This window comes from Citrus sinensis, chromosome 5 (assembly GCF_022201045.2).
Source record: "Citrus sinensis cultivar Valencia sweet orange chromosome 5, DVS_A1.0, whole genome shotgun sequence".
Taxonomy (NCBI): Eukaryota; Viridiplantae; Streptophyta; class Magnoliopsida; order Sapindales; family Rutaceae; genus Citrus; species Citrus sinensis.
This window is the reverse complement of record NC_068560.1, coordinates 27,856,025-27,993,739: the sequence shown is the minus strand read 5'-3', so window position 1 is coordinate 27,993,739 and position 137,715 is coordinate 27,856,025. Positions and strand designations below refer to the sequence as shown.

Genomic DNA, 137,715 nt, shown 5'->3' with positions numbered 1-137,715 from the left:
TTGTTGGCTTCGACACCCATCAATTACACTGATATTTACAATCAGATATACATGATTGGACTTACATTATTACATTGAATTCTGTGAAGTACATGCCCAGAAAAATAAACCCTCACAGAGGAGGAATGTCCATACTCCACTCGCATTTCGCAAGGGAGAAGGATTTTTAAATATTAAGAACATATTTTAATCTGATCTGGTTTCTACTAAGAGAGGTTGCACATATTTTGATGATACCATGAGTTACATTATATTTGTTAGACTGACCAAGTTCATGACCGTGAATAAATTTACAATAAGCAAAGAACAAAGTAAAGTAATGTCACATGAGAAACCAATGACGAAAGGCAATCAAGAGGAAAAAGACAAACCTTAAGATGAAATTAGGCCTTGAGCGATCTGGACCTTTGCTGAAATTATACAAAAAAAAAACAAAAAAAAAATTGTTTTAACATTATTTCAGAGAAAAGAATCTGGAGAGAAAAATAAATATCCCATTTGAATTTCAGTTGTTTGATTTTTGGAGATGATTGCCCAGGCAAGTGATAAAAGCAAACGGCTTATTTGTGAGGACTGGTGAGGTTAACATTTATGTGTGTGTGTGAGAGAGAGAGAGAGGCAAAGAGGAATGCGAAATGCGAGAAAGAGAAGGCGAGAGGTGTGAGATTCGTTCCAAGTTTTCGATTTCAGAATGTTTTTGTGTTAATTTTATATCAGCGGTTCATAAAATAAAAAGGGAATTGAAGGGAGGAATTTTGAATAATTTTGATTTGGCGCACTTTTTGGCCGCCCATTTTGCCACCATTTGATATTTTAATTGTAAAACCTCATATTTGTACTTTAATTTTTTAAAACCTTTTTCATTGTATTCTATAAATTTATAATTTATAAACTTTCTTATTAGATTAGGTATTAAAAGTTCTGTTAAAGAATTAAAACTTTAAATATGTGTTCTGGATACGTTAAACATATATTAAAAAGTGTATTTTAATTAAAAATAAAATATTTATTCTTTTATTTTTTGAGCATTTATTATGTTTTATGCCTGAGCTTAGGCTGAGTCCGACCTGAAACACTCAGGCTCAGACTCGAGCCAAGCTTTTCAAAAGACCCATTGAACTTTTTAGATGGCCAATTCTTATTGGTTGAACACGCCTTTTTAATATGATGAGATGGCGAACTCGACCTACATAAGTTTTTCTTTTTTGAGCATATGAAATGTCATCGTTTTAGTTTATTGATGTGGCAATATAAAATAATTAAAATAGTAAATTTTGTTTCATAGAATTTTGTCATTGACTTATTGAAAATATATTCACATCAGTTAAATCATTGGAATCTTTTAAAACTACGTCATTTTTCAATGCCTACGTGAAATTAAAAATTTAAAAAGAAAGTTCATTGATAGAATTATGTCAAAAAAAATTAAAATATTTAAAACACATTTTTGTAAAATATTAAGATGTGAGATTTTATTTAAACCTTTTGATAGTATTCTGTCAAGAATCACTTAACTTTTACTATTTGTGGCAGAATTTTGTAACTATCCTCTTATAGAATAATCAAAATTTCAAGGCCTCTAAGATTTTGAAACGATTGTGTTTGCCACATCTGCAAAATAATATATCTGTCACAAAACTTTGACACATACATGACCATGTGAAAAGCATTCTGTCAGAGAAATCCTAAGTTCGTGCGCGAGAGTTGAACTCTATGAATTTTAATCCCAACAATTCGATGCATACAAAATATATACGAGTTTATGAGTGACGTATAAGTGCTAAAAGAGTTAAGTAATAAGTAAATAAAGTAAAACAAGTGACATGATATTGATACAATATTATTGTATCAATATTTATGAAAGAAGTTATATTAAAATTAAATTATATGTTGAGTACTGATCTTGTCATCTCATTTTGTTTAGATATCTTAATATTAAATCGATATATGTTGTATCGTTGGTTGATTAAATGTCATATCATTTAAACTTTAAAGTATATCCTTAACTAACTGAATTAATAGCATAAATAATTTATTTCAATAAGTCTTTGACTAGGTAAATGAGATTTGTAGCTTTCAGAAGAAACATAATATTTCAAACGTAAAATAGTAACTATCATATTATCATTCTTGTTTTTTTAAATCTGAATGAATGAGAATGCAATTTTAGAAGTCAACTTTAGTGAGATCGCATACCAATTCCAATATTAATTTAATCAAATCTTTACCGTCCCACAATCAATCAACGGTGCGAAACAATTAGTGGATCCACATATGAGCCATGACTGAGTACAATAATGGCAATTATTTAATTAAATATTATATTAAAATAGAATAAATGATATTATTCTTAATTAGGTGACATTATAATCTTTAATAGACTTCTAAGCATTCCAATTAAAATAAAAAAAAATTGTGGCGTGGCTACATGTTATATCTATTGATGAAGTCACAAAAGATTTGACCAAGACAACAGAGATAATTTGCCCTAATCTGATCTGGTTTCTACTAAGCGAGGTTGCACATATTTTGATGATACCATGAGTTACATTATATTTGTTAGACTGACCAAGTTCATGACAGTGACGCCCGAAGCCATGCGCTAAGTCAACATTAATTTTAGAATACTATCAAAATACTTAGGGTATTCTATTATATCTATTAAAAATCCGCAATTCCAAATCGATTAATTCCATATAGTAAAAAAGAAATTGATTTTGGGTAGAAACATTTCATTTGATAGAGACATTGTACTGGTTGTGGTTACAAAACTGTAAAGACACCATTAGATGATCATATTTTATTGGAACTTTTTAACTATCTATCAGTGTTTAAATTATGGCCTCAATGACTTAGTCAAACAATTTTCAAGTATTTTTATTTAGCTAGTTAATACATTTTGAATTTTAGGGGAGGTAAAGGCTAAAAAAATCTATTTAGATTTGATCCACTCTCCAATCTTTTAAAAAATGAACTTAAAAAAATACCTAGATTGTACGATAAAATACTCCTAAGAGAGAGAGAGAGAGACTAGTATGAGAGAGAAAGAGAGAGAGGAAGAGAGACAGAGACTAGTATATAAAAGGAACTTCTTATGTAGCATTTAGCTTAAATAAATATATTTTATTTACTTGTACTTTTTGTTATTATTCAAAAAATCTCATTCTTATGTAGCGCTTAGCTCACATGGGTAGGAGAAAATTAGGTTGTCATTCAATTATACTGTAATTAACTTTTAAAAAATCTAATTATTGACTTATGTATGATACATAATTTTCCTACCTAGTGGTTATATGATCACATTATTGGTCACGAATTTCTTTGCTTCACTAAGGAAAGACTATGAGTTCGGATATAATTTTTTTGTCAAACTGAAGACTGATCTCAAAATTCTTACCTTACCATATACAAAGAGTAGGAATTTTTAAGAATTTATAAGATTTAGATTGTTGCGTATAATTTATTTGACTTTGTTAATTTTTACAATTATATTATTTCATTTCAATCAAGTTATGTATAATACAAATAACTTTTCTCTTACGTGCACTAAATGGCATAAATTTTTGTGTAGTGTAAAAGATTTTATTCATAATTTGACTGATTTTGTTACCTTGCATAATAAGGTAAAAGAACCTTAGAATCAAGATGCAATTACTGGATTAGCAATAGATGCTTTACTGCCAACAAGCGTAAACATATATAAGCAAAAACAAAATTACAACCAAATCATAAGGTTTTAACATTTCACAAAGTATCACACTTCAAATAACTTGTTTCTAGTAATTTTAAAATATAAATACAAAAAACAATCCAAAAACTTTTATAAGCAAAGTATCACATACAAGGTTTCATAAAGGCCGTGTCAAAAGAATTTCTTTAACTATTAATTTAATAGTGATGATGATCTAACACTATTAAATTAAATTAACTAAATTTCACGATCAAAAATTCAAAAAACGTATAGAATTGCGGATCAGGTCTAATTAACAATCAAACTTAGCAACCCGCATGCATTTATGCCAAAAAAAATGTTCATAAGACTGCACAAAACCACCCAAAACAAAGAGAATAAATCAATCAAGGGCATAAACAAATTGAACAAAAAAGGGCAAGATCAGAGAAGAAACTGACCCACAACACTGGATCCTCCTGAGCCTAGCGTCATCGTTGCGGTTTTGATGATGTGTTAGCTGAGATCTGAGCAAAATTTTGACTGTGAGCTTGCGGGTGAGTGATGGTTGTTGAAGCCAACAAAAATAAATTCCTACTCTAAATAAATTGTGTATAGTGATTGAGCAGGGTCGTGTCCACAGAGATCGGTAATTATTTAAATCCTTTTAAAACGTAAAACATAAAATGGGGGTTTTGTTGACAATAATAAAAATCAAATTAAAATAACAAGAATGCAAATTAAAGTTGTAATTCAAATTAGAGAAAGCTCTGGTTGAATGAATTAACTCAGCTTGATTCGACTACTGATCATTGATTCAAATATAGATTATTATTACTTATGAATAGACCGGTTATAGCTACTAAGACCCTCTAATAGCCAATCTCTCCTTAACTAGTCGATAACCAAGGTACGTGATGGGTGTCGAAGCCAACAAAAATAAATTCCTACTCTAAATAAATTGTGTATAGTGATTGAGCAGGGTCGTGTCCACAGAGATCGGTAATTATTTAAATCCTTTTGAAACGTAAAACGTAAAATGGGGGAATTGTTGACAATAATAAAAATCAAATTAAAAATAACAAGAATGCAAATTAAAGTTGTAATTCAAAGTGGAGAAAGCTCTGGTTGAAGGAATTAACTCAGCTTGATTCGACTACTGATCATTGATTCAAATATAGATTATTATTACTCATGAATAGACCGGTTATAGCTACTGAGACCCTCTAATAGCCAATCTCTCCTTAACTAGTCGATAACCAAGGTACGACCGTTGGTTATTTCCCTAATCAATAGACAACCCTAGATACGATCATAGAATTTAATCAATTGACAGCCTGAAAAACCAGAGAGACCCAAATCCTAATCAACACATATGATGATTCATTTAAATTAGATTGTTTATTCTCACAACACAACTCTCTGCTATGTTATTTGTCACAAACATTAAATTCTTCATACGATGAATCCTTTAATTGACAATAGATTAAGTTGATAATTAAATAGTGGCCGATTACCTAATTAACAAACATAATCATGAAAATAATTCAGAGAATAAACAAATACCCAAAAAGTAATAAAACAATTAAAGCACAAGAAAGATCTCACAGTAGTGATGAATCAAAGCTTCATTAACCTTCAACCAGAAAAATGGGTTTAGTTCCTCATAGAGAGAAGAACAAAATTAGATCTAGGGTTTCTTTTTCTCCAATCCAAAAATCCCCCTTTTTCACAATAGATTCCTCTCTTAAATACTCTCTCTCTCTTCTCTTTTAGAATTCTATTTAAAATAAAATACTAATATATGAAATATTAAATTCGTAATTACAAAAATAACCAAAAATACAAAACACGTTAAACTAAAAACTGCAGGTCCGCAGTTGATAGCACGCGCCCACGCCTTATCAACAAAGTTCTTCTGACGCTCATAATTTCTCCAAGAGAACAATCCTCCTTAAACATCATCTTTTAGCTCAATTTTATCACCAATCAATAGAATTGCACCTACAAAAGTAAAACACAAGTAAAACATTATTATTAAGTGCAAAACATCGATATTAAGGGAAGTAAACAATGCAAAACTAGTGCATAAATTGCACTATAACAAATTCCCCCACACCAAGATGATGCTTGTCCTCAAGCATATAACTCAAGATTAATCCCAAATCTCCACTCAATTCTCATCTCAACTCATCCAAAAATAATTTTAAGCAAGGATACCTCAAGAAATTAAGTCGATCAACATTCGAGAGACAAGGACTTTTAAAGCATAGAATCTCATAAGATAGAATAAGAACATTCAACCACCAAGAACATCCATTCAAAATTCAAGTGCAACAAGATTTAATAGCCCTCTCAATGACTTCACTCCATGCACTCAAAGTGTTTAGGGTATCATTTATGCACTCAAATCAAATCAAAGAATGCTATTACCATAAGCTTGCTCATATATCACATCTCAATCCACAAATCATGAATAAAATGCAAAAATCTAAGGGTCTTAAAAGGGTTGTAATGGGGTTAAATAGGTTAAATGAAAAAGAAAGGTCTATGAAAGAAAAAGAGATCAAAATGAGAAGAATGAACTCATTGAATGAACTTATGATATCAAAATGCTTATTTCTACTCAAGTCACCAAGAATGTAAACTTTTTTTTTTTCGAATTTTTTTTTCAATTTTTCTTTTTCTTTTCTTTTTCTTTTCTTTTTTTTTGTTTTTTTTTTCGAATCAAACAAAAGAAACGAACCTTGCACAATTTAATTCAAGCATAATGCTTGTTGATCTAATTGAGAAACTTTAATACAAGGTAGAAAAGGCAACAAAATATATTCACACAATGAGTCTAAAAATCTCCTTAAATTGAGGCTCAAAAAGAAGAAAAATGGTTAAGTAGACGGAGAGAATTAGATGGGTAATGGTTAAGGCTCAAACAAAGGTAGCAAATAAAGGTCTTCGGGTAGGGAAAAAAAAATGCGAGAATAGAAAAATGGAAAAGGTTTTGCCCTTATCATTTTAATGCATAAAATCCCGTAATGCGGCTTCAACATGCATAACAAAGCAAGTTCTAGAATAAACAAACTAAGATTGATATTCACATAACAAAAATATTAGAGCAAAGTGGTTGCTCATAGGCTCAAATCCTCACAAAGTTGGTAAATTTGCCATCAAATCATGTACACTCTTCAAATGAATCAACCATCAATAGTGGTGTAGAATGAGAAGAATGTATGAGTGATATATAAAAGGAAAGGTAAAAATGATAAGAAGTGAGAAAGATGAAAAGTGAAAGATAAAATGTGAGTGATGAAAGAGTATGATAGAATAAAAATAGATGTAAATAATTTGAGATAGATGGGAAAGAAAAAAAAAGTAGTGAGAAATAAAAGAAAAGAAAAAATAATAATATATAACGCATACTAACTCCAAAATCATTTAAGGATGAGTAGAGTGAAAAAAAAGATAAGTAGAGTGAAAACAATAATTCCAAACATCAATAATGCAAAAATCCCTCCCCCACACCAAGAACTTACATTGTCCCCAATGTAAGATAATCAAAGCTCACATAAAAATTAAAGCGTAAGGATAAAAGATTAAAGGCAAAAACTTCCCAGAATTGTGAGCTTTGATCCTCATAACATCTATGGGCTTGGCGGGAATGGTGGCATAAATCCCACACTCTTGAAGTATGCGGCCAAATTCTGCTCCATCTTGTCACGGATTTCGATTCACGCGGCTGGAATGAAGGTCGTAGGCTGGTTGCGGACTATTGCTGCTCGACTGGAGCTTGCGGGTACACGGCTGTTGGTTCAGTTGCGCGCGGATGGTTGTGCTGCGCGGGTTGGTGCTGGTTGTGTTGCGCGTGCGGGCTGGGACTGATGCTGCGAACTGGTGACGCTGGATCTGCGTGCTGCGGCTGTTGCTGCGCACTGGGGGATTGCTGGTGCTGCGCTGGTGACGCTTGTTGGGTTGCGTGCTCGGGCTGGGGCTGGTTCGCGCTACGCGCGCAGCTGGGGCTTACGTTGCGCGCTGCTGGGGCTTGCGTTGCGCGCTGGTTGGACTTGCGAGACACGGGATGCTGGTGCTGCGCGCGCGGGGTGGTGCGTTTTCCGGCGGGCTGGTTTGCTGCTGGTGTGCTGCAAGCGGCTGGAGAAGAAAACAAGATCTGGAAAATTAGGGATTTTGTGAACAGTAAATTTTTTTTTTTTTTTGTGATGAATCACTTTGAGACACCAAAAATTTCAGAAGTACTTTTTTAATAAGCACGTGGGCACGCCTTAAAACTATTTTACTTTAAAAATTACAGAAGTACTTTTTTAATAAGCACGTGGGCACGTCTTAAAACTATTTTACTTTAAAAATTACAGAAGTACTTATTAGTTAAAACGTGGGCACGCCTTATCAAAAATTTTCTTCTGACCAAAATAAGCAAACACAAATTTTTTTTTTTAAAAAATCTGAATCAAAACTAAAAGAAGATAAAACAAAAACCAAAATAAACAAATCATTTGGGTTGCCTCCCAAAAAGCGCCTTTGTTTTATGTCTTTCGCTAGACACATTTATGTATCAATCTCCATAAATAGGACTCTCGAGAGCCATTTCCTCCACAATATTCACCGAAAAACCTTCATAAAAAGGTTTTAAGCGATGACCGTTAACTTTAAAAACTTTGTCAGAGGTCGGACTCTAAATCTCAACTGCACCATGAGAAAAAACATTAGTAACAATAAAAGGTCCAACCCAGCAAGAACGTAATTTACTTGGAAAAATTTTAAGCTTAGAATGAAAAAGAAGAACTTTTTGACCAACAGAGAACTCCTTTCTCAAAATCATTCTATCATGAAATGTCTTCGTCTTTTTCTTGAAAAAAACTTCCTGCGGTATAAGGTTAATAACATCCACAGAAAATACCGAATGTTCCTCACTAGGATATTTCATGGCATCATTCATATTGAATTCTATAACCTCTCCATCAAACTCCATAGTGAGAGTCCCTTTATGTACATTCATTTTAGTCCTAGCAGTCTTAAGAAAAGGTCTTCCTAGCAAAATTGGGACAGAATTAGAGAAGTTATCCTCTTCTATATCAAGTACATAAAAATCAGCAGGAAAAACCAACTCATTAACTTGTATTAGGACATCTTCTAATACCCCATCAGGATATGCATTAGACCTATCAGCTAGTTGAATTATCACGCCAGTTTCTTTTAATGGACCAACATTCAAAGATGAATAAATGGAACGAGACATGACATTAATAGAAGCTCCTAGATCTAACATAGCCTTTTCAACTTTGACATTACCAATTTTGCAAGGGATAATAAACATACCTGGATCCTTGCACTTAGGAGGTAGTTTCTTTTGGAGAACTGCTGAAACATTCTCCCCCATATGAACTTTTTCATCTCCTCTTAATTTTCTCTTAGAGGTGCATAGTTCCTTAAGGACTTTAGCATATCGAGGTATTTGTTTTATAGCATCTAATAAAGGAATATTTACCTCAACCTTGCGAAATGTCTCAAGGATGTCTTTCTCTTGTTCCTCTTTCTTGGATTTTGCAAACCGGCTTGGAAAAGGAGGAGGTATCACAATAGGTAGGGGTTTCGCTCTGGTGGGTTGCGCATCTTGAGATTGAGGCATCAATTCATTCTTCTCAAGCTCATCTTCTACATGCTTTGTCACTTTCTTACTATGCCCTTGCAACTCTTTCCCACTTCTAAGGATGACAGCACTAACATTTTGCTTTGGATTCACCTCAGATTGTGAAGGCAATCTCCCTAATACTTGAGACTCTAGACGGCTCACTGTAGTCGCCAATTGACTCATTTGGTTCTCCAAGTTCTGAATGCTTGCTGTAGTTGCCTGCTGAAATTGTTGAGTGTTAGTCGCAAGTGATTTAACAATTTCTTCGAGAGATATACCTGACTTGGAGTTTGACTGTGGAGGTGCTGGTTGTCTTGGTGGATACTATTGTGGGAATCCTGACGGCCTAACTCCATAGCTGAAGTTGGGATGATCCTTCCATCCCGGATTGTATGTTTGTGCATAAGGATCATACCTCCTCTGAGGCATGCCTGGAAATCCTCCAACTGCATTGGCTTGTTCAATGGGTTTTTCTTGAAGTGTAGGACACATATCAGTTGAATGACCCATATTGTAACAAATACCACAAGTCTTCACCTGTTGCACATTACCTACAACAAACTTTTCCACAAGAGAAGTGAGTTTATCTAAACGTTGTTCAACTGAAGAAATATTTACCTCATTCACCGTTCTTGAAGTGGCATCTTGCCAGCTGCCAAATTGTTGTGCATTGGCAGCCATATTTGAGATCAACTCCCTTGCTTGAGTAGGAGTCTTGTTCACCAACACACCTCCACTAGCAGCATCTATCATACTCCTATCCATTAATGATAGTCCTTCGTAAAAATATTGAATAAGAAGTTGATCAGAAATCTGATGCTGAGGACAGCTGGCACACAATTGTTTGAATCGCTCCCAATACTCATACAAAGTCTCCCCAGGAAGTTGTCTGATCCCACAAATATCTTTTCTGATGTTGGCAGCTCTTGAAGCAGGAAAGTACTTCTCGAGGAACTGCTTCTTCAAACCATTCCACGTTGTAATCGATCCAGGAGCCAAGTAGTACAACCAGTCTTTAGCTAGTCCATCTAAAGAGAAAGGAAAAGCACGCAGCTTAATCTGCTCTTCAGTCACGCCTTGTGGTCTCATACTTGAACATACAACATGAAACTCCTTAAGATGTTTATGAGGATCTTCACCTGCAAAACCATGAAACTTGGGTAATAAATGAATAAGACCATACTTTAATTCAAAATTTACCTCCAAGTCTACATATTGAATGCAGAGTGGTTGTTGATTCAAGTCTGGTTCAGCTAACTCTCTAAGAGTTCTTTCTACAGGTGCAGGTCTATCCATCACTTGTTCTTCTGAATTGCTAGATGATTCAACTAAATCAGGCACTGTATCTGTTTCAGAAAGCAAAGGCGACGAGGATCGTTGCTTAGCTCGCTTCGTCTGCTGTCTCAACTGGCGAGCTGTCTTCTCAATTTCAGGATCAAACGAAAGTGTACCTGTACGAGAAGAACGAACCATACACCAAGTAAAACGTAAAAAGGATTAAATAAACGACACCAATCCCCGGCAACGGCGCCAAAATTTGATGGGTGTCGAAGCCAACAAAAATAAATTCCTACTCTAAATAAATTGTGTATAGTGATTGAGCAGGGTCGTGTCCACAGAGATCGGTAATTATTTAAATCATTTTGAAACGTAAAACGTAAAATGGGGGAATTGTTGACAATAATAAAAATCAAATTAAAAATAACAAGAATGCAAATTAAAGTTGTAATTCAAATTGGAGAAAGCTCTGGTTGAAGGAATTAACTCAGCTTGATTCGACTACTGATCATTGATTCAAATATAGATTATTATTACTCATGAATAGACCGGTTATAGCTACTGAGACCCTCTAATAGCCAATCTCTCCTTAACTAGTCGATAACCAAGGTACGACCGTTGGTTATTTCCCTAATCAATAGACAACCCTAGATACGATCATAGAATTTAATCAATTGACAGCCTGAAAAACCAGAGAGACCCAAATCCTAATCAACACATATGATGATTCATTTAAATTAGATTGTTTATTCTCACAACACAACTCTCTGCTATGTTATTTGTCACAAACATTAAATTCTTCATACGATGAATCCTTTAATTGACAATAGATTAAGTTGATAATTAAATAGTGGCCGATTACCTAATTAACAAACATAATCATGAAAATAATTCAGAGAATAAACAAATACCCAAAAAGTAATAAAACAATTAAAGCACAAGAAAGATCTCACAGTAGTGATGAATCAAAGCTTCATTAACCTTCAACCAGAAAAATGGGTTTAGTTCCTCATAGAGAGAAGAGAAAAATTAGATCTAGGGTTTCTTTTTCTCCAATCCAAAAATCCCCCTTTTTCACAATAGATTCCTCTCTTAAATACTCTCTCTCTCTTCTCTTTTAGAATTCTATTTAAAATAAAATACTAATATATGAAATATTAAATTCGTAATTACAAAAATAACCAAAAATACAAAACACGTTAAACTAAAAACTGCAGGACCGCAGTTGATAGCACGCGCCCACGCCTTATCAACAAAGTTCTTCTGACGCTCATAATTTGTCCAAGAGAACAATCCTCCTTAAACATCATCTTTTAGCTCAATTTTATCACCAATCAATAGAATTGCACCTACAAAAGTAAAACACAAGTAAAACATTATTATTAAGTGCAAAACATCGATATTAAGGGAAGTAAACAATGCAAAACTAGTGCATAAATTGCACTCTAACAGTACGACCGTTGGTTATTTCCCTAATCAAATAGACAACCCTAGATACGATCATAGGATTTAATCAATTGACAGCCTGAAAAACCAGAGAGACCCAAATCCTAATCAACACATATGATGATTCATTTAAATTAGATTGTTTATTCTCACAACACAACTCTCTGCTATGTTATTTGTCACAAACATTAAAATCTTCATACGATGAATCCTTTAATTGACAATAGATTAAGTTGATAATTAAATAGTGGCCAATTACCTAATTAACAAACATAATCATGAAACTAATTCAGAGAATAAACAAATACTCAAAAAGCAATAAGAAAGATCTCACAGTAGTGATGAATCAAATCTTCATTATCCTTCAACCAGAAAAATAGGTTTAGTTCTTCATAGAGAGAAGAGAAAAGTTTAGATCTAGGGTTTCTTTCTTTTTCTCCCATCCAAAAATCCCATTTTTCACAATAGATTCCTCTCTTAAATACTCTCTCTCTCTCTTCTCCTCTAGAATTCTATTTAAAATAAAATACTAATATCTGAAATATTAAATTCGTAATTACAAAAATAACCAAAAGTACAAAACAAGTTAAACTAAAAACTGCAGGTCCGCAGTTGACAACACGCGCCCACGCCTTATCAACAAAGTTCTTCTGACTCTCTAAATTTCTCCAAGAGAACAATCATCTTTAAACATCATCTTATAACTCAATTTTATCACGAATCAATAGAATTGCACCTACAAAAGTAAAACACAAGTAAATCATTATTATTAAGTGCAAAACATCGATATTAAGGGAAGTAAACAATGCAAAACTAGTGCATAAATTGCACTCTAACAGTGAGTGTGAGGGGAACGAGCTTCGTGGGTAAGAGTGAGAGAGACAGAGCAGGTGAGTCAGAGAGGGGGTGACTGAGAGGAGGGATAAGAATTAGAGAGACAGAGCGGGTGAGTTAGAGAGGGGGTGAGTGAGGGGATGGATAATAATTTAGATTTTTTTATTTCTTTTCATTAGCTTTTATTATTTTTTTAATGGTAAAATTTGTTTTTAATTTTTAAATCTAAAACTTTGAAACGGCAGAGGAAACATGCGTTTCTGGCTTCGTTATGTTCTCGTGGTGGCCGAATATCATTTTCCTAAAACAAAATGTCGACTCAAAACAAATCTTTCAACTTTCTACAAAGACGTGAAGCAAAATTCGATCAAATGGCTGCAGTTTCATCATCATCCTCACCATTTGCTTCTAACAAAACCACAAATTTCAGTCAAAAGCTCTTCATAATCTCTCTTCTTCTCCTCTCCTTCTCGCTTTTCCTCGTCGTTTTGTCATTCAAACCTAAACAACAACCCCATTTGGCTTACGAGCCAAATAATAAATATAATACTAACCACTTATTACACAGACCCAAATGGCTCGATATTATCCAAAAACACATCAAGGGTCACAAGTTAGATATAAAGCTAAAATAACACAAATTTTCAGGTTCCTAAACTACCAAAACTTGACAAATATAAAGCTAAAATAACACAAGTTAGATAACATCATCTTATATAAGGTTGAACTTCCTCAGTGTTATGTAAAACATACAAGTGTGCTTGATCTAATGAAGTTCGATCAACTTCCACCATTTGTCCACCACTCATAGGCTTGTCAATTTCTAAATTCTGCACATGTCCAGGTGGAACCCCAATTGTGGGCATGTTTTCCAAGTATTCTGCACAAAATTCTAATGCTTCCTCGGCAATATAACTCTCCGCTATGCAACCCTCAGGACAGTTACGATTTCGAACATAGCCTTTTAGAGTTTTCATGTATTGCTCAAAAGGATACATCCACTGAAAATATACGGGGCCACATTGTCTAACTTCACTCACTAAGTGAATAGTAAGATGAACCATTATGTCAAAAAAAGAAGGGGGAAAACATTTTTCAAGCAAGCACAAAGTCTCTACGATGTTTTTCTCCAATTCATCTAGCATTGTCACGTCAATCACAATCACACACAACGAATTAAAGAAGAAACATAACCTAATGATAGCTTTTTTGACATGTTTAGGCAGCACACACCTTACGACAATTAACAAAAGTTGTTGCATAAGAACGTGACATTCATGGGACTTAAGACCCTGGAGTTTAAAGTCTTTTTTTGACACAAGATTCCTAATATTTGAAGAGTATCCAGTAGGAACCTTGATACTTTTCAAAGCTGCACAGAATCTTATTTTTTCCTCCTTAGTTAAGGTGTGGCAAGCAGGAGGAAACCATGTACGATTGTTGTTTCCTTTAACTTGTGGTGCTAATTTGGGCCTAATTTTCATTTCCAAGAGATCCATCCTCGACTTCAGTCTATCTTTGGACTTTCCAGGAATATGCAGCAGTGTACCGTAGATGTTCTCACACACATTCTTTTCAATGTGCATAACATCTAATTGATGCCGCACACAGCAAGTGCTTCTAATACTCCAAATTATAAAATATGGATTTCTTCTTCCACCACACGAGATCATCATTGTTCTCACTTTTACGCTTTTTACTATTGCTTTTCCCCTATCTATTATCAATAGAGTCGACCAGCTGGAAAATTTCCTCCATGTTTAACAGTTTTGGAGGGGTTTAATCACACACACTATTGTCAAAGGCTTTTGCTTGGAACCGAAATTTATGACCATGAGGAAGCCAAAGCCGATGCCCAATGTATACATTTTTTCCACTGTGTTTAAGTCTATATTTTGGTGTTTCTACACCACAATATGGGCAGGCATAATATCCTTTAACAGTACATCCCGCTAAATTTTCGTATGCCGAGAAGTCATTTATTGTCCATAGTAATACAACCCACAAATTAAAGTACTCACTTTTGTAGGCATCATTGCCTCCACCCCAACATCCCATAAAGTTTGCAAATCCTCAATAAGAGGTTGCAAAAACACATCAATGTCTAAATCCGGTTGTTGAGGACCAGAAATCAAGAGGGACAACATCATGAATTTTCGTTTCATGCACAACCATGGTGGAAGATTATAAGTAATAAGAATTATTGGCCAACAGCTATATGTACTACTAAGAGAGCTATGTGGATTGATTCCATCAGCTGATAGAGCTAGGCAAAGGTTTCTAGGATCGGATGCAAAGATCGGCCATTTCTCATCTACTAACTTCCAAGATGGTGAGTCAGCCGGATGTCGGAGTTTACCATCAATCATCCTCTCATTTGCATGCCAAGTCAAGTCCCTAATAGTTTCAGATGACTGAAACATGCGCTTAAACCTAGGTATATGAGGAAAATACCATAAAGTTTTTGCAGGAACCCCTTTCCTATATTAGTCTACAGTACCATCATTTTTCTTCCATCTAGATAACCCACAAGTAGGACATTCAAAAAGACTTTCATACTCTTTTCTGTAGAGTATGCAATCGTTTGGGCAAGCATGAATTTTAACATATTCTAAGCCCAAAGCTGACATTGTCTTTTTGGCCTCATACAAAGAGGTTGGAATTTCATTATTTTCAGGGAAAGCATCTGCTAAAACACTCAACAATGCAGAAACGCTACTGTCAGACCACCCAAATCTACCCTTCACATTGAACAATTTCACTGAAAATGATAACTTAGTAAATTTTGTGCATCCTAGGTACAAGGGTTTCTCAGCTTGTTCTAGCAACTCTTTGAATGCCTTAGGGTCCCCACAACAACCCTTATAAGCATCATTAACCATTTCTAACTCATTCCCATTGTCAAACTCTATATTTTGTTGCTGAAAATGGTTTTCTCTTTGAGGAGAAGGACTCTTACGAATCTCTTCCCCGTGCCAAAACCAATTGTTGTATTTCACATCAAAACCATGCATATATAAATGATCGTTTACAGTTGTAGGTGTTTCAAATGATAAATTCCCACAATCAAGGCATGGACACCTAATGACACTACTGCCTCCAGCATTTTTTATAGCAAAATTTATAAATTTCTGGACACCCTCTTCATATTCTGTCGACAGTCGATTACATTGAATCCAAGATTTATCCATTTCTGGCTTAATAATTAATGTTCCTGACATATACATAAAATAAAGAAAGAATGTACATACTCAGAATATTTGTCTAATGTTACAGCACCATGTGAAATAAACAAAGTTAAACCTACGACATCGTAAATCCGCGCTATTAGAACATAAAGATATTTAAAGAATCAATGAAGCATTATAATTGAAGTGGTGGTAGAACATAAAGAATCAATCCGCGCTATTAGAACATAAAAAATTTCACTTCCTCAGGTTTTGTTATAGACATTTCAGGCTAATATTTAAAGAATCAACTATTAGAACATAAAGATATGTAAGTTGCAGATTATCACCATCTTCATACACTAACACTCATTTAACTTAACGAAGCTTCAATATCAGAAATAGCTAGAAAAAAAAAATTCACACACAAACACATGAATATAAATCAGAATTACCTAGAATAAAAAAAAATTAACAACATTATGCAATGCACGATTACAACTCAAAACAGAACTCAAAATTAACAACATTATATCTTCTTGGAAACTTATTTAGTAAATTGATTACCGAAATATATGCAATATATGCAATACATGCAAATACATTTCATTTTTTTACAAATTATTTACTACTTTACATAAAAGTTGAATAAATAGTCAAAATTAAATACATGCAAATGCAGCAATGACTCACCAGTGGGTGTGAAGCTTCAATTCACCGTCAAGCGTAGGGTTTCAACTTTGGCAACAACGATTTGGGTCTTCTTTCACGGTAAGCGATTGTGTTTCTTTCAGTCAATAAAAGTACCCTGGATGTTGCTCTCATTCCAATTTGGGTTTCGATTAGCACTGACTTTGTCCCAGCAAAGAGAGACGGTTTAGTGACAACCGCAGCAAAGAGAGACGATTCAGTGAAACAACTAGAACGATTTTGAAACGATGGGTGTTTGGGTGTTGTTAGTTTGCTATGGCTGGCCTTTGAGGGTTTGTTGCAAATGTGCTAATCGATTTTGAGATTCCACAATAACGCTTGCAAATTTTCTGAACACTTAGAAAAAAATTTCCCTCTTTTCTCACAAAAATGTTTCCCCCCTTTACAAAACGCAACGTTTTATTAATTGTTTTTTTGTTATTTACGTTTCTGTTTTCCTCAAACACTTGCAAAACATACAACTGAGACGGCATCGTTTCACTTCTTTTTTAGTAATATAATATTTGTAAAAATTAAGTCAAACCCGCGCAATTAAAGTCAACATAAAAAATCAGTCTTTCATTCTTGATAGCCAAATAATTTATCACTAGTCTATCATAGTTTCATGATATATGATATTTATATCACCAATATATCATAATTTCTTGATAAACGATATTTCTATCACGATTCTGTTGTTGTAGGCCTCCAGACAAAAAACTGTCACACAGAGGACTGTCATAGTAGGTACTTTTTCTTGTAGGGAAACTTGCTATGAGTAAGCTATAACTAGAAGGTTACCTTAGTGAGAAAGGACACAAAGAGATAGAGGACATTGATGAAGAGTATTTCAACATTTTAGCTAGCCGTTCATTCTTTCAGGATTTTGACAGAGGTGACGATTGTGAAATCTTTAGGTGCAAAATGCATGATATAGTGCACGATTTTGCCCAATATTTATGTAGAATGTTTATCTGTAGAAATTCATAGTGGTAGTGGTGAAGAGTCAACTATGAGCTCTTTTGGGGAGAAAAAAATCCTTCATTTGATGTTAACTTCACACGGGGGGGGGGGGGGGGGTTTTTTGGTACTCATTCAGGTGGTAGCAGCTGGTGCAGATCCCATTCTATTTACCAGAGGTGGAATTGAGAAGACCACTGAGGCTTTGGTCGCCGATCAAAATTAAGTTGATGTCGGTTGAGGTTAATTAGCATATTCTTCTGCTTTGTTACTTTGGCTTTGAGTGGGGATTGCTTACTATATTCTTTAAACCATTACCCCAATCACAAGTCCTAATTCATTTGGCTTTTAAGCTGTGTGATGACTTTTCAAGGCTCACTTACTAAATCGCATTGATCAATTTTGCCTTGGATTTGGTTTGCAGGGGTGATTCGCGAATGTCCTGTCCTGTTTTAAATGAAAGTTTACAGAAAGGGAACAAGAGCAGACTGTCCTACTGTCTTAATTCATAACTTTCAAGGGATCAGGAGAAGTCTTTTAGGAGGCCTCAAACGGCTGCATATACCATCACCTCCAGGTAATCTGTTCTACTGTTCAGTTTTAGTTCCTTTTTCAACCTTGTCTGATGGATGACCAAAAAGGCATTGTGTTCACAAGGGTGTAAATGGGCCAACTCAGACCGAAAGGCTAGCATAGCATAGGGCTGTTGCCTTTACTGGAAACTGGGCTGGCTTGGTTTCGTTTGCTATAATGCTTTTGGTAATCTCAGAACAAGAACAACTGGAATCTACTTAAGAAGTACAAAATGTTTTATGTCATTGTCAAGAGTTTTAAAAATGTAGATAATTTTTTAACAACTGGAATCTACTTATTTTAAAAATGTAGATAATTTTTTGTCTAAAAAAGTGAAGACGTTGAATGAGAGTGAAAACAAATATCATAATGAAAAAAATTTAACAAACTAAGTTTTTTTAATCATTATATATTTTTTTGCTATTGTAAATTTTTTATTTTATAAACATGAGATAAAATATATATTTTTAGAGAATATCAAAGTTCTTTAAAAATTACTAAAATAATATATTACCATCATAGAAAAAAAAAACGATTAAATAAATGAAAATTTGTATTATAAAGTAAATAGGTTTTTTTATTTTCTTATTGTGCAAGTAGGATTATGGGATTCATTTGAAGAATAAAAATAAAAAAAAACATCAATTTTCTATTTTCCACTTTTCTTCAGTTGGAAAACTAGAACAAATCATTCTCTATTAGAATTAAATACAATTTAAAAACAAGTTATCCAAACAAATTTTAGATTGCTTCATTATTAAAAAACAAAAAACACCAAAACAAAAACAATACCAAACGCACCTTAAAATTCAAATATTATTAGGTAATAAAACATGAAATATTTTTATCTTTACCAACCTTTTTTAAATTTGAGTGAATTTACTTCTCTCCAAAAGAATAATTGAATATTTATATAATATCATAGGTTACGTTATATTTATTAAACTGACCAAGTTTATAACAGTTATGTCCAAACCCATGCGGTAAAGATATCATACTTTACAAGCTACAAAATTACTAAAAGTTCAACTATATATATTCAAATTGATTAATTTCATTTAGTAAATGAATCGATTATGGATAGAAGGAAACATGACAAGACAGGACTGTGCGATCGATCAGAGGATTAACGGAACGGTGCTAGAGACTTAAGATTTAATAATCAAATTGGTTAGCTTAATTGCGGTTTCTCGTTGCTCTCTAATCTTTATTAAATTTCTAATGATGTTCAATTGCAACAAAGTCATTGTACCAAAATTGCTGTGCTGGTCGATCCTTTTTTTTTTTTTTTTGAAAAGAATATTGCATGTCAAACTGATTTGTTGGGATTGGGCATGTAGTTAATTGAGATTTTTAAAACAATGTTTTTTAAGCAGGGGAATTATCCAAGGGCAGTGCAGAGCTGCTTAATTCGAGTCCAAAACAATTACTTGATAAGAGTATTAGTTAATTAATTGCCACCAAATACTTACATCTATTATATCATCTGCAATGATCGTCATAAGTGCGTGTGTTCCTTTTTCTCTTCATTTCCTGAATGTATCAATTACAAAGTCATCAAACCACTGTGTCATTTTTTTTAAAATTTTTTTTGTGTTTTAAATATGTCGAACTGAGACTACTGATTAGTTAATTGGGCATGCAACTGAGATTTTTAAAACAATAATTAGAAGATATTCGCAGTTCTAAGTATCTTCTAAGAAAACTACGAAGTTAAAGTAAATGAAAAAAGTTTTTGGTGGGTGGGTTATGGGGGGTAAAAAAACCATGAAGATCCATCTTTTAACGAGTGTCTTCCAGGTTTGAAAATTATTGTTGGTTTTGTCCAAAAGAAAAAAGATTGCTTCCAGGAATCTTCATGCAGTGTTGCAGTACCTTAAGTTATTATTGTGCTTTTGTCAAAAAGAAAATATAGTGTTCACATGTTGCAATTGTGAGGTAGTTTCGCAATAAAGTGTTCATACGTTCAATCCGTCATTCTCGTATTATTTATGGAAGAAGCTTCCCTTTGGGGTTATAAATTCCATTACCTGTAACAACATATTCATATGCCGTGGAAAAAAAAAAAGGTTTTGTCTTTTTTTCTGCATTACAATTTTGACTTTTCATTTTCATTTTTTTTATATTTATGACACTTTAATACAAATTGATTTTTTTTTTAAAAAAAAAGTTTATATGAAATTTTGAAATGATTGGAAATAGAAAAATATGTAAATATCCAGCTCTGGATCGATCAATTTATACAAAATACAAAATAATTAGTAATGATTTGTTATTTATTATTGTTGAAAAACAAATAGTAAAGATTATTTAAATTTTAACACTTCACAGTCAAACACTGTTTAACGTAATTGTAATTTCAGTAAGTCATCTGCAACCGGTTAATAATAACGGGTGAAAAGAATCTAGTTACCAAATTGGATCATTAAATTTTTACACTCTTAATAAATTATTTGTCACGTCATGTGCTGTTAGCCTGTTACAGACACAAACTGTAACATAGCAAGACCCTATAAGCGGACCCATATATACAACTCGTTCAATTATCGAATATTGAAAAGAGACAACATATGGTCCTATATCATATTATCATATAACAACTTTGTCAAGTTCATATACCGTGTGAATCGCAGACGGAGGACCTGACAATATTTCCAGTCCACACTGGTTAAAAAAAAAAATTAAAAAAAGAAAAGAAAAGAAAGATAATAACAATAGCCATAACTTCTTTTGAAATGAAATATTTGTAAATTGGAATTTTGCGTGCAGTATAAGTATTGGAAGAATATGGCAGCATTTTCACCACGTTATTAGCTCCTTCATTTCCTTCAGCATTAATTGCCATTACAAAAATGTAATTAGAAAAAGCACACGTGTCAAGATTTACTCGGTGGAGTAGTAGTCTTCATCCCTTAATTGGCCACCGCTGTCTGCCACTACATATGAATAGTGAAAATTACAAAGTTACAAAGTTTTTGGTGATAATTAGAAGATATTAGCAGTCTTAAGTATCATCTAAGAAAATTACAAAGTTACACTAAATGAAAAAGTTTTTGGTGGGTTATGGGAAAAAAATAAATATCTTCTAAGTTTGAAAATTGTTGATGGTTTTCGTCTGAAGAAAAATATTTGAACTGCAGGCAACTTCCAGGAATCTTCAAGTTGTTATTCTCCATCAAAAAGAAAATTAAGCGCTAATCGTTAAAACGTTCAAATCACTTGAAAATGAATTTGAGAATCACACGTTAAACTTTAGCTTTCTACGCGGAATAATTAGAAATATAGATGTATGGGTCCATGAATTATTATATCTTTAATAATATTCACCCGTTGCAATTATATGGTAGTTCACAATGACAATCAACTAGGGGTGAGCATAAACCCACAACCCATGAATTTACCCAAACCCAAACCAAATTTAATGGTTTGGGTTGGGTAAATTATGAAAATGGGTTAGATGTGTGTTTTATATTAAAAAAAATCATTTTATTATGGGTTAGGTATGGTTTACCCATGGGTCATGAACAAAATCTCATTACTTAAACTTATTGTCTAAAATCATAACTAAAATTACAATATTAATTCTCGCCGGTCTCAATTCAACTTTATTTTAAGCTTTTCTGGTTTGGACAGCTTTAGTTTGCAGTTTTGTGGCATCCTGATGTTTCCCCACATTCTGTATCTTGTTACTCTTCAAAAATTAATTTAATCACACAAGGAAGCTTGACCAATGACTGATTCTTAAATGATTTTGCATTGATATAGAGAGAGAAATGCTTTGTCAGTTAGCTTATCATTTAATAATTTTAATTTATTTCTTACTTTAACAAAATAAAAAATAAAAACCCTTATTAAAAACTTACTCTATGTGTATATGTTTTTTTTTCCTTCTTTGAATTTCTTATTGATGTCATATTTGTAGAAATTTATTAGTAGATATTACATTCTCATTTATTGAGAAAATAATACTTTTGTGATTGAATTTTATTTTAATTTTCTAGCAATCTTTTAATTTAAGGATGAAGTTATTGCAAAATTTATTATTTATAATTTTTATCCACTATATTTTTTTTTCATATTTTAATATCAATTTAATTATTAATAAAAAATAATTATTATTATAAATTTAATATAATTAATTTTATCAAAATAAAAAAATTTTAATAATAAAATTGAAACCAAACCCAGACCAAACCCAAATGGATTGGTTTGGATTGGGTTGGAAATATTTGAGTTGGTTTGGGTTGAACCCAAACTTTTATGGTTTGGTTTGGGTTGACTCAAAACCCAACCCAAGCCAACTCATGCCCACCCTTACAATCAACCCATCGTACTCATATTTAGATGCCATGAATAGAACAAACAAAAGGTTTTGTCTTTTTTCTGCATTACAATTTTTACTTTTTATTTTCGTTTTGTAATATTTATGTCACTTTATTACAAATTGATTTTTTTTTAAAAGTTTATATTAAATTTTGAAATGATTAGAAATAGAAAATTATGTGAATATTCAGCTCTAGATTGATCATTTTATACTTAATGAGAAATAACTGATGATGAATTGTCATCTATTATTGTTGAAAAACTAGTAGAAAAGATTATTTGATTTTTCACACTTCACAATCAAAGTTAGAGATTAAACTCTAAACTCCCACTATCAGAAATCTGCTAAAATGACAAAATCTAAATAAAGTGGTTCGATATGAATCTTAGAATATTATGTGGCAGCGTTTTCATAGTTTAATTGTATGTTCATTCTCTCCTTCCAACTAATTATGCAAAACGAGTCAAATTTTGATGAAAAAAAAAAGAAGAAAATAAGAAAGAGATGGTCAAGGTATTTCTAAGCTAATAATACACGTATAATTATCTAACAACTTGTTCAATTATTTAAAAGAAATCATAGAAAACTTTGTCAAGTTCATATACTGCGTGAATCGCCGATGTAGGACCTAACAATATATAATTTCCTGCCCACAACTGTACGTCATTTTCACTCTTTGCTGGTAATTTTCACAAATCTAAATAAAGCGGTTCGATAAGAATCTTAGAATATTATGTGGCAGCGTTTTCATAGTTTAATTATATGTTCATTCTTTCCTTTCAACTAATTATGCAAATGAGTCAAATTTCAAAAAAAAAAAAAAAGAAAATCAGAAAGAGATGGTCAGGGTATTTCTAAGCTAATAAAACACGTATAATTCAGATCAAACAATCTAAAAATTATCAAGTTCATGGGTGATTGTGAAGCAAATGCTTCCAAATCTCAATATGACGACACGATCACAAATATTATCTAACAATTTTGTCAAGTTCACAAATATTACTATTAAAAAAAAAATAGTAATAATAATAACAGTAGCTTCTTTCACAAGGGCTGAAATGAAATATTTCTAAATTGGAATTTTGCTTGCAGTACTATAAGAATTGAAAGAATACGGCAACATTTTCACCACATTATCAGCTCCTTCATTTCTTTCAGCATTAGCTACTTACTTTTGCAACAATTCACCATCAATTTCTTCTCTCTCTCTTTTTTCTTTTTCACCATGGTTGATGCGATCCTTTCCCCTATCTTGGAGCAGCTGACTTCAATGGCTGTCGATGAGGCAAAGGAACAAGTGAGGCTGGAAACGGGCGTCGGAAAGGAAGCGGAGAAGCTGACCCGCAAACTCCGAACCATTCAAACTGTGCTCCATGATGCTGAAAAAAGGCAAATAAAGGAGGAAACAGTCAGACTCTGGCTCGATCAACTCAGAGACGCATGTTACGACATGGAAGATGTGTTGGGTGAGTGGAACACTGCAAGGCTCAAACTGCAGATCGATGGAGTGGATGATCATGAGAATGATGCTCTCGTTCCTAAGAAGAAGGTATGTTCCTTCTTTCCTGCTGCCTCTTGCTTTGGCTGCAAACCTATTTTTTTACGTCGTCGCGTTGCTCTCAAGATGAAAGACATCAATGAAACTCTTGATGATATTGCCAAACAAAAAGCCGAGTTTGGTTTTGCTGTGAATGTTATTAACAGTAATGAGAGAGCGGATCAACGAGTACCAAGTATCTCCTTAATTGATGAGTCCGAGATATTTGGTAGAGAAACACAGAAGAACGATCTGGTTAATAAGCTGTTATGTGAGAGTAGTGAAGAGCAGAAAGGCCCCTGTGTCATCTCACTTGTTGGGATGGGAGGCATAGGCAAAACTACTCTTGCTCAATTAGCCTACAACAACGATGATGTTAAAAATCATTTTGAGAAAAGAATATGGGTCTGTGTGTCAGACCCGTTTGATGTGTTCAGAATCGCCAGAGCAATCATTGAGGCTCTAACAGGTTCTGCCCCTAACTTTGGTGAGTTTCAATCTCTCATGCAACATGTTCAAGGATGTGTTGAAGGCAAGAAATTTCTTCTTGTCTTAGACGACGTGTGGAATAAAGATGACTCTAAATGGGAACCATTCTACAATTGTTTAAAAATCGGTTTCCACGGAAGTAAAATTTTAATTACTACACGTGATGAAACAACTGCCCATATTATGAAATCAACTGACATTATCCCAATTGCTGTTTTGTTTGAAAAGGAATGCTGGTCAATATTTGAGTCAATAGCATTTTTCGGCAAGTCCATGGAGGGATGTGAGAATTTTAAAAAAATTGGTCGAGAAATTGTAGGAAAATGCAAGGGCTTACCTTTAGCTGTAAAGACCATTGGTAGTCTTTTAAGGTCTAAAAACACTGAAGAAGAATGGAAAAATATTTTAAAGAGTGAGATATGGGATCACGAAGTGGTTGAGAGAGGTCTATTAGCCCCTCTGTTGTTGAGTTACAATGAATTGCCCTCTAAGGTAAAACATTGTTTCTCATATTGTGCTGTTTTTCCGAAAGACCTTGAAATATGGAAGCATGAGTTAATTAAACTATGGATGGCTCAAGGTTACCTTAATGAGAAAGGAAACAAAGAGATGGAGGACATAGGTGAAGAGCATTTCAACATTTTAGCTAGTAGTTCATTTTTTCAAGAGTTCGAAACAGATGTTGATGGTAAAGTCTATAAGTGCAAAATGCACGATTTAGTGCACGACCTTGCCCAATTTATATGCAGGAATGCATGTTTAACAGTGAAAATTCCTGGTGGTGAAGAGTCAATTATGAGTTCCTTTGAGCAGAAAAAAGTTGTTCATTTAAGGTTAACTATAGACGAGGGGACTTCAGTCCCAATAGCCATTTGGAATAATGTTAAGAGAATGAGACGATTGCGTAGCCTCTTGGTTGAAGGTGGTGATTATTCATGGTCTAGCAAAGTTTTACCTCAATTATTTGATAAATTAACTTGTTTAAGGGTATTAACATTAGGGGCGCATATATGGGGTCATAATTTCATCAAAAAAATTCCAAAAAATATAGAAAAATTGTTACATCTGAAATACCTTAGTTTGTGCGGTCAAAGGGAGATAGAAAAATTACCCGAGACGTTGTGTGAGTTGTATAATTTAGAACGTTTAGATGTTAATAATTGTCGAAATCTTAGAGAATTACCTCGAGGGATTGGGAGGTTAAGAAAGCTGATGTATTTACACAATGCGCGGACTGCATCTTTAAGATACTTGCCGGTAGGGATTGGGGAATTAATCAGGCTTCGGGAAGTGAGAGAGTTTGTTGTGGGCGGAGGGTATGACAGAGCATGTAGCCTTGGGTCTCTTAAAAAGCTTAACCTCCTTCGACAACAATGTAGTATACGTGGGCTGGGTGGTGTGTCAGATGCGGGGGAGGCTAGAAGGGCTGAACTTGAGAAAAAGAAATATCTCGTTGAGTTGGAACTTCAATTTGATCAAGCTGGGAGGAGGAAGAATGAGGAGGATGAAGATGAACGGCTTCTTGAAGCCTTGGGACCACCTCCTAATTTAAAGAGGTTAGAGATATATCAATACAGAGGGAGGAGGAATGTTGTTCCCATAAATTGGTTCATGTCGTTAACGAACTTAAGGGATTTATATCTCTGCAATTGCAGAAATTGTGAGCATTTGCCTCCTTTGGGAAAATTGAAATCCCTTGAATCTCTTCTTATTTTTGGAATGAAAAGTGTGAAAAGAGTGGGTAATGAATTTCTGGGAGTAGAAAGTGATACGGATGGCTCCTCAGTTATTGCCTTTCCCAAATTGAAACAGCTCAGATTTTCGGGTATGAGAGAACTGGAAGAGTGGGATTTCGTGACTGCAATAAAGGGAGAAATCATAATCATGCCACGTCTTTCTACCTTGACTATTTGGAATTGCCCTAAATTAAAAGCACTGCCCGATCACCTTCTTCAGAAGACAACGCTCCAGAATTTGGGGATTGCGGGATGTCCTATTTTAGAAGAACGTTACAGAGAGGAGACAGGAGAGGACTGGCCTAAGATACGCCACATTCCCAACATCTAAATTTAGTGAAAGCGCGCGGCTGCAATTAGTCAATTACAATCATCCACGGCCACTGGTAACTTCTTTCTTTCTAGATCTCCTATGTTACTTAAAAAAATTAATTAGTTGTTATTTTTTTTAATCCAATTTAGAAATTAATTATTATAAGTGTGTCGTCAATTCCTTTGCTCTCTGCTTAATGAAATATTAAAGAAACTTTTTATTTTCAGCCAATTAATTAACAAAATATTAATTAAGAGCGGATCGAAAACAGACAGACGTGAGAGTGCATGAGATGAAATTAACTCTGGTTAGTAATTGCATATGCTTTCCTTCTCATTTGCTCTCTACTCTTCTTCATTAATTTGCTGATGCATGTCCAGTTATTTATATATATATATAAAATTATGATTAGATATAATTACGTCACCAAACCATTATAATTAGATATATTTGTCTAACTGATTCATTTGTTTTGTTGGAGAAAGTGATATTTTTCAGCCAAAAAGGAATTACGTAAATGGCGTAGCAGAGAAGGAATTGGGGGACGGGCGCGGCGCGTGCTTTTTTAATCTGCTATGTATGTTTTCAGTATTCAGCAATTTGTTTGTTTTGTTTTGTTTTGTTTTTTGTGAGCCTCGTGTTTGTAAAGAGAATGAATAAGGAAAAGCACATGACAGAAAGAGCTCTTCTGGGGGTTGATTGGTTTAGAGTGTTAAGATTGGTGTTTCTTTTCGTTTTATTTGCATCTGAGAGCTTATTACTATTTGTACAATTTTTCATTACATAGTGGATTATCGGTATTACTATCCGTGGATGTAGGCATATTAATTAATATGTCGAACCACGTAAATTTTTTTGCCTTGTATGTGTTTATCACATTATTTAATTATCATAACCAAACTCTATAAAAAATGGTGAAATTAAAAATTTTGATTTTGCATGGGATCATAATTTAAAAATAACATACCTACAATGATCATAACATAAAATTTATATAAAAATAAGTCAAGTTCAGTTATTAGTTTGTTCGATAGCAAAATTTTTATCCAAAACAAAATAAATAATTACCCACAAACTATTAAACAAACCAGTAAATGTAACATTCATTTAATAAAACAAATTTCAAATTACCTTAGCAAAACTTTTTTAAAATGATGTCATGAAGCTTAGAATATACATGCATCATGATAAGGTTCTGAGGACCGTACCTCGTATTGAAAAAATCACTGAAGTAAAGCTCTGGTGGCTGATCAAATTATGTTGATCAAATTATTATTATTATTATTATTATTATTTAATAAAATGACTGACGGCATAATTCCAAAACTAGGGTGCATGTTCTACCAAACTTTCCCTGCTATATTCCTTTCTCCATTAAAAACTTTTATTTATTTTTTTCAAAATTGTTTCCAATGCAAAATTTTTATTATTTTGAATAGTAGTATGCATTTGTATAAGTAACATTTATAAATTTTATTCTATACCTTTATTTTATGAATGAAGCGAACTTATATTACAAATGGATTTGATTTTACTTTGAATTTTCTATTAAATATCAAATACCAAAAATACGTATTTTTAGGTTAACAAAAAAAAAACACTCAATTATTTTCTCATGTTTGATTTCCGGTACTTGTACTTATAACAAAACAATAAATAGAATCTCATTCCTCTCTCTAATTATTCCATTTGTTTCTCCTTTTATTTCTCTATTCCTGTCCAATTTTCCAACCAAATAATTAATGACTTTTAGTCCTCAAAAAAAAAAAAAAAAAGAAAGGCAAAAATATCTTAACAATTTTATAAGTGGGGAAATTATGCACAATTTTAGAGAAGTAAAGAATTTATTTTAACCATGAACAGAATCAATTATTGACAAAACCAGAAGGAAAGAAACAAAATTGTTATTTGGAACCGCTACAAAATTGGGTTTTTTGACAGAATAATTTTGTCACAGATCATGTCATTGACATAATTTTATTCCGTCCAAAAAGTCCTTGTAAGAATATAGCGACAGAAAATTCAACAATTAATGACAAAATATTTCTGTCAAGGAATTCTGTTACAATTCTTTATTTACATGGAATCTGACGTGGCAAATGACGTGGCATCTCAATTTGCAAACATGGCATTTGAGATGGCAAATAAGTTTTATGCTTACATGACATTTTATGCTGATTAATTTTTTTTGAGCTTAATTTATGTCAAAAATTTAGGTAATAATAATAATAATATTATTATTAATCTTAAAATAATTAATTTGTTCTTTTCAATTACCAACAACCCTTATTTTTGTAGTTCCCTTACGATTATAAAATCATTTTTATCCATTAAATATTTTTAAAAACCACAATGCAATTTAAAAATATTTCAACTATTCTGTTATTAAATATTTACTGATATCATAAAAAATTACATACATTTTGTCGCAAGTTAACGTAAAGAAAATTTCTTTTTGCCAGAACCATAAATCATTGGAGATTACAATCCTCTCCCGACGCCAATTACATCGCTTTAAAAGGAACAATTACATTTGCTCAAATTGAATCTAAAGCAGCCATGCTCAATACTAAAATCTCAACAGCTCACATAATCAGCAACAATGCTTGAACCTGAAGGCATAACCAAAATCTTAGCAAGTTGAATCCGCAGGCATGACAGAATATTGCATCAACACTTCTCCAACATCTTAGCAAGTTGAATCTAATGCCATAGGTCTTTTAAAAGTAAATATTACATAGTATTTAGGTTTAGGCCAATTAACCTATTCTAATTTCATCATGAGAATTAGATTTAATGAATGTTATAAAACATTGTCAAGCCTATACTACATGTTAAAAAAAAATCTATTGAAAATAACACATGGCATTATAACAAACACCTGGTGTACAAATTTTGAATTGTTATTTAAATTTTAACATTCATTAAATCTTGTAAAAATTGCAATCGCGACTAATTAAACAATCTCAATAAGAAAGATTGCAACCAAAAATATCTTGTAAACACAGTCAATATCGAAGACAATTATGCAAACAAGCGAATATTATTATTCATATATCATAATTTTTAATAAAAGTAAACAGAGACCGTAAATTATAATGTAGAAAGCGTGATTAAATTTATAATAAACAAAGAACAAAGTAAAGTAAACGGCTTATTTCTGAGGACTAGATCAAGAAAAATAAATTTTTTACGTCACTTTGAGAGAGAGAGAGTGAGAGAGAGAGAGAGAGAGAGCCGAAGAGCCAAAGAGGAAGGCGAAATGCGAGAAAGAGAAGGCGAGAGGTGTGAGATTCGTTCCAAGCTTTCAATTTCAGAATGTTTTTGTGTTAATTTTATTTCAGCGGCACATAAAATAAAAAGGGGATTGAAGAGAAGAATTTTGAATTATTTTGATTTGGCGCACTTTTTAGGCGCCCATTCTGCCACTATTTGATACTTTAATTGTAAAACCTCAGGTTTATACTTTAATTTTTTTTAAACCTTTTTCATTATATTTTATAAATTTATAATTTATAAGCTTTCTTATTAGATTACGTATTGAAAGTTAATTAAAATTTAAAACTTTAAATATATGTTCTGGATAGGTTAAACAAATATTAAATGTGTATTTCAATTTAAAATAAAATATATATTCTCTTTTTTTTTAGCACTTATTGGGTTTTTTTCACTAACCTTAGGCTGAGTCCAACCTGAAACACTCAATCTCAAACTCGAGCCAAGATTTTCGAAAGACCCACCGAACATTTTAGATGGTAAATTCTTATTGGTTGAGCATGCCTTCTTAATATGATGAGGTGGCAAACTTGGCAATCTAAGATAATTAAAATAGTAAATTTTGTTTGATAGAATTTTATCCTTGACTTTTTAAAGACATATTCACATCAGTTAAGTCATTGAAATCTTTTAAAATTATGTCATTTTTCAATGCCTACGTGGAATTACAAATTTAAAAAGAAAGTTCATTGATAAAATTATGTCAAACAAAATTAAAATATTTAAAACACATTTTTGTAAAATATTAAAAAGTGAGATTTTACTTAAACCTTTTGATAGTATTCTGTCAAAAATCACTTAACTTACTATTTGTGACAGAATTTTGCAACTATTCTCTTATAGAAAGGCCTCTAAGGTTTTGAAACGATTGTGTTTGCCACATCAGCAAAATAATATATTTGTCACAAAACTTTGACACATACATGACCACGTGAAAAAGCATTTTGTCAAAGAAATTCAGTTTTTTAGTAGGGAGATTAATCTTCGGCGCAATACATAATGTTGGAATATTTATCGGTCATCATTTATTTCTTTCTATATTAATTTTGTTGGATTAGAAATAGGGGTGGGCATAAACCCACAACCCATGGGTTTATCCAAACCCAAACCAAATTAAATGGTTTGGGTTAGGTAAATCATGAAAATGGGTTAAATGTGTGTTTTATATAAAAAACCATTTCATTATGGGTTGGGTATGGTTTACCCATGGGTTATGGACAAAACCCCAACACTCAAAATTTTCAAATGAAATAAATGAAAACAAAATAAATGAACACAAATAAGTGAAAGGCCACCGTTAAATTTTTTGCGGCGTGATCAATTGTCAACAGTTAGAAAATGAAAATAACAGTAAAAATAAATTTAAATTAAATAAATATTGTTGTAAATAACATAAATTTTTTTTCTTATTTACAAAAATTACATGAATAGAAACTAAATAAAAAATTAAGTATTAAAACAAGAAATATATGTTTTGATATGAGCAAAAAAATTAATAATAAAATTTTTTCTTGTAATTATTTATTTTGTGAACATTTTCTTATAATAAACATTTTGTAATATTTTAAAATTAAATGTAAAAACTATAGGTAAAATATTTTATTATTTATCTTATAATAAATTTTTATTTTTCATTCAAGTTTTCTTATAATAATTTTTTTATCATTTTACTAATAATTTTCTTATATATTTATTATAAGAAAATTTTCACAAAATAAATAAGTATAAAAAATTTTTATTATTAATTTTTTTGTTCATATCAAAACATATATTTCTTATTTTTAATGCTTTATTTTTTATTTAGTTTCTATTAATGTGATTTATTTAATTTATAATAAATATAAATAAAAGAATAGTTGAAAATAAGGGTAATATTGTAAACTTATACTATTAGGGGGGTTTTTGGCCATTATAAAAACAGAAAGGGGAAAAATGATATATATTGATTACTGTAGGGGGGAAAGTGGCAATCTCCCTAAAATTAAGCATATAAGTAGACAACATAACGCAAAACTACCAAAACGATAAATAAAAACAAATATTGCATAATAAATAACAAGTGGCAAAATTTATTATTAGATTGTTAATGTCATGTTTGTGAAAGTTTATTATTAAAGTGTACGTTCTTATTTATTGAGAAATAATAATTTTTGTGATTAAACTTTATTTTGATTTTCTAGTATTCTTTAATTTAAGGATTAACTTATTGTAAAATTTATAATTTTTATCCACTATATTTTTTATATATTTTAATATCAATAATGGTTTGGTTTGGGTTGGATCCAAATTTTTATGGTTTGGTTTGGGTTGACTTAAAATCCAACTCAAACCAACCCATGCCCACCCCTAATTAGAAAGCAACCAATCAACTAGTCTATATTAATTTTCAACTATCTATTAGTGTCTAAATTATACTCTCAATGACTTAGTTAAATAATTTCCAGTACTTTTATTTAGTTAGCTAATAGATTTTGAATTTTAGGGGAGGTATGAGCTAAAAAAAATTGATTTAAATTTAATCTACTCTCCAATCTTTTAAAAAATGAACTTAAAGAAATACCTAGATTGCATATATCTATATATATATATATATAGAGAGAGAGAGAGAGAGAGAGAGAGAGAGAGAGAGAGAGACTAGAATATAAAAGAAACTTTTTATGTAGTGTTTAGCTTAAATAAGTATATTTTATTTACTTGTACTTTTTGTTATTATTTCAAAAACCTTCTTCCTCTGTAGTGTAAATTTTTGTGTAGTGTAAAATATTTTATTTATAATTTGACGGGTTTTGTTATCTTGCATAATAAGATAACAAATATAAAGTAAATAACAATTGTTTAATAAAAATCTAATGGCCGTGGAAATTTGTGAGAGAGTTGGAAATGGGTGACAAGTGTACCTTGTTATATAAGATAACAAGAGCATAATTTGACAACTTAGAACTACATTTTAATCTTAATAAAAAAAAATGAAGTGCATTTAATAAATGATGCGCGTGAAAATAAAATACCAACACATAAGAAGACAATTTGACAACGCTCAACGTGCTGCCATGCAATCTTAAAACAAAATGTCGACTCAAAACAAATCTTTCAACTTTCAACAAAGACGTGAAGCAAAGTTCAATCAAATGGCTGCAGCTTCATCGTCATCTTCACCATCTGCGTCCAACAAACCCACAAATTTCAGTCAAAAGCTCTTCATGATCTCTCTTCTTCTCCTCTCCTTCTTGCTTTTCCTTGTCGCTTTGTCATTCAAACCTAAACAACAACCCCATTTGGCTTACGAGCCACATAATAAATATAATACTAACCACTTATTACACAGACCCAAATGGCTCGATATTATCGAAAAACACATCAAGGATCACAAAATTAAAGTTGGTTTAAAAAATTTGTTGAAAAGTCAAAGAATGGCATGCAAATTTCAAAAGACATGGTTGGTGGGACGATTTTGTTGAAGTTGTATGGAGGAAAAATGTGATATTTTTCTAGAAGCCAATTGATTTTTCAAACTTGTTGATTTTGTTGCCCACCAAATTGATTTTCCATTCTAAATTCAATTTATCAATTCGGCAAGTTGTAGCCAAATTGGAAGTGGTAGGTGAGCTACGGTTCCTATAAATAGAAGGGAAATTGTTCATTTGAAATCATCCCAAAATTGTTAAGCTTATAAGTTTCTAAGCTTTTGAGAGAATTGAGAGAAGTGTGTCTGGGGAATTTATCTTTCCTGCAGAGTGTGAGAGTACTGGGTATATTTGGGTTTCTGGGAAGTGAGATTCGTTACTCAAATATTGTATTCTATTAATTGTTTAATAAACAATTATTCTTTCTTGCCTCCGTGGATGTAGGTTTAATTACCGAACCACGTAAATTCTTGTGTCCTTTATTTTTCAGTAATTATTTGGTGCGCTTGATTCCGCATTCCGCGCACAACAAGTGGTATCAGAGCCGACGGTTCGTACTTGGGGGGATACGGTACTGTTCACGTATACGGTACTATTCCCGTATACGGTACTGTTCACATACGGTACTGTTCACGAATACGGTGGAGACGGCCATTTGTACTTGGGAGACAGTCTATTGTAAGTAGTGTGTATTTTTGCATGTCTAGGAAAGTTCTGTCAACAAAGGCGATAAGAGTCTAAGGATTCTGGTTTTTAATTGGGACCGAGTTCCCGTCCAGTTTCCTGGAAACTTTTCTGGTGCATTTATTCACGCGAAATTAACATCATAGAGGCTGTTTTTCAAGTGGAAATAGTTCGTTGAAAAAATGGTAGAAGGTGAAACTTCCAGAATTGGGGAGAGATCTACCGAGACTATTTTAGGAGACACTTCAGGTGGGAGGCGAGATTTGTCAAATCGCTATTCAGCACCTGTTATAGGAGGCCAGAAGATCGATGTTGAAAAGTTTGATGGGAAAATCAACTTCGGCATGTGGAGGCGCGAAGTTATGGATGCCCTTATTCAAATCGATCTCGATGTTGTCCTGAAAAATAAAAGACACTTGTATGATGAAGAAATTTGGGATCGTATGAACGAGAAAGCCTGTGGTCAGATCAGATCTTGTTTGACCAAGGAGGTGAAATACTTGGTGAAAGATGAGGAGTGTGCAGTGACTTTGTGGCGTACATTGGAAGAGAAGTACCTGGTGAAAAGTCCTGAAAATCGTCTTCATGCAATGAGCCAAGTATATGGCTTTCGAATGAAGTCTGGGGTGTCAATGCACGATCATGTTTCAAGATTTGAAAAGTTACTTGCTGATTTGAAGAATCTTGATGAAGATATTAAAGATGAAGTCAAGGCTATGATTCTGTTACACTCACTACCAGAGGAATATAGCCATTTTGTGACTACTTTGATATATGGGAAGAGTGTGATCGTCTTTAAAGATGTTTGCACAGCATTAACTAGTTTGGAGATTCGGAATAATGATAAAAATTCTGAACGAGCATCGTCTGAAGCTTTGGTGAGCAGAGATTGGGCGATGGAGAAACAGAAGAAGCGTGGTGGAAAGAATTCTCGATCCAAATCGAGAAGCAGAAATATAGCTCGAGATGAGTGTGCCTTTTGTCATGAAAAAGGCCATTGGAGAAAAGATTGTCCAAAGGCTCAAAAGAGAGATGGGAAAAAACCAGCAGCAGCAAACATGGCACGGAAAGATGAGAACTCTGATTATTCACTAAGTATTACTCCTGCAGCATATGTGGCTAGTTCGAGTGAGTGGATACTTGATACAGGAGCAACCTATCATTTGTGTCCTATTAAAGAATGGTTTACGGATTTTCGTAATCTGGAATCCGGTGCAGTTATGATGGGGAATAATCAACCTTGTCGCACAATGGGGATAGGAACAATTCGGCTCAAAATGTTTGATGGAATGGTCAGAGAACTCAAAGAGGTTAGATTTGTTCCAGAGATAAAGAAAAATCTAATTTCTGTGGGTGCTTTGGAAGCTAAAGGTTACAAAGTTACCATTGAAGATGGCACAATGAAGTTTACACATGGGGCTATGGTGATTCTACAAGGGGTTCGGCGTCACAATCTGTACTATTTGAAGGGAGGTACAACTGATGAAGCAAATGTTGTTGAGGCGCACAGTGACACCACCAAGCTATGGCATGTACGACTGGGACATGCAGGAGAGAAGTCTTTGCAAACTCTGATGAGGCATGGACTCTTAAAAGGTACCAAAACCTGTAAATTAAATTTCTGTGAGCATTGTGTAGTAGGCAAGAAAACAAGGGTCAAGTTTGGTACAGCTAATCACGATACTCGTGAGATCCTTGAATATGTTCATAGTGATGTATGGGGACCAACCAAGACTGCATCAATTGGTGGAAGCCATTATTTTGTTATATTTGTTGATGATTTCTCTAGACGTGTATGGGTATACACCATGCGAGCAAAGGATGAGGTTCTAGAGATTTTCGTGAAGTGGAAGAAATTGGTGGAGACTCAAACTGGCAGAAAGATCAAAGTATTACGATCTGATAATGGGGGTGACTATACTTCTGATCCATTCTTGCAAGTATGCCAGAACGAGGGTATTAAAAGACATTTCACGGTGAGACATACTCCGCAACAGAACGGTGTGGCTGAGCGTATGAATCGTACTTTACTGGAGAAGGTACGATGTATGTTATCTAATGCTGGTTTAGATAAAAAGTTTTGGGCTGAAACTGTGAGCTACGCAAGTCACTTGGTAAATCGGTTGCCTTCTGCTGCAATTGGAGGTAAAACTCCTATGGAAATGTGGTCTGGAAAGCATGCACAAGACTATGATTCCCTTCGTGTATTCGGGTGTCCAGCTTATTATCATGTCAAAGATGGTAAACTGGATCCTCGTGCTAGAAAATCTATCTTTGTGGGATTCAAAGGTGGAGTAAAGGGCTTCAAGCTTTGGGATCTCGAAGACAAAAAGTTTGTGTGTAGCAGAGATGTCACATTTGATGAAGCTTCAATGATAAAAGCTTCAAGTTCTCAGCAGGTGGAGAACAAGACCACAAAGGTATTGCAGCGGGTGGAGTTTGATGCAACTCCATATGTACCAGTTAGTTCTACATCAAAGAATGGTTCAACTATGGAGGTGACACCTAAAGTTGAAGAAGAGGTTGTTTCTTCTGATGTCCCACAAAATGAAGAAACAATTGATGATGTAGATGATGATGATTTTATAGCAATAAGGAGGCCAAGAAGAGAGATAATGAAACCCGGATGGCTTACTAAAGATATGGTGGTAGCCTATGCACTTCCAGTTATTGATGATGACATCCCCAATACTTTCGGTGAAGCATTACGCAGCAATGAAAGTGATCAGTGGAAGCTAGCCATGGAGGAAGAGATGAAATCTCTCCATCAAAACCAGACTTGGGAACTTGTAAAGTTACCAAAGGGGAAAAGGGCTATTGGCAATAAATGGGTCTACACCAAAAAGCAAGGATCTCCGAATCAAACAACTCCTCGATACAAGGCAAGGCTCGTGGCAAAAGGTTTTGCTCAAAAGGAAGGTATTGACTACAATGAAGTTTTCTCTCCAGTTGTAAAACATACTTCCATTCGTATCCTACTTGCCTTAGTTGCAGAATATGAGTTAGAGTTGGCTCAGTTGGATGTTAAGACGGCGTTCTTACATGGAGATTTGGAGGAGGAAATCTATATGATTCAGCCTTGTGGTTTCAAAGTTGCTGGAAATGAGAATCATGTATGTAGGTTGATTAAATCTTTGTACGGACTGAAGCAATCGCCAAGGCAGTGGTACAAAAGATTTGATCAATTTATACAAGGGCAGAAATTCACCAGAAGTGAACACGATCATTGTGTTTACTTTAGAAGACTATCAGATGGAGCTTTCATCTATTTGTTACTCTATGTCGACGATATGCTTATAGCTTCGAAGAATAGAGATGAGATCGAAAGATTAAAGAAGCAGCTGGCTTCTGAGTTCGAGATGAAAGACTTGGGTGATGCACAGAGAATACTTGGGATGGAGATTCGTAGAGACAAGAAGAATGGAAGCGTATGGTTGACTCAAAAGTCTTATTTGAAGAAAGTGCTAGAAAGATTCGGTATGGATGACAAAACAAAACCGGTATGTACACCTCTAGCTCCTCATTTCAAATTAAGCTCTTCTTCATGTCCTAGATCTCAAGAGGAGCGCGATTACATGGCTCGTGTTCCATATGCTAGTGCTGTGGGTAGTCTTATGTATGCTATGGTATGCACAAGGCCCGATATATCTCAAGCAGTGAGCATGGTTAGTAGATACATGCACAATCCGGGTAAAAATCAATGGCTTGCGGTAAAGTGGATTCTCCGATATCTGTATGGGACAGTTGATGTTGGGTTATTGTTCAAGAAGGATTGTGGTCAACAATGTGTTGGGTATTGTGATTCTGATTTCGCTGGAGACCTTGACAAGCGAAGATCAACAACGGGCTACGTATTCACATTGGGTGGAGGTCAGATTAGCTGGAGGTCGATTCTACAATCGACAATTGCTTTGTCTACTACGGAAGCAGAGTATATGGCAGCCACTGAAGCTGTAAAAGAAGCTATCTGGTTGAAAGGCTTGTTAGGTGATTTGGGAGTAATCCAGGAGAACATTGCGGTCTTTTGTGATAATCAAAGTGCGATATTTCTTGCGAAGAATCAAACATATCACGCTCGGACGAAGCACATAGATGTGAAATATCATTATGTGAGGGAGATTATCGAAGGTGGTGATGTGTTATTGAAGAAGATCGATACCAAAGATAATCCATCAGATATGTTGACGAAGGTAGTTTCTGGAGTTAAGTTTCAACATTGCTTGAAACTAATTCAAATCCTTCGATTGTGTTAAGATATGTCCTTCGGGAAGTTTGAACTACGGTTGGCTTGATCCCAAATTTTGGGTACGTAGGCAGTCGAATCGACACAGCCATTCTGGATTCTTATTGAAGGATCACTTTGGGGATGAGGGTTAGTTGGTAGTCGGCTCAGATTTTGAAAATTTTCGCCGAGGTGGAGAATTGTTGAAAAGTCAAAGAATGGCATGCAAATTTCAAAAGACATGGTTGGTGGGACGATTTTGTTGAAGTTGTATGGAGGAAAAATGTGATATTTTTCTAGAAGCCAATTGATTTTTCAAACTTGTTGATTTTGTTGCCCACCAAATTGATTTTCCATTCTAAATTCAATTTATCAATTCGGCAAGTTGTAGCCAAATTGGAAGTGGTAGGTGAGCTACGGTTCCTATAAATAGAAGGGAAATTGTTCATTTGAAATCATCCCAAAATTGTTAAGCTTATAAGTTTCTAAGCTTTTGAGAGAATTGAGAGAAGTGTGTCTGGGGAATTTATCTTTCCTGCAGAGTGTGAGAGTACTGGGTATATTTGGGTTTCTGGGAAGTGAGATTCGTTACTCAAATATTGTATTCTATTAATTGTTTAATAAACAATTATTCTTTCTTGCCTCCGTGGATGTAGGTTTAATTACCGAACCACGTAAATTCTTGTGTCCTTTATTTTTCAGTAATTATTTGGTGCGCTTGATTCCGCATTCCGCGCACAACAAAATTGAGGTACATTAATATTTATAAACGAGATTGTGGTTTCATCTCGTTTTGCTTATCACATAAATTTTTCTAATCCTAGCAAATAATCATTCAACGAGGTTTTTATTTTTATTTTATTTTTTTTAATAAAATGACTAACGGTATAATTCCACAACTAGTGTGTGCATCTTCTACCAAACTTTCCCTGCTCAATTCCATTCTCCATTTATCACTTTTAGTCCTTAAAAAAAAAAGATATGCAAAAATATCTTAACACTCATGAATAGGTATTTGTTCATATTACTATTTATTATGCACATTTTGAGAGAAGCAAAAGAATTTGTTCCGACGAAATGGCCAGATAAGTGTACACTTAACGAATGCACTGCAATCGCATTACGTTACAAGCACAAGTTATGTGATAATTATTCGGATATAATGTTACAGGTTTTCAAGGCATTTCAAAAAAAAATTTTGGAGCTAGGTAGGTGAGTGAGGTTGCTTCAAAGATCAAATTTTTGGCCTGCAGCACCGGACCACAGCAGTTGTCCTTGAGCAAGGTTTGAATGCTAAAGGTGTTAAAGATTGGTAACATCATTTTGCTAACATGTCTACCGATATGTATGGCTTGGATTAAACCCTAACGGTTATGTTAAGTTTATGTTGATTTTTCATTTGGTAGTCATTCGGCTGATCAAATTATGTTTATGTTAGCTGTGGTACATTAGCATCTTCTTCGACTCTATTTACTGGCTTTGAGTGGCGATTCATGCTCGTTTCTTTAAAACCAATTACACCAATCACAAGACTACATTCATTTGGATTTTAAGCTGGGTGATGAATTTTCAGGGCTCACTTACTCAATCGGGAAGACCAATTTTGCCTTGGATTTGGTAGTTGGCCGTGGGTGTCTGTCTTTCCATTTCTCAAAACTTTATCTTTTAAAGAGAAGAGTTGACACCTAGTAACTAGCCTTCTCAATACACATAAAATAGATACATAAAACCAAGGAAGGTTGAACAACAGAGTAGAGTAAAAGGTGTATGGAAATACATGAAGATCTAAGCAAGCAGATAGCAGGAGATTTATTGGCCTTTATAGACAGAAACTTCTAAGGTGGGCTTCAACCTTGCTTTCACACGTTAATTATATTATTTGGATTTAAAATTCTTTGGTTAGTTAATTAGTTTTTCCCATTGCTCTGTACTCTTCATGTTCTGATGTTCAATTACAAATTCATGAAACCACTGATTTGCTGATTTCCTGTGTGGTTGATAATTTCATATGTCTAACTGATTTGCTGGTCATGCATGCATATGCTACCGATATTTTTAGGCGATATTTCTTAGCAGAGGAATTACGTACATGAGGGCAGTGCAGAGCAGGAATTGGCTTATTTTCATTTGTGCTTGTATTCTAGAGGGTTATTGTGAGGAGACAGGTGGTGTTCTTTATATATGCCCTGCGTGTGCTTTTTGTGTTGTTGATCCTTTCCTTGCTGTTTGATTGATTGCATTAGCGGTTTAATTGGACATTGTTGCTTCTAGCTAGAAGTTATTGGGTTCACTTCAGCACACCAACTTTTTGATAAAACAATTAGCAGTGGATATATAGCAGGAAGGAATAATATATCAAAGCTTGCATGAAGTGAGGTATTGAGTTATATTATTCACAGATAGTATCTGATTAAGAACACGAAAGCAATTAATTTTCAACCCGACAATTCCCACTGTGTGAAAACATAGAGATGGATTTCGGCCAACACTAATTCTAGCTCATTAATCATTTTACTTTTAAATTTTTTCTTTTTATTTTTTTTAATTTCAGTTCTTCAGCTTTGGCTTCTTCTGCAAGTTAAAAACCAAGTAATGACAAGGTTGTGAATGAAACCTTCTCCTCACGTCTCTTTCGTCTGCTCTTTTATTATTGGTAATCTGGGAAGAACTAGAATCTCACTAAGAAGTGGAACAAGTGTTATGTAATTATTAGGACTCAGTAGTTTGAATTTACAGATAAGATATCTAATGACTTCAAAAATTACTTTTTAAAACACAATTTACTAATCACTTGATAAGTATGTTAAGCTTGCTGCAAAATATTCATCTACTACATCATCTGCTTTGATGGTCATAAGTGTGTTACATTTTCTCTTCATTTCTTGATATTAAATTACAATGTCAGCACAGCACTCCGTGATTTTTTTTTCTCTTTTTTGATATGTTAAACTGAAACATATTTTTTGGGGATGTAATACAAAATTTATGTTAGTTTAACCATATAAACATTTTGCAGCCACAAGCACAAGTTTATGCGATTGTGTCATTGAATGTTAGCCTTGATCATTCTGTGGAGTAATAAGAACAAGATAAGTGTTAGTGGGTACTAAATTTGTACGGACCCATTGAATTTAACGTCACATAATTTTTTTACACTCGGCCCATTTTTGAATACTTGATATATACTTGATCATTATTTGGATAAAATATTACAGATTTTTAAGGCATGTCGAAAATTTTATTCGGAGCTAGGTTGGTAAAAGGAAGGCCGCTTCAAAGATCAAATTTATCGTCTGCAATAGGACGACCGGCCACAGTAATTGTTCTAGAGCGAGTTCTGAATGCTAAAGGTGTGAATATTGGTAACATCATGTTACTAAAATGTGTACAAATATAGATGCCTTGGATTAATATTAACAATTATGCTAGGTTTGTGTTGCTTACTGAAATTGACCAATTTTAAATGAAAGTTTACAGAAAGGGAGCAAGAGCAGACCTAACGTCTTAATTCATAACTTTCAAGGGATCAGGAGAAGTCTTTTAGGAGGCCTCAAACGGCTGCATATACCATCACCTCCAGGTAATCTGTTCTACTGTTCAGTTTTAGTTCCTTTTTCAACCTTGTCTGATGGATGACCAAAAAGGCATTGTGTTCATAAGGGTGTAAATGGGCCAACTCAGACAGAAAGGCTAGCATAGCATAGGGCTGTTGCCTTTACTGATTGGGAAGCGAAGCACTAAACGGTGGCTCCATACTGGAAACTGGGCTGGCTTGGTTTCGTCTGCTATAATGCTTTTGGTAATCTCAGAACAAGAAGAACTGGAATCTACTTAAGAAGTACAAAAAGTTTTATGTCATTGTGAAGAGTTTTAATATCTTGCATTTATGGATTAGCTAGATATCTAATTTACTTACTTTTTAAATTAGAAATTACTAGATGCTTGATAACTATTGTTTAGGGAATGAAATAGGGTGACCAAGATAAAGGTGTTTGCTCATACATTATCATGCTCTCCTCCAGAGTAAAAGCGAGCAAATGGTTGAGCAGATCACCTCGACCAGGATATTATTGGTCACCTCGACCAGAATAATATGTGGTGACCTCGAGCACATCACCTCGACCAGGATATTATTGGTCACCTCGATCAGAATAATATGTGGTGACCTCGAGCAGATCACCTCGACCAGGATATTATTGGTCACCTCGACTAGAATAATATGTGGTGACCTCGAGCACATCACCTCGACCAGAATAATATGTGGTGACCTCGAGCACATCACCTCGACCAGGATGTTATTGGTCACCTCGACCAGGAAATTACCAGAAAGCACGATTCAGTCAAAACATTTTCTCCGAAATATTAGGGACCATATTCTTAGTGGGCTGAAAATTAATAGTTTTCTTAATAATTCTAGGAGAGTGGATGAAAACCGCTATAGTTTCCTATAAAAACCCTAGGAAGGGAAAGGAAAGGGGGTCTTTGAGCTCTCTCTCTCTCTCTCTAAGCAACTGAACCCATTGGACATTTTTCTCTCTCTACCACTGAGAAATTTCTCTCTCGCCTGTGATTTCTTTAAGATTGATTATTTCAAATTCTTTTCCTTTAAATTTACTTAAAAGCTTTTTGTTTCAAGCAATCATAGTTAAGCCACATGAATTGTGGTATGGGTTTTTCCAAGTAAGACCCGAATCGCTGACTTGAGCGTCGGAGGGTTCTCACCGGAAAAACTTCCGGCACCTCCTGACTGTTGGTTGTGTTCACAGGCTCACAGATTGTCTGCTCATGGGTTCTCTACTCATGGATTATCTGCTCATGGGTTCTCTGCTCATGGATCGTCTGCTCATGGGTTATCTGCTCATGGATTGTCTGCTCATGGGTTGTCTGCTCATGGATCGTCTGCTCATGGGTTATCTGCTCATGGATCGTCTGCTCATGGATTGTCTGCTCATGGGTTATCTGCTCATGGATCATCTGCTCATGGGTTATCTGCTCATCGATCGTCTGCTCATGGGTTCTCTGCTCATGGATTATCTGCTCATGGTGCTAACTAATCATCAGCTTCCCACCAAACAAATTTAATGATGATGCAGGGATCTGAGATCTGACCAACTTATCTAGATTTTGGCATCAACAACTATGATAAGTTTGCTGCAAAATACTTGTCTAGGACACCCTCTGCTGTGATGGGCACATATGTGTTGCTTTCTCTGATTTCTGCCTTGGAAGAAACTTTCCATTTTCAGAAAACTTTTCAAGAAAAACATATTCTTTTGCTCAGTGAAGTGTCTTGCAGAATGAAAGATGGGAAGACAGATGACAGTCCTTGGATGAAAGCGATCAGAGGAATCAGATTGGTTAGTTAATTACGTTTTCCCATTGTTCTCTATACTTCATATTCTAATGTTCAATTACAAAGTCATCAAACCACTGGTTTGCAGGGCATGCATATGCTAGTGAGATTTTCAAAGCAATATTTTTTAGCAGAGGAACTACGTTCGTGAGGGGTCAGGGCAGAGCAGGAATTGTGTGTGTTTTTACTGTTGCTGATCCGTTCCGTATTGTTTGATTGATTTTATTCGCAGTTTAATTAGACATAGTTGCTTCTAATGCTTGAAGTTCTTGGGTTCCCTTCAACATCTCAAATGTTGGATCAAAGAATTAGTATTAGACAGTTAGAAATGCAGAGTGATATCATTCACAGATAGTACCTGATTCAGAACAAGATAGTAATTAATTTTCCACGCGACAAAGTAAAAATTTTTCTTTAAATTTTTACATTTTATTCTTTCAATATCGGTTCTTCAGCTTAATTTGGCTTCTTCCGCAAGTAAAAAACCAATTGCAAGTATTGAAAAGATTTGATCTTCACCTGACGTCTGTCTATTTTGCCTGCTCTTGTATTATTGGTAATCTCAAAATGAGAACTAGAATCTCACTAAGAAGTAGAACTAGTATTATGTAACTATCAGGAGCTTGGAATTTACAGATTAGATATCTCATTACTTCAAGCATTAGTCCTGAGATGAAACTGATGAGGGGACAAGGACTCAGGAATGGTGCCAAAAAGGAACAATTATGCATAATCATCGAACTATTGTACGGTTGATCGTTTTTGTAATACGTCAAACTTTGAGACTGATCAATTGGGCATGTTCAACTACTGAGATTTTTAAAGCAATATTTTTGAAAAACTATTGACACCCCACACGTCATGTGTTATATGTTGTTTAACAACTTATATGTTTCTAACACTTCTACTAATTAAAAAAGTAAAAAATAAATAAAACCTCTTTTTTCTTTCCTTTTTTTTTCTCTTTTGAATTTAAACATATTTATTTTTTTTCTTTTTAACCCAAAAAGAAACGAAAAATTTATGATTCCTTTTCCAGATCAAATATGGAACAAAGTCTATGGCCTATGTTCAGTCATCAACGGAATTATGCTAAGAAGAACCAAGGGCATACTAGGCAAACAATTTTTGTTTTTTTTTTTGGAACTACATGAGACTATTGATGCCCAAATTTTACTCTTTCAAATATTTAAGAGAGGAACATCTATCGAATTACATATATTTGAAAGAGTGATATCTACTTCAGTCACATCTTGAAAAAGAAAAAATTATCTTCACTCAATTATTTTATATAATTGAGAAAGAAATTGATCCCCCACAATACTTTTATGGGAGGGTTCGAACTGCTACCCTTACAAGCCTACCAGACAAACAATTTGAATGACCTGTTTATCTGCTGAAAATAATTAGGAATAAAAATCATAAATTGAAAAACTAAAAGTCTTTTTAACCAAAGCAAGTTAGTGAGAATGGGGAAAAAAAAATCCCGATCTCGTTAATGATCCATCCTATTTCCTTTCTGCTGTCTTCTTCCTTTATAATCAGATTTGCTGCACTTTGACAATTGAATTCAATGACGGGAGAAGATCGGACTCAATTGCTAGAATTGAATAAATTCCACAATCCCAAGAAAATAGTCTTTCAATAATGGATTTGAACAGTGGGACACTGAATTGAATTATTGTGTTTGAACAATAAGAAAGAACTGAAATACTACGGTCCCATAAGTTATTTTATTTAAGGCTATTTATGTTATTAATGGAGGTAATAATTTATATTATTTTAGTATTTTAGTGGAATAAATAAAGAAAAGGAGTTTTAAGAGGTTTCTAGAGGGGTGCCCAGAGTATCACTCATTCTCAAAACGTCTGCAATTACCATCAGTCCCAGCCCATTTTTGGATTACTTGATATATACTTGATCAGTTATTTAGATATAATGTTACATACAGATTTTCAAGGCATGTCAAAAAATGTATACTTCTACTTTTGAAAATAAAAATTATTAATTACTCATAATACTTACAAATGAAAGTTTACCCAATTCCCATTATTCCTTTTTTTTTAGTAGTTACTGTTTTTATCATTCAACAGTTATAACTAAAAACAATATCTGACTACAAAATAGACCCTTAATCTCATGCATCCATAATTAATTGAATCCCATTACAATGTAGTAAGTAGCAGCTGTTCGATTCCTGCCAAATGCTGTCTTATATTTATATAATAGCTCATTATATTAGATCAGCATAAGATAATCAAATAATCACAACCAAATTAAGCTACCATCCAACGTTTGAGAATTTCGGCAGCATTTGCACCTTCTAGATTTAGCCTTCGTTTTGAATTTTATTGCTGGTATTTTTAAGCTACAAAGTTGTGAAATTAAATAGATATAATTATTAAAATAAGAATTGATAACATTCGATGGACATTACGTTTAAGTAATAATTTTAACAAAAATAATAAAATTGTGATAAATTTTTCATTAAACTATTGTACATGGAATAAATTAAAATCTCCTTAGTAACTTTTAAACCATAATTACAAACTATATCTCCCTAAGCCAACTAAAGGCTACAGCTAGAGCTGGCAAAACAGGTTATCGGGTCGTGTTCGTGTCGTGTTAAATTTAGGTCAACTCAAATCCGACACAAAAAAATAATCGGGTTACCCAATAACCCACTTAAGATCTATATATTAATCAAAATTTATATCAAATATTTACACACTGTCATACATACATAAATACATATAAAATTTATCGATATTATAAAATGTACATATCTACCAAAATATTACACATTTACACTATTGAAATTTTAATTATATATGTAAATAATATCATACATCGATATTATAAAATATACTTGTGCACTAATATTTTACACATTTACATTATTGAACCTCTAAATGTACATAAAATTTTATAAATAAAATATTGTGTTTTTATTCATCTTTTCAAAAAATAAAAATAAAAAAGAGAATCGTCTTTAATATTTGAGTTTTGATAATAAAAACCTACAAATTATTTTAAAATAAAAAATATAGTCGGGTCATTGATCGGTTAAATGGGTCAAAAACTTTAACCCTAACCCGACACGAAAAAAAATTGTGTCGATCCGGACCCAATCTATTTAATAATCGTGTTAAATTCGACAACCCATACCCATTTATTCGTATTGTGTTCTTATCGGGTAATTGAGTTGTGTCAAATTTTACCAGCTACGTGCCTACAGCTTCCAAACCCCTTAACAGCTCATATGTTATATTTTCTGCAATGATGGTCATAAGGGTGTTCCTTTTTCTCTTCATATCCTGATGTATATCAATTACAAAGTCATCAAACCACTGTGTGATTTTTTTTTTTAATATGTCTAACTGAGGTTACTGATTTGTTAATTGGGCCCGCAACTGGGATTTTTTATAACAATAATTAGAAGATATTGGCGGTTCTAAGAAAACTACAAATTAAAGTTGCACTAAATGAAAAAAATTTTTTGGTGGGTGGGTTTTGTCCAAAAGAAAAGTATTTGACTATTCACTTCGAGACAAAAAGAAATTGAAGTGTTCACATGCTGGAATCTTCATCACTTCATGCAATATTGCAGTACATGTAAGTTATCATTATGCTTTGTCAAAAAGAAATTGAAGTGTTCACATGCTGCAATCGTAAGGCAGTGTCCCATTCACATATTTCACCCGACATTCTCATATCATTTGTGGAAGAAAATTCTCTTTGTGGGGTATAAATTCCATTACCTGTGACATATTTGTATGCCGTGAAAAAGAAAAAAGAAAAAAAGGTTTTGTCTTTTTCGAGCATTACAATTTTGACTTTCCATTTTCATTTTTTAATATCTATAAATTTTATTTTATTATTTAATAAATAAATGACACGTAATATTATAATTTAGGTTAAAGCTTAAATATTAAGAGTGTGCTCGGTATTGTTTTTCACATGATATTTTTATTTTTATTTTATAAATTAGAAGTAATTAATTTTCAAGTGAAAATAAAAATATGTTTAGTTGATTGTTTCTAATAGTGTTTAAATATGAAAAAATAAAATATTGTTGATTTTTTGTTTGAAAAAGTGAAGACATTGAATGAGGGTGAAAAAAGTATCATAATGGAAAATTTTTAACAAACTATATTTTTTTAACCATTTTGTATTTTTTTGTTATTGTGAATTTTTTATTTTATAAACATGAGGTAAAATATATATTTTTAGAGAATATCAAAGTTCTTTAAAAAATACTAAAATAATACATTACCATCATAGAAAAAAATTCAAACGACTAAACAAATAAGAAAAATTGTATTGTAAAGTAAATAGGTTTTTTATTTTCTTATTGTGCAAGTAGGATTGTGGGATTCATTTGGAGAATAAAAATTAAAAAAAACATCATTTTTCTATTCTCCGCTTTTCTTCTGTTGAAAAATTAGAACAAATCATTCTCTATTAGAATTAAATACAATTTAAAAACAAGTTATCCAAACAAATTTTAGATTGCTTCATCGTTAAAAAACCAAAGAACACCAAAACAAAAACAATGCCAATTGCATCTTAAGATTCTGATATTATTAGGTAATAAAATATAAAATATTTTTTATCTTTACCAACCTTTTTTAAATTTGAGTGAATTTACTTCTTTCCAAGAGAATAATTGAATATTTTAATAATATCATATGTTACGTTATATTTGTTAAATTGACCAAGTTTATAACAACTGTGTCCAAAGCCACATGCTAAAGATATCATACTCTGGAAAGCAAACAAAATTACTAAAAGTTTGACTTTAATAAATAGAGTTAGATTATTGGCGCACCTCTAACATTCTCTTCAAATCTCTTTTCTATATATATTCTTTTTAATTTCTAAAATAACCTCATTTCCTGTACTTTCTTAATAAACTACTGCATAGGACTTAAAAAAAAAAACTTCTATCAGGTCGCTCTCTCTCTCCTCTCCCATTTCAAACACTTTCAATTTCTTCTTGACTATAGCATTCATGATTTTCTGATTTTAATCTCCATCTATCTTTATTTTTCTTAGTAGGTAATAACTTGAGTATGTATATAAAGACAAGTATATGTATATCTAAAAGAAAAACTCGGCCTAGGTAAATAAATTTCACTGAATATTATTTCCTACAAAAACTTAGTTTATATTTAGATCAAATTCTTATTTCTATGAGAATTCATTGTTTTCTCAATTTTTGTAGATTTTAAAGTGTTTTAGAATGGAGAAAAAGACTAAGAAAACAACGCAGGTTAGTTTAATTAGATAAGTTTTATTTTTAATATAGTTTAAAATATAAAGGATAAATTTGTAAATACAAAACAAGTGGAGTTTTATAAGAGATATAGAGGGGTGCCAATAGCGTCACTCTAATATATATATATTCAAATTGATTAATTAAATGAATAGATTATGCATAGATTGTGTGATCGATTAGAGGATTACTGGAATGGTGCAAGAGAGACTAGAGAGTTAATAATCAAATTGTTTAGCTTAATTAAGCTTTCTCATTGCTCTCTACTCTTCATTAATTTCCCAATAATATTTCAATTACAACAAAGTCTTTATAACAAAAATTATGGTGTTGCTCGATCGTTTTTTTTTTTAAATATGTCATGTCAAACTGATTTGTTGGGCATGTTGTTATTGAGATTTTTAAAACAATATTATTTTTTGAACAGGGGAATTACCAAAGGGCAGAGCAGAGCTTTTGAATTCGAGTCTAAAACAATTACTTGATAAGAATGTCAATTAATTGGCAATAAATACTTACATCTGTTATGTCATCGGCAATGATCGTCATAAAGTATGTTACTTTTTCTCTTCATTTCCTGATGTTCTATTCCAGAGTCATCAAACAACCGTGTATTTCTTTTTTTTTTAAATAAATATGTCGAACTGAGACTACTGATCGGTTAATTGGGCATGCAATTATTTAGATTTTTAAAACAATAATTAGAAAATATTAGCTGTTTTAAGTATCATCTAAGAAAATTACAAAGTTACACTAAATGATAAAGTTTTTGGTGGGTTGTGGGAAAAAAAATAAATATCTTCTAAGTTCGAAAATTATTGATGGTTTTTGTTCAAATGAAAAATATTTGTGCTGTAGGCAATTTCCAGGAATCTTCAAGTTGTTATTGTGCTCCTTCAAAAAGAAAAGTAAGCGCTGTTCATTAATACGTTCAGATCACTTGACAAAGAATTTGAGAATCACACGTTAAACTTTAGCCTTCTACGCGGAATAATTAGAAAAACGGAGGATGCATGGGTCCATGAATTATTATAACTTTGATGGTATTCACTCTTTGCTGTTAAAAAAAAAAAAAGCATAGTAATAATAATAACAACAGCTTCTTTCACAAGGGCCATAATAATAATTTTGCTTGCAGTACTATAAGAATTGAAAGAATACGGCAACATTTTCACCACATTATCATCTCCTTCATTTCTTTCAGCATTACTTACTTTTGCAACAATTCACCATCAATTTCTTCTCTCTCTTTTTTCTTTTTCACCATGGTTGATGGGATCCTTTCCCCTATCTTGGAGAAGCTGACTTCAATGGCTGTCGATGAGGCAAAGGAACAAGTGAGGCTGGTAACGGGCGTCGGAAAGGAAGCGGAGAAGCTGACCCGCAAACTCCGAACCATTCAAACTGTGCTCAATGGTGCTGAAAAAAGGCAAATAAAGGAGGAAACAGTCAGACTCAGAGACGCATGTTACGACATGGAAGATGTGTTGGGTGAGTGGAACACTGCAAGGCTCAAACTGCAGATCGATGGAGTGGATGATCATGAGAATGATGCTCTCGTTCCTAAGAAGAAGGTATGTTCCTTCTTTCCTGCTGCCTCTTGCTTTGGCTGCAAACCAATTTTTTTACGTCGTCGCATTGCTCTCAAGATGAAAGACATCAATGAAACTCTTGATGATATCGCCAAACAAAAAGCCGAGTTTGGTTTTGCTGTGAATGTTATTAACAGTAATGAGAGAGCGGATCAACGAGTACCAAGTATCTCCTCAATTGATGAGTCAGAGATATTTGGTAGAGAAACACAGAAGAACGATCTGGTTAATAGGCTGTTATGTGAGAGTAGTGAAGAGCAGAAAGGCCCCTGTGTCATCTCACTTGTTGGGATGGGGGGCATAGGCAAAACTACTCTTGCTCAATTAGCCTACAACAACGATGATGTTAAAAATCATTTTGAGAAAAGAATATGGGTCTGTGTGTCAGACCCGTTTGATGTGTTCAGAATCGCCAGAGCAATCATTGAGGCTCTAACAGGTTCTGCCTCTAACTTTGGTGACTTTCAATCTCTCACGCAATATTTTGAAGAACATGTTGAAGGGAAGAAATTTCTTCTTGTCTTAGACGACGTGTGGAACGAAGATTACTCTAAATGGGAACCATTCTACAACTGTTTAAAGAGTGGTTTCCATGGAAGTAAAATTTTAATTACCACACGTAAAGAAACAGTTGCCCGTATTATGGGATCAGCTCATTTTATCTCTGTCAATGTGTTGTCTGAAATGGAATGCTGGTCGGTGTTTCAGTCGTTGGCAATTTCTGGTAAGACCATAGGAAAACGTGAAAATTTAGAAAAAATTGGTAGAGAAATTGTAAAAAAGTGCAAGGGCTTACCTTTAGCTGCAAAGACAATTGCTAGTCTCTTGCGGTCTAAAAACACTGAAAAAGAATGGCAAAATATCTTAGAGAGTGAGATATGGGAACTAGAAGCAATTGAGAAAGGCCTTTTGGCCCCTCTATTGTTGAGTTACAAAGAATTACCCTCCAAGGTAAAGCGTTGTTTCTCATATTGTGCCGTCTTTCCGAAAGACTATAAAATACGGAAGCATAAGTTAATTGAACTATGGATGGCACAAGGTTATCTTAGTGAGAAAGGAGCCAAAGAGATGGAGGATATTGGTGAAGAGTATTTCAACATCTTAGCTAGTCGTTCATTCTTTCAAGATTTTAAGAAATATGATGATGGTGAAATCTCTAATTGCAAAATGCACGATATCGTGCATGACTTTGCCCAATATTTATGTAGTAATGAATGTTTAACAGTAGAAATTCATAGTGGTGAAGAGTTAGCTATTAGCTCTTTCGGGGAGAAAAAAATCCTTCATTTACTGTTAACTCTACGTAGGGGGGCTTCGGTTCCGATCTCCAATATTTGGGATAATGTTAAAAGATTGCGAGGATTGCGTAGCTTCTTAGTTAAAAGTGATGAATATTCATGGTCTAGTGAAGTCCTACCTCAATTATTTGATAAATTAACTTGTTTAAGGGTATTAAAATTAGAGGGGAGTGAGAGGTGGTCAAGTGTGAATGACATCAAGGAAATTCCAACAAATATAGAAAAATTGCTACATTTGAAATACCTTAATTTGTACAGTCAAAGGGAGATAGAAAAATTACCCGAGACGTTGTGTGAGTTATATAATTTAGAACGCTTAAACGTTGATGATTGTGAAAATCTTAGAGAATTACCTCGAGGGATTGGGAAGTTAAGAAAGCTGATGTATTTAGACAATGAGGGGACTGAATCTTTAAGGTACCTGCCGGTAGGGATTGGGGAATTAATCAGGCTTCGGAGGGTGTCGAAGTTTGTTGTGGGCGGAGGGTATGACAGAGCATGTAGCCTTGGGTCTCTTAAAAAGCTTAACCTCCTTCGACAATGTAGTATACATGGGCTGGGTGATGTGTCAGATGCGGGTGAGGCTCGAAGGGCTGAACTTGAGAAAAAGAAAAATCTCGTTGAGTTGGAACTTCATTTTGATCGTTTAAGAGATGGGGATGAAGAACAAGCTGGGAGGAGGGAGAATGAGGAGGATGAAGATGAACGGCTTCTTGAAGCCTTGGGACCACCTCCTAATTTAAAGAAATTAGTGATAGGTGATTACAGAGGCAGGAGGAATGTTGTTCCCAAAAATTGGATCATGTCACTAACCAATTTGAGGGTTTTACGTCTCTGTGGGTGCAGAAATTGTGAGCATTTGCCTCCTTTGGGAAAATTGCCATCCCTTGAATCTCTTGTTATTTGGCGAATGGAAAGTGTGAAAAGAGTGGGTAATGAATTTCTGGGAGTAGAAAGTGATACGGATGGCTCCTCAGTTATTGCCTTTCCCAAATTGACACAGCTGACATTTGATTATATGGAAGAACTGGAAGAGTGGGATATCGAGACGGCAATAAAGGGAGAAATCATAATCATGCCACGTCTTTCTTCCTTGACTATTGAATTTTGCCATAAATTAAAAGCGCTGCCCGATCACCTTCTTCAGAAGACAACGCTCCAGAAATTGAAGATTTGGGATGGATGTCCTATTTTAGAAGAACGCTGCAGAAAGGAGACAGGAGAGGACTGGAAGAACTGGAAGAACTGGAAGAACTGGAAGAGTGGGATTTCAGGACTGCAATAAATGGAGAGATTAGAATCATGCCGCGTCTTTCTTCCTTGTCAATTGTTTATTGCCGTAAATTAAACAATCACCCACGGCCACCGCCACGGGTAATTTCTTTCTAGATCTCCTGCATGCATTGTGTGCTCACTCTATTTTAATTAAAATTAATTAGTAGTTATTTTTTAATCCATTTTAGAAACGAATGGTGAACAGAGGAGGGGATTCAGCAGGGATATATATCTAATGGTGCTAATAACTCTGGTTAGTAATTATAATTTGTATACGCTTTCCTTCTCGTTTGCTCTCTACTCTTCTTCATTAATTAATCATAATCGCAATTAATCAAATTACCGAAATAATCAAATACTCGATTAATTGAAATAATTCGATTCGGTTCGGTTCGATTATTTCGATTATGGGCCTATTGAGCCTATTTTGGGCTTTTTTAGATTTAAAACCTTAAATTAATAAATCTACCACAAACAAAAAATCAAAATATGTCTCAAAGTATTTTTCTTTTTTTTCCCATCATCAACCTCCACCTCCACCTCTTGCACTTCCTCCTCATCATAGTTTTCCATTCTACAGCAACAAATCAACACAACAGCAGCAACAAATAAAAAATCTTGGGGATTACAAAATAAAAAATATTATGACATTCCAACACTGGCCTGGCTGATGGCATGCAATTAAATTCAAATCATCCTCACCAATTATAATCATAAATTCGACCAGAAAATCAAGTGTCACAATTAGTTTCATGAAGTCAATGTTTCAAGCTAAATACAACATCTCAAGTGAAATCAAAACAACATTTTATTACCTCCAATTTTAATCTCGAACAAACTGATAAAAGGAATACAAAGTTTATTCAACAGTATTGTGCATTAACAAAGCATATGGATAAAAGGATTAAGAAATGGAGAAGAATTGCTGAGAATGCAAGTCTGGCTAATGGGCATCATTTATAGCATCATACATAATTTATTTATGCAAGTCTGCAAATTCTTATTGACGGGGCCCTTGGGATCCTCTTGGCTATTTTGGCTATAGCTTTTTTTTATCCTCTTGCATTTACCCCAAATTCGCCCCGCAGCCGATTCCCGAAAACGCCCTATTGACGGGCCCTTGGAGCCAATGAATGAATGGTACGCTATAGCCAAAATAGCTGGGATTAAGATATGCCGGGCTTATCAGATTCAGTAAAAATTCAATGCAATTTCTGGGATTCTCACGAATTTATATGGCCCCAATGATAACAAAATATTTTAGCTATAGCTTTTTAAATTCATAAAACCTTGTTCTGCTGAGAGTTGTTGGTGACAGTGGCAGCAGCAGCAGATGACAGCGGCTGCAGCACGTGGTAACAGCGGCGGAGACTCGGCGACGAGCAGCAGCGACGGGCAGCAGCGACGGGCAGCCGAGCAGCGGCGGCGACGAGCAACGGGGACGAGATTTCAACGGCTGAAGGTCACGATTTCGGTTTCAGCTGAAGATCAGAACTCAGAAGTGGTCACGATTTAGGTTGATGATCAGAACTCAGAAGAAGTGGTCACGATTTAGTTTAGAGTGTTTAGACTTTACTCACTTTAGGGATTCCGGTTGTTATTCGGTTTATTTGATAATCGGTTCGATTTTTCGGTTGTTTTTAAAAAAATCAAAAACCGAACCGACTGGTTTTACTATTATTACTATATTACTTATTCGGTTTTTTGGGTGTAAAAAAACCACAAAAAAACCAAACCGAATCGAACGGTTCGGTTCGATTTTTGATTAATCAACTTTTTACCCACCCCTTCTGGTGGCTGATCAAATTATTATTTATTTATTTTTTAATAAAATGACTGACGGTATACATAATTCCAAAACTAGTTAGTGTGCATCTTTTATCAAACTTTCCCTCCGCAATTCCTTTCTCCATTAAAAACTTTTATTTATTTTTTTCAAAATTGTTTCCAATGCGAATTTTTATTATTTTGAATAGTAATATGTATTTGTATAAGTAACATATATAAATTTTATTCTATACGTTTAATTTTATGAATGAAGTGAACTTATATTACAACTGGATTTTATTTTACTTTCAACTTTCTATTAAATATCAAATACAAAAAATACGTATTTTTTTAGTTAACAAAAAAAAAGCACTCAATTATTTTCTCATGTTTGATTTCTAGTACTTATAACCAAACAATAAATTATTATTAGTCCTTAAAAAAAAAGAAAGGCAAAAATATCTTGACACTTCTATAATTGGGGAAATTATGCACATTTTTAGAGAAGTAAAGAACTTGTTTTAACCAGGAATAGAATCAATTATTGACAAAACGAGGAGGAAAGAAACTAAACCGTTATTTGGAATCACTACAAAATTGGGCTTTTTTGACAGAATAATTTTTGTCACAGACCATGTTACTGACATAATTTTATTCTATCAAAAAAGTCCTTGTAAGAATATAGTGACAGAAAAGGAAACAATTACATTTGCTCAAATTGAATCTAAAGCAGCCATATTCAATACTAAAATCTCAACAGCTCACATAATCAGCAACAATGCTTGAACCTGAAGGCATAACCAAAATCTTAGCAAGTTGAATCCGCAGGCATAACAGAAAATTGCATCAACACTTGGTGTACAAATTTTCTTGATGCCATGGCATTATAACAAACACTTGGTGTACAAATTTTAATTGTTACTTAAATTTTAACATTCATTAAATCTTGTAAAAATTTCAATCGAGACCAATTAAATTATAATAAGCAAAGAATTAAAGAAAGTAAAGTAATGCTCACATGAGAAACCAATGCTGAAAGGCAATCAAGAGGAAAAGGTGAAATTAGCTCTGGACCTTTGCTGAAATCATATGTATCGAAAAAAATGAAAAGAGGTTATAAACTAGAACAAAAATATAATCATATTCAAGTAAACTTAATAGAGAAATCCTAAGTTCGTGCACGAGAGTTGAACTCTATGAATTTCAGGGTGCGTTTGGGATTGAGGTTGGGCAGCTGTAGCTTAAAAGCTACAGCACTAAAGTATTTGGTAAACACTAACTATTGTAGCTTTTAAACTATATTGATATGATTTTTCACTTGTATAATACAAAATCTATTATATCTTTAATAATTTTATCAAAATTATTATTTAAAATTTATATTTACTATATATTATTAACTTTTGTTTCATAATTACAGCTTTTTTTTCACAGCAGCTGTAGCTTAAAAGCTACAGCACCTCAATCCCAAACGCACCCTTAATCTCAATAATTCGATACATACAAAATATATATACGAGTTTTTGAGTGACGTATGAGTACTAAAAGAATTAAGTAATAAGTAAATAAAGTAAACCAAGTGACATGACATTGATGCAATATTATTGTATCAATATTTATGAAAGAAATTGTATGAAAAATAAATTATATGTTGAGTATTAATCTTGTCGTCTCATTATGTTTATATATCTTAATATTAAATCGATGGAGCTGGCTACGTTACAGAAACTGTACGTAACAGCCATGCATTTTTTATTCGTTGGATATAGAGACTGAAATTGGATGGTTGGGATTAAAGGCCAGAATAGAAATTAATCACGGGCAACCGTTTTTAACATTTAGAAGGGTTCATTTCCATGCATACCCAAATATTTTGACAAATATCAATATGCACCCTTTAACTTTTTATGTAAAACCACATACCCAACCCGTTAACTTTTCTACTATTGAATTAAAAAACTATCATGCCTCAATTGAATTAAATTGATCAAGTAAAATATCTCTTATAACTTGTCAATTTTTATAGTAAAATATACGAATATTTAGTAAAATCAAATTTATTTTTTTATTTAGTAACCAAATTTATTTTTTATTCAGTAATCAAATTTTTTGATTTAGTGAAATCAAATTTATTTTTATTTAGTTGTAAGATTTTTTTAACAAAAAAGTTCTAAAATCAAATTAAAATCAAATTTAACTCGTTTACTATTTTAAAAAATGAACTTTTTTACTAACCAACTAGAGTTTATCTTTAGTCAACATATTTTTTTCTCTAAAATATCCTTTGATAGAATTACTTATTTAAACATGTTAGTATCAAAATTACTTCATATTTCAGCATCCATCTATTTAAACTAGTGTGAATTTTTTTAGTTTGATATTGAAAATATGATAGTTGATGAGAGATATCTAATTCAAATTTACAGATAAAATAGTTTCTTGTAATTGCATACATGGTATATCAAAAATATTTTTTGTGGGTTAAAAAAAAATTTGTGTCACAAGATGAAACTATCTCTTGATTTTTCAATTCCTGTAGTTTATATAAAACAATAAACACTAGTAAATCGTTTGGTTTGTGACTTCTTAAACGAATATTTGGGAACGCACAAGTTCCTCTCCCCTTCAAAAAGAATGATCAGTGCAAATACCAACCTAGAAAATTGATTTTATAATTCAAACAAGGTTTGATTGAAGATGATTAATTGAAATTTATCTTTTCAAGATGTCAAACGTTTTTCAAATTGACAAAGTCAAGTCTCTTTGTTAATTCAAATCAAGAACAATTAGAAAAATATTAATGTATAGAAATTCTACAAAGGGTTATTTTTGAAATTCTCAAATGAATAGAAATTAAATTAATATTTTAAAATTTTGGTTATGGGTTTATTTAAAAAATGGATTTAGAAAGAAATTTGAGGGTTTTAAAGAACCCCACCCTTTCTTTAATTATTCGGTGAATTTGAAATATATTAATTGGTATAAGAATATGTTCTTCTAATCTTCTTATGCAAAATCTATCCAATTAAAAAAAAATACCAAAGGGTATTTTTTTTTATTGACTTTTAATAATATTGATGGCAAATATATACAAGCATCAATCAATTGTTATCGACCATTCAAGCTAATTGAAAAACTAATTGCATGAAGTTGGAGTAATGATTGTTTGAATTACCAAGAGTTTTTTTTTTCATGGAAACTATTACAATTCATATCATTAAAAAACTTAAAGATTATGAGTCGAATGAAAAATCTTCCATCCTTATAAAAGAATTTGAACAACTTAAAGTATAATGTTAAATCCTTGAGATACAATGAACCTGAAAATCCTACTTTGACACACCACAAATAATGAATCCGACTTAACAATCAATGGCGATAAATCAATTTTACTAGCAAGCTATAAGCCAAAACACAAGGCAACTTCTTCACCAAAATCAATATCATTCAAATAATTCCCCTTACGAACGTCTGAAACTATCATAAAAATAACAAAAAATAAAAAATAAAAACAAGTAGACAAGAAACAAAAATTTCCCAATAACAAGTCACCCTACAAAACTTTTCCTTGTAGAACCTACACAAAAACCACCGTTATAGGGCTATCGAAACCTCTACTCACCACTATTAAAGTTGAAAAAAAAATCTTTGATATGAGTGTATTCTTCTATTTTGAACAACAAAGTGGTTTTTTGAGAGATTCATCGAAAAAAAAAAGCCTTAAGGAGTTGAAGAAGAAATTAAAAAAAGAAGCATAAAAAGAGGAATGAAAATAAAAAGATACTTTACCAAGAGTAGGTTAACAGTAATTGGTATATTTGAGCATGCAATAAAATTTACCCCTATATTTATATGACATAAAATATAATTTTATTCATTAATTACACTACTAATTTGTCTAAATTTTAGTTTTCAAAAAATAAATTTCTATCTATTTACATAAATCTTAGTTTTTATAAAAATATATTTATGTTTATTTTTTTACATTGACCTAATGTCTAATTAAGGGCATTAATGTCTTTGTGCTAGTTAGAAATGGCCAGTAATTGAACTTAACCGCGTAGGACAACAATTTGACTATTTGGGGGTGGGGTTGATGTCTTACATCAAAGTTAGTGTGTGTTAATGATTAATGATTAATAATAATAATAGGGTAAATATGAAATTAATCCTTACCCAAGCATTAGAAGTTCGTTGGTTTTCTTTTAACCGGGTAATTACCCATCAATTTGTCACGCGTCCCTACACGTGGCTGCATCTAATTTAGTCGTTTGTCATTTCAGTTTCTGTTACGTACATTATCTGTAACGTAGCTAGCTCCTTAAATGGATATATGTTGTATCATTGGTTGATTAAATGTCATGTCATTTAAAGTATATCCTTAACTAACTGAATTAATGGCATAAATAATTTATTTCAACAAGTCTTTGACTAGTTAATGTAAATGAGATTTGTCGCTTTTAGAAGAAACATAATATTTCAAACGTAAAATAGTAACTATCATATTAACATTCTTGATTTTTAAATCTGAATAATTGAGAATGCAATTTTAGAAGTCAACTTTAGTGAGATCCGCATACCAATTCCAATATTTTATCAAATGTTGACCGTCCCTCAATCAATCAATGGTGCGAAACAATTAGTGGATCCACATATGAGCCATGACTAAGTACAATAATGGCAATATTTTAATTAAATATTATACTGAAATAGAATAATTGATATTATTCTTAGTTAGGTTACATTATAATCATTAATAGACTTCTAAGCATTCCAATTAAATTTAAAAATTGTGGCGTGGCTACATGTTATATCTATTGCTGAAGTCACAAAAGATTGACCAAGACAACAGAGATAATTTGCCCAAATCTGAGTTGGTTTCTACTGAGCAAGGTTGCACATATTTTGATGATACCATGGGTTACGTTATCTTTGTTAGACTGACCAAGTTCATGACAGTGACACCTGAAGCCACGCGCTAACTCAACGTTAATTTTAGAATATTATCAAAATACTTGGGGTATTCTATTATATCTATTAAAAATCCACAATTCCAAATCGATTAATTCCATATAATAAAAAGAAATCGATTTCGGATAGAAATATTTCATTTGATAGAACCATTGTATTGGTTGTGATTATGGAACTTTAAGAACACCATTACATGATTATATTTTATTAAAATTTTTTAACCATCTACCAGTGTCTAAATTATATCCTCAATGACTTTGTCAAATAATTTTCAAGTACTTTTATTTAACTAGCTAATAGATTTTAAATTTTAAGAGAGGTAAAGCCTAAAAAAAATTGATTTAGATTTAATCCACACTCCAATCTTTTTAAAAATGAACTTAAAAAAATACCCAAATTGTTGGGGGCCCCGCGGGGGGGGGGGGAAAGAGAGAGACTAGTATATAAAATGAACTTTTTATGTAGCGTTTAGCTTAAATAAGAATATTTTATTTACTTGTATTTTTTGTTATTATTCAAAAGACCTCATTCTTATGTACCACTTAGCTTACATGGGTAGGAGAAAATTAAGTTATCATTCAATTATACTATAATTAACGTTTTAAAAAAAATCTCATTATTGACTTATGTATGATACATAATTTTCTTATTGTTGGTCACGAATAATTTGCTTATATGATCATATTGTTGGTCACGAATTTCTTTGCTTCCCTAAGGAAAGACTTTGAGTTTGGACATAATTTTTTTTTTCCAACTGAATATGGATCTCAAATTTCTTACCTTACCATATACAAAGAGTAAGAATTTTTAAGAATTTATAAGTCTTAGATTGTTGTGTATAATTTATTTTACTTTGTTAATTTTTACAATTATATTATTTCATTTCAATCAAGTTATGTATATCTAATCTTATATAAATGACTTTTCTCTTACGTGTACTAAATAAATTTTTGTGTAGTGTAAAAGATTTTATTCATAATTTGACCGGTTTTGTTATCTTGTATAATAAGGTAACAAATATAAGTAAATAACAATTGTTTGATAAAAATCTAATGGTTGCGGAAATATAAGGTAAAAATAGTAAAATTTGTGGAGAATTGGAAATAGATAACAAGTGCATTATGTTTGTTGCCTTGTTATGTAAGATAACAAAAGCCTAATTTGACAACTTAGAAGCACATTTTAATTTTAATAAAAAAGGGAATATATTTAATAAACCTGCCCACGCGCATCAAATGCGTGTGAAAATAAAATACCTACACATAAGAAGACAATTTGACAAAGCTCAACATGCTGCCATGCAATCTTTTCATTCCAATTCGATTCGTTGGATATAACTTAAAACAAAATGTCGACTCAAAACAAATCTTTCAACTTTCAACAAAGACGTGAAGCAAAATTCAATCAAATGGCTGCAGCTTCATCACCATCTTCTTCTAACAAACCCGCAAATTTCAGTCAAAAGCTCTTCATAATCTCTCTTCTTCTCCTCTCCTTCTCGCTTTTCCTTGTCGTTTTGTCATTCAAACCTAAACAACAACCCCATTTGGCTTACGAGCGAAATAATAAATATAATACCAACCACTTATTACGCAGGCCCAAATGGCTCGATATTGTCGAAAAACACATCAAGGGTCACAAAATTAAAGTTGGTTTAGTAAATACAAACGATGATGATGATGATGATTATAACCGCGTACGTGGTGACATGCATGTTGAAACTGTTCACGTACGTTTCGACCATGTGGGTGAGGATAAAAAGTGGGAAGACTTTTTCCCGGAGTGGATTGATGAAGATCACAAGTGGGCCCCACCGGCGTGCCCGGAGATACCCATGCCGGCGCAGGATTACCGGTACCTCGACGTGATAGTGGCTAGGGTTCCCTGCCGAGGAGACGGAGATGGAGGTGGTGGGATGAGGGATGTGTTTAGGTTGCAAGTGAATCTCGTGGTGGCGAATCTAGCGGTGGAGAGTGGGTGGGTGAAACCTGATGTTGATCGGGCGGTGTACGTTGTCTTTGTGGGTTCTTGTGGGGCCATGGTGGAGATGTTCAGGTGTGATGATCTTGTGGAGCATGCAGGGGATTACTGGGTTTATAAGCCTGACTTGAGGCGATTGAAACATAAAGTATTGATGCCTGTTGGGTCATGCCAAATTGCTCCTGCTTTTGCTCAAACAGGTGAATTTTGCTGCTTCTTTTTTTGTTTTTTTTGCCCCCGGTTTTTCGAAAATATTTTGTTTGTGTTTTAGATAGTGAGTTGTTTGGAAACTGAAGAAAACCTAGTGATCACTTGCAAGAATTTTACAACGTTTTATGCATTAAAACGTGACTTAAAATTTCATAAAAATCTTTATGAATTTGTCGTATTTCTTGATTATTTACGAAGTAGTATTTAAGCTCTTATTGTTATTCTTTTTCCCCTACTTTAATGGTCGCTTATATATAGAGATGGCAATGGGGAGGGGACCAATCTCCCCATACCCATCCCCGATATTTTGCATATGTCCCCGTCCCCTTCCCGTCCCCGTCAGAATTACTTGAGAGAATCCCCATCTCCTCCCCGAATAATAACAGGGGATCCCCGAGGGTCCCCGGTCCCCGAATAACTAATAGTCTAATACATTTTTTTTATTTTCGATTTTAAATTAATCATATTAAAATAAAAAATTCAGATAAAAATAAAGTTCAAAATATATCTTACATTAATATTGATCCATTATAAAGTCACATTCAAAATATAAATTATTAAAATAATTATCTTTGTCAATGACTCAATCTTCATAATCCTACAATAAAAAGAAAAAAAATTATTTTTATATCGGCAATAAAATAAATGAAATAAATGTAGATACTTAATTAATATTTTTAATAAAACTATTTACCTCATGCTCGTCCTGCTCCTCCTGTTCTTCCTCGAGAAATGTGGCAAATTGAGAGATAGCCTCAGATTTCAAACCTAAAACAATGAAAATGATATAAGTAACGTAACTTATAAGTGTAAATATTAATAACTGTATAATATAATTACAATGTAAAATAAACTCATACTGCTATTGTAAGCTCGTAACCAACTTTGACAGCACATTAAGGCCTCCAATGTGCTTGGATGAAGTTTGTTACGGTATGAGCTCACAACTCTACCACTGGTGCTAAAAGTTGATTCAGAAGCAATTGTTGTAATTGGAATTGCCAAAATATCTCTAGCAATTCGAGCTAATGTAGGATACCTATTAGCATTTGTCTTCCACCAACTCAAAATATTAAAATCTTCCATCCGGGGTATAACTTTCTCATCCAAATATGAATCTAATTCATCTGCAACAACTGCACAATCTCCATTGTTTACATAATCATCAAAGCCTGTCATCCATTTGGTTGCTTTCTTATAAGAATCCCCTGTAGATCTAGTAGAAGAACTACTACCAGTATAATCAAAGCAATAAACAGTTGGTGAAAACTTCAATTAATACTCTTCAACTAATTCCCGGCAAATGGTGACCACTTTCCTAACATACAACTATTTTCATATTTATTATTTTTAACAATATTTATAATTTTGTTATTTATTTATTAGTAATTTTAAAAATAAAAATAAAATTAAAAATTAAAATGGGGAAATGGGTAGGGGATGGGGATTCCACCTCATCCCCGTCCCCTCCCCGAATAAAAAATTGGGTAAAAAATTTTCCCCGTCCCCTCCCCGAATAAAAAATTGGGTATAAAATTATCCCCGTACCCTCCCCGAATGGGGAAAATCCCCGAGGGTAGCCGTCTCCGTGGGGATTTTTGCCATCCCTACTTATATAGGCGAATCTATGGTGAGAACGAAAATATTGTGATTTTAATCGATATATGTTTTGGAGTTTATTCTAGAGGATAGAGTCTTAAATTTTAATGAAAGCTTGTTGCATATAAAAAAGTATAAAATGTTCACAAGAAATGGATGCAGGAGATTTTATTTTATTTTTCTTCGGAAATTTGAGGTGTTCTGAGGGAAAAAAAAGGTTAGTGGGTGATTTATCTGGTCATGGTGCGTCATTAATTTACTGCTTTCTTTAGTTTCAAGTTTTAGTAAATTATTCGTTCAGCATTAATAAATGAGACATGCAAATCCAAATTAAATATGCACAACTCATGCATAGGTATTTATCTACAGACACAGAATGTATACAGGCAGCAATCATGATTCTGATTGTGTGAAAATTTGCCAAGGCATCAAAATTTGGTAACTTATGTGGCATTAGAGAATTGCACTTTCAATTTCCGTGAAAGTATTACCTAATCCGGACGCCACGACTTCTTCAAAACCTTCATATGTAATTCATTTTTCTTAATTTTGCAAAATTAACCTGAAATTAATATTTGAGTGCTTTTATTTTGATTTACAGGCAAAGAAATATGGAGATATTTTATGTCACAAGCAAGACTAGCAAAACTGAACTACACAACGTATCATCAAAGAGAAGCTTATGTAACCGTCCTACATTCATCAGAAGCTTATGTATGTGGTGCAATAGCTTTAGCGCAAAGCATAATCCAAAAAAACTCGACTAGAGATCTCGTTCTCCTTCATGATAAATCAATAAGTGGCAAGCCTCTCCGTGGCCTGAGAGCTGCCGGATGGTAAACCAAGTGGATTTCGCGCATACGTAGCCCCTTTGCCAAGAAAGATTCATACAATGAGTGGAATTATAGCAAGCTTAGAGTATGGCAACTCATTGAATATGATAAAATTATCTTCATTGATTCTGATCTTTTGGTACTCAAAAACATCGATGAGTTCTTCTTTTACCCTAAATTCTCAGCAGCAGGTAATAACAAAGTGTTGTTCAATTCAGGGGTGATGGTGATTGAGCCATCATTGTGCAAGTTTGAAGATTTGATGTTGAAAAACTTTAAGGTTTCGTCATACAATGGGGGTGACCAGGGATTTCTCAATGATGTGTTCACATGGTGGCATAGGTTGCCTAAGAGAATAAACCATCTGAAGGTGTTTTCAAAGTAAGATGATAAGGAACATCAAGTGGGCGATGGTCTTTATGCAATTCATTATCTGGGGTTAAAGCCATGGATATCTTTCCACCACGCTTCTTCTGTTTCTCCATCGCCCAATCTCTGCTCACCAAAGCTTCAGACGATGCTCGTTCAGAATTTTTATCATTATTCCGAATCTCCAAGCTAGTCAATGCTGTGCAAACATCTTTAAAGACGATCACACTCTTCCCATATATCAAAGTAGTCACAAAATGGCTATATTCCTCTGGTAGTGAGTGTAATAAAATCATAGCCTTGACTTCATCTTTAATATCTTCATCAAGATTCTTCAAATCGGCAAGTAACTTTTCAAATCTTGAGACATGATCGTGCATTGATACCCCAAGCTTCATTCGAAAACCATATACTTGGCTCATTGCATGAAGGCGACTTTCAGGACTTTTCACTAGGTACTTCTCCTCCAATGTACGCCACAAAGTCACCGCACACTCCTCATCTTTCACCAAGTATTTCACCTCCTTGGTCAAACAAGATCTGATCTGACCATAAGCTTTTTCGTTCATACGATCCCAAATTTCTTCATCATACAAGTGCCTTTTATTTTTCAGAACAACATTGAGATCGATTTGAATAAGGGCATCTATAACTTCGCGCCTCCACATGCCGAAGTTGATTTTCCCATCAAACTTTTCAACATCGATCTTCTGGCATCCTATAACAGGTGCTGAATAGCGATTTGACAAATCTCGCCTCCCACCTGAAGTGTCTCCTGAAATAGTCTCGGTAGATCTCTCCCTAATTATGGAAGTTTCACCTTCTACCATTTTCTCAACAAACTATTTCCACTTGAAAAACAGCCTCTATGATGTTAATTTCGCGTGAATAAATGCACCAGGAAAGTTCCCAGGAAACTGGACGGGAACTCGGTCCCAATTAAAAACCAGAATCCTTAGACTCTTATCGCCTTTGTTGACAGAACTTTCCTAGACATGCAAAAATACACACTACTTACAATAGACTGTCTCCCAAGTACAAATGGCCGTCTCCACCGTATTGTTGAACAGTACCGTATACGGGAATAGTACCGTATACGTGAACAGTACCGTATCCCCCCAAGTACGAACCGTCGGCTCTGATACCACTTGTTGTGCGCGGAATGCGGAATCAAGCGCACCAAATAATTATAGAAAAATAAAGGACACAAGAATTACGTGGTTCGGTAATTAAACCTACATCCACGGAGGCAAGAAAGAATAATTGTTTATTAAACAATTAATAGAATACAATATTTGAGTAACGAATCTCACTTCCCAAAAACCCAAATATACCCAGTACTCTCACACTCTGCAGGAAAGATAAATTCCCCAGACACACTTCTCTCACTTCTCTCAAAAGCTTAGAAACTTATAAGCTTAACAATTTTGGGATACTTTCAAATGAACAATTGCCTTTCTATTTTAAAGGAACCGTAGCTCACCTACCACTTCCAATTTGGCTACAACTTGCCAAATTGATAAATTGAATTTAGAATGGAAAATCAATTTGGTGGGCAACAAAATCAACAAGTTTGAAAAATCAATTGGCTTCTAGAAAAACATCACATTTTTCCTCCATACAACTTCAACAAAATCGTCCCACCAACCTTGTCTTTTGAAATTTGCATGCCATTCTTTGACTTTTCAACATTGTTGTTGTTAATATGCCGAATCATATAAATTTTAATTTGTGCTTTGTCTGTATTTATTGTATTATTTGATTATCATAACCAAACCCTATAAAAGAAAAAAGACCATGAAATTGGAATTTACTGCTTTCTTTAGTTTCAAGTTTTAGTAAATTATTCGTTCAACATTAATAAATGAGACATGCAAATCCAAATTAAATATGCACAACTCGTGCATAGGTATTTATCTACAGACACAGAATGTATACAGGCAGCAGTCATGATTCTGATTGTGTGAAAATTTGCCAAGGCATCAAAATTTGGTAACTCAGCCAACATAAATCAATTTCCTAATTAAGACTTATGTGGCATTAGAGAATTGCACTTTCAATTTTTGTGAAAGTATTACCTAATCCGGACGCCACGACTTCTTCAAAACCTTCATATGTAATTCATTTTTCTTGATTTTGCAAAATTAACCTAAAATTAATATTTGAGTGCTTTTATTTTGATTTACAGGCAAAGAAATATGGAGATATTTTATGTCACAAGCAAGACTAGCAAAACTGAACTACACAACGTACCATCAAAGAGAAGCTTATGTAACCGTCCTACATTCATCAGAAGCTTATGTATGTGGTGCAATAGCTTTAGCGCAAAGCATAATCCAAAAAAACTCGACTAGAGATCTCGTTCTCCTTCATGATAAATCAATAAGTGGCAAGTCTCTCCGCGGCCTGAGAGCTGCCGGATGGAAAACCAAGTGGATTTCGCGCATACGTAGCCCCTTTGCCAAGAAAGATTCATACAATGAGTGGAATTATAGCAAGCTTAGAGTATGGCAACTCATTGAATATGATAAACTTATCTTCATTGATTCTGATCTTTTAGTACTCAAAAACATCGATGAGTTCTTCTTTTACCCTGAATTATCAGCAGCAGGTAATGACAAAGTGTTGTTCAATTCTGGGGTGATGGTGATTGAGCCATCATTGTGCAAGTTTGAAGATTTGATGTTGAAAAGATTTAAGGTTTCGTCATACAATGGAGGTGACCAGGGATTTCTTAACGAAGTGTTCACATGGTGGCATAGGTTGCCTAAGAGAATAAACCATTTGAAGGTGTTTTCAAAGCAAGACGATAAGGAACATCAAGTGGGCGATGGTCTTTATGCAATTCATTATCTGGGGTTAAAGCCATGGATGTGTTACAAGGACTATGATTGCAATTGGGACATGGTGAGTCGCCATAAATTTGCCAGTGATTCAGCTCACAAGAAATGGTGGCAAGTTTATGATGCAATGCCTAAGAAATTGCAACAGTACTGTGCATTAACAAAGCATATGGATAAAAGGATTAAGAAGTGGAGAAGAATTGCTGAGAATGCAAGTCTGGCTAACGGGCACTGGAGGATTAAGCCGAAAGATCCCAGGCAATATCATATTGTTGATGACAAATGAAGGGCGAGTGAAATTCTTTTAATTTTTTTTAATATAACATCATTTATTTATGTTGTTTGTTCTGATCAAGAAAACTGAAAGCAAGGAAATACAACAATACAAGATTGAGTAGCAAAATTTCATAATTGTATGGTTTAGCAACAAATCCTGACACGACTTGAAAAATCAGGCTATCAAATTTCTTGCAAAATGCATTACACAATAATATGAGGACCAGTTTCGTATTTGTTTCCACTAACAAATATTTGATTTCCCACTAGTTCCACAATTGCTTTCTGGGGATTTAATAGATGAACTGAACTAAGGCCTGGATTTCTTCCCTTTGGCTTCAGGATAGTCTTTCCACCCATGAAAGGTTGTAGAACTTCGAGGATACCGCAAATGGTCCTCTCCGTCGCTGTGAGGGTGGAGTTCAACAAGTGAACGTATTGTAGTCTGCTCATTGCCCTGCAACAGTGCAAAATACAAGTCATAAATTTGATATAATATATATATATATATATGTGTGTGTGTGTGTGTGTGTGTGTGTGTGTGTGTATGTATATATGTCATAAAACCATTATAATTAAAACATATTTTTCTAACTGATTAATTTGTTGGGAAAGCAATATTTTCAGCCGAAAAGGAATTACGTAAATGGCGTAGCAAAGCCGAAATTTGGATAGGCGCATGCTTTTTTAATCTGTTATCTATATTTTCATTAACTTGCGATTAGGTATTGGGTTGTTGTTGTTGTTAATATGCCGAATCATATAAATTTTAATTTGTGCTTTGTCTGTATTTATTGTATTATTTGATTATCATAACCAAACCCTATAAAAGAAAAAAGACCATGAAATTGGAATTTTGGTACTTGGGGTCATAATTTAGAGATAACAAGCATACAGGGATTGAAAGATAAAATTGGTGAATCGGTGGGCCTAAAAAATTTAAATAAAAAAGAGTTAAATTCAGTTGTTAGTCTGTGAAATGGCAAAATTTTCAACCAAACGAAAATAAATAATTACCCACAAACTATTAAACGTACCAGTAAATGTACCATTCATTGAATAAAACAAATTTCCAGTTACCTTCGCAAAACATTTTTAATATGATACATGTCATTAAGCTTAGAATATACATGCATCATCATGAGGTTTTTGAGGTTTTGCTCACCAAATAAAATTTTCAATCCTAGCAAATAATCATTCAACGAGGTTTTTTATTTTTATTTTATTTTTTTAATAAAATGACTAACAGTATAATTCCACAACTAGTGTGTGCATCTTCCATCAAACTTTCCCTGCTCAATTCCATTCTCCATTAAACAGTTTTATTTTTATTTTTTTAACTTTTTGCATTGAAAATTTTAATTATTTTGAATAGTAATATGTATTTGAATTTGAAACAGTTATAAATTTTATTCTGTATGTCAAATTTTAAGAATGAAATGAACTTAGATTACAAATGAATTTGATTTTATTTGAATTTTCTGTTAAATATCAAATGCAATTTTTTTTTTCTAGATAAAGTGTATTCTGTCAACCAAAAAAAAAATAGACTCAATTCCTTTTTCATGCTTGATTTCCAGTTATAACCAAACAATGGAATCTCGTTCCTCTCCTTAATATTCCATTTGTTTCTCCTTTTATTTCTCTATTCCTTTCCGTTTTCGAATCGATCTGATGGTAGATGCTTATTCATGAACATATCTCAGCGATCATGGTAGCAAGGTACCCCATATATATATATATATATATATAGAGAGAGAGAGAGAGAGGGTGGCAAATTGGGTCAGGATTCAGTTATTCGATTTAATTCGAAGCGAATTAAATCAATTTGGGTTTGAAAAAATTGATTAATTTAATAAATTGGTGAATTCGATTCGATTCGTTAATTAAATAAATCGAATCCGGGTTTGAAGACATTCATTTGTTTATTGTTTAGGATTCATTTAATAAATGAGTTATAAACTAACCGAATCTATTCGTTTAAAATTCATTTATTATTCGTTAAATTAAATTACTTATTTATTATTAAATATTTGTGAAAATTTAAAATTTGAAGGTTTCTAGTAATTATAAATAATAATAAGACAATATATAAATGAGACAATATATAAAAATTTTATGATTTGAATTATTTATTTAATTTTTGTAAATAAATTCATATTCAACTCGATTTATTATGGATTCATTTATTATTAGGATGAGTGAATAATAAACGAATTTGGATTCGATTCAATTCGTTTATTAATTATATTAAACAAATTAAACGAATGAAACCGAATATTTGTTTAATAAACGAATCAAATCTGAATTTTGAGATTTCAATTCGTTTAATAAACGAATCAAATTCAAATTCACAAAATTTTGACCCAATTCGTTTAGGATTTGATTTGAATTCAATTCTATTATTCATTTTGCCACCCCTATCAGGGATTCAATTCGAATTCGATTCGAATTTGAATGCTAAAGGTGTGAAGATTGGAGCAAATATATGTGTCTTCGATTAATCCTAACAGTTATGTTACAGTTTATGTTGCTTTATATATACGCACTTGTTTTCATCACGCGTATCGTGGATACCAGCATCACCACCTGTGGACATATCATGTAAATCTTTGTGCCTTGCGTGTGCTTTTTGTGTTGTTGATCCTTTCCTTATTGTTTGATTGATTGGATTAGCGGTTTAATTGGACATTGTTGCTTCTAGCTAGAAGTTATTGGGTTCACTTCAGCACACCAACTTTTTGATAAAACAATTAGCAGTGGATATATCGCAGGAAGGAATAATATATCAAAGCTTGCATGAAGTGGGGTATTGAGTTATATTATTCACAGATAGTATCTGATTAAGAACACGAAAGCAATTAATTTTCAACCCGACAATTCCCACTGTGTGAAAACATAGAGATGGATTTCGGCCAACACTAATTCTAGCTCATTAATCATTTTACTTTAAATTTTTACTTTTTATTTTTTTTAATTTCAGTTCTTCAGCTTTGGCTTCTTCTGCAAGTTAAAAACCAAGTAATGACAAGGTTGTGAATGAAACCTTCTCCTCACATGTCTCTTTCGTCTGCTCTTTTATTATTGGTAATCTGAGAAGAAGAACTAGAATGTCACTAAGAAGTGGAACAAGTGTTATGTAATTATTAGGACTCAGTAGTTTGAATTTACAGATAAGATATCTAACGACTTCAAAAATTACTTTTTAAAAGACAATTTACTAATCACTTGATAAGTATGTTAAGCTTGCTGCAAAATACTCATCTACTACATCATCTGCTTTGATGGTCATAAGTGTGTTACATTTTCTCTTCATTTCTTGATATTAAATTACAATGTCAGCACAGCACTCCGTGATTTTTTTTTTCTTTTTTGATATGTTAAACTGAAACATATTTTTTGGGCCTGTAATACAAAATTTATGTTAGTTTAACCATATATACATTTTGCAGCCACAAGCACAAGTTTATGTGATTCTGTGGAGTAATAAGAACAAGATAAGTGTTAGTGGGTACTAAATTTGTACGGACCCATTGAATTTAACGTCACATAATTTTTTTACACCCGGCCCATTTTTGAATACTTGATATATACTTGATCATTATTTGGATAAAATATTACAGATTTTCAAGGCATGTTGAAAAATTTATTCGGAGCTAGGTTGGTAAAAGGAAGGCCGCTTCAAAGATCAAATTTATCGTCTGCAATAGGACCGGCCACAGTAATTGTTCTAGAGCGAGTTCTGAATGCTAAAGGTGTGAATATTGGTAACATCATGTTACTAAAATGTGTACAAATATAGATGCCTTGGATTAATATTAACAATTATGCTAGGTTTGTGTTGCTTATTTGGTACTCATTCAGGTGGTAGCAGCTGGTGCAGATCACATTCTATTTACCAGGGGTGGTATTGAGGAGACCACTAAGGCTTTGGTCGCCGATCAAAATTAAGTTGATGTCGATTGAGGTTAATTAGCATATTCTTTTACTTACTTTAGCTTTGAGTGGGGATTGCTCACTATATTCTTTTAACCATTATACCAATCACAAGTCCAAACTCATTTGGCTTTTAAGCTGTTTGATGACTTTTCAAGGCTCACTTACTGAAATTGACCAATTTTAAATGAAAATTTACAGAAAGGGAGCAAGAGCAGACCTAACGCCTTAATTCATAACTTTCAAGGGATCAGGAGAAGCCTTTTAGGAGGCCTCAAACGGCTGCATATACCATCACCTCCAGGTAGTCTGTTCTACTGTTCAGTTTTAGTTCCTTTTTCAACCTTGTCTGATGGATGACCAAAAAGGCATTGTGTTCATAAGGGTGTAAATGGGCCAACTCAGACAGAAAGGCTAGCATAGCATAGGGCTGTTGCCTTTACTGATTGGGAAGCGAAGCACTAAACGGTGGCTCCATACTGGAAACTGGGCTGGCTTGGTTTCGTCTGCTATAATGCTTTTGGTAATCTCAGAACAAGAAGAACTGGAATCTACTTAAGAAGTACAAAAAGTTTTATGTCATTGTCAAGAGTTTTAATATCTTACATTTATGGATTAGCTAGATATCTAATTTATTCACTTTTTAAATTAGAAATTACTGGATGCTTGATAAGTATGATAAGTTTGCTGCAAAATACTTTTCTAGGACACCCTCGGCTGTGATGGGCACATATGTGTTGCTTTCTCTGATTTCTGCCCTGGAAGAAACTTTCCATTTTCAGCAAACTTTTCAAGAAAAACATATTCTTTTGCTCAGTGAAGTGTCTTGCAGAATGAAAGATGGGAAGACAGATGACAGTCCTTGGATGAAAGCGATCAGAGGAATCAGATTGGTTAGTTAATTACGTTTTCCCATTGTTTTCTATACTTCATATTCTAATGTTCAATTACAAAGTCATCAAACCACTGGTTTGCAGGGCATGCATATGCTAGTGAGATTTTCAAAGCAATATTTTTTAGCAGAGGAACTACGTTCGTGAGGGGTCAGGGCAGAGCAGGAATTGTGTGTGTTTTTAGTGTTGCTGATCCGTTCCGTATTGTTTGATTGATTTTATTCGCAGTTTAATTAGACATAGTTGCTTCTAATGCTTGAAGTTCTTGGGTTCACTTCAACATCTCAAATGTTGGATCAAAGAATTAGTATTAGACAGTTAGAAATGCAGAGTGATATCATTCACAGATAGTACCTGATTCAGAACAAGATAGTAATTAATTTTCCACACGACAAAGTAAAAAATTTTCTTTAAATTTTTACATTTTATTCTTTCAATATCGGTTCTTCAGCTTAATTTGGCTTCTTTCGCAAGTAAAAAACCAATTGCAAGTATTGAAAAGGTTTGATCTTCACCTGACGTCTGTCTGTTTTGCCTGCTCTTGTATTATTGGTAATCTCAGAATGAGAACTAGAATCTCACTAAGAAGTAGAACTAGTATTATGTAACTATCAGGAGCTTGGAATTTACAGATTAGATATCTCATTACTTCAAGCATTAGTCCTGAGATGAAACCGATGAGGGGACAAGGACTCAGGAATGGTGCCAAAAAGGAACAAAATTAAATGGTTAGTTATGCTTTCTCATTGTGCTCTGCTCTTCGTTTGCAAATGTTCAATTATGTATAATCATCGAACTATTGTACGGTTGATCATTTTTGTAATACGTCAAACTTTGAGACTGATCAATTGGGCATGTTGAACTACTGAGATTTTTAAAGCAATATTTTTGAAAAACTATTGACACCCACGCGTCATATGTGTTATATGTTGTTTAACAACTTATATGTTTCTAACACTTCTACTAATTAAAAAAGTAAAAAAATAAATAAAACCTCTTTTTTCTTTCCTTTTTTTTTTCTCTTTTGAATTTAAACATATTTATTTTTTTCTTTTTAACCCAAAAAGAAACGAAAAATTTATGATTCCTTTTCCAGATCAAATATGGAACAAAGTCTATGGCCTATGTTCAGTCATCAACGGAATTATGCTAAGAATAACCATGGGCATACTAGGCAAACAATTTTTGTTTTTTTTTTTTGGAACTACATGAGACTATTGATGCCCAAATTTTACTCTTTCAAATATTTAAGAGAGGAACATCTATCGAATTACATATATTTGAAAGAGGAATGTCTACTGTTAACTCACGTGTATATATATATAGCAAGTTACGTGTTATATGTTTCCTAGTTTGATAGGATTTCCTTTCCTTGTGAACTAGGGTAATTCTTACATGTATATATATATTGATCAATAAGAGTGCAGCTGGTAGACCATGAAAGCCACTGCTGTTTTTACATTGTGAAATTCTACATGGTATCAGAGCGAGATGGAAGACCAAACTCAAACAAAAACAAAAGATAAAGAGGCTAGCGGAAGTGGATTGGGCAAGACAATGATGTCTCCTTACTTCCTCTCGGCCAGTGATAATCCTGGAACTATCATTACTCAAGTGCAACTTCGAGGAACCAACTATGACGAGTGGGCAAGTGCTATGCGGACTGCATTGCGCGCCAAGAAGAAATTCGGTTTTGTTGATGGAACCGTGAAACCTCCTGCTGATGACTCGGCTGATTTGGAGGATTGGTGGATGGTGAATTCAATGTTGGTCTCCTGGATACAGAATACAATTGAACCGAACCTGCGATCAACTGTGACTTATACAGAAGTTGCTAAGTTGCTATGGGATGATATCAAGGAAAGGTTCTCTGTTGGGAATGGACCACGTGTGCAGCAACTCAAATCTGAGTTGGCGAATTGCAAGCAGCGAGGTATGACTATTTTGAATTATTATGGAAAACTCAAGATGTTGTGGGAAGAATTGAGTAACTACGAGCAATCGCCTGCTTGTCTATGCGGCAATTGTACATGTAATCTAGGTGCGGAATGGGATAAGAAACGAGATGAAGAAAAGTTGCATCAATTCTTGATGGGTCTTGATGAAGCCGTGTACGGTGGTGTACGGTCCCATATTTTAAGCACCGAGCCGCTGCCAAAGTTGAACCGTGCCTATGCCATAGTCATTCAGGAGGAGCAGGTTCAGTCAATGACACGTGCTAAAGAAGAACGAAGTGAACCTGTAGCATTTGCTGTTCAAGCCGCGCAAGGATCACATGATAACCGTGATAAGACTTCTGTGCTTTGTACCCATTGCAACAAGACTGGACATGAAGCATCTTCTTGTTTCCAGCTTATTGGGTATCCCGAATGGTGGGGTGAATGACCGAAAGCCACGAGGAATGCAGGTCGTGGTCGCGGCAATTCACGACAGAATGGTGGAAACAATGGGCGTGGTCGTGGAGGTCCTGCTCGAGCCAACGTTGCTCAAGTCGCGACAGGGTCTAACAATCCGTCTGGAGAACTCACGGAATCAGCTGCAAGTGGTCTCAGCGGTTTGAACAGTGAGCAGTGGAACACATTGCTTAATCTTTTGAACAGTCAAAAAGACAGCAACTCACGGATCAGTGGTAAGCGTAATTCAATGGAGTGGATTCTTGATACTGGGGCCTCACATCACATGACAGGAAATAGAAAAATCTTACGCGACAATGTATCTGTTATTCCCTGTTCTATTCGACTGCCTGATGGAAACGTGACAATAGCAAATACAGAAGGAACAGTTGTGCTTGCGAGCCACCTGCGACTAAATAATGTTTTATTTGTGCCAAGTTTAACTTGCAATTTAATTTCTGTATCGCAACTGATTCGAGATGTCAATTGTTTTATCCAATTTTATGATCAATTATGTGTGATACAAGACCGCATTACGAGGATGCTGATTGGAGCGGGTGAGCAGCGAGAGGGACTCTATTATTTTCGGGACATTGGTTCGGCCGCCGCTCTATCTAGTGTTACCAACCGAGCTTGTGATTTATGGCATCGAAGGTTGGGGCATCCTTCCTCTAAAGTTGTTCAGCTGCTTCCATTTATTGATTCGGCTTCTTGTCTATCTAGTTTTCAGAATTGTGATGTATGCTTTCGAGCAAAACAGTGTCATGACAAATTTGTTTTAAGCAATAACAAAGCTTCAGATATTTTTGAATTGATTCATTGTGACTTGTGGGGACCTTATCGCACAACTAGTTCTTGTGGTGCTCATTATTTCTTGACTATTGTTGATGATTTTTCTCGCGGTGTTTGGACATATCTGCTAATCGCGAAGAATGAGGTTGGGCGTGTATTACGCAATTTTTTGAGTATGGTCTCTAAACAATTCCATAAACTTGTTAAAATCATACGGACAGACAATGGGACAGAATTTATGCACTTATCTGATTTCTTTGCTGAGCATGGCATTCATCATCAAACATCTTGTGTGGGTACTTCTCAACAGAATGGTCGAGTCGAACGCAAGCATCGACACATTCTCAATGTTGCTCGCGCTCTGCGTTTTCAGGCTTTCTTACCCATTGAATTCTGGGGTGAATGTGTTTTAACTGCTTGCTACTTGATCAATCGAACACCTTCTGTTCTTCTTGACGGACAGACTCCTTATGAACGACTATTTGGCAAGGCACCATCTTATGCAAATATTCGGTCATTTGGTTGCCTCGCTTATGCCTACAACCGTGGTCATCGCGGTGATAAATTCGCTAGTCGAAGTCGTCGTTGTATATTCATGGGTTATCCCTTTGGTAAAAAGGGATGGTATTTATATGATTTGGAGAGTGCGTCATTCTTTACTTCCCGGGATGTAACGTTTGTTGAGCATGACTTTCCCTATAAGGCTCTAACCGAACCAACTGCTACTGTCATGCCTGCTCCTGAGCGTGATGAACCGGTTTTAGCTGAGGATTTATCACATGATTTAAGCGCTCCTGTTGTCTCACCAGATTCACAGGATACAGGCGATGTTCTTAAGACCATTAATACTCCATCACCAGTACCCGCTTCTCCTACTTTTGATGAGCATGCTTCTGATGATAGGAGGGGCATTGAAGTTATTGAGACATCATTGTAACAACAACCGGCGTTGGGGCGCCATCTTAGACAGCGGCAACAATCGATTAAGTTAAAAGATTATGTCTTACATACTGTTCAGCATTTGAGTCCCTCTTCGCGGCCCTCTTCATGCTCACACGCTCAATCACTTCCTGCAGGTAGTCCTTATCCCATACTTGATTATGTGAATTGTAATAATTTTTCTGTTCGACATTGTGCTTTTCTAGCAGCGATTACTGCAGGAGTTGAGCCTGCCTCTTTTGCTGAAGCCGTGAGAGATCCTAAATGGCGTGAGGCCATGTATTCTGAATTGCAGGCACTGGAAAATAATGGCACATGGACTGTTGTGTCTCTACCACCTGGAAAGCGTGCTATAGGATGTAAGTGGGTGTACCGGATTAAGTACAATGCCGACGGTACAATTGAAAGATACAAAGCTCGCTTGGTGATCCTTGGGAACAAGCAAGTTGAAGGAATTGATTACACAGAGACATTTGCTCCTGTTGCAAAACTTGTTACAGTTCGAACTTTTTTGGCTGTTGCTGCGGCTAGGAATTGGGAGCTTCATCAGATGGATGTTCACAATGCTTTCTTACACGGTGAGCTTAATGAAGAAGTTTACATGCGCTTACCGCCTGGTTTCACCTCAAACGAATCTGGAATGGTTTGTCGTCTAAGAAAGTCATTATATGGATTAAAGCAGGCTCCCCGTTGTTGGTTTGCAAAGTTGGCAGCAGCTTTGAAGACTTACGGCTTTGCTCAATCGAGCTCGGATTATTCTCTTTTTACCTTGCATCGGGATAACATACATCTACTTGTGCTTGTGTATGTTGACGATATAATTGTTTCGGGAAACCACAGCGAAGCTATTCGGGTATTCAAAATGTATTTGAGTGATTGTTTTTATATGAAAGATCTGGGTCCATTGAAATATTTTTTGGGTATTGAAGTTGCCAGAAATCCGACAGGAATCTTCCTGTCTCAGCGGAAGTATGTGTTAGATATTATCTCTGAGGCTGGATTACTTGGTGCAAAACCAGCCCCATTTCCCTTGGAGCCAAATCATCAGCTAGCTTTGGCCGAAGGCCTTTATTTTTCTGATCCTGCGAAATATAGACGACTCGTCGGCAGATTAATTTATCTTTCCGCTACAAGGCCAGAGTTGTCTTATTCGGTTCATCTGCTTTCTCAATTTATGCAGCAGCCGCGGGAGCGACATTGGGATGCAGCTTTGCGGGTAGTTCGCTATCTGAAAGGTAACCCTGGTCAAGGTGTGTTTTTAAGCTCAGATTGTGATTTGCAACTCTATGGGTGGTGTGATTCTGATTGGGCAAGCTGTCCCCTATCTCGGCGTTCTTTATCTGGGTGGTTTGTCATGCTTGGATCCTCTCCTATATCCTGGAAATCTAAGAAACAACACACTGTTGCGCGATCCTCTGCTGAGGCTTAGTATCGTGCCATGGCAACAATTACATGTGAGCTCAAGTGGCTCAAAGGGTTGTTGATGTCTCTCGGAGTTGATCACTCACGACCCATGCACCTGTATTGGGACAGCCAGGCTGCTCTTCATCTAGCTGCCAATCCTGTGTTTCATGAACGGACCAAGCACATCGAAGTTGACTGTCATTTTGTCCGAGACGAAATTCAACGAAGCAACATACAGCCTGCCTATGTGTCTACTCATATTCAGCTAGCTGATATCTTCACAAAGGCACTTGGCAGCAAAGAGTTCGAGTTTCTTCTTCGCAAGTTGGGCATTCGTGATCTCCATGCTCCAACTTGAGGGGGGGGTGTTAACTCACGTGTATATATATATAGCAAGTTACGTTTATGTATAGCAAGTTACGTGTTATATGTTTCCTAGTTTGATAGGATTTCCTTTCCTTGTGAACTAGGGTAATTCTTACGTGTATATATATATTGATCAATAAGAGTGCAGCTGGTAGACCATGAAAGCCACTGCTGTTTTTACATCGTGAAATTCTACATCTACTTCAGTCACATCTTGAAAAAGAAAAAATTATCTTCACTCAATTATTTTATATAATTGAGAAAGAAATTGATCCCCACAATACTTTTATGGGAGGGTTCGAACTGCTACCCTTATAAGCCTACCAAACAAACAACTTGAATGACCTGTTTATCTGCTGAAAATAATTAGGAATAAAAATCATAAATTGAAAAACTAAAAGGCTTTTTAACCAAAGCATGTTAGTGAGAATGGGGAAAAAAAAATCCCGATCTCGTTAATGATCCATCCTATTTCCTTTCTGCTGTCTTCTTCCTTTATAATCAGATTTGCTGCACTTTGACAATTGAATTCAATGACGGGAGAAGATCGGACTCAATTGCTAGAATTGAATAAATTCCACAATCCCAAGAAAATAGTCTTTCAATAATGGATTTGAACAGTGGGACACTGAATTGAATTATTGTGTTTGAACAATAAGAAAGAACTGAAATACTACGGTCCCATAAGTTATTTTATTTAAGGCTATTTATGTTATTAATGGAGGTAATAATTTATATTATTTTAGTATTTTAGTGGAATAAATAAAGAAAAGGAGTTTTAAGAGGTTTCTAGAGGGGTGCCCAGAGTATCACTCATTCTCAAAACGTCTGCAATTACCATCAGTCCCAGCCCATTTTTGGATTACTTGATATATACTTGATCAGTTATTTTGATATAATGTTACATACAGATTTTCAAGGCATGTCAAAAAATGTATACTTCTACTTTTGAAAATACAAATTATTAATTACTCATAATACTTACAAATGAAAGTTTACCCAATTCCCATTATTCCTTTTTTTCAGTAGTTACTGTTTTTATCATACAACAGTTATAACTTAAAAACCATATCTGACTACAAAATAGACCCTTAATCTCACGCATCCATAATTAATTGAATCCCATTACAATGTAGTAAGTAGCAGTTGTTCGATTCCTGCCAAATGTTGTCTTATATTTATATAATAGCTCATTATATTAGATCAGCATAAGATAATCAAATAATTACAACCAAATTAAGCTACCATCCAAAGTTTGAGAATTTCGGCAGCATTTGCACCTTCTAGATTTAGTCTTCGTTTTGAATTTTATGCTGGTATTTTTAAGCTACAAAGTTGTGAAATTAAATAGATATAATTATTAAAATAAGAATTGATAACATTCGATGGACATTACTTTTAAGTAATAATTTTAACAAAAATAATAAAATTGTGATAAATTTTTCATTAAACTATTGTACATGGAATAAATTAAAATCTCCTTAGTAACTTTTAAACCATAATTACAAACTATATCTCCCTAAGCCAACTAAAGGCTACAGCTAGAGCTGGCAAAATAGGTTATCGGGTCGTGTTCGTGTCGTGTTAAATTTAGGTCAACCCAAACCCGACACGAAAAAATAATCGGGTTACCCAATAACCCACTTAATATCTATATATTAATCAAAATTTATATAAAACATTTACACACTGTCATACATACATAAATACATACAAAATTTATCGATATTATAAAATGTACATATCTACCAAAATATTACACATTTACACTATTGAAATTTTAATTATATATGTAAATAATATCATATATCGATATTATAAAATATACTTGTGCACTAATATTTTACACATTTACATTATTGAAGCTCTAAATGTACATAAAATTTTATAAATAAAATATTATGTTTTTATTCATCTTTTCAAAAAAAAAAAAAAAGAGAATCATCTTTAATATTTGAGTTTTGATAATAAGAACCTACAAATTATTTTAAAATAGAAAATATAATCGGGTCATTGATCAGTTAAATGGGTCAAAAACTTTAACCCTAACCCGACACGAAAAAAAATCATGTCGACCCGGACCCAACCCATTTAATAATCGTGTTAAATTTGACGACCCATACCCATTTATTCATGTTGTGTTCTTATCGGGTAATTGAGTCGTGTCAAATTTTGCTAGTTATGTGCCTACAGCTTCCAAACCCCTTAACAGCTCATATGTTATATTTTCTGCAATGATGGTCATAAGGGTGTTCCTTTTTCTCTTCATTTCCTGATGTATATCAATTACAAAGTCATCAAACCACTGTGTGATTTTTTTTTTTTTAATATGTCTAACTGAGGTTACTGATTTGTTAATTGGGCCCGCAACTGGGATTTTTATAACAATAATTAGAAGATATTGGCGGTTCTAAGAAAACTACAAATTAAAGTTGCACTAAATGAAAAAAAAGTTTTTGGTGGGTGGGTTTTGTCCAAAAGAAAAGTATTTGAATTGCAGGCTACTTCCTGGAATCTTCATGCAATATTGCAGTACATGTAAGTTATCATTATGCTTTGTCAAAAAGAAATTGAAGTGTTCACATGCTGCAATCGTAAGGCAGTTTCGCAATAAAATGTTCACAGGTTTCACCCGACTTCTCATATCATTTGTGGAAGAAAGTTCTCTTTGTGGGGTATAAATTCCACTACCTGTGACATATTTGTATGCCGTGAAAAAGAAAAAAGAAAAAAAGGTTTTGTCTTTTTCGAGCATTACAATTTTGACTTTCCATTTTCATTTTTTAATATCTATGACACGTTATTACAAATTGATTTTTTTTTAAAAAAATTCTATTAAATTTTAAAATGATTAAAAATAGAAGAATATGTAAATATCCAGCTCTGAATAGATCAATTTATACATAATAAATAAGAAATAAGTAACAATGATTTGTTGTTTATTATTATTGCAAAACTAATAGTAAAGATTATTTGATTTTTCACAACTTCACAGTCAAATACTGTTTAAGGTATTTGTAATTTCAGTAAGTCATCTGCAAGCGATTAATAACGGGTGAAAAGAATTCTGTTACCGAATTATTTATACAATCATTAAATTTTTACACATCGTGTTCTCTTAATAAATTATTTATCAGGTCATGGGCTATTACACACATAAAACTGTAACATAATAAGGCCCGTATATTATACAACAACTTGTTCAGTAGTATATAACAACATTGTCAAGTTCATATACTGCGTGAATCGCGGATGTAAGACCTGACAATATTTTCCAGTCCACACTGGTCAAAAAAATTAAAAAGAAAAAAGAAAGATAATAATAACAATAACTTCTTTTGAAATGAAATATTTGTAAAAATTGAAAATAAAAGCACACACGTCAAGATTTATTTGGTGGAGTGGTCGTGTTCATCCCTTATTTGGCCACCGATGTCTGCCATATGAATAGTGAAAAGACATGGCAATGATAAAGCTTGAACTCGGATAAGGCCCATTGAACTTTGGTCCAATAGAAAAAGTCTTACACTTATAATATTAAGTGTAAGAATTCGAGTCTCTATAAGAATTTTATGCGGGTTAATTTCAGTACTATTTTAATTATTAACATAATTAAGTGGAGACAGTATCTCCCTTATAAAATGTGAGTGGAGAGATGATTTAAAATATCTGATCAAGTACTTCAGTGTATCAATGTATGGCGGTGACCCTAGTTATATAGTATGATTGTAAATATTAATTATAATGTCTGATGTAATATCAGTAACATCTGTGTATGACAGACTTAAAAAAAAAAGCTCGGATAAGGCCAGGGTTGGCATGTGCTGTCTCGCACAATCATTTTAAAATATGATTTTTAAGTAACTTATAGTTCCTTTAAAATTACCCCACCACCTATTAATACTGTTTACATAATGTTAAAGTTATAAATTACAGTAGCGGTAACTTTCTGGCTCCCTTTAAAAGATATTTCTTTCATTGATTATTTATTTTAGAATTTTGATAGAATAGAAAAGTAAAAAATTAAATAATAAAATAAAATAATAAATAATTTAATATTATTATTTAACAAATGAGTGACACGTAATATTATAATTTAGGTTAAAGCTTAAATATTAAGAGTGTGCTCGGTATTGTTTTTCACATGATATTTTTATTTTTATTTTATAAATTAGAAGTAATTAATTTTTAAGTGAAAATAAAAATATGTGTTAAGTAATTAAAAGCATCAGCTCAGCCATGCCATCATCTCCCACCCCGAGGCGAGTCACCTTAGCTGAATGGTACGAGCGGAACTCTGGTAAAGAGCCTTATACAAACATGTGCCAACCAGAGACGAGCACCGACCAGAGACATATACCGACCAGATACCCATCACCCGAAGAAAGGGCACACGATCTTACGAAATCGCGACAGTTGCGCCATGCCCTGAACCGTTGAGAGAGATATGGTATCCCACGTTTACCCACAATATAGTGGTTAGAGTCCCATGAGGGGCTGCCATTACCCGATAAAGGGGGAGTATGAAGAGTAAACGGAAACGTGGGGCAACGACTATAAGAGGGGGGGAAACCGATGAAGAAAAAGACGGAAAAATTGAGAGAGAAGGGAAAACTCTGCCAAATTGAAACCAGATTATATTCTTTACAAGTTTTAGAGAGCATTACAAGAAATCAAACAATCCAAATTACATAATTTTCCCGTAAACACCTTGTGCTAACTTAAGCATCGGAGGATTTACGCCGGTAAAACAACCGGCGTCTCTGATCTATCTCTGTGAGTGCAGGATTAGAAAGAAGGGAAAAAGGTGATTCTAACCCCTGGAGCATCCGCAATTGCTGAAGGAGGCAAAAGAGCAATATTCTCCCCATTGAATACACAAGCGTTGGTGGAACGATCTGGTCGGGCAAAAGGCGAGCAGATTTCCGCATCAACATTTTGGCGCCATCTGTGGGGAGCTGGATAAAAAGCTACCACCAAACTGGATAAAAAGCTACCACCAAACTAGTAGTCATCAGAGAAGCATACGAATGGTCGGTTATGGATGTGTCAAGGAAGGATGTCCTAGGGGGTGACAATGAAACTGTTGAAACAATCACGCTCCGAGAAATCGCGAATGAAGCTAGAGAGAGGATGATGCAAGATCGATTGGAGCAGATGGAGAAACAAATGGAGACTCTCACGACTATATTACATGAGTTGAGGGATGAGCGGAGAAGGGACTGTGAAACCACCGTGGTAAGAGATGAAGCCGTGGCAGAACCCAGCCTACGGCGACGTAGGATCGAGGAGATCCCTCCACCGGTAGACCAACCCTATGGGGTACCTCCTCAAAGGAATGCAGGTCAAATTCCGGAAGAGCACGTAGCTGAAGAGAAAGACCAATTTCGCTCTGGACGAGTTCTGGAGGTTGATGGCCGAGGAGTAAATATTGATGAAGGAGAGCTTAGACAGCGGCTGCATAATGCTGAACAGGAACGAGATCAAATGGCTGCGTGTGACCCTGATCGCGCTTTAGAATTGGAGGGTGAAGTACGCAGGTTGTCGCAGGTGATGGATGAGATACAGGGTAAGAGAAAGCCTCCGAGTTGGAGGATAATGCTGGATGAAGAATCTCCGCTATCAACCGAGATCATGGGTACTGTAATCCCAAGAGATTTCCACTTTCCCGACCTCAAATATTCCGGGAGGAGTGACCCGCTAGTGCATATTGAACGTTTCAACGACATGACGGGTGTGCAGGGGTTAACACCAGCTCAGAGGTGCAGGGTGTTCCCATTAACACTAGAGGGACGAGCCCGAGATTGGTACCGTAAGTTGCCACGAGGAAGTATAAGGGGATATGAGCAGGTGTGCCAAGAGCTGGCTGAGCATTTCCGAGGAGCAGTAGTCCCCGAGGATGATATGATGGAATTGATGGGGATGAAGCAGGAGGAGCACGAATCTCTTCAGGATTTTTTGAAAAGATATCATCGGGCCGTGCTCGATCTGGGAGCTTTCAATCACCCACAGGCATTGAGGGGACTAAAAGAAAGTGTGAGGATAGGCCGATTGTGGTACAACTTGAGAAGTCCCATCGTTCAGAACTATTCGGTGGGGTATGAGCAGGCGAAGAGAGACATAAAAATTGAAGAAGAAAAAACGGTAAAGATAAAGAATGAGCAACTAGAGGAGTTAAGGCGAAAGGAAAAGAGAACCCTGGGTGGGAGCGGGTCAGGAAAGCGAGCTGGGGAATCATCAGCGATGGGTGGAATGTCAGCTCGGTCTCGCCCTTATCCCGTGACTCAAAGACCGCCACAATTCCAACACAGCCGAGCTCAACCTCAACGCCCCCCATTCCCTGAGCGGCAAAGAGAATTTCGGCAGGTGGCTGCTGTTGTGCAAATTTTAATGTACTCGCAAGCGCACGAATCTATTGTAGTGTAGATCAATGGTGACGAGTGTCGATCCCACGAGGAGGTGGATTTTAATTATATATAGAATTAATTTTGTAAATGGGTGGTTGGAATTATGGTGGAAATGATTTGGAATATGCTAAAACTTAAATTAAAATGGCGAGAATAAATTCTAAAACTGGAATTAAAATGGCGAGAATGAATCGAAGAGGATTCTATTGAAATGACGTACTTGGATATCTGGATCCGTATCAACATGCATCATGGGCTAAATAATCCGTATTAATGCCAATTAAATCATGAGGGGGGAATCCACACCTCATGAACCACGCTCTAATCAATATGGTGCTAAGGGCTTATCGTGCCAAATAATAATAACCTTATACTAGAGAGCCGGTGTAACCAAGGCGGTATCTAGACAAGACTATTATTATTTGTCGACGAGAAGTCAAAACATCCACAAAAATTAGAGGGGAAGAGAAAATAAATTTACCAAATTAAGCCCATGACACATGTTGAGACTTCACCTTCAACCCAAGCTTGAAAAAAAATTAGCCACTCATAGTTGAACTAGGGGCAAAATAGGAATTTATTAAAATACGAAGAAAATACAAGATGGAGAGGGAATTACAGAAAATGGATCCCAAAAATGGATTCAGAGATATCCAATTAGGGGGGGGAGGCCCCCTTTTTATAGATACATGGAGTAAATCATGGCCATCGGATTAAAAACAGTTTGGACGCTCAGGATTGCGCCACGTCATCAGTCAACAGTCCACGTTTGACCACGCGGATGAACAGTAACACGGTTTGACCCGACTTTGAACAGTAACGCGGTTTGACCCGGATGAACAGTAACGCGGTTTGGTTGAAAATAATCCTGTGTGATGCATGCACCGTACGCGAGATTTTTCGTCCACTGATATGCTGCCACGTCACCATCAACAGTACATAAGAATTTTAGTCCAACAGGATCGTGACACCTCATCAGTCAATGCCACATCATCGGTCAATGCCACGTCATCATCCGTCTATGTGAACAGTGTCGTGAACAGTAACGTATACAGTACCGTACACGTGAATAGTACCGTACATGTGAATAGTGCCATTTTTCCTTTTATACTCCTCCTAAGGTTTTCGACCGTCCTGAGTTCAAAAGTGATGTCCGTTTTGCCGTCTGATCTCTCCTTTATTGTGAAATGACTATAATGCCCCTAAAATACATAAAATACTTAATTAAAATAAAACACATGTAATTAAATCACAAGAAGGTTAAATATATAAAAGTAAGGGTTGTTAGTAAGACTTAAAATGTAAAATGACGGTTTTCTCCTTTATAAATATGCATTTTTTAACACTCAACACACCCCCCAACCAGCTTATTGCTAGTCCCTAGCAAATAAAGCGAAAACAAAATTCAAATTCAAAATAATTTTTTTTTTTTTTTTTGTTTTAATAGAAACACTCGTATTTATTCCATCAGATTAATGATAGCAATCAAATAAAAGTATAAGCATTATTTCCAGTCTAAAGCAACATCACACCCACATCAACCATCCACATGAATTAGCCCAGTAGACTTTGTTTTAGCTACTCTCAAGAATGACATGTCAAACCCCAAAATCTCACTGAAAGTAGTGACACTCTCACAAATAAATTAATCCCAATAAAAATAGTCACTCCAATGAATGGTAATTGAGAGAGAAAATAATAAAGAAGTGATCTCACATGCTCTCACCAAGATGAAATAAATATGCCCTCAGCTTAGAAATAATACGATCTCAAGTCAAATAAAATGTTAGTCAACCCACTTTATTTATCTTTTTTTTTTTTTTTTAATTATGCATCACTACATCTTTTTAGCCCATATAACTAGCTTCTACTTCAAACTATAGTTCCCTAAAATCAAGAAGGACTTTTATTAGGACGTAACGTAGGCTAGGGATATGGCTAACAAAGAAAGGAAATAAGGAAAACAAAGTGTATGTTTGAGAAAAATGCAGATTTTTTTTTTTTTTTTTTTTTGGAAGTTGCAAGGTGGATTTCACCTATTATTGTTATTTTTATTCTTTTGAAACAACAACTTTTGTTTTTTTTTTTTTTTTTTTTTTTTTTGTTTTTTTTTTTTTTTTTGCTTTTATTTGGCATAACTTCACTGAACAACATAATTATTTACATTTTCTCAAACATAAATAGGGATGGAACTTAAAAGACATTGGGTAATACTCCAAATCGGAGTGGGTCAAGATGATAAGTTGACAAAGAAAAGGTTTTTTTTTTTTTTTTTTTTTAAAGGCTCAAAAGGGGTAACTATGGATATTTAATAACAGGGATGGCTAGAAAGGCTCAAACGGATCAAAGATGGCCTTTCCATCGTCTTTTAGGGCTCTAAATAATTATCCATATCTACTAGTTAGATGGGCCTCCCAATGTAGTAACACACATTTTTTTCTTTTTTCTTTTTTTTTTATTTTACCATTTTTTTTAAAGGGTTAACTCAAAAGAAATCTAGAGATCGTGTATAAAATAATAAACTGCTAAGCTGTATAGAGAATGGGCAAAAGGGTTACTCTCCAAGAAAATGATAGGCTCAAAAACTCACTTGGTACTTATTATGACATGTTCATTCCTTCAAGCAACTCATATATGTCTCCGACATCAACATGTAGAGTAGCAAACATAATGTAACATCACTTAAGACCAAAGATAATACAAATACTAAAATTTAAAATTAATCATGTCACCCAATGTTAAAACAAATCACACAAATTTTTTTTTTTTTTAAACAACATTCTACCCCCCAACCTATTCTAAACATGAAAGGAAAATATGCATGCAGAAATGTGAAAATGATGCATAAAAACTAATTAGGAAAGTTACACGTAAAATGATAGAAAACGAAAATGATTTTTTTTTTTTTAAAAGAAGATGCGTTTCTAGAGGAACTACACTCCATATTCAGCCATCTTCGACTCAAAAGTTGGAAAATGTATATTTATAGAGGAGAAATTAAAAAGAAGAAAAATAAACATAAACACATAATAAAGAAAAAGAAAATGTCTGAATTTTTTTTTTCTTTTTATAAACGATGAAGATGCGTTTCTAGAGTCACTACACTCCATATTCAGCCATCTTCAACACAAAAAGTTAGCAACAGTTAGTTTCTACAACAAAAATTAGTAAAAACTTAACCAAAATTCTACAATTGTCGACTATTCCCTCCCCCCAACCAGAACGAAACATTGTCCTCAATGTTTGAAAGGAAAGAAGTAGAGTTTAGAAGACATCACCTGGGTGGTGCAACACAGAAGAAAATATTTATAGGCGGAGAGTTAAATCTAATTTGTACTTCTTACTGCTGCTACTGTTACCATCATTATTTGGACGCTCCAACACGAAGGTCCAGGGGTCTGGCTCCGGTCTATAAGCTTGTAACAGATCAAGTAGCTCGTTAGCAGTGTGAGCACAAATAAAAAGTTTTTTCACATTAGCGGGAATGAAATAGTTTTTTATTGCATGGTTAAGAAATGCGATAAAGCCATCATAAAAGTTATTGACATTTAACAAACCGATGGGTTTTTGGTGGATGTGCAGATGGGCCCAAGATGCTAGCGTGATAAGTGCCTCTAGTGTTGCAAGATCTCCTGGAAGGAAAATAAATGCATCAGCATGATTAAGCATTTCAGTTATTCTTTCTTGCATACCTGAGACGACTAACTCTTCTCCAGTTGATGAGTCAGACGAACTGCCCAAAGGTTTTAAGACTCTTGGGATGATGCCTAACACTTGACTTCCTCTGATAAAAGCTGCTTCTGAGACCATTTTTGATAACCCTCGATTACCTCCTCCATACACCAAGTGTAATTTTCTCGCTGCTACGCTTCGACCAAGATCTATGGCTGCCTCAACGAACTCTTTATGTTTGCCATATGTAAATCCAGAAAGCACACAAATGTTCTTGAATTGTCTATTGGGAGTAGCTGCCATTGGAATATTTCTCAAAAACAATTTGTGAGTGTTTGACAAAAGAAATCACATTTAAGAGTCTTGGTGATAGTGGGTCACAGCTGTGAATGAGGTAACATGTTAGTGTCAAATAACGCATGAAGCACATGGCTCGCGAGTCAAAAAGAAAACAGTAAAAAGGAAAAAGCAAACAGTAATAAAATTATTAAAGACAATAATGCAAACAATAAAACAACAGTGAAATGAAATAAAATAACAGTAAAGTAAAAGGATATTTACACGTAGTTGCGACTGTGGCTCACATCTTCCTCTGGTTTTACGTCCAGAAACGGCTTGAACGCCCTCTATGGGTCGAGGATAGGCTTCCTATCCAGTTTTCTTATAAACTGGCAAACAGGGTCGTTTATAGTCAGATTCCCGAGACTATATCGTGCATGCTCTTTCTGGAATAATGGCCATAACTGGAGAATCGCTCCTTGCACATATCCACTGGGATGCGTTTCAAGAGACAAAAGGATATCATCCAATGACTCCTTATTCAAGCCATCCCTAATGAATTGAATCTTATCTTCCCTATTATCAGACACCATTCCTAAAGAACATGGGTTTTTATTGCAACTCATTCTGGCACACTTATGACAAGCAACATAAATTCTTCGAGCTCGTCGTTTTCTTGCATAATTTCCTTTACCACAACCAGGCATGTATGCAATAAATTTTGGAGGTAACTCACCTGCCGATCGTACTTTAGCCTCGATTAACCAACGGATGTCAGCAGGTATGTTATTCCTCATGAATAATCGCATGCGTTCGGACCGAGCTTTATAGATCGTAAGGAGGGCATTCTGAGGAAGTGAAGGGAATCGCTTGTGAAGCTTTGCTAGAATCTCGTTTCTGTCCATACCTTCGCCTCAGAATATCAGTTATTATGGGAAACTGAAGTAACCGACTTGATTGTCACGGAGTACCGTTATCCGCCACTTCACCGGGGTAACAAACTAAAGCACACAAATAGAAAAACAAATTAAAACACACAAAGAAAATTAAAATCGTCCTCTTATTGAATTTACCTCAAGCTCCAACTGGATGTCGTAAACACTTCTCTCAATGTCTCTGAGTTGGTGTTCTAAACCCTCAACATAGGCTACTAACTCTGGTGGTTGTAGAGCCCAAATGCGTTGTGTTTTACAAAATTGAATCTGCCTTTTGAGATGAGTTTTGACACGTTGAAGTGGTTTAAGAATGTTCAGGAGGAACGGTCTAAGTATGAGACTCATGATTAAAAATGATAAGAGAAAACTTAATGGTAAAATAAACACACTTATGCAAAAACAATTTCAATTAGCAAAAGAATAATATAAAGAAAGAAAGAAAAATCAAATCAACGAAAAGAAAAAAAAAATCAATTCAAATTTGGTGGGTCACTCAAATTTATTTCGGTGTCTTCTTCATGTGGTTGGTACTCTAGATATGGCTTTAATCTTTGACCATTAACTTTAAACGTGACACCATTCTTTGGGTCTTTAATTTCAATTGCCCCATGTGGAAAAACAGTATGAACAATAAAGGGACCAGACCAACGAGAGCGTAACTTACCTGGGAATAGGTGCAAGCGAGAATTGAATAAAAGCACTTTCTGACCTGGAGTGAACGATTTTCTCATAATTTGCTTATCATGGAAGACTTTCATTCGTTGCTTGTAAATCTTGGCATTTTCGTACGCGTCATTGCGAATTTCTTCAAGTTCTGCCAGCTGTAATCTTCTTTCTGAGCTGGCTTGCTGCATGTCAAAATTGAATTTCTTGATGGCCCAATATGCACGATGCTCGAGCTCCACAGGTAGGTGGCAAGCTTTTCCATACACTAGCCTGTAGGGTGACATCCCAATCGGGGTCTTGAAAGCCGTTCTATATGCCCATAATGCATCATCAAGTCTTAATGACCAATCTTTCCTGTCTGGCCTCACCGTCTTTTCTAATATGTGCTTTATTTCTCGATTGGAGATCTCAACTTGGCCACTGGTTTGCGGATGATACGGGGTCGCCACTTTGTGTGTGATTGAATACTTTGTCAAAAGTGCTTTGAATGCTTTGTTACAAAAGTGGGCACCACCATCACTGATTATTGCTCGAGGGAATCCAAAGCGTGAAACAATGTTGCTTTTCAAAAATGCTATCACCACCTTGTGATCATTGGTCCTACATGGAATTGCTTCTACCCATTTTGATACGTAGTCAACAGCAACCAATATGTATTGATGGCCAAAAGAAGGGGGAAAGGGTCCCATGAAGTCGATACCCCATACGTCAAAAATCTCAACCACTAAAATTGGATTTAGTGGCATCATGTTCCTTCGTGTAATGCTTCCCATTCGTTGACACCTATCACATGAAGAACAGAAAGTGTAAGCGTCTCGAAATATAGATGGCCAATAGAAACCACATTGTAAAACTTTAGTCGCTGTCTTCTTAGCACTGAAATGGCCTCCACAAGCTTGTTCATGGCAGAATGAAAGGATATTCTGAATTTCACTTTCTGGGACACATCGTCTAACAATTTGATCCGCACAATACTTGAACAAATACGGGTCATCCCAAAAGAAATTCTTTATCTCTGCAAAGAATTTAGCCTTGTCTTGCTTGGTCCAATGCTCTGGAAGTTTACCTGTAACAAGATAATTAACTATATCAGCATACCAAGGTAATACTTCCACACTCATTAATTGTTCATCTGGAAATGACTCATTTAATGGTAATTGTTCTATAATTGTGTCAAAATGGAGACGAGAGAGATGGTCCGCCACAACATTTTCTGTCCCTTTCTTATCTTTGAATTCCAAGTCAAATTCCTGCAAAAGTAACACCCAACGAATTAGTCTAGCTTTTGCATCTTTCTTTGTGAGAAGATATTTAAGAGCAGCATGATCCGTGAATATAATTATTTTACAACCAATAAGATATGATCGAAATTTTTCCAATGCAAACACTACTGCTAGCATTTCTTTTTCAGTAGTTGAATAGTTCAACTGTGCATCATTTAATGTCATACTAGCATAGTAAATAACATGGGGAATTCGATCAACTCTTTGTCCTAATACTGCTCCTACTGCATAATCAGATGCATCACACATGAGCTCAAATGGTAAGTTCCAGTTTGGGGCCTGAATGATGGGTGATGATGTCAACAACTGTTTTAATTTTTCAAACGCCATAAGACATGAATCATTAAAGATAAAAGGTACATCCTTAGCAAGTAAATTGCATAAGGGTCTAGAAACTTTGCTAAAATCTTTAATGAAACGTCTATAGAAACCAGCATGCCCAAGGAAAGATCTTACTTCTCTGACTGTTTTGGGTGGAGGAAGATTAGAAATGAGATCCACCTTGGCTTTGTCAACCTCAATACCTTTGCTCGAAATGATGTGACCGAGAACAATACCTTGTTTTACCATAAAATGGCATTTCTCCCAATTTAAGACCAAGTTCTTCTCGATACATCTCTGCAGAACTAGTGTTAGATGATGTAAACATTGATCAAACGAGTCACCAAAGACAGAAAAGTCATCCATAAAGACTTCAAGGAATCGTTCAACCATATCAGAAAAAATGCTCAACATGCATCGTTGAAATGTAGCAGGTGCATTACATAATCCAAATGGCATTCTCCTATATGCAAATGTGCCAAAAGGGCAAGTGAAAGTAGTTTTCTCCTGATCTTTTGGTGCTATGGGAATCTGATTATATCCTGAGTAGCCATCTAGAAAGCAATAAAATTCATGGCCTACTAATCTATCAAGCATTTGATCAATAAATGGTAAAGGAAAATGGTCTTTACGTGTGACAGAATTCAATTTTCTATAATCAATGCATACACGCCATCCTGTAGTCACTCTAGTGGGTATCAATTCATTATCAGCATTGGTAACTACTGTGACTCCTGACTTTTTAGGGACAACTTGTACAGGACTGACCCATGAACTATCAGAAATTGGGTAAATGATACCTGCATCTAATAGCTTAAGGACCTCAGTTCTAACAACTTCTTTCATGTTAGGATTTAACCGACGTTGCATCTCCCTAGTAGTTTTAGCATTTTCATCAAGGTGAATGTAATGCATGCAATCTACTGGGTTTATACCTTTAATATCTGCTATGGTCCATCCTAATGCTTCTTTGTGCTCTTTTAAAACATCCAACAACTTACCTTTTTGTTCGTCATTGAGGGATGATGAGATGATTACCGGTAGAGTACTTTCTTCTCCCAAAAATGCATATTCCAATGTGTTGGGTAATGGTTTGAGCTCGAGTTTCGGTGGTGATTCTGATGATGGGATGAGTTTCTTCTCTGATGGTGCTAGTTGTTCAACTCTTGACTTCCATTTATTAGTGTCCATAGATGGTGCTGAGTCAAGCAGGGCGTTGACCTCATCAACCGATCTGTCAATATCAAAATCAAAACAAAAGTGAGTTAAACATGTTTGTAAAGGATCATCACTAAGGTTTGAAACAAAAGTATCATCAACTAATGCTTCAATTAAATCCACATCAACAATTCCATCATCTGCACTGTGAGGTTGTTTGGCAATGTTGAAGATGTTCAGCTCCATAGTCATGTTGCCGAAAGACAACTGCATATTTCCAGTCCTGCATTGAATGTGAGCATCCGCAGTTGCCAAGAAAGGTCGGCCTAGAATAATGGGGATGTGCTTCCTTGAATCCTGTATTGGTTGAGTGTCAATTACAATGAAATCAACAGGAAAATAAAACTTGTCTACCTGGATAAGCACGTCCTCCACAATACCACGAGGTATTTTCGTGGACCGATCTGCAAGTTGTAACACCACTGGAGTTGGGTGTAATTCTCCCAGTCCAAGTTTCACAAACACAGAGTAAGGCAATAAATTTACACTAGCTCCTAAATCCAACAAAGCATTCTCAATTGTGTGGTTCCCTATACTACATGAGATAGTGGGGGAGCCTGGGTCTTTGCATTTTAAAGGAATTTTATGTTGGAGTATAGAACTAACGTTTTCTGTTAAAAATGCCTTCTTTTGAACATGCATGTTTCTCTTTTTAGTACACAAATCTTTAAGAAACTTGGCATAAGATGGAACTTGCTTTATAGCATCAAGTAAAGGGATGTTAACACTTACCTGTTTGAAGATTTCGAGAATCTCACCTGTAGATTTTCCCTTTTTTCCTTTCGCTAACCTCTGAGGAAATGGAGCTTTGGGAACGTATTCTCGTGGGTTGGCTTCTTCTCTCTCCTCCGGTGGTGAGTCCTCAACGTTCACAGGTACAATTTGATTTTCCTTTGTCACCGGCATCTCTACTTTGTTGTCGATTTCTTTTCCTTTTCGCAAGGTCATTATTGCTTTGACCTCTCCATGCTGCTGTGGTGAACTGGTACTCGCTTCATGCACTCCTTTAGGATTAGGCACTGGTTGACTTGGAAATTTTCCTTTCTCAACAGTCATTGCCAAGGTCTGAACTGAAGAAGCGAGTTGTCCCACCATCTTCTCCAGGCTTGAAACTGATTGAGCTTGTGAGTTGAAGCCTGCTCTCAACTCATTTCGTAGTCCATCAATGGTGCGGTTCTGTTGCTCAATCGTGGAGTGAGTAAGATTCTTAAGATTCTGGAATGAATCCTCCCATGGTCTGGGCTGAGAGTAATTCTGGTTTTGATTGTATGGTCTAAATGGTGGCTGAGAGGCTTGAGAAATTTGAGGAATTGGTTGCATTGGTGGAGCTGGAGCTGCTGGTCCATTCTGTTGGAGTCCTTGAGACCATGAAAAATTGGGGTGGTCTCTCCATCCAGGGTTATATGTGTTGGAGTATGGGTTGTAATTTGATGGCTTTCTCATTACACCTATGGCATTGGCTTGATCTGAGTATGAGTCATGGTCATGTGGTTCTGTTGATTTAGCAATCGATAATGATGCTATTTGTCGAGCAAGACCTTCAACCATCTCCTTGACTTCTTTGATTCCCGAAGTTGACTCGCCAATTTGAACCTCATTTACTCCCTTAATTCGTCTAGTATTCCTAAGTGATCGACTCCGTTGTTGGGAATTATCCGCTTGTCGCTGGAAGAATTCCCAAATTTCTGATGCACTTTTTGACATTAGCTCTCCTCCACTTGTTGCCATTAGCCATTCTTGCACATTCGGCAATAATCCCTCCAAAAAGTATTGGCATTGGTGCCATTTCTCGTACCCATGATGTGGACACTTCAAGAGTAGCCCATTGAATCGCTCCCATGTTTCGAAAAATTGCTCGTCCTCTCTCTGGGTAAACTCCGAGATTTCCCTGCGAATAGCATTGGTTTTATGTACTGGGAAATATTTATTCAAAAATTTTGTAACCATTTGTTCCCATGATGCAATGCTATTAGCAGGCAATGTATTAAGCCATGAACGAGCCCTATCCTTTAAAGAAAATGGGAATAGTCTAAGTTTAATATCATCGTCTGAAAAATTTTCATATTTAAAAGTTTGACAAATGGCATGAAAATCGTTCAGATGATTATATGGATCCTCATTTTCTAGGCCATAAAATGTGGGGAGACAATTTAGCACACTAGGTTTTAGTTCAAAGCTCCTAGCAGCTACATTAGGGTATCTTATGCATGATGTGCTCAAATTAGCTAAAGGACTGAAGTAGTCCTTAAATGGCCTCTCTTGTGGTTGCAAATCCATTTCAAATTTATTTTTAATGTGCTTTTGTGTGCGAAGTGTTTTTTCTAATTCAAGGTCTATAGGTTCAAGATTAGGTAATAATGACCTACGACCATGCATACAAAACAAATAAAATAAAAATAAAGATGCAAACAAAACAAAAAATAAAGATGGGAACAAAACAAATAAAAAATAAAGATAAGGGAGAAATTATGATACTAACCTTATTGCGCTATTACAACCTTACTATAAAAATACACAAAAACAAATACGTGAAATTAACTAAAAATTAAATTAATAAAATAAACAAAAATTACAAAGAAAAAAAATAAATTGAAAATTAAATTACAGAATTTTAAAGAAGAGAAAAAGAAAAGAAATACTAACCTTTAAATGTAGATTTACTCTCTTTTTTTTTTTTAATAAGAAAAAAAAATACAAGAAAACAAATAAAAGAAATTATTCACAAAAATTAATTCTATGAATTAAAATTACTTACCTCCCCGGCAACGGCGCCAAAAACTTGTTGTGCAAATTTTAATGTACTCGCAAGCGCACGAATCTATTGTAGTGTAGATCAATGGTGACGAGTGTCGATCCCACGAGGAGGTGGATTTTAATTATATATAGAATTAATTTTGTAAATGGGTGGTTGGAATTATGGTGGAAATGATTTGGAATATGCTAAAACTTAAATTAAAATGGCGAGAATAAATTCTAAAACTGGAATTAAAATGGCGAGAATGAATCGAAGAGGATTCTATTGAAATGACGTACTTGGATATCTGGATCCGTATCAACATGCATCATGGGCTAAATAATCCGTATTAATGCCAATTAAATCATGAGGGGGGAATCCACACCTCATGAACCACGCTCTAATCAATATGGTGCTAAGGGCTTATCGTGCCAAATAATAATAACCTTATACTAGAGAGCCGGTGTAACCAAGGCGGTATCTAGACAAGACTATTATTATTTGTCGACGAGAAGTCAAAACATCCACAAAAATTAGAGGGGAAGAGAAAATAAATTTACCAAATTAAGCCCATGACACATGTTGAGACTTCACCTTCAACCCAAGCTTGAAAAAAAATTAGCCACTCATAGTTGAACTAGGGGCAAAATAGGAATTTATTAAAATACGAAGAAAATACAAGATGGAGAGGGAATTACAGAAAATGGATCCCAAAAATGGATTCAGAGATATCCAATTAGGGGGGGGAGGCCCCCTTTTTATAGATACATGGAGTAAATCATGGCCATCGGATTAAAAACAGTTTGGACGCTCAGGATTGCGCCACGTCATCAGTCAACAGTCCACGTTTGACCACGCGGATGAACAGTAACACGGTTTGACCCGACTTTGAACAGTAACGCGGTTTGACCCGGATGAACAGTAACGCGGTTTGGTTGAAAATAATCCTGTGTGATGCATGCACCGTACGCGAGATTTTTCGTCCACTGATATGCTGCCACGTCACCATCAACAGTACATAAGAATTTTAGTCCAACAGGATCGTGACACCTCATCAGTCAATGCCACATCATCGGTCAATGCCACGTCATCATCCGTCTATGTGAACAGTGTCGTGAACAGTAACGTATACAGTACCGTACACGTGAATAGTACCGTACATGTGAATAGTGCCATTTTTCCTTTTATACTCCTCCTAAGGTTTTCGACCGTCCTGAGTTCAAAAGTGATGTCCGTTTTGCCGTCTGATCTCTCCTTTATTGTGAAATGACTATAATGCCCCTAAAATACATAAAATACTTAATTAAAATAAAACACATGTAATTAAATCACAAGAAGGTTAAATATATAAAAGTAAGGGTTGTTAGTAAGACTTAAAATGTAAAATGACGGTTTTCTCCTTTATAAATATGCATTTTTTAACACTCAACAGCTGCCCATCCTTATTACAACGCTCCCAGGGTACTGCATACAGTTAATTCCAGGACTGGTCGACCAAATCAGCTACTTACAAAACCAGCTCGGGACGATATCCAAGATAGCCGAGCGGTCCAACTAATTGATTAGAGCTTGGCGTACAAACAGTACACCCCATTGAAAGTTTCTGTGGAGGAGTTGTAAGAGAGAATCGAGGGACGAGGCCTGCTGTACCCCCATGGGAATCGTCGAGCTACCGATTACCGTAGGAGTGAAACCATCTGAAAAGACAGTAATGCTAGACTTTGTAGTAGTAGAAGAGAAAAGCCCCTACGAGATAATACTGGGGCAACCTTTTATGAGGATAAGCCAATGCGTTACATCCACGCATTATCTAGCATTAAAATACAAAGTAAATGGAGTTGTGGGCGTAGTAAAAGGTGACCAGAAAATGGCGAGGAGCTGTTACGCTACAACGGCCAAGGAGACACTACAGGTTACAACTCTGGACAACCGAGGAGATTCAAAAAAGGGTCGCCATGAGCCAATTGAGAAACTGGAGGAGGTTTTGGTGAGCAAGAATAACCCGAGTAGAGTGGTTAAGATCAGGTCAGGATTGGGCGAGGCAATAAAAGGTGAGCTGGTGAAGTGCCTACAATCTCATGCAGATATATTTGCCTGGTCGCATGAGGATATGCCAGGAATTGATCGCGGGGTAGCTTGCCACAAGTTGGCAATCAAGAAAGGGGCAAGGCTGGTGAGGCAAAAAAGGAGGTGCTTTAATCAGGAAAGATACGAGGCCATAAATGCCGAAGTGGAGAAGCTGTTGAATGCAAGATTCATAAGGGAGGCTAAATACCCGGAGTGAATTTCCAATGTAGTGCTGGTAAAGAAGGCCAATGGGAAATGGAGAATGTGTGTGGACTTCACAGACCTTAATAAGGCGTGCCCGAAGGACAGCTTCCCCCTACAAAAAATAGATCAATTGGTGGACTCAACGCTGGGTCACAGTCTGCTCAGCTTCATGGACGCCTTTTCGAGATATAACCAGATACCCATGAACGAGCAGGATGAGGAGAGTACTACATTTATAACTAACATGGGTTTGTTTTGCTACAGGGTAATGCCATTTGGCCTGAAAAATGCAGGAGCGACCTATCAAAGGTTGGTGAATAAGATCTTCAAGCCATTGATCGGTCACACTATGGAGGTATACGTGGACGATATGATCACGAAGTCTAAAGAACCGAGGGATCATGTGAAGCACTTGGAAGAGACCTTTGAATTATTGAGGAAGTATGAAATGAAGTTGAACCCACAGAAATGTGCATTTGGAGTCAGCTCGGGCAAATTTTTGGGATTCCTGGTGAGCCACCGAGGAATCGAAGCCAACCCGAAAAAAATACGGGCAGTAATAGAAATGAAGTCCCCCCGAACAGTTAAGGAGGTGCAGAGCCTTACAGGGAAATTGGCAGCATTGAACTGGTTCATCTCGCGGGCCACAGATAAATGCCACCCTTTCTTCCAAACCATAAAGAAAGGGAGAAAAATGGAATGGACATCAGAATATAAGGAGGCATTCGGGCAGCTGAAGGAATATCTGGCCCGCGCCCCGTTACTATCGACCCTAAGAGAAGGTGACCAGCTGTATTTGTACTTGGCAGTCTCCAAATAGGCTACCAGCTCGGTATTAGTCAGAGAAGTGGAAGGAAAGCAACACCCTGTGTACTACACTAGTAAGGCCCTGGTAGACGCAGAAACCAGATATCCACTGATGGAGAAATGGGCACTAGGTTTGATAACGGTAGCACGCAAGCTCAGGCCATATTTTCAGGACCACCCAATAGTTGTGATGACCGACCAGCCTTTCCGGCAAATGCTCCAAAAACCAGATGCATCTGGTCGGTTAGTAAAATGGTCCGTGGAGCTGAGCGAATTCGACCTATCCTATAAACCCCGAGGAGCAATCAGAGCCCAAGCTCTGGCCGATTTTATGGTTGACCGTGTTGAACCAGGGGAGAAAGTTCAGGATGAGCAACCAGCGGAACAGGAGAAACCAAAGGGGATATGGCTGGTAATGGTTGATGGGTCACGTAGTGAACAAAGATCCGGAGTAGGAATTGTAATGCGAAGCCCAGAGGGGGCCGAGGTATCCTATGCAGTGAAATTCGAATTCCAGCTCACGAATAACCAAGCTGAATATGAGGCCTTCACCACTGGGCTCGGGCTTGCACACTCCTTACGAACAGAGAGGATAGAAATCTGAACAGATTCCCAGTTAGTTTGCAATCAGCTCAGTGATCAATTCCAAGCGAGGGAAGAGAAGATGGGGCTTTATTTGAAGAAGGCAAAGCAGATGGTTGAACTCTTCCAAGAGGTAGAAATAAAGCAGATATCCCGGAATGAGAATTATCGAGCAGATATGTTGGCCAGAATGGCCACAATTGCGGATCCAAAATTACCCAAGTCAGTTCCACTGGAGGTGAGGACCTCGCCAAGTATAGGGGAGGAAGCACAAGTAATGAGAGTGAGCACTGAAGAATCCTGGATGGACCCGATTCTCTCATACATCTGCGATGACATTTTATCAGAAGATAAGAAGCAGGCAAGGAAGTTGAAATGTTGGGCAGCAAGATATACGCTACTCGATGAGGTACTGTACCGCCGGGGATTCACCTTGCCCCTCTTGAGATGTTTAGATGATGAGGAGGAAAATTATAAGCTGAGGGAAATTCACGAAGGAATATGCGGCAATCACTCAAGAGCGAGGACCTTGTTCTTCAAGGCACTTCGACAAGGATACTTTTGGCCGACCATGCATCAGGATGCGAAGAGGATGGCAAAAACCTGTAAAGTCTGCCAAAGCTTCTCGGAGATTCCTGCTCAGCCCCCAGAATTGCTAACCGCTTGTCATCCCCATGGCCTTTTGCCCAATGGGGAGTTGACCTGATTGGCCCATTACCCAAAGGCCGAGGAGCCGCAACTCATGCAATTGTAGCTATTGATTATTTCACTAAATGGGTAGAGGTGGGAGTCCTCAGCCAAATCACAGATAAAAGGACAACGGATTTCATTTGGAAGAATATCATCTGCAGATACGGGATCCCCTACGCTATCATTACAGACAATGGGAGGCAGTTCGACAATCACAAATTCAGAGAATTTTGTCAAAACTTGGGGGTGGACCTGAAGTTTTGTACCCCAGCACATCCCCAGGCAAATGGGCAGGTAGAAGCAGCAAACAAAATAATAAAGAAACTCCTGAAAACCAGGCTGGGAGAGAAGAAGGGAGCTTGGGTCGACGAGCTACCAGGAGTGTTATGGGCCTACCGGACCACCCACAAAACGGCCACGGGAGAAACCCCATTCGCTTTAGCTTTCGGCCATAAGGCAGTAATCCCAGCAGAAATTGGGGTGGCAACACATCGGACAGAGTATTTCAACGAGGAACAAAATGACGAGCAGATCTGCATGAGCCTGGACCTGCTGGAGGAAAAAAGAGAAGGGGCCTCGTAGAGAGTAGCCAAATGCCAGCAAAAGATCATGCGTTACTACAACAAAAACGTACGCATGAGACAGTTTCGAGCAGGGGATTGGGTACTTAGAAAAGTGAACTAAAACACAAGAGATCCTAATCATGGCGTTCTTGGCCCGAAATGGGAGGGCCCGTACAGAGTGGTACGAACAACTGGCCCAGGAGCGTATAAGTTGACTTACCCAGACGAGCGAGATGTGAAAAGGTCGTGGAACGCTGAGCACTTGAAGAGATACTTCGAGTAAGCAAAGTGCTTTACCAAATTTTTATTTCGATAAGTTATTTCTGTTAAATGCATGATGAATTGTGGCACATGTATATTTCACTTTTTGTAATCCATGCAAAGTTCAATAAAGATGAATTCAGCATAAATTCCCTCACCAGACAAATTTTATTAAGGCAAGCAAGTGCCAGTTCCTGCTCAGTCGCCTAAAAGACCAGCAAGCAAATTTACGAATTTTATTAAGGCAAGCAAGTGCTTATTCCTGCTCGGTCGCCTAAAGGACCAGCTGGCAAATTTACGAATCTGATTAAGGCAAGCAAGTGCATATTCCTGCTCGGTCGCCTAAAGAACCAGCGGGCAAATTTACGAATCTTATTAAGGCAAGCAAGTGCCTATTCCTGCTCGGTCGCCTAAAGGACCAGCGGGCAAATTTACGAATCTTATTAAGGCAAGCAAGTGCTTATTCCTGCTCGGTCGCCTAAAGGACCAGCGGGCAAATTTACGAAAGTACCTATTCCCACTCGGTCGCCTAAAGGACCAACGGGCAAATTTACGAATCTTATTAAGGCAAGCAAGTGCTTATTCTTGCTCGGTCGCCTAAAGGACCAGCGGGCAAATTTACGAATCTTATTAAGGCAAGCAAGTGCCTATTCCTTCTCGGTCGCCTAAAGGGCCAGCGGGCAAAATTATAAATTTTATTAAGGCAAGCAAGTGCCTATTCCTACTCGGTCGCCTAAAGGACCAGCGGGCAAATTTACGAATTTTATTAAGGCAAGCAAGTGTCTACTCCTGCTCGGTCGCCTAAAGGACCAGCAGGCAATTTTACGAAATTTTGTTAAGGCAAACAAGTGCTAGTTCCTGTTCAGTCGTTTGAAAGACCAGCAGAAACAATCCATAAGCAAAACCATGGCAAGAAAGCAAACAAAAAGCATCCAAAGTTTATAAACATCCAAACGTTTGCAAACAGATGAAAGTTCAAAATTTATACAAAAAATAAACCTAAGGATTCTGAGGTTCAGCAGCCTTGGTAGATGAAGGATCAACAATCTCAGAAAGATGAGGACCAGCAACTTCGGAGGGAGTAGGCGCTGACCCCTGACCCGCTTCAAGAGCACGATCCCCTACTTCCTCCTCCTGCACCCGACCTGATGGAGCCTCCACCTGATCCTGGTCACCTTGCTCTTTATCCCCCTGATCTACCTCGGCAATATATTTCTGCACTCCAGCCTCCAGCTTGCTCATGTTAAGCTCTGGATATTCTTCCTTCAGCACAAACATGATGCACTTGTAGCAAAAAGCAAGCCCCGAGTTGTGCTCTGCATCCAGCTGATTGTCCACATCAGTATATTTGCCTTTAAGCTCGACCACCTGCTCATTCAGAGACTTGATTTGCTCCTCAAGGGCCGTCTTCAAGGTATCTCGCTCGCTTTGAGTCGCCTGAAGGTCAGATTTCAAGTCGCCCAGCTCGCCTTCAAGCTTGGTGGAGTTAGACTCAGCAATGGCCACTTTCTCCTCCAGGTCCATGATCTACTTATGCAGATCAAGCAGCTTTTCCTTCGAGCGGTCGGTAGACTCAGCCTTTTTCTTCAAGTCCTGGTTGTCAGCTTGAAGCCTCCTCTCATGGCGCTTGGACTTGTTCTTGTAGCACGAAACCAGGGTAGCCAACTTAAAGGAGACCCTTTGAACGGAACCAGCTAACTCGGTGAGGTTCATGCTCTCGATATCCTTCACCATCTTAGGTCCCACTGATTTTCCATAATCCCTCTGGTACGAGCTCAGATAGTCACCTTGGTCCCGAGGCGTAAGAGGAAAGGATCGGTCCCCAGATTGAATGCTGACCTCAAGACTCTTGTCACACACCTTCTCCCTACCATTCTTCCGAGGTGGAGGAGGGGGCAGAGCAGGATCAGAAGCCTTGGACGGACCAGCATTGGTTTTCTTCGAAGGAGGAAGGGGGTTGCTGGAGCTGCTTGGAACCCGACCATGTTTTCTGGTCATAGCGCTGAGGATCTTGTTATCCATTCCGACAGCTACATCCACTAAACGTGACCCGACCAGGTTTGTTGATGACAGAAGATCTTGGCAGGTAGACGCGTTCACCAGAGCAGTTTCCACCTGAAGCAATGGTCTGTCTTCAAGTTTCTTGATCAAGCCTCACAACTCTGAAAGAGCAAACAAGGTTAAAGAACCCAATAAGTAACGATCAGAGAAGGAAAATAGGCAAAAAATAAACGACCTGGGGTGACAAAGCGCGTTGGAAGGTGAATATCACCACCAAGCGAATGGACTGCTGGACACCAATTTCCTCCAGCAAAGAAGAATTTGTTCTTCTAATTTTTACATGAGGAATGAAAGCCGGTGATAGGCTTCCTCTTTGCAGAGCTCGACATGAAGTAGTACCAGCCTGCTTCCTTTGGGCTACTCCTCAGCTGGTACAAGTGCTTTACTTCAACAAGGGAAGGTTCCTCAAGTCCACACCTCTCCCATAGCACATACAAAACCGAGAGAACCCTCCACCCATTTGGGTGAAGCTGACCTGGAGCCAGATGCATGCCACCCAATATCTTGGCAAAATAAGGCTGAAGGGGCAACCGAGCTCCTAACTTGAAACTCTCCAGGTGCATCGTCACATACCCCCTATGAGGCCGACTGGGGACGTCATCTTTCCCGGGGATTACAAGGAGAACCTCCTCAGGAATGTTGTAAAGATTTCTAAGCTTAAGTAGGTTAGTTGGGGTGGTGGCACAAGCTATATAATCGATGGGGTAAGAATCTGCTTCCATCCTATGGCCAAGGTTTCTCTTATTAAGGGGTCTGCTCGGCTCGGAACTGCTCTCCTCACCATCACCCACTTCTTCAGGGACCCTAGCCCCACCAGAACTGTGATTCTCACCAGAGCCCGACGCTGGTCCACCTCAGTTTCCCATAAGTTCTAATTCAGGGGAAGGCGAAGTGGTCATAGGACGAGGATATTCAGGGGTATCCCTATGATAGGAGGGACCTACACCGCGAGAGGAGCATAGGGGATCATTGGGTCCAAACAGATGGGGATATGAATCCTCTATCTCTTCATCACTCTCATCTACAATTATTTTTCCCTTTCGGTTTGACATATCGAAGTCTAAGAAGGAAAAGCACAAAATATCCAAGTGTATGGGTACAAAAATGGACAAATACAGAACCCACAATACAAAACCCAATCAACAACAACCAGAGAAGAGGTTAAAGGCAATACCTGGAATAGACTGGCACTGATAGCGCTGTCGTGACGGAGAAAGGACCCAGCAAACGGAGGTTCTTAATGCGGAAAGTGTGAGTAAAGTCCAAAGAAGGAGTTGGCTTACGGCGGAGAGACGGATAACAAAACGATGATGGTTTTAGTCTAGAGATTTGAAACAAAAAGGGGGAAATGGAAGTGTTTAAGTGACACGGATGCCAGCTCATTCGCCGTATATCGAGGATAGATAGCCCGTCGTTTCAAATTTCAAATACGAAAGGTCAGGAAGCGACACGTCACTAACCGTTATAAGAGGCCTGACGAGATCTAAGCCCAGCTATGTATATTGGACACGCTCATGAAGGCCCATACTCAGATCAAAACCTCCTTAGATGGAAGATGGAACCTCAGATCCATCACAATAACGCGAAGACCAGATAGGTAGTTCCCGGGGTCGGTAAGGTCCGATTATCAGTTTCTACTCTCAACTCGTTTCACTCGCAAGACCAGAAAATGGGGGACTGGTGTTAAGTAATTAAAAGTATCAGCTCAACCATGCCATCATCTCCCACCCCGAGGCGAGTCACCTCAGCTGAATGGTACGAGCGGAGCTCTAGTAAAGAGCCTTATGCAAACATGTGCCAACCAGAGATGAGCACTGACCAGAGACATATACCGACCAGATACCCATCACCCGAAGAAAGGGCACACGATCTCACGAAATCGTGACAGTTGCGCCATGCCCTGAACCGTTGAGAGAGATATGGTATCCCACGTTTACCCACAATATAGTGGTTAGAGTCCCATGAGGGGCTGCCATTACCCGATAAAGGGGGAGCATGAAGAGTAAACGGAAACGTGGGGCAACGACTATAAGAGGGGGGGCAAACCGATGAAGAAAAGGACGGAAAAATTGAGAGAGAAGGGAAAACTCTGCCAAATTGAAACCAGATTATATTCTTTACAAGTTTTAGAGAGCATTACAAGAAATCAAACAATCCAAATTACATAGTTTTTCCGTAAACACCTTGTGCTAACTTAAGCATCGGAGGGTTTACGCCGGTAAAACTACTGGCGTCTCTGATCTATCTTTGTGAGTGCAGGATTAGAAAGAAGGGAAAAAAGTGATTCCAACCCTTGGAGCATCCGCAGTTGCTGAAGGAGGCAAAAGGGCAATATTCTCCCCATTGAATACACAAGCGTTGGTGGAACGATCTGGTCGGGCAAAGGGCGAGCAGATTTCCGCATCAACAATATGTTTAGTTGATTGTTTCTAATAGTGTTTAAATATGAAAAAAATAAAATATTGTTGATTTTTTGTTTGAAAAAGTGAAGACATTGAATGAGGGTGAAAAAAGTATCATAATGGAAAAATTTTAACAAACTATATTTTTTTAACCATTTTGTATTTTTTTGTTATTGTGAATTTTTTATTTTATAAGCATGAGGTAAAATATATATTTTTAGAGAATATCAAAGTTCTTTAAAAAATACTAAAATAATACATTACCATCATAGAAAAAAATTCAAATGACTAAACAAATAAGAAAATTGTATTGTAAAGTAAATAGGTTTTTTATTTTCTTATTGTGCAAGTAGGATTGTGGGATTCATTTAGAGAATAAAAAGTAAAAAAACATCATTTTTCTATTCTCCACTTTTCTTCTTTTGAAAAATTAGAACAAATCATTCTCTATTTGAATTAAATACAATTTAAAAACAAGTTATCCAAACAAATTTTAGATTGCTTCATCGTTAAGAAACCAAAGAACACCAAAACAAAAACAATGCCAATTGCATCTTAAGATTCTGATATTATTAGGTAATAAAATATAAAATATTTTTATCTTTACCAACGTTTTTTAAATTTGAGTGAATTTACTTCTTTCCAAGAGAATAATTGAATATTTTAATAATATCATATGTTACGTTATATTTGTTAAGCTGGCCAAGTTTATAACAGCTGCGTCCAAAGCCACATGCTAAAGATATCATACTCTGGAAAGCAAACAAAATTACTAAAAATTTGACTTTAATAAATAGAGTTGGATTATTGGCACACCTCTAACATTCTCTTCAAATCTCTTTTCTATATATATTCTTTTTAATTTCTAAAATAACCTCGTTTGCTGTACTTTCTTAATAAACTACTGCATAGGACTTAAAAAAAAAAAAACTTCTATCAGGTCGCTCTCTCTCCCCTCTCCCATTTCAAACACTTTCAATTTCTTCTTGACTATAGCATTCATGATTTTCTAATTTTAATCTCCATCTATCTTTATTTTTCTTAGTAGGTAATAACTTGAGTATGTATATAAAGACAAGTATATGTATATCTAAAAGAAAAACTCCGCCTAGGTAAATAAATTTCACTGAATATTATTTCCTACAAAAACTTAGTTTATATTTAGATCAAATTCTTATTTCTATGAGAATTCATTGTTTTCTCAATTTTTGTAGATTTTAAAGTGTTTTAGAATGGAGAAAAAGACTAAGAAAACATCGTAGGTTAGTTTAATTAGATAAGTTTTATTTTTAATATAGTTTAAAATATAAAGGATAAATTTGTAAATACAAAACAAGTGGAGTTTCATAAGAGATATAGAGGGGTGCCAATAGCGTCACTCTAATAAATAAATATATATATTTGGAAAAACCGTCCCGATCTGAATTTGTAAATCAATTTTCTTAATTACTGAGATCCTATTTCCTACTGGTATCAGAGCCAAGGGAAGGATAGTGTAATACTGTTTAGAGTTTTTGTGTTTAAAGACTTGTGTTTTATTTTGAAGTTTTGTTGTGTGGTGAATCCTTTACTGGTAGTAAGTCCCGCTTTAGGATAAGGATTTCCGCTTAGGGCTGTAAAACCATACCTGCAGCCATTCTGACAAAACCATTTATAGACCATAGGTTTTTACTCATGAACCCTCTACACTGTAGAACATCGTCCTTTTCTAGTTCTTCTTCCGGGAAGACTAGTGATTCAAAGCATGTTGTGAGTTCGGAAGAATTCATTATTGAGTCATTTGATAAAGCAATTGATTGTTGGGAACTTCCAAAAATTTTAAAGAAAAAATTTACAAAACAAAAAAGATTGATTTCTTCAAAAATGATTATGTTATAAAGACTGAAGAAAGAGACATAACACTTTCAGAACCTTTTGAAACAATTCATTTGTTTTCAGAAAAATCCTTAAAGAAATTAAAAGAAAAGAATTTTAATTACATCCACATTGGTCTAATCCAAATTGGAATAAAACCTTTGACCAAAGAAGGCCTGGATACTTCTATCCTTGCTGTCTTGAGAGATGGGCGATTCATCTCTTTTGATGATTCTTTGCTAAGTAGCATCGAGTCCAGTCTCTGTAAATGTCCAATTTCTTTTGATTGTTATCTAAACATAACACTTTCTCTTAAAGATAAAAATATTTTGAAAAGCATGATTTTGCAGATTAAAACACACAATTATAATATGATTAAGGGATCTGTCCCAGTTGCCTTAATTTTCAAAATTTCTTATAAAGCCATGAACTCTGCGTTTTGTACGCAACATAAATTCCAGTCAAAAAGAGATGAAACTCTTCTCTTACAGACTGACCTGTCTAAATGTTTGCGTTTTGTACGCAAACACTGTCATTCCAAAACCCATCCAATGGAAAGATGTCAATCTTCCTGAGGAATGGATTCTTGAAGGAGCTGCTCCACCAGCAATTCCAAAACAACTTGAGCCAAATACAGAGTTACAAAATGTGACTCAGTATTCTGATGGAAAAGTAAAACTATCCTTCAGAAGATCTAATTCAACCAGGTTTTCTGATAAAGAGTCGTGCTCAAGCATTCCTTCATTAGAAAGGAAATTCACAAAAATCCCTTCAGTTATAAACCTTCCTTTTCAAAGTCAACCGAGGTTTTCCACTTCGGACATACATGGTCCTTCTATACGCTCTGTTGATTATTATACAAGGGTCCCACACCCAATTTATACTAGCAGTCAACATGAGCAAAGACAGGAAGAGAAGGAACCTTCTCCTCCAACTTCCCCTACTTTCTCTACTGTCACAAAGAATGTCATAAATGTTATTGAAAAAGATTTTGAACTTGATAAAAATCTTCTCCATAACAATTTTTATTCAGATAATAATAAAGAAAAAAGACTTTGGTTTTTTAAACATTTTTTAAATCAAAGAACAGAAATCCAACAAACTTACTATGAATTTGTAAATTTACATCAAGTTCATATATTGTTTTTTGATTGGTTCGAAATATATTCTTCTGATAACAACATTGATTATCCTTTCAAAGAGTCAAACCTTATTACTATTAGGAAAAAGATTCCTGATTGGAAACTTTCTGATAGTGATAGAACCGTAGAATCTGAGCATCCACCTCTTCGGAGTATAGCCATTGATCATGGTGAACCTCCTATCCAAATTAGAGCCTCTCCTTACAAAATTCCAAAGCCAAATGATTCTGATGCGAATTTAAGTAGTATTATTCAACAGAATAATTTCTGTAATACTAACTTAAATACTATCGGAAAGCAGTTGACTAGGATAGAAAACCAATTCCAAAAGTCAACCATAACTGTTTCCTCCATTTCTCCTGTTACATCGAAATCAGATTCTGACAAAAAGCTTAAGGAACCTATTTTCAAACCTTTTCAGGTTTCGAAAACTAGCCAAAGGCTTGTCCAAGAGTCAAAATCAGATTTTGCTAAAGCCATTAGAGAACAACTAGATAGGATAGAAGCTGTTTCTTCCTCTTCTAGCAAAGTTCAAATAGCCCCTGATACTCCTCAATCTAGCAAGATTAGAGTATTAGAACAAGACCAAATGTCTACAACCTCTTCTGATATAGAAGCCTTCAAAGAAGAACCTATTCCTAAAGCCAATAAAATCCATTGGGAATTATCTCTTCCCACTGTCAAGTCTCCACCTGATTTGACCATAGACAATAGGCCTAGTGCATTAAATCAGTCCCGATATAATGCATCCTCTGTCTATGAGTGGAATTTAGATGGAATGTCTGAATACAACATCCTAGGATTGTTGCAACAAATGACCATGGCAGCCAATGCTTATAAAACCCAATCAGGAACTTCTGACAAAGCCATTGTAGAAATCCTTATTGCAAGTTTTACGGGTCAACTAAAAGGATGGTGGGATCATCTCCTCACCAAACAACAACAAGTAGAAATCCTAGACTCTATCCAAATTGATGAGGATAGAACCCCCATTCTTGATGAATTTAATAGTCCAATTCAGGATGCAGTTGCTACCCTGATTTTGACTATATCCCTCCATTTCATAGGTGTCCCTTCTCACCTTAGAGACAAAAACGCTGAGTTACTACACAATCTCAGGTGTAGAAAACTTAGTGAATTCCAAAGCTATAAAACCGTTTTCTTCACCAGACTCTTCCTTAGGGATGATGCAAATCATACAACTTGGAAGGAGAAATTCCTTGCAGGTTTACCAACCCTACTAGGAGAAAAGGTTAGAAATTCCATTAAAGCCCTGTATGATAATCGTATTCCTTACGATGAGCTCACCTATGGTGAACTTGTCAGTTTTGTCAACAAGAAAGGCTTAAAGATTTGTCAAGATTTGAAGTTACAAAAACGACTTAAATGGGAGCTTAGAAAATCTAAGCAAGAATTAGGCAGTTTTTGTAAACAATTCAATTATGACCCCTTTAAGACTTCTACTTCTAAAGATTGTAATGGTAAGTGTTCCACAAAACCTTACAAGAAACATTACAATTCCAAATTCCGTAGAAAACCTTTTCAAGACCCTAGAGAACTTCATTATAAGAAACCTTCGAGGCCTTATAAGAAACCAAGTTTCTCTAAAAAGAAAGAGTTTAGAGCCAAGCCAAAAACTCCTTTCAAAACCCCGTTTAATTACAAAGAAGCCATATGTCACAAATGTGGTATGAAAGGCCATACTGCAAAGTATTGCAGAATGAGCAGAAAGCTCCATGAGCTAGACCTAGATGAGGATACCCTCTCCAAAGTTGCCTCACTGCTCATAGAGTCTTCTGACTCTGAGTCTTCCATGTCGGGAGATAGTGACCCTCTCCAGGTCGATGAGTTGATTGATTCAGATGAATCTGCAACTAGCAGTAGTGATTCTGAATCAGATGCCTATTTAAAGAAAATCAATGTTTTGACAAAAGACCAAGAAATCTTTCTTGAACTTGTTAAACATATTTCCGATCCAAATCTTCAAAAAGAATACCTTGATAAACTTTTAAAGACTTTAGACTCTAACAAAGCAGAAACTTCTAAAGTTCCAATTGTTAAAAAGAGTTCCTACGATCTTACTGAAATTCTGGATAAAAAGAAAACAAAAAAGTCAATTCCTAATATCCAAGACCTTCAGAAAGAAATCAAAGATATCAAACTTGAAATTAAAGAATTAAAAGAAAAACAGAAAAGTGATTTTGAAACCATTCAACTTCTTTTACAAAAACAATTAGAAGATAATTCAGACAAAGAAGAAGTTGAATCCGATAATGAACAAAATGTTGACAACATTGAATCTGTACCTAATGATTTTCTGTTTGTCCTAAAACAAATCACCACTAGAAAGTACTTAATCAAAATCACCTTAATCCTTTCTAAAGATTTTGTAATTGACACCATTGCTCTGTTTGACACTGGTACCGATTTAAATTGTATTAAAGAAGACATTGTTCCTAAAAAATTCCATGAAAAAACAAAAGAAAGACTTTCTGCCGCCAACAATTCAAAACTAAATGTGAAATCTAAAGTTGACGCCTCTATACACAATGATGGTTTTGAATTTAAAACTTCTTTTCTTCTTACAAATGACATACACCATACTGTCATTTTAGGAACCCCATTCATAAATTTAATTACCCCATATGCTGTCAATTATGATAGTATATCTTTTAAAGCAAAATCCAAAAAGCTTGTTTTCCCTTTTATTGAGAAACCGAAAACAAGAAATCTAAATATTGTTAAAGCTTGTTCTGTTTATCAGAATCAAATCAATGCCATTCTTAAATCCAAACAAAATAACTTGTTTTGTTTAAAAAAGGATTTAAATCTACAAAGAATTGAAAGCCAATTACAAAATGACTTTATACAAAGAAAAATCTCTGATTTTAAAAATCTCATTGAAAAAGAAATATGTGCCGATTTACCATCTGCTTTTTGGGAAAGAAGACAACATTTGGTAGATTTGCCCTATGAAAACTCTTTTGATGAAAAACAAATACCCACTAAAGCTCGTCCAATCCAAATGAACATGGAATTGGAACAACATTGTAAAAATGAGATAAAAGACTTAGAAACTAAAAGATTAATTACAAAATCAAGATCCCTATGGTCTTGTGCCGCGGACTTACTACCAGTAAAGGATTCACCACACAACAAAACTTCAAAATAAAACACAAGTCTTTAAACACAAAAACTCTAAACAGTATTACACTTGGTGGAACTTCTTTGGGTATTACACTATCCTTCCCTTGGAACTTCAGAGCCAAGGGAAGGATAATGTAATACTGTTTAGAGTTTTTGTGTTTAAAGACTTGTGTTTTATTTTGAAGTTTTGTTGTGTGGTGAATCCTTTACTGGTAGTAAGTCCGCGGCACAAGACCATGGGGATCTTGATTTTGTAATTAATCTTTTAGTTTCTAAGTCTTTTATCTCATTTTTATAATGTTGTTCCAATTCCATGTTCATTTGGATTGGACGATCTTTAGTGGGTATTTGTTTTTCATCAAAAGAGTTTTCATAGGGCAAATCTACCAAATGTTGTCTTCTTTCCCAAAAAGCGGATGGGAAATCGGCACATATTTCTTTTTCAATGAGATTTTTAAAATCAGAGATTTTTCTTTGTATAAAGTCATTTTGTAATTGGCTTTCAATTCTTTGTAGATTTAAATCCTTTTTTAAACAAAACAAGTTATTTTGTTTGGATTTAAGAATGGCATTGATTTGATTCTGATAAACAGAACAAGCTTTAACAATATTTAGATTTCTTGTTTTCGGTTTCTCAATAAAAGGGAAAACAATCTTTTTGGATTTTGCTTTAAAAGATATACTATCATAATTGACAGCATATGGGGTAATTAAATTTATGAATGGGGTTCCAGATCGATGCAGAGCTAAGTCTGCCTTTGGAACCAGATCTGACTTAGGACATATCAATATCCCGCACGTTCTAGTTTCCAGCCGATATATCAAATTTATTTACCAAATATTTATTAAGTTCTTTAATCAAGCCTAGCAACAAACATACATCTAAAGGCTTGGATGCATACACAGTACTAGATCCGGTTCCCGGAAATAGTGCTCTGAAGGAATGGAGGGAGAAGAGAGAGAATACAACCTCCGCTACAGTCTACAGTTTAAAAATTTATTTTGTATATATTCTGAAGGAAGACTCAGACTCCTCAGAATTTTTTTGAGTTTTTCAGTTGTAAAGATCTCTCTCTCTCTCTTTCTCTCTCTCTATCTCTGAGAATCCGGAATCAAGAAGACGTAAAGGAAATTCATTTCCTACTCCTGTCTTCAAGATTAATTTCTCAAAGATTAATCTTCCATTTTCTTCTCTCTTCTAAATCTTCTCCAAAGCAAAAGCACATGCAAGATTTGAAATTCCTTTTTAATTTGTAAAGCTTTGTATGTTTAAATTTCCGCAATTATTTTAAAGCAATTTAATTTTCGCAATTTAAATTAAAGCATTTAAATTTATGCATGCTCTGCAGACTGATCTGTATCAGATCTGCCATATAACTGTTACGTTCCTCTGAGGCAACGAGACCAGATCTCAATCCTCAGTTGTATTCTCTCAAATTGGTTTCAACATTGGTGGAACTTCTTTGGGCCAATACCCCAGATCCTAACCCCAAATGCCAACCATTGTCTAAACCTATTTAAAGCCCATTATGTCCCTTCTGATTCAGAGAAAAGATTTCCTGCTTTTCTTTGTTTCTGTACAAACTTCTTCCTTCCATGGGTATGGATGTGGAACCTCAGGTTTCATACCCAAGACACCCAGCTCACATTACAAAGAACTTTCAAAGTAAAATGGTGGTCAAAATTTGAAGAACAAACCAAACTGACTGACACTCTCATAAGAAACTGGCTTTGTTCTAAAGGTTTTCTTCAGCCAACCATAAAAAGCTCCAAAGCCCAACAAACCTTCCTTACCCAAAAATCTATATATATATATATATATATATTGAAATTGATTAATTAAATGACTAGATTATGCATAGATTGTGTGATCAATTAGAGGATTACTGGAATGGTGCAAGAGAGACTGGAGAGTTAATAATCAAATTGTTTAGCTTAATTAAGCTTTCTCATTGCTCTCTACTCTTCATTAATTTCCCAATAATATTTCAATTACAACAAAGTCTTTATAACAAAAATTATGGTGTTGCTCGATCGTTTTTTTTTTTAAATATGTCATGTCAAACTGATTTGTTGGGCATGTTGTTATTGAGATTTTTAAAACAATATTATTTTTTTAATAGGGGAATTACCGAAGGGCAGAGCAGAGCAGAGCTTTTGAATTCGAGTCTAAAACAATTACTTGATAAGAATGTCAATTAATTGGCAATAAATACTTACATCTGTTATGTCATCCGCAATGATCGGCATAAAGTATGTTACTTTTTCTCTTCATTTCCTGATGTTCTATTCCAGAGTCATCAAACAACCGTGTATTTCTTTTTTTTTTAAATAAATATGTCGAACTGAGACTACTGATCCGTTAATTGGGCATGCAATTATTTAGATTTTTAAAAAAATAATTAGAAGATATTAGCAGTTTTAAGTATCGTCTAAGAAAATTACAAAGTTACACTAAATGAAAAGGTTTTTGGTGGGTTATGGGAAAAAAAAAATATCTTCTAAGTTTGAAAATTATTGATGGTTTTTGTTCAAATGAAAAATATTTGTGCTGTAGGCAATTTTCAGGAATCTTCAAGTTGTTATTGTGCTCCTTCAAAAAGAAAAGTAAGCGCTGTTCGTTAAAACGTTCAAATCACTTGACAATGAATTTGAGAATCACACGTTAAACTTTAGCCTTCTACGCAGAATAATTAGAAATACAGAGGATGCATGGGTCCATGAATTATTATAACTTTGATGGTATTCACGTGTTGCAATTATATGGTTGTTCACGATGACAATCAACCCATCATTTCTCATATTTAGATGATGCCATGAATAACCAATGGGCCTTTAGTCCAGTGGGAGAACTCTTGCACTTACAATGTTGAGTGCAAGTTCGAGCCTCCATAAAAGCATTTATGGGGCTTATTTACAATCCTCCCTCAATTATCAAATAATTGAGTGGAGTCAGTCTATTCCTCACGAAATGTGAGTGGAGTGGACAACCCTCGAATATTTGATAGGATTTGAAGAATTTAGGCAGCGTTTCAGAGGAGTACATGCCACGAAGAAGGTCCTAATTGTAGAATCTGTTTGTAAATATTAATTGTAGTACCTACAGAGGTCCCAATTATAGAATATATTTGTAAATATTAATTATAGTACCTACAGTCCTGTATACCAGTATAAAAAAAAAAGATGATGCCATGAATAGAACAAACAAAAGGTTTTGTCTTTTTTCCTTATTACATTTTTGACTTTTTATTTTCATTTTTTAATATTTATGTCACTTTATTTCAATTTGATTTTTTTTTTTTAAAGTTCATATTATATTTTGAAGTGATTAGAAATAGAAAAACATGTGAATATCCAGCTCTAGATTGATCATTTTATACATAATGAGAAATAACTGATGATGAATTGGTATCTATTTTTGTTGAAAAACGAGTTGTAAAGATTATTTGATTTTTCACACTTCACAAGCAAAGTTAGAGATTAAACTCTAAACTCCCACTATCAGACATCTGCTAAAATGACAAAATCTAAATAAAGTGGTTCGATATGAATCTTAAAATATTATGTGGCAGCGTTTTCCTAGTTTATTAGTATGTTCATTCTTTCCTTTCAACTAATTATGCAAACGAGTCAAATTTAAAAAAGAAGAAGAAGAAGAAAATAAGAAAGAGATGGTCAAGGTATTTCTAAGCTAATAAAACACGTATAATTCAAACCAAACAATCTAAAAATTATCAAGTTCATGGGTGATTGTAAAGCAAATGCTTCCAAATCTCAATATGACGACACGATCATATATATTATCTAACAACTTGTTCAATTATTGAAAAAGAGATCAGAGAAAACTTTGTGACATGTAACGCGTGAATCGCGGATGTAGGACCCAACAATATTTCCTGTCCACACTGGAAAAAAAAAAAGGAACTTCAAATCAATGCAACAGCTTCTTGCAGCACTATAAGAATTGAAAGAATACGGCAACATTTTCACCACATTATCATCTCCTTCATTTCTTTCAGCATTACTTACTTTTGCAACAATTCACCGTCAATTTCTTCTCTCTCTCTTTTTTCTTTTTCACCATGGTTGATGCGATCCTTTCCCCTATCTTGGAGCAGCTGACTTCAATGGCTGTCGATGAGGCAAAGGAACAAGTGAGGCTGGTAACGGGCGTCGGAAAGGAAGCGGAGAAGCTGACCCGCAAACTCCGAACCATTCAAACTGTGCTCCATGATGCTGAAAAAAGGCAAATAAAGGAGGAAACAGTCAGACTCTGGCTCGATCAACTCAGAGACGCATGTTACGACATGGAAGATGTGTTGGGTGAGTGGAACACTGCAAGGCTCAAACTGCAGATCGATGGAGTGGATGATCATGAGAATGATGCTCTCGTTCCGAAGAAGAAGGTATGTTCCTTCTTTCCTGCTGCCTCTTGCTTTGGCTGCAAACCTTTTTTTTTACGTCGTCGCATTGCTCTCAAGATGAAAGACATCAATGAAACTCTTGATGATATTGCCAAACAAAAAGCCGAGTTTGGTTTTGCTGTGAATGTTATTAACAGTAATGAGAGAGCGGATCCACGAGTACCAAGTATCTCCTTAATTGATGAGTCCGAGATATTTGGTAGAGAAACACAGAAGAACGATCTGGTTAATAAGCTGTTATGTGAGAGTAGTGAAGAGCAGAAAGGCCCCTGTGTCATCTCACTTGTTGGGATGGGAGGCATAGGCAAAACTACTCTTGCTCAATTAGCCTACAACAACGATGATGTTAAAAATCATTTTGAGAAAAGAATATGGGTCTGTGTGTCAGACCCGTTTGATGTGTTCAGAATCGCCAGAGCAATCATTGAGGCTCTAACAGGTTCTGCCCCTAACTTTGGTGAGTTTCAATCTCTCATGCAACATGTTCAAGGATGTGTTGAAGGCAAGAAATTTCTTCTTGTCTTAGACGACGTGTGGAATAAAGATTACTCTAAATGGGGACCATTCTACAATTGTTTAAAGAATGGTCTCCATGGAAGTAAAATTTTAATTACTACACGTGATGAAACAACTGCCCATATTATGAAATCAACTGACATTATCCCAATTGATCTTTTGTCTGAAAAGGAATGCTGGTCAATATTTGAGTCATTAGCATTTTTCGGCAAGTCCATGGAGGGATGTGAGAATTTAGAAAAAATTGGCCGAGAAATTGTAGGAAAATGCAAGGGCTTACCTTTAGCTGTAAAGACCATTGGTAGTCTTTTATGGTCTAAAAACACTGAAGAAGAATGGCAGAATATTTTAAAGAGTGAGATATGGGAACACAAAGGGATTGAGAGAGGTCTATTGGCCCCTCTGTTGTTGAGTTACAATGAATTGCCCTCTAAGGTAAAACATTGTTTCTCATATTGTGCTGTTTTTCCGAAAGATTTCGAAATATGGAAATATAAGTTAATTAACCTATGGATGGCTCAAGGTTATCTTAATGAGAAAGGAAACAAAGAGATGGAGGACATAGGTGAAGAGTATTTCAACATTTTAGCTAGTAGTTCATTTTTTCAAGAGTTCAAAACAGATGGTGATGGTAAAGTCTATAAGTGCAAAATGCACGATTTAGTGCACGACCTTGCCCAATTTATATGCAGGAATGAATGTTTAACGGTGAAAATTCATGGTGGTGAAGAGTCAATTATGAGTTCCTTTGAGCAGAAAAAAGTTCTTCATTTAATGTTAACTATAGACGGGGGGCCTTCAGCCCCGATAGCCATTTGGAATAATGTTAAGAGAATGAGACGATTGCGTAGCCTCTTGGTTGAAGGTGGTGATTATTCATGGTCTAGCAAAGTTTTACCTCAATTATTTGACAAACTAACTTGTTTAAGGGCATTAACATTAGAGACGCATGGGGGTTATAATTTCATCAAAGAAATTCCAACAAATATAGAAAAATTGATACATCTGAAATACCTTAGTTTGGCCAGTCAAACGGGGATAAAAAAATTACCCGAGACATTGTGTGAGTTATATAATTTAGAACGTTTAAACATTACTTCTTGCAATCATCTTAGAGAATTACCTCAAGGGATTGGGAAGTTAAGAAAGCTGATGTATTTAGACAATGAAGGCACTTCTTGTTTAAGATACTTGCCAGTAGGGATTGGGGAATTAATCAATCTTCGGAGAGTGACAAAGTTTGTTGTGGGTGGAGGGTATGACAGAGCATGTAGCCTTGGGTCTCTTAAAAAGCTTAACCTCCTTCGACAATGTAGTATATGTGGGCTGGGTGGTGTGTCAGATGCGGGGGAGGCTAGAAGGGCTGAACTTGAGAAAAAGAAAAATCTTTCTGATTTGGAACTTCAGTTTGGTCATTTAAGAGATGGAGATGAAGAACAAGCTGGGAGGAGGGAGAATGAGGAGGATGAAGATGAACGGCTTCTTGAAGCCTTGGGACCACTTCCTAATTTAAAGAGGTTAGAGATATATCAATACAGAGGGAGGAGGAATGTTGTTCCCAAAAACTGGATCATGTCACTAACAAATTTAAGGGATTTATCTCTCTTCTGGTGGAGAAATTGCGAGCATTTGCCTCCTTTGGGAAAATTGCCATCCCTTGAATCTCTTCTTATTTATGGAATGGAAAGTGTGAAAAGAGTGGGTAATGAATTTCTGGGAGTAGAAAGTGATACGGATGGCTTCTCAGTTATTGCCTTTCCCAAATTGAAAGAGCTGACATTTGATTATATGGAAGAACTGGAAGAGTGGGATCTCGGGACTGCAATAAAGGAAGAAATCATAATCATGCCACGTCTTTCTTCCTTGACTATTTGGAGTTGCCGTAAATTAAAAGCACTGCCCGATCACGTTCTTCAGAAGTCAACGCTCCAGAAATTGGAGATTTTGTGGGGATGTCATATTTTAGAAGAACGTTGCAGAAAGGAGACAGGAGAGGACTGGCCTAAGATACGCCACATTCCCTACATCCACATTTTCTGAATGCGCGCGGCTGCAATTACAAATTACAATCACCAGCCACCACCGCGACGGGTAATTTCTTTCTAGATCTCCTGCATGCATTGCATGCTCACACTATTTTACTAAAAAATTAATTAGTAGTTATTTTTTAATCCATTTTAGAAACGAATGGTGAACAGAGGAGGGGATTCAGCAGGGATATATATATGTAATGGTGCTAATAACTCTGGTTAGTAATTATAATTTGTATACGCTTTCCTTCTCGTTTGCTCTCTCTCTACTCTTCTTCATTAATTTAACAATGTCCATTAAAATTAGATATATTTGTCTAACTGATTCATTTGTTTTTTTTTTTTTTTTGGGGAAAGCGATATTTTTCAGCGTCGCAAAGCAGGAATTGGGGGACGGGCGCGGCGCGTGCTTTTTTAATCTGTTATGTATGTTTTCAGTCATTCGTTTTGTATTTTTTGCGAGCCTTGTATTTGTAAAGAGAATGAATGAGGGAAAACACAACACAGAGAGAGCTCTTGTGAGGCCAAACCGCTGGGGATTGATTGATTTTGAGTGTTGAGATTGGTGTTTCTTTCTTTTTTTTTTTTTTGCTCATCAGAGAGTTTATTGTTATTTGTACACTTTTTCATTATATAGTGGCTTATTGGTATCACCACCCGTGGATGTAGACATATTAATTAATATGTTGAACCACGTAAATTTTTTTGCCTTGTATTTGTTTATTGTGTTATTTGATTATCATAATCAAATCCTATAAAAGATGGTGAAATTTAAATTTTGATTTCACATGGAATCATAATTTAAAATATAACATGCCTACAATGATCATAACATAAAAAAAATGGTGAATCGGTGGGTCTATAAAGTTTACATAAAAATGAGTCAAATTCAGTTATTAGCTGTTAGATAGCAAATTTTTTAACCAAAACAAAATATTAAACATACCAGTAAATGTAACATTCATTGGATAAAACAAATTTCAAATTACCTTTAGCTAAACGTTTTTAATATGATGTCGTGAAGCTTAGAATATACATGCATCATGATAAGGCTCTGATGACCGTACGTCGTATTGAGAAAATCACTGAACTAAAGGTCAGGTGGCTGATCAAATTATTATTATTATTTTTTTAATAAAATGACTGACGATATACATAATTCCAAAACTAGTGTGCATCTTCTATCAAACTTTCCCTCCGCAATTCCTTTCTCCATTAAAAACTTTTATTTTTTTCAAAATTTGTTTCCAATGCAAAATTTTTATCATTTTGAATAGTAATATGTATTTGTATAAGTAACGTTTATAAATTTTATTTTATATGTTTAATTTTATGAATGAAATGAACTTATATTACAAATGGATTTGATTTTACTTTGAATTTTCTGTTAAATATCAAATACATAAAATACGTATTTCTATGTTAACAAAAAAAAAACACTCAATTATTTTCTCGTGTTTCATTTCCAGTACTTATAACAAAACAATAAATGGGATCTCATCCCTCTCTCTAATTAATTCTCTATTCCTTTCCATTTTCCCAACCAAATTGTGTTAATGCGAAAAAGGAATGCGAAATGCGTGAAAGAGAAGGCGAGAGGCGTGAAATTCGTTCCAAGCTTTCAATTACAGATTGTTTTTGGGTTAATTTTATTTCAGCGGTACATAAAAATTTTTTCCCTCTAAAATAAAAAAAGGGGATTGAAGAGATGAATTTTGAATAATTTTGATTTGCCGCACTTTTTGAGCGCCCATTTTGCCACTATTTGATATTTTAATTGTAAAACCTCATATTTATACTTTAATTTTTTTAAACCTTTTTCATTGTATTTCATAAATTTATAATTTATAAACTTGCTTATTAGATTAGACCTGAAACACTCAAGCTCAGACTCAAGTCAGGCTTTTTGAAAGACCCATTAAATTTTTTAGATGGCAAATTCTTATTGGTTGAGCAGACCTTTGTTTTATATGATAAGGTGATGAATTCAGCCTACATAAGTTTTTCTTTTTTGAGCGTATGAAATGTCATCATTTTAATTTATTGATGTGGCAACATAAAATAAATAAAATAGTAAAATTTATTTAATAGAATTTTGTCGTCGACTTATTAAAGATATATTCACATCAGTTAAGTCATTGAAATCTTTTAAAACTATGTCATTTTCAATGCCTAAGTGGAATTAAAAATTAAACAAAAAAGTTCATCGATAGAATTATGTCAAAAAAATTAAAATCTTTAAAACACATTTTTGTAAAATATTAAAATGTGAGATTTTATGTAAATGTTTTGATAGTATTCTATCAAGAATCACTTAATTTACTATTAGTGACAGAATTTTGTAACTATTCTCTTATAGAATAATCAAAATTTCAAGGCCACTAAAGATTTTGAAACAATGGTGTTTGCCACATCAGCAAAAGAATATATCTATCACAAAAAATTTGACACATACACTATCATGTGAAAAAACATTATGTCAAAGAAATTCAGTTTTGTAGCAGTGGGATTGGCTTAATCTTCAGCGTAATACATAATGTTGGAATATTTATCGGTTGCCATTTATTTCTTTCCATATTAATTTTTTTGGATTAATTAGAAAGCAACTAATCAATTGCGGATGATGTGAAATGCCAACTAGAGTAGTGGTTTAATGAAAATCATATGTAATCGAAAAAAAATGAGAAGAGGTCATAAACTAGAACAAAAATATAATCATATCCAAGTTGACTTTTCAACAAATCTCCACCTCGGCGAAAATTTATCCAAATCTGAGCCGATTGACAATGATCCTCCAAACTTCATCCCTCACATGATCCTCAAAAGGATCCACATTAGCTGCATCTATCTGACTGCCTACGTACCCAAAGGTTGGGATCAAGCCTGCCGTAGTTCCTGTTTCCCAAGGAAATGCCTCAACATAATCGAAAGATCTGAATTAATTTCAAGCAATATTGAAACTTAATTCTCGAAATCACCTTTGTCAACATGTCTGATAGGTTATCTCTGGTATCGATCTTCTTTAATAACGCATCACCGCTCTCGATAATCTCTCTCACATAATGATATTTCACATCTATGTGCTTCGTCCGAGAAAGATACGTCTGATTCTTTGCAAGAAATATTGCACTTTGGTTATCACAAAAGACCTTAATGTTCTTTTGGATAATTCCAAAATCACCCAACAAGCCTCTCAACCATATAGCCTCCTTGACAGCCTCAGTTGCTGCCATATACTCTGCTTCCGTAGAGGATAGAGCAATTGTTGATTGCAAAATCGACCTCCAGCAAACTGGACCTCCACCCAATGTGAATACGTAGCCTGTTGTTGATCTTCGCTTGTCAAGGTCTCCAGTGAAATCAGAATCACAATACCCAACACATTGTTGACCACAATCCTTCTTAAACAATAACGTAACATCAACTGTCCCATACAGATATCGGAGAATCCACTTTACCGCAAGCCAGTGATTTTTACCCGGATTGTGCATGTATCTACTAACCATGCTCACTGCTTGAGATATATCAGGCCTTGTGCATACCACAGCATACATAAGACTACCCACAGCACTAGCATATGGAACACGAGCCATGTAATCACGCTCCTCTTGAGATGTAGGACATGAAGAAGAACTTAATTTGAAATGAGGAGCTAGAGGTGTACATACCGGTTTAGTTTTGTCATCCATACCGAATTTTTCTAGCACTTTCTTTAAATAAGACTTTTGAGTCAACCATACGCTCCCATTCTTCTTGTCTCTACGAATCTCCATCCCAAGTATTCTCTGTGCATCACCCAAGTCTTTCATCTCGAACTCAGAAGTCAGCTGCTTCTTTAATCTTTTGATCTCATCTCCATTCTTCGAAGCTATAAGCATATCATCGACATAAAGTAACAAATAGATGAAAACTCCATCTGGTAGTCTTCTAAAGTAAACACAATGATTGTGTTCACTTCTGGTGTATTTCTGCCCTTGTATAAATTGATCAAATCTTTTGTACCACTGCATTGGCGATTGCTTCAGTCCGTACAAAGATTTAATCAACCTACACACATGATTCTTCTTTCCAGCAACTCTGAAACCACAAGGCTGAAACATATAGATTTCTTCCTCCAAATCTCCATGTAAGAACGTCGTCTTAACATCCAATTGAGCCAACTCTAACTCATATTCCGCAACTAAGGCAAGTAGGATACGAATGGAAGTATGTTTTACAACTGGAGAGAAAACTTCATTGTAGTCAATACCTTCCTTTTAAGCAAAACCTTTTGCCACGAGCCTTACCTTGTATCGAGGAGTTGATTGATTCGGAGATCCTTGCTTTTTGGTGTAGACCCATTTTTGCCAATAGCCCTTTTCCCTTTTAGTAACTTTACAAGTTCCCAAGTCAGGTTTTGATGGAGAGATTTCATCTCTTCCTCCATGGCTAACTTCCACTGATCACTTTCACTGTTACGTAATGCTTCACCGAAAGTGTTGAAGATGTCATTATCAATAACTAGAAGTGCATAGGCTACCACCATATCTTTAGTAAGCCATCCAAGTTTCTTTATCTCTCTTCTTGGTCTCCTTGTTGCTATAAAATCATCATTATCTACATCATAAATTGTTTCTTCATTTTGTGGGACATCGGAAGAAACAACATCTTCGTCAACTCTATGTGTCACCTCCATAGTTGAACCCTTCTTTGATGTAGAACTAACTGGTACATATGGAGTTGCATCAAACTCCACCTGCTGCAATACCTTTTTGCTCTTGTTCTCCATCTGCTGAGAACTTAAAGCTTTCATCATTGAAGCTTCATCAAATGTGACATCTCTGCTACACACAAACTTTTTGTCTTCGAGATCCCAAAGCTTGAAGCCTTTTACTCCACCTTTGAATCCCACAAAGAGCATGAGGATCCTGTTTACTATCTTTGACATGATAATAAGCTGGACACCCGAATATACAAAGGGAATTATAGTCTTGTGCATGCTTTCCAGACCACATTTCTATAGGAGTTTTACCTCCAATTGCAGTAGAAGGCAACCGGTTTATCAAGTGACTTGCGTAGCTCACAGCTTCAGCCCAAAACTTTTTATCTAAACCAGCATTAGATAACATACACCGTACTTTCTCCAGTAAAGTACGATTCATACGCTCTGCCACACCGTTCTGTTGCGGAGTATGTCTCACCGTGAAATGTCTTTTAATACCCTCGTTCTGGCATACTTACAAGAATGGATCAGAAGTATATTCACCCTCATTATCAGATCGTAATACTTTGATCTTTCTGCCAGTTTGAGTCTCCACCAATTTCTTCCATTTCACGAAAATCTCTAGAATCTCATCCTCTGCTCGCATGGTGTACACCCACACACGTCTAGAGAAATCATCAACAAATATAACAAAATAATGGCTTCCACAAATTGACGCAGTCTTGGTTGGTCCCCATACATCACTATGAACATATTCAAGGATCTCACGAGTATCGTGATTAGTTGTACCAAACTTGACCCTTGTTTTCTTGCCTACTACACAATGCTCACAGAAATTTAATTTACAGGTTTTGGTACCTTTTAAGAGTCCATGCCTCATCAGAGTTTGCAAAGACTTTTCTCCAGCATGTCCCAGTCGTACATGTCATAGCTTGGTGGTGTCACTGTGCGCCTCAACAATATTTGCTTCATCAATTGTACCTCCCTTTAAATAGTACAGATTGTGACGCCGAACCCCTTACAGAATCACCATAGCCCCATATGTAAACTTCATTATACTATCTTCAATGGTAACCTTGTAGCCTTTAGCTTTCAAAGCACCCACATAAATTAGATTTTTCTTTAAAGCTGGAACAAATCTAACCTCTTTGAGTTCTCTGACCATTTCATCAATAATTTTGAGCCGAATTGTTCCTATCCCCATTGTGCGACAAGGTTGATCATTCCCCATCACAACTGCACCGGATTTCAAATTACGAAAATTCGTAAACCATTCTTTAATAGGACACAAATGATAGGTTGCTCTAGTATCAAGTATCCACTCGCTCGAACTAGCCACGTATGCTGCAGGAGTAATACTTAGTGAATAATCAGAGCCCTCATCTTTCCGTGCCATGTTTGCTGCTGCTGGTTTCTTCCCATCTCTCTTTTGAGCCTTTGGACAATCTTTCCTCCAATGACCCTTTTCATGACAAAAGGCACATTCGTCTCGAGCTATATTTCTACTTCTCGATTTGGATCGATAATTCTTTCCACCACACTTCTTCTGTTTCTCCATCGCCCAATCTCTGCTTACCAAAGCTTCAGACGATGCTCGTTCAGAATTTTTATCATTATTCCGAATCTCTAAGCTAGTCAATGCTGTGCAAACATCTTTAAAGACGATCACACTCTTTCCATATATCAAAGTAGTCACAAAATGGCTATATTCCTCTGGTAATGAGTGTAACAGAATCATAGCCTTGACTTCATCCTTAATATCTTCATCAAGATTCTTTAAATCAGCAAGTAACTTTTCAAATCTTGAGACATGATCGTGCATTGACACCCCAAACTTCATTTGAAAGCCATGTACTTGGCTCATTGCATGAAGACAATTTTCAAGACTTTTCAGCAGGTACTTCTCCTCCAATGTACGCCACAAAGTCACCGCACACTCCTCATCTTTCACCAAGTATTTCACCTCTTTGGTCAAACAAGATCTGATCTGACCACATGCTTTCTTGTTCATATGATTCTAAATTTCTTCATCATACAAGTGTCTTTTATTTTTCAGAACAACATCGAGATCGATTTGAATAAGGGCATCCATAACTTCGCGCCTCCACATGCCGAAGTTGATTTTCTCATCAAACTTTTCAACATCGATCTTCTGGCCTCCTATAACAGGTGCTGAATAGCGATTTGACAAATCTCGCCTCCCACCTGAAGTGTCTCCTGAAATAGTCTCGGTAGATCTCTCTCCAATTCTGGAAGTTTCACCTTCTACCATTTTCTCAACGAACTATTTCCACTTGAAAAACAGCTTCTATGATGTTAATTTCGCGTGAATAAATGCACCAGGAAAGTTTTCAGGAAACTGGACGGGAACTTGGCCCCAATTAAAAACCAGAATCCTTAGCCTCTTATCGCCTTTTTTGACAGAACTTTATTAGACATGCAAAAAATACACACTACTTACAATAGACTATCTCTCAAGTACAAATGGCCGCCTCCAGCATATTCGTGAACAGTGCCGTATGTGAACAGTGCCGTATACGTGAATAGTACCGTATACATAAACAGTACCGTATCCCCCAAGTACGAACCATCGGCTCTGATACCACTTGTTGTGCGCGGAATGCGGAATCAAGCGCACCAAATAATCACTGAAAAATAAAGAACACAAAATTTACGTGATTTGGTAATTAAACCTACATCCACGAAGGTAAGAAAGAATAATTGTTTATTTAACAATTAATATAGTACAAATATTTGAGTAAAGAAATCTCACTTTCCCAGAACCCAAATATACCCAGTACTCTCACACTTTGCAGGAAAGATAAATTCCCCAGACACACTTCTCTCAATTCTCTCAAAAGCTTAAAAACTTATAAGCTTAACAATTTTGGGATGCTAAACAAATGAAGAATGCTTAGCTATTTATAGGAAAAATGTTGGCACTATTCATGAAACAAATATCAAGAAAAAAAAACCGCGTTCCAAACGCGTCCAAACCGCGTCCACACCGCGTGCAAAGCGCGTTCAAACCGTGTGCAAAAAATCCACACGGATTTGACTTGACTTTTCAACAATAGAATAATTGATATTATTCTTAGTTAGGTTACATTATAATCATTAATAGACTTCTAAGCATTCCAATTAAATTTAAAAATTGTGGCGTGGCTACATGTTATATCTATTGCTGAAGTCACAAAAGATTGACCAAGACAACAAAGATAATTTGCCCTAATCTGAGTTGGTTTCTACTGAGCAAGGTTGCACATATTTTGATGATACTATGGGTTACGTTATATTTGTTAAGACTGACCAAGTTCATGACAGTGACACCTGAAGCCACGTGCTAACTCAACGTTAATTTTAGAATATTATCAAAATACTTGGGGTATTCTATTATATCTATTAAAAATCCACAATTCCAAATCGATTAATTCCATTTAATAAAAAGAAATCGATTTTGGATAGAAGTATTTCATTTGATAGAACCATTGTACTGGTTGTGATTATGGAACTTTAAGAACACCATTAGATGATTATATTTTATTAAAATTTTTTAACCATCTATCAGTGTCTAAATTATGTCCTCAATGACTTTGTCAAATAATTTTCAAGTACTTTTATTTAACTAGCTAATAGATTTTGAATTTTAAGAGAGGTAAAGCCTAAAAAAATGATTTAGATTTAATCCACTCTACAATCTTTTTAAAAATGAACTTAAAAAAATACCCAGAATGTTTGGGGGGGGGGGGAGAGACTAGTATATAAAAAGAACTTTTTCTGTAGCGTTTAGCTTAAATAAGAATATTTTATTTACTTGTAATTTTTGTTATTATTCAAAAGACCTCATTCTTATGTACCACTTAGCTTACATGGGTAGGAGAAAATTAAGTTATCATTCAATTATACTATAATTAACGTTTAAAAAAATCTCATTATTGACTTATGTATGATACATAATTTTCTTATTATTGGTCACGAATAATTTGCTTATATGATCATATTGTTGGTACGAATTTCTTTGCTTCACTAAGGAAAGACTTTCAGTTTGGACCTAATTTTTTTTCGAACTGAAGATGGATCTCAAATTTCTTACCTTACCATATACAAAGAGTAAGAATTTTTAAGAATTTATAAGTCTTAGATAGTTGCGTATAATTTATTTTACTTTGTTAATTTTTACAATTATATTATTTCATTTCGATCAAGTTATGTATATCTAATCTTATACAAATAACTTTTCTCTTACGTGCACTAAATAATTTTTTTGTGTAGCGTAAAAGATTTTATTCATAATTTGACGGGTTTTGTTACCTTGCAAAATAAGGTAACTAATATAAGTAAATAACAATTGTTTGATTAAAATCTAATGGCTGCGGAAATATAAGATAAAAATAATAAAATTTGTGGAGAGTTGGAAATGGGTAACAAGTGTATTATGTTTGTTGCCTTGTTATATAGGATATCATAAGCCTAATTTGACAACTTAGAAGTACATTTTAATCTTAATAATAATAAAAAAGGAAATACATTTAGTAAACCTACCCACGCGCATCAAATGCGTGTGAAAATAAAATACCTACACATAAGAAGACAATTTGACAAAGCTCAACATGCTGCCATGCAATCTTTTCATTCCAATTAGATTCGTTGGATATAACTTAAACAAATGTCGACTCAAAACAAATCTTTCAACTTTCAACAAAGACGTGAAGCAAAATTCAATCAAATGGCTGCAGCTTCATCATCATCTTCGCCATCTGCTTCTAACAAACCCACAAATTTCAGTCAAAAGCTCTTCATAATCTCTCTTCTTCTCCTCTCCTTCTCGCTTTTCCTTGTCGTTTTGTCATTCAAACCTAAACAACACCCCATTTGGCTTACGAGCGAAATAATAAATATAATACCAACCACTTATTACACAGACCCAAATGGCTCGATATTGTCGAAAAACACATCAAGGGTTGTTGATGCTGAAATCTGCTCGCCCTTTGCCCGACCAGATCTTTCCACCAACGTTTACGTAGTTAGTAGAGAAGAGGTCACTCTCTTCTCGCTTCGACTATTGCTCAAGCCACTGGGGTTGGAATCACCCATCCTCATTTTACTAAACCTGCGTTCACAAAAACGGATCAGAGACGCCGGTGGTTTTATCGGCGTAAATCCTCCGATGCCTAAGTCAGCACAAGGTGTTTATGGGAAAATAGTGCAATTTAGATTTTGTGATTGCTTATAATCTGCTCAAAGTTTGTATAGAAAATGGTTTGGTTTCAATTTGGCAGAGTTTTCTCTCCTCTCAGTTTTTTCTTTGTCCTCTTCTCCATCGGTTCCTCCCTCTTTTATAGCCGTTGTCCCACGTTTTCGTTTACTTTTCATGTTCCCCCTTTTTCAGGTAATGGTAAGCCCCTCATGGGACTTCAACCACTGCATTGTGGGTAAACGTGGGATACCGTGTTTCTCTCAACGGTTAAGGGCATTGCGCAACTGTCGCGATTTCGTGAGATCGTGTGCCCGCTCTTTGGGCGACGGGTATCTGATCGGTACATTCCTCTGGTCGGTGCTCGGCTTTGGTTGGCTCATGTTTGTAGAAGGCTCTTTGACAGTGCTCTGCTCGTACCATTTAGCTGAGGTGATTCACCCCAAGGTGGGAGATGATGGCATGACTGAGCTGGTGCTCTTAATTACTTAACAAGGGTCACAAAATTAAAGTTGGTTTAGTAAATATAAACGATGATGATGATGATGATTATAATGGCGTACGTGGTGACATGCATGTTGAAACTGTTCACGTACGTTTCGACCATGTGGGTGAGGATAAAAAGTGGGAAGACTTTTTCCCGGAGTGGATTGATGAAGATCACAAGTGGGGCCCACCGACGTGCCCGGATATACCCATGCCGACGCAGGATTACCGGTACCTCGACGTGATAGTGGCTAGGGTTCCCTGCCGAGGAGATGGAGATGCAGGTGGTGGGATGAGGGATGTGTTTAGGTTGTAAGTGAATCTCGTGGTGGCGAATCTAGCGGTGGAGAGTGGTTGGGTGAAACCTGATGTTGATCGGGCGGTGTACGTTGTCTTTGTGGGTTCTTGTGGGGCCATGGTGGAGATGTTCAGGTGTGATGATCTTGTGGAGCATGCAGGGGATTACAGGGTTTACTGGGTTCATGCCAAATTGCTCCTGCTTTTGCTCAAACAGGTGAATTTTTGCTATTTTTTTTGCCCCCGGTTTTTCGAAAATATTTTGTTTGTGTTTTAGATAGTGAGTAGTTTGGAAACTGAAGAAAACCTAGTGATCACTTGCAAGAATTTTACAACGTTTTATGCATTAAAATGTGACTTAAAATTTCATAAAAATCTTTATGAATTTGTCATATTTCTTGATTATTTACGAAGTAGTATTTAAGCTCTTATTGTTATTCTTTTTCCCCTACTTTAATGGTCGCTTATATAGGCGAATCTATGGTGAGAACGAAAATATTGTGATTTTAATCGATATATGTTTTGGAGTTTATTCTAGAGGATAGAGTCTTAAATTTTAATGAAAGCTTGTTGCATATAAAAAAGTATAAAATGTTCACAAGAAATGGATGCAGGAGATTTTATTTTATTTTTCTTCGGAAATTTGAGGTGTTCTGAGGAAAAAAAAAGGTTAGTGGGTGATTTATCTGGTCATGGTGCGTCATTAATTTACTGCTTTCTTTAGTTTCAAGTTTTAGTAAATTATTCGTTCAGCATTAATAAATGAGACATGCAAATCCAAATTAAATATGCACAACTCGTGCATAGGTATTTATCTACAGACACAGAATGTATACAGGCAGCAATCATGATTCTGATTGTGTGAAAATTTGCCAAGGCATCAAAATTTGGTAACTTATGTGGCATTAGAGAATTGCACTTTCAATTTCCGTGAAAGTATTACCTAATCCGGACGCCACGACTTCTTCAAAACCTTCATATGTAATTCATTTTTCTTAATTTTGCAAAATTAACCTGAAATTAATATTTGAGTGCTTTTATTTTGATTTACAGGCAAAGAAATATGGAGATATTTTATGTCACAAGCAAGACTAGCAAAACTGAACTACACAACGTATCATCAAAGAGAAGCTTATGTAACCGTCCTACATTCATCAGAAGCTTATGTATGTGGTGCAATAGCTTTAGCGCAAAGCATAATCCAAAAAAACTCGACTAGAGATCTCGTTCTCCTTCATGATAAATCAATAAGTGGCAAGTCTCTCCGTGGCCTGAGAGCTGCCGGATGGAAAACCAAGTGGATTTCGTGCATACGTAGCCCCTTTGCCAAGAAAGATTCATACAATGAGTGGAATTATAGCAAGCTTAGAGTATGGCAACTCATTGAATATGATAAAATTATCTTCATTGATTCTGATCTTTTAGTACTCAAAAACATCGATGAGTTCTTCTTTTACCCTGAATTCTCAGCAGCAGGTACTAACAAAGTGTTGTTCAATTCAGGGGTGATGGTGATTGAGCCATCATTGTGCAAGTTTGAAGATTTGACGTTGAAAAGCTTTAAGGTTTCGTCATACAATGGGGGTGACCAGGGATTTCTCAATGAAGTGTTCACATGGTGGCATAGGTTGCCTAAGAGAATAAACCATTTGAAGGTGTTTTCAAAGCAAGACGATAAGGAACATCAAGTGGGCGATGGTCTTTATGCAATTCATTATCTGGGGTTAAAGCCATGGATGTGTTACAAGGACTATGATTGCAATTGGGACATGGTGAGTCGCCATAAATTTGCCAGTGATTCAGCTCACAAGAAATGGTGGCAAGTTTATGATGCAATGCCTAAGAAATTGCAACAGTACTGTGCATTAACAAAGTATATGGATAAAAGGATTAAGAAATGGAGAAGAATTGCTGCGAATGCAAGTTTGGCTAATGGGCACTGGAAGATTAAGCCGAAAGATCCCAGGCAATATCATATTGTTGATGACAAATGAAGGGCGAGTGAAATTCTTTTAATTTTTTTTAATATAACATCATTTATTTATGTTGTTTGTTCTGATCAAGAAAACTGAAAGCAAGGAAATACAACAATACAAGATTGAGTAGCAAAATTTCATAATTGTATGGTTTAGCAACAAATCCTGACACGACTTGAAAAATCAGGCTATCAAATTTCTTGCAAAATGCATTACACAATAATATGAGGACCAGTTTCGTATTTGTTTCCACTAACAAATATTTGATTTCCCACTAGTTCCACAATTGCTTTCTGGGGATTTAATAGATGAACTGAACTAAGGCCTGGATTTCTTCCCTTTGGCTTCAGGATAGTCTTTCCACCCATGAAAGGTTGTAGAACTTCGAGGATACCGCAAATGGTCCTCTCCGTCGCTGTGAGGGTCGAGTTCAACAAGTGAACGTATTGTAGTCTGCTCATTGCCCTGCAACAGTGCAAAATACAAGTCATAAATTTGATATAATATATATATATATGTGTGTGTGTGTGTGTGTGTGTCATAAAACCATTATAATTAAAACATATTTTTCTAACTGATTAATTTGTTGGGAAAGCAATATTTTCAGCCGAAAAGGAATTACGTAAATGGCGTAGCAAAGCCGAAATTTGGATAGGCGCATGCTTTTTTAATCTGTTATCTATATTTTCATTAACTTGCGATTAGGTATTGGGTTGTTGTTGTTGTTAATATGCCGAATCATATAAATTTTAATTTGTGCTTTGTCTGTATTTATTGTATTATTTGATTATCATAACCAAACCCTATAAAAGAAAAAAGACCATGAAATTGGAATTTTGGTACTTGGGGTCATAATTTAGAGATAACAAGCATACAGGGATTGAAAGATAAAATTGGTGAATCGGTGGGCCTAAAAAATTTAAATAAAAAAGAGTTAAATTCAGTTGTTAGTCTGTGAAATGGCAAAATTTTCAACCAAACGAAAATAAATAATTACCCACAAACTATTAAACGTACCAGTAAATGTACCATTCATTGAATAAAACAAATTTCCAGTTACCTTCGCAAAACATTTTTAATATGATACATGTCATTAAGCTTAGAATATACATGCATCATCATGAGGTTTTTGAGGTTTTGCTCACCAAATAAAATTTTCAATCCTAGCAAATAATCATTCAACGAGGTTTTTTATTTTTATTTTATTTTTTTAACAAAATGACTAACGGTATAATTCCACAACTAGTGTACATGTGCATCTTCCATCAAACTTTCCCTGCTCAATTCCATTCTCCATTAAACAGTTTTATTTTTATTTTTTTAACTTTTTGCAATTAAAATTTTAATTATTTTGAATAGTAATATGTATTTGAATTTGAAACAGTTATAAATTTTATTCTGTATGTCAAATTTTAAGAATGAAATGAACTTAGATTACAAATGAATTTGATTTTATTTGAATTTTCTGTTAAATATCAAATGCAATTTTTTTTTCTAGATAAAGTGTATTCTGTCAACCAAAAAAAAAAACTCAATTCCTTTTTCATGCTTGATTTCCAGTTATAACCAAACAATGGAATCTCGTTCCTCTCCTTAATTATTCCATTTGTTTCTCCTTTTATTTCTCTATTCCTTTCCGTTTTCGAATCGATCTGCGGTAGATGCTTATTCATGAACATATCTCAGCGATCATGGTAGCAAGGTACCCCATATATATATATATATATATAGAGAGAGAGAGAGAGAGAGAGAGAGAGGGTGGCAAATTGGGTCAGGATTCATTTATTCGATTTAATTCGAAGCGAATTAAATGAATTTGGGTTTGAAAAAATTGATTAATTTAATAAATGGGTGAATTCGATTCGATTCGTTAATTAAATAAATCGAATCCGGGTTTGAAGACATTCATTTGTTTATTGTTTAGGATTCATTTAATAAATGAGTTATAAACTAACCGAATCTATTCGTTTAAAATTCATTTATTATTCGTTTAATTAAATTACTTTTTTATTATTAAATATTTGTGAAATTTTAAAATTTGAAGGTTTCTAGTAATTATAAATAATAATAAGACAATATATAAATGAGACAATCTATAAAAATTTTATGATTTGAATTATTTATTTAATTTTTGTAAATAAATTCATATTCAATTCGATTTGTTATGGATTCGTTTATTATTAGGATGAGCGAATAATAAACGAATTTGGATTCGATTCAATTCGTTTATTAATTATATTAAACGAATTAAACGAATGAAACCGAATATTTGTTTAATAAACGAATCAAATCTGAATTTTGAGATTTCAATTCGTTTAATAAACGAATCAAATTCAAATTCACAAAATTTTGACCCAATTCGTTTAGGATTTGATTTGAATTCGATTCGATTATTCATTTTGCCACTCCTATTAAGGATTCAATTCGAATTCGATTCGAATTTGAATGCTAAAGGTGTGAAGATTGGTACAAATACATGTGTCTTCGATTAATCCTAACAGTTATGTTACAGTTTATGTTGCTTTTTCATTTGGTAGTGATTCGGCTGATCAAATTATGTTGATGTCAGCTGTGGTACATTAGCGTTTCTTCAAATTTATTTATTGGCTTTCAGTGGGGATGCATACTAGTTTCTTTAAAACCAATTACACCAATCACAAGTCTACATTCATTTGGCTTTTAAGCTGTGGGTAATGACTTTTCAGGGCTCACTTACTCAATCGGGAAGACCAATTTTGCCTTGGATTTGGTTAGCAGGTTGAAGACAGAGACGATGATTAATGTCCATTTTTGGCATGCAAAATATGACAAGGTAGTTGGCCGTGGGTGTCTTTCTTTCCTTTTCTCAAAACTTTATCTTTTAAATAGAAGAGTTGACACCTTGTAACTAGCCTTCTCAATACACATAAAATAGATACATAAAACAAGGGAAGGTTGAACAACAGAGTAGAGTGAAAGGTGTATGGAAATACATGAAGATCTAAGCAAGCAGATAGCAGGAGATTTATTGGCCTTTATAGGCAGAAACTTCTAAGGTGGGCTTCAACCTTGCTTTCACACGTTAATTATATTATTTGGATTTAAAATTCTTTGGTTAGTTAATTATTTTTTCCCATTGCTCTGTACTCTTCATGTTCTGATGTTCAATTACAAATTCATAAAACCACTGATTTGCTGATTTCCTGTGTGGTTGATAATTTCATATGTCTAACTGATTTGCTGGTCATGCATGCATATGCTACCGATATTTTAAGGCAATATTTCTTAGCAGAGGAATTACGTACATGAGGACAGAGCAGAGCAGGAATTGCCTCATTTTTATTTGTGCTTGTATTCTCGAGGGTTATTGTGAGGAGACAGGTGGTGTTCTTTATATATACGCACTTGTTTTCAGCACGCGTATCGTGGATACCAGCTTCACCACCTGTGGACATATCATGTAAATCTTTGTGCCTTGCGTGTGCTTTTTGTGTTGTTGATCCTTTCCTTATTGTTTGATTGATTGGATTAGCGGTTTAATTGGACATTGTTGCTTCTAGCTAGAAGTTATTGGGTTCACTTCAGCACACCAACTTTTTGATAAAACAATTAGCAGTGGATATATAGCAGGAAGGAATGATATATCAAAGCTTGCATGAAGTGAAGTATTGAGTTATATTATTCACAGATAGTATCTGATTAAGAACACGAAAGCAATTAATTTTCAACCCGACAATTCCCACTGTGTGAAAACATAGAGATGGATTTCGGCCAACACTAATTCTAGCTCATTAATCATTTTACTTTAAATTTTTACTTTTTATTTTTTTTTAATTTCAGTTCTTCGGCTTTGGCTTCTTCTGCAAGTTAAAAACCAAGTAATGACAAGGTTGTGAATGAAACCTTCTCCTCACATGTCTCTTTCGTCTGCTCTTTTATTATTGGTAATCTGAGAAGAAGAACTAGAATCTCACTAAGAAGTGGAACAAGTGTTATGTAATTATTAGGACTCAGTAGTTTGAATTTACAGATAAGATATCTAATGACTTCAAAAATTACTTTTTAAAATACAATTTACTAATCACTTGATAAGTATGTTAAGCTTGCTGCAAAATACTCATCTACTACATCATCTGCTTTGATGGTCATAAGTGTGTTACATTTTCTCTTCATTTCTTGATATTAAATTACAATGTCAGCACAGCACTCCGTGATTTTTTTTTCTCTTTTTTGATATGTTAAACTGAAACATATTTTTTGGGCATGTAATACAAAATTTATGTTAGTTTAACCATATAAACATTTTGCAGCCGCAAGCACAAATTTATGTGATTGTCATTGAATGTTAGCCTTGATCATTCTGTGGAGTAATAAGAACAAGATAAGTGTTAGTGGGTACTAAATTTGTACGGACCCATTGAATTTAACGTCACATAATTTTTTTACACCCGGCCCATTTTTGAATACTTGATATATACTTGATCATTATTTGGATAAAATATTACAGATTTTCAAGGCATGTCGAAAAATTTATTCGGAGCTAGGTTGGTAAAAGGAAGGCCGCTTCAAAGATCAAATTTATCGTCTGCAATAGGACGACCGGCCACAGTAATTGTTCTAGAGCGAGTTCTGAATGCTAAAGGTGTGAATATTGGTAACATCATGTTACTAAAATGTGTACAAATATAGATGCCTTGGATTAATATTAACAATTATGCTAGGTTTGTGTTGCTTACTGAAATTGACCAATTTTAAATGAAAGTTTACAGAAAGGGAGCAAGAGCAGACCTAACGTCTTAATTCATGACTTTCAAGGGATCAGGAGAAGTCTTTTAGGAGGCCTTAAACGGCTGCATATACCATCACCTCCAGGTAATCTGTTCTACTGTTCAGTTTTAGTTCCTTTTTCAACCATGTCTGATGGATGACCAAAAAGGCATTGTGTTCATAAGGGTGTAAATGGGCCAATTCAGACAGAAAGGCTAGCATAGCATAGGGCTGTTGCCTTTACTGATTGGGAAGCGAAGCACTAAACAGTGGCTCCATACTGGAAACTGGGCTGGCTTGGCTCAGAACAAGGAGAGCTGGAATCTACTTAAGAAGTACAAAAAGTTTTATGTCATTGTCAAGAGTTTTAATATCTTGCATTTATGGATTAGCTAGATATCTAATTTATTCACTTTTTAAATTAAAAATTACTGGATGCTTGATAAGTATGATAAGTTTGCTGCAAAATACTTGTCTAGGACACCCTCTGCTGTGATGGGCACATATGTGTTGCTTTCTCTGATTTCTGCCCTGGAAGAAACTTTCCATTTTCAGCAAACTTTTCAAGAAAAGCATATTCTTTTGCTCAGTGAAGTGTCTTTCAGAATGAAAGATGGGAAGACAGATGACAGTCCTTGGATGAAAGCGATCAGAGGAATCAGATTGGTTAGTTAATTACGTTTTCCCATTGTTCTCTATACTTCATATTCTAATGTTCAATTACAAAGTCATCAAACCACTGGTTTGCAGGGCATGCATATGCTAGTGAGATTTTCAAAGCAATATTTTTTAGCAGAGGAACTACGTTCGTGAGGGGTCAGGGCAGAGCAGGAATTGTTTGTGTTTTTAGTGTTGCTGATCCGTTCCGTATTGTTTGATTGATTTTATTCGCAGTTTAATTAGACATAGTTGCTTCTAATGCTTGAAGTTCTTGGGTTCACTTCAACATCTCAAATGTTGGATCAAAGAATTAGTATTAGACAGTTAGAAATGCAGAGTGATATCATTCACAGATAGTACCTGATTCAGAACAAGATAGTAACTATCAGGAGCTTGGAATTTACAGATTAGATATCTCATTACTTCAAGCATTAGTCCTGAGATGAAACCGATGAGGGGACAAAGACTCAGGAATGGTGCCAAAAAGGAACAAAATTAAATGGTTAGTTATGCTTTCTCATTGTGCTCTGCTCTTCGTTTGCAAATGTTCAATTATGCATAATCATCGAACTATTGTACGGTTGATCGTTTTTGTAATACGTCAAACTTTGAGACTGATCAATTGGGCATGTTGAACTACTGAGATTTTTAATGACACCCACACGTCATATGTGTTATATGTTGTTTAACAACTTATATGTTTCTAACACTTCTACTAATTACAAAAGTAAAAAAATAAATAAAACCTCTTTTTTCTTTCCTTTTTTTTTCTCTTTTG

General features: G+C 35.2%; 5 protein-coding genes, 3 long non-coding RNA genes, 2 other non-coding genes and 3 pseudogenes across 16 annotated transcripts; 11 read left to right on the top strand and 2 right to left on the bottom strand.

Moving 5' to 3' along the window:
* Window positions 1-10,122: 10,122 nt before the first annotated feature.
* LOC112496488 (small nucleolar RNA R71) lies at window positions 10,123-10,229 on the top strand. The gene has a single exon (XR_003063048.2). It is a non-coding gene; the product is annotated as a small nucleolar RNA R71 (small nucleolar RNA).
* Window positions 10,230-23,641: 13,412 nt separating this feature from the next.
* LOC127902148 (putative disease resistance protein RGA1) lies at window positions 23,642-27,421 on the top strand. Its single transcript, XM_052440843.1, has 3 exons — window positions 23,642-26,731; window positions 26,886-26,965; window positions 27,144-27,421. Exon 1 carries the CDS (start codon window positions 23,809-23,811, stop codon window positions 26,674-26,676), a length of 2,868 nt encoding a protein of 955 aa, XP_052296803.1. The 5' UTR covers window positions 23,642-23,808; the 3' UTR covers window positions 26,677-26,731; window positions 26,886-26,965; window positions 27,144-27,421.
* Window positions 27,422-49,924: 22,503 nt separating this feature from the next.
* LOC127902138 (putative disease resistance protein RGA3) lies at window positions 49,925-54,898 on the top strand. The gene is made up of 3 exons (XM_052440824.1): window positions 49,925-53,139; window positions 53,229-53,293; window positions 54,359-54,898. Exon 1 carries the CDS (start codon window positions 50,141-50,143, stop codon window positions 53,048-53,050), a length of 2,910 nt encoding a protein of 969 aa, XP_052296784.1. The 5' UTR covers window positions 49,925-50,140; the 3' UTR covers window positions 53,051-53,139; window positions 53,229-53,293; window positions 54,359-54,898.
* Window positions 53,831-54,469, bottom strand: LOC127902162 (uncharacterized). Its single transcript, XR_008054695.1, has 2 exons — window positions 54,330-54,469; window positions 53,831-54,185 (listed from the first exon to the last, which is right to left on the bottom strand). It is a non-coding gene; the product is annotated as an uncharacterized LOC127902162 (long non-coding RNA).
* Window positions 54,899-61,088: 6,190 nt separating the features above from the next.
* Window positions 61,089-67,898, top strand: LOC127902414 (putative UDP-glucuronate:xylan alpha-glucuronosyltransferase 4). Its single transcript, XM_052441321.1, has 2 exons — window positions 61,089-61,958; window positions 66,958-67,898. Exons 1-2 carry the CDS (start codon window positions 61,127-61,129, stop codon window positions 67,896-67,898), a joined length of 1,773 nt encoding a protein of 590 aa, XP_052297281.1. The 5' UTR covers window positions 61,089-61,126.
* LOC127902157 (putative UDP-glucuronate:xylan alpha-glucuronosyltransferase 4) lies at window positions 64,178-64,982 on the top strand (annotated as a pseudogene).
* Window positions 67,899-71,997: 4,099 nt separating the features above from the next.
* LOC127902163 (uncharacterized) lies at window positions 71,998-73,090 on the top strand. Of its 2 annotated transcripts, none has more exons than XR_008054697.1 (3): window positions 71,998-72,128; window positions 72,531-72,717; window positions 72,802-73,090. It is a non-coding gene; the product is annotated as an uncharacterized LOC127902163 (long non-coding RNA). The 2 variants fall into 2 exon arrangements; XR_008054696.1 differs by lacking the exon at window positions 71,998-72,128 and adding an exon at window positions 72,193-72,347.
* Window positions 73,091-95,184: 22,094 nt separating this feature from the next.
* On the top strand, window positions 95,185-95,288 carry LOC127902898 (small nucleolar RNA R71). The gene has a single exon (XR_008055535.1). It is a non-coding gene; the product is annotated as a small nucleolar RNA R71 (small nucleolar RNA).
* Window positions 95,289-97,780: 2,492 nt separating this feature from the next.
* Window positions 97,781-98,410, top strand: LOC127902413 (uncharacterized). The gene has a single exon (XM_052441320.1). The coding sequence runs from the start codon at window positions 97,781-97,783 to the stop codon at window positions 98,408-98,410; it is 630 nt and encodes a 209-aa protein (XP_052297280.1).
* Window positions 98,411-102,299: 3,889 nt separating this feature from the next.
* Window positions 102,300-104,413, bottom strand: LOC107177210 (uncharacterized; annotated as a pseudogene).
* Window positions 104,414-115,838: 11,425 nt separating this feature from the next.
* Window positions 115,839-119,585, top strand: LOC127902142 (disease resistance protein RGA2-like). The gene is made up of 3 exons (XM_052440833.1): window positions 115,839-118,937; window positions 119,028-119,094; window positions 119,234-119,585. The coding sequence occupies exon 1, from the start codon at window positions 115,989-115,991 to the stop codon at window positions 118,884-118,886; it is 2,898 nt and encodes a 965-aa protein (XP_052296793.1). The 5' UTR covers window positions 115,839-115,988; the 3' UTR covers window positions 118,887-118,937; window positions 119,028-119,094; window positions 119,234-119,585.
* Window positions 119,586-129,343: 9,758 nt separating this feature from the next.
* On the top strand, window positions 129,344-131,549 carry LOC127902412 (putative UDP-glucuronate:xylan alpha-glucuronosyltransferase 4; annotated as a pseudogene).
* A 2,880-nt stretch (window positions 131,550-134,429) lies between these two features.
* Window positions 134,430-137,594, top strand: LOC102625589 (uncharacterized). 6 transcript variants are annotated; one of them, XR_008054690.1, is made up of 5 exons: window positions 134,430-134,566; window positions 136,018-136,152; window positions 136,280-136,612; window positions 136,757-136,943; window positions 137,028-137,594. It is a non-coding gene; the product is annotated as an uncharacterized LOC102625589 (long non-coding RNA). The 6 variants fall into 6 exon arrangements; XR_008054687.1 differs by having other exon boundaries at window positions 134,436-134,566; window positions 134,786-136,152; XR_008054689.1 differs by lacking the exon at window positions 134,430-134,566 and having other exon boundaries at window positions 135,696-136,152; window positions 136,280-136,382; window positions 136,463-136,612.
* Window positions 137,595-137,715: the final 121 nt, after the last annotated feature.

Coding starts and splice junctions, on each gene's coding strand:
- LOC127902148 (XM_052440843.1), top strand. CDS start 23,809: ATGGTTGATGCGATCCTTTCCCCTATCTTGGAGCAGCTGACTTCAATG.
- LOC127902138 (XM_052440824.1), top strand. CDS start 50,141: ATGGTTGATGGGATCCTTTCCCCTATCTTGGAGAAGCTGACTTCAATG.
- LOC127902414 (XM_052441321.1), top strand. CDS start 61,127: ATGTCGACTCAAAACAAATCTTTCAACTTTCAACAAAGACGTGAAGCA. Junction 61,959..66,957: donor TCCTGCTTTTGCTCAAACAG/GTGAATTTTGCT, acceptor TTTGATTTACAG/GCAAAGAAATATGGAGATAT.
- LOC127902413 (XM_052441320.1), top strand. CDS start 97,781: ATGGGAATCGTCGAGCTACCGATTACCGTAGGAGTGAAACCATCTGAA.
- LOC127902142 (XM_052440833.1), top strand. CDS start 115,989: ATGGTTGATGCGATCCTTTCCCCTATCTTGGAGCAGCTGACTTCAATG.